General features: G+C 40.7%; 2 protein-coding genes across 7 annotated transcripts; both read left to right on the forward strand.

Annotated features, from left to right (window-relative positions):
* Positions 1–22,327: 22,327 nt before the first annotated feature.
* On the forward strand, positions 22,328–29,207 carry fam98a (family with sequence similarity 98 member A). The gene is made up of 8 exons (XM_063491521.1): positions 22,328–22,510; positions 23,227–23,375; positions 23,623–23,757; positions 24,763–24,944; positions 26,511–26,591; positions 26,677–26,793; positions 27,607–27,774; positions 28,020–29,207. Exons 1-8 carry the CDS (start codon positions 22,473–22,475, stop codon positions 28,617–28,619), a joined length of 1,470 nt encoding a protein of 489 aa, XP_063347591.1. The 5' UTR covers positions 22,328–22,472; the 3' UTR covers positions 28,620–29,207.
* A 2,164-nt stretch (positions 29,208–31,371) lies between these two features.
* si:ch211-195b21.5 (cadherin-1) lies at positions 31,372–91,030 on the forward strand. 6 transcript variants are annotated; one of them, XM_063491612.1, is made up of 18 exons: positions 31,372–31,669; positions 62,318–62,432; positions 67,533–67,621; positions 67,751–67,966; positions 68,359–68,499; positions 69,507–69,662; positions 74,988–75,129; positions 75,458–75,630; positions 76,226–76,354; positions 76,948–77,133; positions 79,005–79,255; positions 80,974–81,116; positions 81,998–82,089; positions 82,290–82,422; positions 82,719–82,925; positions 83,070–83,182; positions 87,402–87,475; positions 90,277–91,030. In XM_063491612.1, the coding sequence occupies exons 1-17, from the start codon at positions 31,466–31,468 to the stop codon at positions 87,465–87,467; spliced, it is 2,556 nt and encodes an 851-aa protein (XP_063347682.1). In that variant the 5' UTR covers positions 31,372–31,465; the 3' UTR covers positions 87,468–87,475; positions 90,277–91,030. The 6 variants fall into 6 exon arrangements, with proteins under 6 accessions (XP_063347682.1, XP_063347681.1, XP_063347683.1 ...); XM_063491611.1 differs by having other exon boundaries at positions 87,402–91,030; XM_063491613.1 differs by lacking the exon at positions 87,402–87,475.
* Positions 91,031–144,179: the final 53,149 nt, after the last annotated feature.

Consider the following 144,179-nt stretch of genomic DNA (forward strand, 5'->3'; position numbering starts at 1 on the left):
GTCTTGGCATGATACACATGTGTGCCAGATTTCATACATGTAGCTCCAACGATGTGTTCGTAGGGCTGCATTTAACAAGGCATAGGTGGCGCTACAGAGCCATTTCCAAGTGCTCATGTGTAAAACCATTAAAATACAAAATTTTTCACCAGACCTGGCATGTGTGCAAAATTTCATGAGTTTTTGAGCATGTTTAGGCCCTCAAAAAGGCCCTTGTTTTGCCTGAATAATAATAATAATAATAATAATAATAATAATAATAATAATAATAAGAAACAGAGCAGATACAATAGGGCCTTCGCACTCTCGGTGCTCGGGCCCTAATTAAAGCTGCAAGCAGCGATACAACGGCCCTCGCACCCCAGCACGTCGAGCCACGCCCAACACCTAAAACCAGCACGTCCCATCTGATGTTACATTGATGGACTTCATGCATTTAACCACCAGCTAACATTTCATCTTATTCAATCATGATTATAGTCGTCCCACTAGGTGGCGCTCTAACCATTACTGACAAATGGCATAACAAACATTTCCGAGGTCAAGTCTAATCACGCCTGCGACCTTTGGGAGAGATTGGACATTGTGTTTTTGAGTGAGAGCAGATTACAGGTTTTTGGCGAGTGATTGAAACTCCACGTGCCGCCATGACCACCCCATTTCCCTGAACGTAAAAAGCTTCGCAATTTAACATCACAAAGGTCTTTGGATTACACACACTGGAGATTGGGTCAATATGATGAAATCCCTTGGAGGAGTTCGTCAAAGAATGAGGCTTGAAAAGAGGGGAAAATGTCGCAGAAATTACAAATTAATTTCAAAATGGCTGACTTCCTGTTGGATTTGGGATATTGCTCCTAGAGACTTTTTTGTACATCTTGATATCTTCCATAAGCGTACCAGGTTTCAGACTCATACATAAAACACAGAGCAGGGGCTGTTGTTTTGAAATTTTGTAGGGGGCGCTGTGGAGCCATTTTGCGCTATTAAAGGAAAATGGTAAAATAACAAGAAAGCGCTCATCACATTGGAGGTGTGCGCCAAATTTCAAGACATTTTAAACTGTCCAAGCCCTTCAAAATCCGCTTCATCTTTCATGGTGAACTGCGTTGCCACCAGGGTGCGCTGTTCAGTTTAAAGTCACAATTTTCTCACTGAAGCATCAAGAGGGACTGATCGTGATATTCACCGCTTTTGAGGTGGCCACGATAAACCTGTGAAAATCAGTACAACAAAATGAAAGACATGACATTTCCTGTTGCCACTAGGTGGCGCTCTATGTATTCCAGACAATGGGCGCATCAATCTGTTCAGGGCGGGTCTGACATCATGTCTGTAAAGTCTGGTACTGATCAGACTGGATTTCATTGAGTTATACTAATTTGTTTCTTCATGGCGAGACATAAATGTTCGCCATGCTGCTGGGGTCACACCCTCTGACGAAAACTCACAGTTTTCACTGTAACCAAGGACCAACTCCTTAAGGCTTTCCTCGAGAAATTTGAGACTTCAGATGTCACCCATCACATTACTGTACACCAAAGTGTAAAACATGACATTTCCTGTTCCCACTAGGTGGCGCTGTCCCTGTTGTTAAATATGGCAATTGAAATATGTTTAGGGGTGGAGCCTTATCATATGTGTGCTCTTTGGTCCAGGTCGGACCATGTATGACAGAATGAGAGGCAATAAGATTTTCATGGCGAGTCATCGAAATTCGCCATGGCGCCACGGCCTCACAGTATCACGAAAACTCAAAAGCTCCGCAATTTAACATGGCCCAGGTGTGTAGTGTACACTGACCAAAGATGAAGCTTATACAACCAAATCCCAAGGAGGAGTTCGAAAAAGTTCGAGACATGGAAATGGCAAAATTGGAGCCAAAATGTGACCTTCAATCCAAAATGGCGGACTTCCTGTTGGGTTTGCGTCAATGGTCCCAATGACTTTTTTGTTCGTCTTAGCATGATACACATGTGTGTCAGTTTTCATACATGTAGCTCAAACGATGTGTTCGTAGGGCTGCATTTAACAAGGCATAGGTGGCGCTCTAGAGCCATTTCCCAGTGCTCATATGTAAGACCATTAAAATACAAAATTTTTCACCAGACCTGGCATGTATGCAAAATTTCATGAGTTTTTGAGCATGTTAAAGCCCTCAAAAAGGCCCTTGTTTTGCCTGAATAATAATAATAATAATAATAATAATAATAATAATAATAATTAAAGCTGCAAGCAGCGTTATGAGGGCACTCGCACCCCGGCGCGTCGAGCCACGGCCAACACCTAAAACCAAGCACGTCCGATCTGATGTCACATTGATGGAATTCATGCATTTAACCACCAGCTAACATTTCATCTCATTCAATCATGATTATAGTCGTCCCACTAGGTGGCGCGGTAGTCATTAATGACAAATGGTATAACAAACATTTCCGAGCTCGAGTTTCATCATGCCTGCGACCTATGGGAGAGATTGGACATTGTATTTTTGAGTGACAGCAGATTACTGCTTTTTGGCAAGTGATTGAAACTCCACGTGCCGCCATGACCACACCGTTTCCCTGAACGTAAAAAGCTTCGCAATTTAACATCACAAAGGTCTTTAGATTACACGCACTTGAGATTGCGGCAATATGATGAAATCCCTTGGAGGAGTTCGTCAAAGAACGGTGCCTTAAAAGAGGTAAAAATGTCGCCAAAATTACACATTCATTTTAAAATGGCTGACTTCCTGTTGGATTTGGGATATTGCTCCAAGAGACTTTTTTGTACATCTTGATATCTTCCATAAGCTTACCAGGTTTCAGACTCATAGATGAACCACAGAGCAAGGGCTGATGTTTTGAAATATTGTAGGGGGCGCTGTGGAGCCATTTTGCACTATTCAATGAACGTGATGAGAGAACCTGAAAGCCCTCATCACATTGGAGGTGTACGCCAAATTTCAGGACTTTTTAAACTTTCCAAGCCCCTCAAAAGCCACTTCATTGTTCATGGTGAACTGCGTTGCCACCAGGGTGCGCCGTTCAGTTTAAAGTCACAATTTTCTCACTGAAGCATCAAGAGGGGCTGCTGGTGATATTCACCGCTTTTGAGGTAGCCACGATGAACCTGTGAAAATCAGTACAACAAAATGAAAGACATGACATTTCCTGGTGCCACTAGGTGGCGCTCTACGTATTCCTGACAATGGGCACATCAATCTGTTCAGGGCGGGTCTGACATCATGCCTGTAAAGTCTGGTTCTGATCAGATTGGATTTCATTGAGTTACACTAATTTGTTTCTTCATGGCGAGACATCAATGTTCGCCATGCTGCTGGGGTTACCCCCTTTCACGAAAACTCACAGTTTTCACTGTAACCCAAGACCAACTCCTTAAGGCTTTCCTGGAGAAATTTGAGGCTGCAGATGTCACCGATCACAATACTGTACCCCAACGTGTAAAACATGACATTTCCTCTTCCCACTAGGTGGCGCTGTCCCTGAGGTCAAATGTGGCAGTTGAAATATGTTCAGGGGTGGAGCCTTATCATATGTGTGCTCTTTGGTCCACGTCGGACCATGTATGACAGAATGAGAGGCAATAAGATTTTCATGGCGAGTCATCAAAATTCGCCGTGGCGCCACGGCCTCACCGTATCGCAAAAACTCAAAAGCTCCGCAATTTAACATGGCCCAGGTGTGTAGTTGACACTGACCAAAGATGAAGCTTATACGACCAAATCCCAAGGAGGAGTTCGAAAAAGTTCGAGGCATGGAAATGGCAAAATTAGAGCCAAAATGTCACCTTCAATCCAAAATGGCGGACTTCCTGTTGGGTTTGCGTCAATGGGCCCACAGGCTTTTTTGTTCGTCTTGGCATGATACACATGTGTGCCAAATTTCATACATGTAGCTCCAACGATGTGTTCGTAGGGCTGCATTTAACAACACATAGGTGGCGCTACAGAGCCATTTCCCAGTGCTCATGTGTAAAACCATTAAAATACAAAATTTTTCACCAGACCTGGCATGTGTGCAAAATTTCATGAGTTTTTGAGCATGTTAAAGCCCTCAAAAAGGCCCTTGTTTTGCCTGAATAATAATAATAATAATAATAATAATAATAATAATAATTAAAGCTGCAAGCAGCGTTATGAGGGCCCTCGCACCCCGGCGCCTCGAGCCACGCCCAACACCTAAAACCAGTGCGTCCGATCTGATGTCACATTGATGGAATTCATGCATTTAACCACCAGCTAACATTTCATCTAATTCAACCATTATTATAGTCGTCCCACTAGGTGGCGCTCTAACCATTAATGACAAATGGAATAACAAACATTTCCGAGGTCGAGTCTCATCACGCCTGCGACCTTTGGGAGAGATTGGACATTGTGTTTTTGAGTGACAGCAGATTACTGCTTTTTGGCGAGCGATTGAAACTCCACGTGCCGCCATGACCACCCCTTTTCCCTGAATGTAAAAAGCTTCGCAATTTAACATCACAAAGGTCTTTGGATTCCACGCACTGGAGATCGCGTAAATCTAATGAAACCCCTTGGAGGAGTTCGTCAAAGTATGAGGCCTGAAAAGAGGGGAAAATGTCGCCAAAATTACACATTAATTTCAAAATGGCTGACTTCCTGTTGGATTTGGGATATTGCTCCAAGAGACTTTTTTGTACATCTTGATATCTCCCATAAGCTTACCAGGTTTCAGACTCATACATAAAACACAGAGCAGGGGCTGTTGTTTTGAAATTTTGTAGGGGGCGCTGTGGAGCCATTTTGCGCTATTCAATGAAAATGGTAAAATAACAAGAACGCGCTCATCACATTGGAGGGGTGCGCCAAATTTCACGACATTTTAAACTTTCCAAGCCCCTCAAAAGCCACTTCATTGTTCATGGTGAACCGCGTTGCCACCAGGGTGCGCCGTTCAGTTTAAAGTCACAATTTTCTCACTGAAGCATCAAGAGGGACTGATGGTGATATTCACCACGATGAACCTGTGAAAATCAGTGCAACAAAATATAAGACATGACATTTCCTGTTGCCACTAGGTGGCGCTCTAGGTATTCCTGACAATGGGCACATCAATCTGTTCAGGGCGGGTCTGACATCATGCCTTTAAAGTCTGGTACTGATCAGATTGGATTTCATTGAGTTACACTAATTTGTTTCTTCATGGCGAGACATCAATGTTCGCCATGCTGCTGGGGTCACACCCTTTCGCGAAAACTCACAGTTTTCACTATAACCCAAGACCAACTCCTTAAGGCTTTCCTGGAGAAATTTGAGGCTGCAAATGTCACCCATCACAATACTGTACACCAAAGTGTAAAACATGACATTTCCTGTTCCCACTAGGTGGCGCTGTCCCTGGTGTCAAATATGGCAGTTGAAATATGTTCAGGGCTGGAGCCTTATCATATGTGTGCTCTTTGGTCCACGTCGGACCATGTATGAGGGAATGAGAGACAATAAGATTTTCATGGCGAGTCATCAAAATTCGCCGTGGCGCCACGGCCTCACCGTATCGTGAAAACTCAAAAGCTCCGCAATTTAACATGGCCCAGGTGTGTAGTTAAAAGTGACCAAAGATGAAGCTTATACGACCAAATCCCAAGGAGGAGTTCGAAAAAGTTCGAGGCATGGAAATGGCAAAATTAGAGCCAAAATGTCACATTCACGTCCAAATGGCGGACTTCCTGTTGGGTTTGTGTCAATGGGCCCACTGACTTTTTTGTTCGTCTTGGCATGATACACATGTGTGCCAAATTTCATACATGTAGCTCAAACGATGTGTTCGTAGGGCTGCATTTAACAAGGCATAGGTGGCGCTACAGAGCCATTTCCTAGTGCTCATACGTGAAACCATTAAAATACAAAATTTTTCACCAGACCTGGCATGTGTGCAAAATTTCATGAGTTTTTGAGCATGTTTAGGCCCTCAAAAAGGCCCTTGTTTTGCCTGAATAATAATAATAATAATAATTAAAGCTGCAAGCAGCGTTATGAGGGCCCTCGCACCCCCGTCGGGTCGAGCGACGCCCAACACCTAAAACCAGCACGTCCGATCTGATGTCACATTGAAGGAATTCCTACAATTTAACCACCAGCTAACATTTCATCTTATTCAATCGTGATCATAGTCGTCCCACTAGGTGGCGCTCTAACCATTAATGACAAATGGCATATCAAACATTTCCGAGCTTGAGTCTCATCATGCCTGCAACGTTTGGGAGAGATTGGACATTGTGTTTTTGAGTGGCAGCAGAATACTGCTTTTTGGCGAGTGATTAAAACTCCACGTGCCGCCACGACCACCCCGTTTCCCTGAACGTAAAAAGCTTCGCAATTTAACATCACAAAGGTCTTTGGATTCCACACACTGGAGATTGGTTCAATATGATGAAATCCCTTGGAGGAGTTCGTCAAAGAACGGGGCCTGAAAAGAAGGGAAAATGTCGCCAAAATTACACATTCATTTTAAAATCGCTGACTTCCTGTTGGATTTGGGATATTGCTCCAAGAGACTTTTTTGTACATCTTGATATCTCCTATAAGCTTACCAGGTTTCAGACTCATACATAAACCACAGAGCAGGGGCTGTTGTTTTGAAATTTTGTAGGGGGCGCTGTGGAGCCATTTTGCGGTATTCAGTGAAAATGATCACATAACAAGATAGCCCTCATCACATTGGAGGTGTGCGCCAAATTTCAAGACTTTTTAAACTTTCCAAGCCCCTCAAAATCCACTTCAACTTTGATGGTGAACTGCGTTGCCACCAGGGTGCGCCGTTCAGTTTAAAGTCACAATTTTCACACTGAAGCATCACGAGGGACTGATGGTGATATTCACCGCTTTTGAGGTGGCCACGATGAACCTGTGACAATCAGTACAACAAAATGTAAGACATGACATTTCCTGTTGCCACTAGGTGGCGCTCTACGTATTCCTGACAATGCGCACATCAATCTGTTCAGGGCGGGTCTGACATCATGCCTGTAAAGTCTAGTACGGATCAGATTGGATTTCATTGAGTTACACTAATTTGTTTCTTCATGGCGAGACATCAATGTTCGCCATGCTGCTGGGGTCATACCCTTTCGTGAAAACTCACAGTTTTCACTGTAACCCAAGACCAACTCCTTAAGGCTTTCCTGGAGAAATTTGAGGCTTCAGATGTCACCCATAACAATACTGTACACCAAAGTGTAAAACATGACATTTCCTGTTGCCACTAGGTGGCGCTGTCCCTGGTGTCAAATATGGCAGTTAAAATATGTTCAGGGGTGGAGCCTTATCATATATCTGCTCTTTGGTCCAGGTCGGACCATGTATGACAGTTTGAGAGGCAATAAGATTTTCATGGCAAGTCATCGAAATTCGCCATGGCGCCACGTGCTCACCGTATCACGAAAACTCAAAAGCTCCGCAATTTAACATGGCCCAGGTGTGTAGTTGACACTGACCAAATATGAAGCTTATACATCCAAATCCCAAGGAGGAGTTCGAAAAAGTTCGAGGCATGGAAATGGCAAAATTAGAGTCAAAATGTCACCTTCACCTCTAAATTGCGGACTTCCTGTTGGGTTTGCGTCAATGGGCCCACTGACTTTTTTGCTCGTCTTGGCATGATACACATGTGTGCCAAATTTCATACATGTAGCTCAAACGATGTGTTCGTAGGGCTGCATTTAACAAGGCATAGGTGGCGCTACAGAGCCATTTCCCAGTGCTCATGTGTAAAACCATTAAAATACAAAATTTTTCACCAGACCTGGCATGTGTGCAAAATTTCATGAGTTTTTGAGCATGTTTAGGCCCTCAAAAAGGCCCTTGTTTTGCCTGAATAATAATAATAATAATAATAATAATAATAATAATAATAATTAAAGCTGCAAGCAGCGATACGAGGGCCCTCGCACCCCAGCACGTCGAGCCACGCCCAACACCTACAAAAAGCACGTCAGATCTGATGTCACATTGATGGAATTCATACGTAGAAGCACCAGTTAAAATTTCATCTCATTCAATCATGATTATAGTCGTCCCACTAGGTTGCGCTCTAATCATTACTGACAAATGGCATAACAAACATTTCCGAGCTTGATTCTCATCATAACTGCAACTTTTTGGAAAGATTGGACATTGTGTTTTTGAGTGACAACAGATTACTGCTTTTTGGCGAGTGATTGAAAGTCCACGTGCCGCCATGACCACCCCGTTTCCCTGAACGTAAAAAGCTTCGCAATTTAACATCACAAAGTTCTTTAGATTCCACATACTGAAGATTGGGTCAATATGATGAAATCCCTTGGAGGAGTTCGTCAAAGAACGGTACCTTAAAAGAGGTGAAAATGTCGCCAAAATTACAGATTAATTTTAAAATGGCTGACTTCCTGTTGGATTTGGGATATTGCTCCAAGAGACTTTTTTGTACATCTTGATATCTTCCATAACCTTACCAAGTTTCAGACTCATACATAAAACACAGAGCAGGGGCTGTTGTTTTGAAATTTTGTAGGGGGCGCTATGGAGCCATTTTGCGCTATTCACGGAAAGTGATCACATAACAAGAAAGCCCTCATCACATTGGAGGTGTACACCAAATTTCAAGACTTCTTAAACTTTCCAAGCCCCTCAAAATCCGTTTCATCTTTCATGGTGAACTGCGTTGCCACCAGGGTGCGCCGTTCAGTTTAAAGTCACAATTTTCTCACTGAAGCATCACGAGGGACTGATCGTGATATTCACCGCTTTTGAGGTGGCTACGATGTACCTGTGAAAATCAGTACAACAAAATGTAAGACATGACATTTCCTCTTCCCACTAGGTGGCGCTCTACGTATTCCTGACAATAGGCACATCAATCTGTTCAGGGCGGGTCTGACATCATCCCTGTAAAGTCTGGTACTGATCAGACTGGATTTCATTGAGTTATACTAATTTGTTTCTTCATGGCGAGACATCAATGTTCGCCATTCTGCAGGGGTCACACCCTCTGACGAAAAGTCACAGTTTTCACGGTAACCCAAGACCAACTCCTTAAGGCTTTCCTGAAGAAATTTGAGGCCGCAGATGTCATCGATCACAATACTGTACCCCAAAGTGTAAAACATGACATTTCCTCTTCCCACTAGGTGGCGCAGTCCTTATTGTCACATATGGCAGTTGAAATATGTTCAGGGGTGGAGCCTTATCATATGTGTGCTCTTTGGTCCAGGTCGGCCCATGTATGACAGAATGAGAGGCAATAAGATTTTCATGGCGAGTCATTGAAATTCGCCGTGGCGCCACCGCTACACCGTGTCGCGAAAACTCAAAAGCTCCGCAATTTAACATGGCCCAGGTGTGTAGTTGACACTGACCAAATATGAAGCTTATACGACCAAATCCCAAGGAGGAGTTTGAAAAAGTTCGAGGCATGGAAATGGCAAAATTAGAGCCAAAATGTCACCTTCAATCCAAAATGGCGGACTTCCTGTTGGGTTTGCGTCAATGGGCCCACAGGCTTTTTTGTTCGTCTTCGCATGATACACATGTGTGCCAAATTTCATACATGCAGCTACAACGATGTGTTCGTAGGGCTGCATTTAACAACACCTAGGTGGCGCTACAGAGCCATTTCCAAGTGCTCATGTGTAAAACCATTAAAATACAAAATTTTTCACCAGACCTGGCATATGTGCAAAATTTCATGAGTTTTTGAGCATGTTTAGGCCCTCAAAAAGGCCCTTGTTTTGCCTGAATAATAATAATAATAATAATAATAATAATAATAATAATAATAATAAGAAACGGAGCAGATACAATAGGGCCTTCGCACTCTCGGTGCTCGGGCCCTAATAATAATAAGAAACAGAGCAGATACAATAGGGCCTTCGCACTCTCGGTGCTCGGGCCCTAATTAAAGCTGCAAGCAGCGATATGAGGGCCCTCGCACCCCAGCACGTCGAGCCAAGCCCAACACCTAAAACCAAGCACGTCCGATCTGATGTCACATTGATGGAATTCATGCATTTAACCACCAGCTAAAATTTCATCTCATTCAACCATTATTATAGTCGTCCCACTAGGTGGCACTCTAACCATTACGGACAAATGGCATAACAAACATTTCCGAGCTCAAGTCTCATCACACTTGCGACCTTTGGGAGAGATTGGACATTGTGTTTTTGACTGACAGCAGATTACTGCTTTTTGGCGAGTGATTGAAACTCCATGTACCGCCATGACCACCCCGTTTCCCTGAACGTAAAAAGCTTCGCAATTTAACATCACAAAGGTCTTTAGATTCCACAGACAGGAGATCGCGCCAATGTGATGAAATCCCTTGGAGGAGTTCGTCAAAGAACGGTGCCTGAAAAAAGGTGAAAATGTCCCCAAAATTACACATTCATTTAAAAATGGCTGACTTCCTGTTGGATTTGGGATATTGCTCCAAGAGACTTTTTTGTACATCTTGACATCTACCATAAGCTCACCAGGTTTCAGACTCATAGATAAAACACAGAGCAGGGGCTGTTGTTTTGAAATTTTGTAGGGGGCGCTCTGGAGCCATTTTGCACTATTCAAGGAAAGTGATCACAAAACAACAAAGCCCTCATCACATTGGAGGCGTGTGCCAAATTTTAAGACTTTTCACACTTTCCAAGCCCTTCAAAAGCCACTTCAATGGTCATGGTGAACTGGGTTACCACCAGGGTGCGCCGTTCAGTTTAAAGTCACAATTTTCTCACTGAAGCATCACGAGGGACTGCTGGTGATATTCACCGCTTTTCAGGTGGCCACGATGAACCTGTGAAAATCAGTGCAACAAAATGAAAGCCATGACATTTTCTTTTGCCACTAGGTGGCGCTCCTCGTATTCCTGACAATGGGCACATCAATCTGTTCAGGGGGGGTCTGACATCATGCCTGTAAAGTCTGGTACGGATCAGATTGGTTTTCATTGAGTTATACTAATTTGTTTCTTTATGGCGAGGCATCAATGTTCGCCATGCTGCTGGGGTCACACCCTTTCGCGAAAACTCACAGTTTTCACTGTAAGCCAAGACCAACTCCTTAAGGCTTTCCTGGAGAAATTTGAGGGTGCAAATGTCACTCATCACAATACTGTACACCAAAGTGTAAAACATGACATTTCCTGTTCCCACTAGGTGGCGCTGTCCCTGGTGTCAAATATGGCAGTTGAAATATGTTCAGGGGTGGAGCCTTATCATATGTGTGCTCTTTGGTCCACGTCGGACCATGTATGACAGAATGAGAGACAATAAGATTTTCATGGCGAGTCATCGAAATTCGCCATGGCGCCACGGCCTCACGGTATTGTGAAAACTCAAAAGCTCCGCAATTTAACATGGCCCAGGTGTGTAGTTGACACTGACCAAATATGAAGCTTATACGACCAAATCCCAAGGAGGAGTTCGAAAAAGTTCGAGACATGGAAATTGCAAAATTAGAGCCAAAATGTCACCTTCACTTGCAAATGGCGGACTTCCTGTTGGGTTTGCGTCAATGGTCGCACAGACTTTTTTGTTCGTCTTGGCATGATACACATGTGTGCCAAATTTCATACATGTAGCTCCTACGATGTGTTCATAGGGCTGCATTTAACAAGGCATAGGTGGCGCTCTAGAGCCATTTCTCAGTGCTCATATGTAAAACCATTAAAATACAAAATTTTTCACCAGACCTGGCATGTGTGCAAAATTTCATGAGTTTTTGAGCATGTTTAGGCCCTCAAAAAGGACCTTGTTTTGCCTGAATAATAATAATAATAATAATAATAATAATAATAATAATAATAATAAGAAACAGAGCAGATACAATAGGGCCTTCGCACTCTCGGTGCTCGGGCCCTAATAATAATAATTAAAGCTGCAAGCAGCGTTATGAGGGCCCTCGCACCCCATCACGTCGAACCACGCCCAACACCTAAAACCAGCACGTCCGATCTGATGTCACGTTGATGGAATTCATGCATTTAACCACCAGCTAAAATTTCATCTCATTCAATCATGATTATAGTCGTCCCACTAGGTGGCGCTCTAACCATTACTGACAAAAGGCATAACAAACATTTCCGAGCTCGAGTCTCATCATAACTACAACCTTTGGGAGAGATTGGACATTGTGTTTTTGAGTGATAGCAGATTACTGCTTTTTGGCGAGTGATTGAAACTCCACGTGCCGCCATGACTACCCCGTTTCCCTGAACGTAAAAAGCTTCGCAATTTAACATCACAGAGGTCTTTAGATTCCACACACAGGAGATCGCGGCAATGTGATAAAATCCCTTGGAGGAGTTCGTCAAAGTATGAGGCCTGAAAAGAGGGGAAAATGTCGCCAAAATTACACATTAATTTTAAAATGGCTGACTTCCTGTGGGATTTGGGATATTGCTCCAAGAGACTTTTTTGTACATCTTGATATCTGCTATAAGCTTACCAGGTTTCAGACTCATACATAAAACACAGAGCAGGGGCTGTTGTTTTGAAATTTTGTAGGGGGCGCTGTGGAGCCATTTTGCACTATTCAAGGAAAATGATAACATAACTACAAAGCCTTCATGACATTGGAGGTGTGCGCCAAATTTCAAGACTTTTTAAACTTTCCAAGCCCCTCAAAAGCCACTTCATTGTTCATGGTGAACTGCGTTGCCACCAGGGTGCGCCGTTCAGTTTAAAGTCACAATTTTCTCACTGAAGCATCATGAGGGACTGATGGTGATATTCACCGCTTTTTAAGTGGTCACAATGAACCTGTGAAAATCAGTGCAAGAAAATATAAGACATGACATTTCCTGTTCCCACTAGGTGGCGCTGTCCCTGGTGTCAAATATGGCAGTTGAAATATGTTCAGGGGTGGAGCCTTATCATATGTGTGCTCTTTGGTCCAGGTCGGACAATGTATGACAGAATGAGAGGCAATAAGATTTTCATGGCGAGTCATCAAAATTTGCCATGGCGCCACGGCCTCACCGTATCGCGAAAACTCAAAAGCTCCGCAATTTAACATGGCCCAGGTGTGTAGTTGACACTGACCAAATATGAAGCTTACACGACCAAATCCCAAGGAGGAGTTCGAAAAAGTTCGAGGCATGGAAATGGCAAAATTAGAGCCAAAATGTCACCTTCACTTCTAAATGGCGGACTTCCTGTTGGGATTGCGTCAATGGGCCCATTGACTTTTTTGTTCGTCTTGGCATGATACACATGTGTGCCAAATTTCATACATGTAGCTCAAACGATGTGCTCGTAGGGCTGCATTTAACAAGGCATAGGTGGCGCTCTAGAGCCATTTCCCAGTGCTCATATGTAAAACCATTAAAATACAAAATTTTTCACCAGACCTGGCATGTGAGCAAAATTTCATGAGTTTTTGAGCATGTTTAGGCCCTCAAAAAGGCCCTTGTTTTGCCTGAATAATAATAATAATAATAATAATAATAATAATAATAATAATAATAAGAAACGGAGCAGATACAATAGGGCCTTCGCACTCTCGGTGCTCGGGCCCTAATAATAAGAAGAAGAAGAAGAAGAAGAAGAAGAAGAAGAAGAAACGGAGCAGATACAATAGGGCCTTCGCACTCTCGGTGCTCGGGCCCTAATAATAATAATAATAAACAGAGCAGATACAATAGGGCCTTCGCACTTTTGTGCTCGGGCCCTAATAATAATAATAATAATAATTAAAGCTGCAAGCAGCGATATGAGGGCCCTCGCACCCCAGATCGTCGAGCCACGCCCAAAACCTAAAACCAGCGCTTCCGATCTGATGTCACATTGATGGAATTCATGCATTTAACCACCAGCTAACATTTCATCTCATTCAATCATGATTATAGTCGTCCCACTAGGTGGCGCTCTAACCATTACTGACAAATGGCATAACAAACATTTCCGAGGTCGAGTCTCATCACGCTTGCGACCTTTGGGAGAGATTGGATATTGTGTTTTTGAGTGACAGCAGATTACTGCTTTTTGGCGAGTGATTGAAACTCCGCGTGCCGCCATGACCACCCCGTTTCCCTGAACATAAAAAGCTTCACAATTTAACATCACAAAGGTCTTTAGATTCCACACACTAGAGATCGCGTCAATCTGATGAAATCCCTTGGAGGAGTTCGTCAAAGTACGTTGCCTGAAAAGAGAGGAAAATGTCGCCAAAATTACACATTAATTTTAAAATGGCTGACTTCCTGTTGGATTTGGGATATTGCTCCAAGAGACTTTTTTGTACATCTTGATATCTTCCATAAGCTTACCAGGTTTCAGACTTATAGATAAAACACCGAGCAGGGGCTGTTGTTTTGAAATTTTGTAGGGGGCGCTGTGGAGCCATTTTGCGCAATTAAATGAAAATGATCACGTAACAAGATAGCGCTCATCACATTGGAGGTGTGAGCCAAATTTCAACACTTTTTAAACTTTCCAAGCCCCTCAAAAGCCACTTAGTCGTTCATGGTGAACTGCGTTGCCACCAGGGTGCGCCGTTCAGTTTAAAGTCACAATTTTCTCACTGAAGCATCATAAAGGACTGATGGTGATATTCACCGCTTTTGAAGTGGCCACGATGAACCTGTGAAAATCAGTGCAACAAAATATAAGACATGACATTTCCTGTTCCCACTAGGTGGCGCTCTACGTATTCCTGACATTGGGCACATCAATCTGTTCAGGGCGGGTCTGACATCATGCCTGTAAAGGCTGGTACTGATCAGACTGGATTTGATTGAGTTATACTAATTTGTTTCTTCATGGCGAGACATCATTGTTCGCCATGCTGCTGTGGTCACACCCTTTCGCGAAAAGTCACAGTTTTCACTATAACCCAAGACCACCTGCTTAAGGCTTTCCTGGAGGAATTTGAGGCTGCAAATGTCACCCATAAAAATACTGTACACCAAAGTGTAAAACATGACATTTCCTGTTGCCACAAGGTGGCGCTGTCCCTGGTGTCAAATATGGAGGTTGAAATATGTTCAGGGGTGGAGCCTTATCATATGTGTGCTCTTTGGTCCACGTCGGACCATGTATGAGGGAATGAGAGACAATAAGATTTTCATGGCGAGTCATCGAAATTCGCCGTGGTGCCACGGCCTCACCGTATCGCGAAAACTCAAAAGCTCCGCAATTTAACATGGCTCAGGTGTGTAGTTGACACTGACCAAATATGAAGCTTATACGACCAAATCCCAAGGAGGAGTTCGAAAAAGTTCGAGGCATGGAAATGGCAAAATTAGAGCCAAAATGTCACCTTCAATCCAAAATGGCGGACTTCCTGTTGGGTTTGCGTCAATGGTCCCACTGACTTTTTTGTTCGTCTTGGCATGATACACATGTGTGCCAAATTTCATATATGTAGCTCCAACGATGTGTTCGTAGGGCTGCATTTAACAACACATAGGTGGCGCTACAGAGCCATTTCCCAGTGCTCATGTGTAAAACCATTAAAATACAAAATTTTTCACCAGACCTGGCATGTGTGCAAAATTTCATGAGTTTTTGAGCATGTTTAGGCCCTCAAAAAGGCCCTTGTTTTGCCTGAATAATAATAATAATAATAATAATAATAATAATAATAATTAAAGCTGCAAGCAGCGATATGAGGGCCCTCGCACCCCAGCATGTCGAGCCAAGCCCAACATCTAAAAACCAGCGCTTCAGATCTGATGTCACATTGATGGAATTCATGCATTTATCCACCAGCTTAAATTTTATGTCATTCAACTATTATTATAGTCATCCCACTAGGTGGCGCTCTAACCATTACTGACAAATGGCATAATAAACATTTCCGAGCTCGAGTCTCATCACACCTGCCATCTTTGGGAGAGATTGGACATTTTGTTTTGGAGTGACAGCAGATTACTGCTTTTTGGCGAGGGATTGAAACTCCACGTGCCGCCATGACCACCCCGTTTCCCTGAACGTAAAAAGCTTCGCAATTTAACATCACAAAGGTCTTTAGATTCAACACACTGGAGATTGGGTCAATATGATGAAATCCCTTGGAGGAGTTCGTCAAAGAACGGTGCCTGAAAAGTAGCGAAATTGTCGCCAAAATTACACATTAATTTCAAAATGGCTGACTTCCTGTTGGATTTGGGATATTGCTCCAAGAGACTTTTTTGTACATCTTGATATCTTCCATAAGCCTACCAGGTTTCAGACTCATAGATAAAACACAGAGCAGGGGCTGTTGTTTTGAAATTTTGTAGGGGGCGCTGTGGAGCCATTTTGGGCTATTCAATGAAAATGGTAAAATAACAAGAAAGCGCTCATCACATTGGAGGTGTGCGCCAAATTTCAAGACATTTTAAACTTTCCAAGCCCCTCAAAAGGCACTTCATTGTTCATGGTGAACTGCGTTGCCACCAGGGTGCGCCGTTCAGTTTAAAGTCACAATTTTCTCACTGAAGCATCATGAGGGACTGATGGTGATATTCACCGCTTTTGAAGTGGCCACGATGAACCTGTAAAAGTCAGTACAACAAAATGAAAGACATGACATTTCCTGTTGCCACTAGGTGGCGCTCTTCGTATTCTTGACAATGGGCACATCAATCTGTTCAGGGCGGGTCTGTTATCATGCCTATAAAGTCTGGTTCTGATCAGACTGGATTTGATTGAGTTATACTAATTTGTTTCTTCATGGCGAGACATCAATGTTCGCCATGCTGCTGGGGTCACACCCTCTGACGAAAAGTCACAGTTTTCACTGTAACCCAAGACCAACTCCTTAAGGCTTTCCTGGAGAAATTTGAGGGTGCAAATGTCACCCATCACAATACTGTACCCCAAAGTGTAAAACATGACATTTCCTGTTGCCACTAGGTGGCGCTGTCCCTGGTGTCAAATATGGCAGTTGAAATATGTTCAGGGGTGGAGCCTTATCATATGTGTGCTCTTTGGTCCACGTCGGACCATGTATGACAGAATGAGTGACAATAAGATTTTCATGGCAAGTCATCGAAATTCGCCATGGCGCCACGGCCTCACGGTATTGTGAAAACTCAAAAGCTCCGCAATTTAACATCGCCCAGGTGTGTAGTTGACACAGACCAAAGATGAAGCTTATACATTCAAATCCCAAGGAGGAGTTCGAAAAAGTTCGAGGCATGGAAATGGCAAAATTAGAGCCAAAATGTCACCTTCAATCCAAAATGGCGGACTTCCTGTTGGGTTTGCGTCAATGGTCCCAATAACTTTTTTGTTCGTCTTGGCATGATACACATGTGTGCCAAATTTCATACATGTAGCTCAAAAGATGTGTTCGTAGGGCTGCATTTAACAACGCATAGGTGGCGCTACAGAGCCATTTCCCACTGCTCATATGTGTAACCATTAAAATACAAAATTTTTCACCAGACCTGACATGTGTGCAAAATTTCATGAGTTTTTGAGCATGTTAAAGCCCTCAAAAAGGCAATTCATTTCAATGAAAAATAATAATAATAATAATTAAAGCTGCAAGCAGCGATACAACGGCCCTCGCACCCCAGCACGTCGAGCCACGCCCAACACCTAAAACCAGCACGTCCCATCTGATGTTACATTGATGGACTTCATGCATTTAACCACCAGCTAACATTTCATCTTATTCAATCATGATTATAGTCGTCCCACTAGGTGGCGCTCTAACCATTACTGACAAATGGCATAACAAACATTTCCGAGGTCAAGTCTAATCACGCCTGCGACCTTTGGGAGAGATTGGACATTGTGTTTTTGAGTGAGAGCAGATTACAGGTTTTTGGCGAGTGATTGAAACTCCACGTGCCGCCATGACCACCCCATTTCCCTGAACGTAAAAAGCTTCGCAATTTAACATCACAAAGGTCTTTGGATTACACACACTGGAGATTGGGTCAATATGATGAAATCCCTTGGAGGAGTTCGTCAAAGAATGAGGCTTGAAAAGAGGGGAAAATGTCGCAGAAATTACAAATTAATTTCAAAATGGCTGACTTCCTGTTGGATTTGGGATATTGCTCCTAGAGACTTTTTTGTACATCTTGATATCTTCCATAAGCGTACCAGGTTTCAGACTCATACATAAAACACAGAGCAGGGGCTGTTGTTTTGAAATTTTGTAGGGGGCGCTGTGGAGCCATTTTGCGCTATTAAAGGAAAATGGTAAAATAACAAGAAAGCGCTCATCACATTGGAGGTGTGCGCCAAATTTCAAGACATTTTAAACTGTCCAAGCCCTTCAAAATCCGCTTCATCTTTCATGGTGAACTGCGTTGCCACCAGGGTGCGCTGTTCAGTTTAAAGTCACAATTTTCTCACTGAAGCATCAAGAGGGACTGATCGTGATATTCACCGCTTTTGAGGTGGCCACGATAAACCTGTGAAAATCAGTACAACAAAATGAAAGACATGACATTTCCTGTTGCCACTAGGTGGCGCTCTATGTATTCCAGACAATGGGCGCATCAATCTGTTCAGGGCGGGTCTGACATCATGTCTGTAAAGTCTGGTACTGATCAGACTGGATTTCATTGAGTTATACTAATTTGTTTCTTCATGGCGAGACATAAATGTTCGCCATGCTGCTGGGGTCACACCCTCTGACGAAAACTCACAGTTTTCACTGTAACCAAGGACCAACTCCTTAAGGCTTTCCTCGAGAAATTTGAGACTTCAGATGTCACCCATCACATTACTGTACACCAAAGTGTAAAACATGACATTTCCTGTTCCCACTAGGTGGCGCTGTCCCTGTTGTTAAATATGGCAATTGAAATATGTTTAGGGGTGGAGCCTTATCATATGTGTGCTCTTTGGTCCAGGTCGGACCATGTATGACAGAATGAGAGGCAATAAGATTTTCATGGCGAGTCATCGAAATTCGCCATGGCGCCACGGCCTCACAGTATCACGAAAACTCAAAAGCTCCGCAATTTAACATGGCCCAGGTGTGTAGTGTACACTGACCAAAGATGAAGCTTATACAACCAAATCCCAAGGAGGAGTTCGAAAAAGTTCGAGACATGGAAATGGCAAAATTGGAGCCAAAATGTGACCTTCAATCCAAAATGGCGGACTTCCTGTTGGGTTTGCGTCAATGGTCCCAATGACTTTTTTGTTCGTCTTAGCATGATACACATGTGTGTCAGTTTTCATACATGTAGCTCAAACGATGTGTTCGTAGGGCTGCATTTAACAAGGCATAGGTGGCGCTCTAGAGCCATTTCCCAGTGCTCATATGTAAGACCATTAAAATACAAAATTTTTCACCAGACCTGGCATGTATGCAAAATTTCATGAGTTTTTGAGCATGTTAAAGCCCTCAAAAAGGCCCTTGTTTTGCCTGAATAATAATAATAATAATAATAATAATAATAATAATAATAATAATAAGAAACAGAGCAGATACAATAGGGCCTTCGCACTCTCGGTGCTCGGGCCCTAATAATAATAATAATAATAATAATAATAATAATAATAATAATAAACAGAGCAGATACAATAGGGCCTTCGCACTTTTGTGCTCGGGCCCTAATAATAATAATAATAATAATAATAATAATTAAAGCTGCAAGCAGCGATACAAGGGCCCTCGCACCCCAGCACGTCGAGCCACGCCCAACACCTACAACCAGCACGTCCCATCTGATGTTACATTGATGGACTTCATGCATTTAACCACCAGCTAACATTTCATCTTATTCAATCATGATTATAGTCGTCCCACTAGGTGGCGCTCTAACCATTACTGACAAATGGCATAACAAACATTTCCAAGGTCAAGTCTAATCACGCCTGCGACCTTTGGGAGAGATTGGACATTGTGTTTTTGAGTGACAGCAGATTACAGGTTTTTGGCGAGTGATTGAAACTCCACGTGCCGCCATGACCACCCCGTTTCCCTGAACGTAAAAAGCTTCGCAATTTAACATCACAAAGGTCTTTGGATTACACACACTGGAGATTGGGTCAATATGATGAAATCCCTTGGAGGAGTTCGTCAAAGAATGAGGCTTGAAAAGAGGGGAAAATGTCGCAGAAATTACACATTAATTTCAAAATGGCTGACTTCCTGTTGGATTTGGGATATTGCTCCAAGAGACTTTTTTGTACATCTGGATATCGTCCATAAGCGTACCAGGTTTCAGACTCATACATAAAACACAGAGCAGGGGCTGTTGTTTTGAAATTTTGTAGGGGGCGCTGTGGAGCCATTTTGCGCTATTCAAGGAAAATGGTAAAATAACAAGAAAGCGCTCATCACATTGGAGGTGTGCGCCAAATTTCAAGACATTTTAAACTGTCCAAGCCCTTCAAAATCCGCTTCATCTTTCATGGTGAACTGCGTTGCCACCAGGGTGCGCTGTTCAGTTTAAAGTCACAATTTTCTCACTGAAGCATCACGAGGGACTGATCGTGATATTCACCGCTTTTGAGGTGGCCACGATAAACCTGTGAAAATCAGTACAACAAAATGAAAGACATGACATTTCCTGTTGCCACTAGGTGGCGCTCTATGTATTCCAGACAATGGGCACATCAATCTGTTCAGGGCGGGTCTGACATCATGTCTGTAAAGTCTGGTACTGATCAGACTGGATTTCATTGAGTTATACTAATTTGTTTCTTCATGGCGAGACATCAATGTTCGCCATGCTGCAGGGGTCACACCCTCTGACGAAAACTCACAGTTTTCACTGTAACCAAGGACCAACTCCTTAAGGCTTTCCTGGAGAAATTTGAGACTTCAGATGTCACCCATCACATTTCTGTACACCAAAGTGTAAAACATGACATTTCCTGTTCCCACTAGGTGGCGCTGTCCCTGTTGTTAAATATGGCAATTGAAATATGTTTAGGGGTGGAGCCTTATCATATGTGTGCTCTTTGGTCCAGGTCGGACCATGTATGACAGAATGAAAGGCAATAAGATTTTCATGGCGAGTCATCGAAATTCGCCGTGGCGCCACGGCCTCACAGTATCACGAAAACTCAAAAGCTCCGCAATTTAACATGGCCCAGGTGTGTAGTTGAAACTGACCAAAGATGAAGCTTATACAACCAAATCCCAAGGAGGAGTTCGAAAAAGTTCGAGACATGGAAATGGCAAAATTGGAGCCAAAATGTCACCTTCAATCCAAAATGGCGGACTTCCTGTTGGGTTTGCGTCAGTGGTCCCAATGACTTTTTTGTTCGTCTTAGCATGATACACATGTGTGCCAGTTTTCATACATGTAGCTCAAACGATGTGTTCGTAGGGCTGCATTTAACAAGGCATAGGTGGCGCTCCAGAGCCATTTCCCAGTGCTCATATGTAAGACCATTAAAATACAAAATTTTTCACCAGACCTGGCATGTGTGCAAAATTTCATGAGTTTTTGAGCATGTTAAAGCCCTCAAAAAGGCCCTTGTTTTGCCTGAATAATAATAATAATAATAATAATAATAATAATAATAAATAATAATAATAAGAAACAGAGCAGATACAATAGGGCCTTCGCACTCTCGGTGCTCGGGCCCTAATAATAATAATAATAATAAGAAACGGAGCAGATACAATAGGGCCTTCGCACTCTCGGTGCTCGGGCCCTAATAAGAAGAAGAAGAAGAAGAAGAAGAAACGGAGCAGATACAATAGGGCCTTCGCACTCTCGGTGCTCGGGCCCTAATAAGAAACGGAGCAGATACAATAGGGCCTTTGCACTTTTGTGCTCGGGCCCTAATAATAATAATAATAATAAGGAGAAGAAGAAGAAGAAGAAGAAGAAACGGAGCAGATACAATAGGGCCTTCGCACTCTCGGTGCTCGGGCCCTAATAAGACCGGGGTCTTGAGAAGAAAGGAGTGAAAATTAAACAGTCCAAAGCAAACAAAAGTACTCACCTTTGAGACTTTGCTTAGGGACAGTTAAAACAATGCCAATATGTGCTTTAAGGGTAGAATCAGGTGAAATGCCACTATATATTAGAAGAAAACAGTTACTAGGTAATTATTGGATACATTTGAAAGGTCATAATAAAAGTAATCCTGTTAAGAAAGTGTTAGAAAATTGTTGGGAAAGAGGAAAGGATTTTTCAGGTACAAGTACAGTGACTATTTGCAGATTTATACAGATGGATCGAAAAATCCAAAAATTAAACAAGTGTGGCAGTTGTCATTCCAGAAGAAATTCCTAAGGAAATTGAAGTGATGTCGCAGTGTAACCCAAGAGGTGGCAGTAGTGCAACATTGTTGGACTGCATGCCGCCGTAAAAAAGCGAAGAAAAAAACACGAACGCAGTCACCGATCGCACTCCAGTCCAGCAGGTGGCGGAAAAAAGCTCGATCCAAGTTGGGGTCACAGCCATTGACTGTAGAAAACTGTTTTCTACAGTCAATGGTCACAGCCGCCAATGAATCCAAAGAAGAAGGAGAAGAAGTTAAACGTGTATGCTGAGCTGGCTGATGTGGAATCTGTATTTCGTGATTTTAGTAGATAACTCGGGCACAGTAGGATGGAGAATGACATTCTTGTCTCTCTGGAAGATTTAGGGTAAGTGAAAATATGGTTATGTATGCCGCTGTGGAAACGCTGTGTGCCTAGCCACGCTGCAGGGAGCAAACCTGCCCATTCTTTTCTATTTTAGCCAGCGCAATACAAATATAGCTTGAGCTAAACGGCTAAATTGGTGTGGTAGCTAACGTTCGGGCGGTGTTGTGTATTTATTTATTTATTTAAATTTGAAATCGCTGCTTATGAGTGTCATATTGATGTGTGTACACAGTCATGTAAATCGAGCCTACACAATGATTTGACATGATAAGCTACCGGCTTCGTCAGCAGCAGTAGCTGCCATGAGAATGCATACGAGGATAGCTCCAACACATTCTTTTGCATTAACCAGTTCAGACCAGTTTTCTAAACAAGTGGGACTTCGATAGAGAAGATGATTCCAGATTAATCTCTTATACGCTGAAATTTCCAGGAGGTTCTCCCAAGTCACTGGGGCTCTCGTGCCACTTTCGTTGCCTCATGTAAGCCTGACAGTAAGAAGTCCTTAAATAACCACATTTTAAAATGTGCTTTGGTTCTGTTTTTAGACGCTCTGGCTCTCTTAGCAGGCTTCATTTTTACTCGTCATCAAGAGTGGTTTTATGTGTTGTTGTTGTTTTTTTTAATATGGGCTCTATTTGTGTGTGTGTGTGTGTGTGTGTGTGTGTGTGTGTGTGTGTGTGTGTGTGTGTGTGTGATGAATTGATTGAGTGCAGGTACCAAGGCCCTCTGTTGGAAGAAGGAGCTCTGGAATCTGCTGTGAGCGGCGGAGCAGCTTCACCCGAGTTTACCAAGCTCTGCGCTTGGATCGTCTCAGAACTCAGACTCTACTGCAAGCTGGAGGAAAATGTCCATGCTACCAACTGTAAGCGCTGCTCATTCACTAGGACATAAAGCTGTTCCTGATGCTAACAAGTGTAAAATATAATTGTTGAATAGTTGTACAGCAGATTATTAATGAACATCTATTCCAGTGTTTGTTATTTTCTGGCCTCGAATTTCAGTCCATGATTGTGGGTATCATACATGAGTTAATGAAATGAGATCTAACCAACTTGTTTATCTAAAAGCCATCATTTAGAAAGTGCTTTTTGTTCTTGTACCCGTTCCAGGCCCAAGTGAGGCAGAGGGCTTCCAGCTGGAGATGAGCGGCCTGCTGTCAGAGCTCACCTGTCCGTACTCTGTTCTCACCAGTGGAGACATTACCCAGAGGTTCCTGAACAGGACAGACTGCCTGCTGCTTATAAGTATGAAAAACACTCTTAGTAACCACGCCTGTCTTTAAAGAGCAACTTAAACCTACACTGACACTTTCTGTGAACTGCTTTGACACACACAGGCTGTGATAAAGACCCACCTAATGTCAACATGTCTTCTGTATTTAAATGTCTAATGTGGATGAAAGCAAAAAAAGTGAGAGGAGATGCGAGTCTTGCGCACTATGCTCTCACTGCAGGCAAAACAAGTGAAACGTTCACTGTGGGTGTGCCACTGGTGTTTATGAGTTTTAAGGGCTCACACATTCAGCAGGTCTCCAGTTTTACCTGTTGGCTTGGAGAGGGTGTGGCAACTTTACTAGTAATTTGCTGCATTTAGAAATGAAAAGTCTTTATTCTGGTAGGTGCCGGATGTTCATGCAGCATTACTGTAGTCATCCATGTTGTCATCCTCTGAATTTCCTGACTTCAGCAGTGCATAAACTGAGTAATTATACTATAAATACTGAGGTCCACTGGCTTCATGTTTTTGCTGTAGTTCAGGTCAGAATTGGATCCTGATGATTACGGGAAAAAATAATGACAAATTACAAAAATTTGTTCATCGTTCCATCTTCTTAACTGCTTCTCACACCTGTAATAAGCTGAAAGGTGCTGTACAGTGGACATTTCACCAGTCTGTGGCAGGGCAGGAGTCAAACATGAGCAATAAATCTAAACTGAGCTTGTAGTGTGAACATAGTTTGATGATGGCAGCGGATACTGGATCTGACCTGTCTGGAAAGAACACAGCCATGGCTGTTGCCTGACGCTCTGTGTGTCTTTTAACTTGGGCAGTTCCCAGTCGGTTTTCCAGAGGGAAGTAAATGAAGGTGGAGTATTGCTTCACTGTCTTGACTTGGCCTCAAAACACAGATTAGTGCCGAGTTGTAAATCTCAAGTCGAGCTGATTTGTTTTAAATGTGACTTTCAGAAACCTGATCTCACTGTCACAGCAATAAGAATTTACTCAAATCCATTTTGGGGGGGTTTCAGCTTTCCTGGTGTCTGAGTTGGAGGCGTCGAGGATGATCCTGGTTAACAAACCTCAGAAGAAAGCCCAGGAGTCCGGAAGCCCTGTGTTCCAAGAACTGAAGGGCATCTGTATGGCACTGGGCATGTCCAAGCCTCCAGCCAACATCACCATGTTCCAGTTCTTCAGTGGCATAGAGAAGAAGGTCAGTTAGACACAGTGAGGTGGTGTCCACTATAAAGTATGGTCTCTAAAAAAGAGCGACACCATATTAAATCGTGTTGTGATAACTCACACTGGGTCGTAGGCCGGGAGTGAAAGTGGGTTTTTAAGTGAGAGTTAAAAACGACGAGTGAAGGAGCAGCAGCTGTAAAGGTCACCTCTGACCTTGCGTTGCATTTTTGAGACAAGCAAAAACATCTGGTCTGCTGACCTGAGAGAACGAGTCGGGACAAAAGGGTGCAGCAGCTCAGATGGATAAATGGGGCAGAACCTTTAAGAGACATAAAGACAAATAAAAGGATTTTGAATTCATAAACGAGCAGCCACTGAAGTTATGCTAAAATTGAAGTCATGTGCTCTCACTTGCACCAGAAAAAAATCGAGCGGCGGTGTTTTGCACCAGCCGTAAGCGAGCAATGGAAGCCTGGCTGATTCCTATGAGAAGTGCATTGCCGTAATTGAGATGAGAGGTTATAAATGTTTATGATGATTATTTAATATTTCATTATCTGATAGCATCTCATCTGTGTCAGCACTCTAGGCAGACTTTAACATTTGCCTGCCCCAACCCAAAGATTTCCCACTGCTGCTAATTTATTAGTTTTCACATATATGAGATAAATGATTAAAATATAACTGTTTTGCAGTGAATAAACATGAAATGGCTAAAGTTTCAGGGCAGAGGCAGAATTTCATAATGGATTTTGCACGTTACAGAGAAATACAAAACCTTGTTGTTGTTGTTGGGTTTTTTTAGTTTGGTTTTTTGTTGAGCTCTGCAAAATGTACCCAAACTATTACCACCAGGGGGCAGTGTTTTACCAGAATATTTAATGTAGTTGCCCACCCTCTAACGTGAAAAAAATAAAATGTATTGTTTGCTCTCAGATCCCACAGCAAAGTAAGTCTAATTGAGGTAATCACATGCAGGGTATTTTGTCTAAAATGACAAACAAGAAGAAGAAGTCCATTTGGGAAGCATTAGCACTTTATTAATGTAGCCATTGCTTTGTGGCTTCCACGTTACCAGTCTTGAAGAAACCTTGTAATCAACATCATCACTCATTGTTTTCATCTCCAAAGCTGTAGAAAGCTGCTGTCATGTGGACTTTTGTTTTTATCATTTGGAATGGATACTTTCATGTCCCAGTGCTCCTCCTCTTCAGTTTGAATTATGAGTGGATGCTGCACCATCTTGTGGTAGAAACTGATATTACATGAAAGTACTGCTCAGCACTGTTTTCACTCCTTTTGACATTTAGTGTAAAACATAGGTGTATAAGCATGGTACTTGTGTTCATTTTAGAAAGTGTATAAACTTACAATGAGTGAACAATTTTTAAAATGTAGGCTTAAAAGCAAAGGAAGGATGTGAGCTGCCTGCCAGCAACACTGAGAGAAATGAATGTTTTGCAACAACCAACCATGAGGCTGACAATCTGAAGTCAGGGAAAGGATTCCTGCCCTCCTAAAGTGTTTTTTCTTTGAAAGCAGATACTTTTACAATTCAACTTACACACATCTGCACATGCTCTCTTTTTCCTTTCAGCTGAAAGAAGCCCTTAGTCGAGTTCCACCAAATCATGTAGGGGAGCCGTTGTTAAAGAGGCCCCTTGGACCTCTGCACATGGTAAGTAAAAATGGTGGAGAAATGCAGAACAGTCAGTGAATAGTATGTGAAGACTCTTTCTTCTCTCTTAATTTTTTTACCTTAGGAAAAAATTGAGGCTATAAACCAAGCGCTAGTGAATGAGTATGAGGTGAGAAGGAAGATGTTGTTGAAACGTCTTGACGTGACGGTGCAGTCCTTCGGTTGGTCTGATAGAGCAAAGGTACGTAGCAACGTGGGATCCTCCTAACCAAGTGTGAAGCACATGTCTAGCTTTTTAAACAGGAGCACTGTGGGTTACAGAGGTACTGCTCTTTGCTTTCTTTCATAGCAAATGTTCTTAATTGGGTTAGCTACAAAATCTTCTGCTCTCTTAAATTTTGTTCTTCTCACTATAAAAATGTTGGGCTAAAACTAAAATAATCCTTATTTATCTTTTACCGGTGTTTGTGCTGCCCTCAGTTTGTCCTGCATCTGAAACCAGCTACTTTGGCTCTTCTTCTGTAAGGTCACCTTGGGTGTGGCTGCTTTGCTGACAAACAGAACTGCGTGTGACATTATGGCCACATGCTGTCACTGACATCATATAGAGCAAGGAGTAGGAGTTTGTGCCTGAGCTTTTGGCTCACATGTACATACGCTGGGCTCATCATTTAAACTTTGGTTATGTTTAATATGAGTATCTGAACAGGAGATATGACAGAAAATATGAAAAGGCAGAATAGGTTGACTTGAAGTTATAACTTCATCCGGACCACAACTTTTCATAAGTAATTATTATTTGAAAATAATATAAAACGGTGAGAAATTCCTGCCTCTAGAGGTTTCCTGAAGGGATACAGCCTGAAATCCAGAGGAATTATAAGCTGCTATAAAATGATGAAAAGAGTAATCATCTTTTCAAATAATTCTGCCAGTTGATTGTTGATTCTGAGTTTTGTGTTTAGTCATATACTTTGAAAATACTGTTTAATACAATTGATATGTTACTGTCCTGTTGTGGATTATGGGCTTTATTGTGCTCATCTCTCTTCAGACACATGCTGATAAGTTGAGTAAAGTTTACCCTCCACTGCGTTCAGCTCTTGCCAACAAAAGTAAAGTCTCTGTTGCTCATCTTCTTGCCGCTCGCCAAGACTTCTCCAAGATCCTCCGCACAAGCAGCGGCAAGATCAGAGAGAAGACGGCCTGTGCCATCAATAAGGTGGGATCATCAGTGCAGTGACACCTGCCCTTCTTCCTTTTCATGTTTTTTACTCTGTTTTTATTTCAGTGTAGAAGGTGTTGATTTAATACTGACTGTTTGGTGGTTATAAACATATAAAGCTCAGCACAGTAACTTTAACTTTAGTTTGAAATGTTTCTCCTGGTCATCCACGCGTCACGTCTAGTGGCGCTGTGGCCAAGCGTCCCACAGCTGTTTGATTTCAGCACATTTCCTCTCCTCAGGTTCTGATGGGCCGAGTACCAGACAGGGGAGGTCGGCCGTGCGAGATTGAGCCTCCGCCTCCAGAGATGCCCACCTGGCAGAAGCGTCAAGATGGTCCCCAAATCGGAGGACACTACGGCGGTGGTGGGCACGGAGGTGGGAGGGGAGGATACGATCACGGCTCTCAAGGTGGCCGCGGGGGCTATGAGAGGGGAGGTGGGGGAGGAGGACACGGGGAGAGAGGAAGTAGAGGAGGAGGTGGAAGAGGGAGAGGCAGTTACAACCAGGGCTACTATCAGGATGCAGGAGGTCATCACGGGGGAGGAGGAAGAGGAGGTTATGGAGGAAACCACCAAGGAGGCTTCCAGGATCCCAACTACCATGGAGGAGGAGGTGGTGGCTACCATGACGGCGGTCATTACCAAGACAGAGGTGGCGGTCGAGGAGGTCGGGGGGGTAGAGGAAGAGGAGGAAGGGGAGGAGGAGGACAAGGAGGGGGCTGGGGAGGAAGAGGGGGGCAGAATTTTAACCAAGGAGGACAGTTTGAACAGTTCTTCCAGCATGGTGGGCAGCATTACAGCCAGGCTGGCTTTAGTCAAGGCAGACATTATACTAGCTGAAGGCAGCGCAGGGCAGCACAGCAGAGTCCACGTCGACTGCTTCTCATTCATGAACTCATCTAAAATGCCTTATCAGCTGATCTTCAACTATTAGAATGGTTACAAGCTGACGTTATAAAAATACAGGTAGTATTTTTCACCAGACTGTTATGGTCTCTATTCAGGGCAGTTCTAAAGTGGCCCTTTGTTTTCATTTGTTTTCATATAGATCTGCTATAAGTGGTTAGTCGACAAGTTGGACTCTGCTTAATTAGCCTTATTGTGGACATTCTTTTCGAAAACTAAAGGTCCCTAAAATTTCAGTGTGTGTGCATTTGCTGTATCTGAAATTAGATGTGCACACTGATATTACAGGATTCTTGAAATTCTTCTAGTTTTGGTGAATATGAGAATGACTTGAAGGAAAAAAAGCATCATTTTCCAGTCTCTTAGTTTTGTTTCAGTTAATCTGACTGGAGTCCTTTGTTACTTATTTAAAAAAACAAAACGATGCCATCTTGTACTCCTAATGGAAGCTTGTGTGCATACAGGTATGGATGTTGAAATGTTTGCATGGATGTGTGAATGAGAAATAAAAGCTGAAACGAGTGTCACAGGTTCAATGGTCTTGATTATCTACATCAGATGGGGACATTCCCTCACTGCCAATTATTCACATCTGAGTTATACACTCACTGGGCATTTTATTAGGTACACTTTGATTAAATGACTAATTCTAATATAGCAATCTGTCTCATGCGACACATACAGTTAAATTTGTCTCTCTTGAACAATTGAAAATGGCATAGCAGTCCTATGTATGCAATATGCTTAAGAGAAATACTATTATAATTTTAATTGTTTTAAGATTATACAGTCTACCATAAAAACTGACCTGAATGCTTTAAAGACAAGGCACAATTTAAAGGGAATTGTACCAAGTGCATCTCATGACTTGCTAGAAGGATGCCAAAATGAGAACCAAGTGCAGTTATGGCTGTTCGATAGAACCTGTTCCTGAATCTGGAAGTGCAGGTCTTTCGAGCCCTATGCTGTCTTCCAAATGGCAGCAAAGAGGATGGCTGATAAAATGGAATGGTAATGTCCTTTACAATGTTGCTGTAATGCTGGGCTGGCAGTGTGAATACCTAACTTTGTGCAAGAACCCTAAAATGAGGAGCTGTAGGAGCTTCAAATTGATACCATAGAGGTATTTACTAGGAGGCTGAGGGGTGGTTGCCAGTGGTTTGTCAGCGGCTGTGTGGTTTCCCTACCAAGCTGTTGTACAGTATGATAGAATGCTTTATATTGAGCAGTGGTAAAAAGACTAGCGGTTTTGCAGAGAGGTGGAGCCGAGTTAACAGCTCAAGGTCCTCACTAACATGGACAGCTTCTCCACTTCCTCTCCTGACGTTTTTTAAAAATGACGTCATAAAATTGTGCACTGACCTGCTTCTGAAGCCAGCTTCAAGGAACTGTTTTGAGGCTCCTACTTGAAATACATACTCTCACTAACCACCCGACCGACAACAATTCACATTTATATAGCCTAGTAAATACTTGTCACGTCAAGACAAGTTCACAGCAGTAAGTACACTAAATAAATTACTAACAAAGTGGTTCACATATTCATAGTATGTCCATAACAGTGCAAAATAATTACTTACATTATGGCATTGATTTAATGCAAGATAAAGCTTGCATTAAATTAAGGAGTTGTATATTGTCAAAGATTTTTGTGTTTATATACAGGGTATATAATCTAAATATCCCTATGACGTTATAGAGATTGACAGACCACGTGACTTTCGCGCATTGCATTGTGGATACGAGTGGCAACAAAATCAAAACTGCATCAAGCGCTAGCATTTCCAGCACCGGTAATCATTAATTCTGCGGTTTTAATCCCTACTTGCATTTTATTTGCCCCAAAACAGTTATGTACAAAACGACGGAGAACCCTGCAGGTCCGTACAAAGACAGACGTGACGAAAAGGCAAAAAAAAGTACGAGGAAAAAATCAAAGGAGTGAAAGGGTTAGACCCATACGAGCATACAGAGTGGAGTAAGGACGTTAGCGTGCTGCCCAACTTTCATCACGCACATATTTATTATTATATGGTCCTAAGTGTGAGTGCATACACTCACAAAATGTTTAGTAACTTCAGATCCCTGCAACAAGCCCAGGTCCAGTTTACTTTGGTGATTTGGACTATTCCATTTCACAGCTGTTGTTAAATTTTTTTTCTTTATCTCCTGTACAGGCCAACGCAATCTATTTGTCTTTTCGGGTTGTAGTATTACACAACATTTTCAGATCCAATAGAAATAAATTAAGTGTTTCGTAATTCATTCAATTTATTGTCTTTATTTATAACTGGCATTATTGTTTCATTCTATTATAGAATCTTACAAGAAAGAGGCAAAATTGTAAAAATCCATTATGCTTTATTAGCTGCTTCGGTGAAAAACAAATCAACAATGCAAAAAAAAACAAAACATTGCAAATAACATACTGGAAAACAGTTATTCATCACTTGATTGCTTCAATACAACACTTGGGCACATATATGCCGGACTTTTCGTGGCTGTTTTGATATCGCTCTCTCTCTTAACCGATCAAATCTCGCTGTGATAGCAGCTTTAAACTCGGTATGACCCAGGTTGCTTAAACATTTAGTGAATGTCTAAGCTCTGACCAAAACAAAAAATAGTGGACTGTATTTTGAAATAATTACTCCGGAAGTGTACTTGTTGTCTTTCCGGCGGAAGCTGCAGACGGCGAGAATTGCAGCGGCAAAGCCTACACACACTGGGTTGAAAAGAGCTTCTCTTATTCAGCGTTACATGTCCTCTTGAACACAGACATGTATCGCCCGGGTGAACCTGTTCGCCAGGCACCGCCACCGCTGCCGTTCGGACCTCCACCACCTCACGGCCCTCCTTTTAGACTCACAGGGCCCTGCTCTGTTCCTCCTCCTGGACACTTACCCCCCAGGCCCTGTGGACCATATCCGGGCGCGGCACGAGATTATCTCCACAACAGACCGCAGAGTGGGCATTTCGTTCGTGTACGTACCCAAGACTAGATAGTACTAGCTTAGTGGCGAAGTAACATGATTGGGAAAAGGGAGTTGGCAACCATAACGCTAGCGTACGAATTCATAGACCACTGTGAGATGTAGCTCTGACACTCCTGTATGTGCGGGAGGCCTCAGTGCACAGCATGCACCTCTCATTATGAAAGAAGTGATTGGTTTCTGTATCCTAACCTACCTCAGTTTTTTGTGGGTAAATGCGAGTCACGGGACTGACAAAAACATCTGTAAAGAGCACGCTGCACAACGTTTGGCTTCACGCTTCATAACGTTGTACTGGAAATATGTGTAGCCGTTTCTTATTAGGTCTACCATATTTAGAAATAAATGTAATATATGTATATGATCGATGCATAAAGCAATTGCGAGAATTCATAAAGTCATATGTAGTTCAGAAAAAAACAAAAACATTTTATTTAAATTTTTTTAAAAAAAACAGTGGTGGGAGGGAAACAAAGAGAAACTGGCATCTTTTTCCACTCTAACCGTGTTTACAGGCCGTTATCTGTTTTACACACTCGACCAAATAACAAATACATAAAGCAAGTTAAAAATCAAAATGTCTCTTTCAGTGAACATAAAATAAAGTCTTCGACGTAATGTTAGGTCCTTTGTGCTATTTGGTGCATCTCAAATATATAAAAGGAATAATCCTAAAAGTAGCTATATTAATATTGAAACAAACAAGAACAGAAAGTAAAATATTCCCTCCAAACAAAACTTATAAATACGAAACGTGCAATTCAGTCCATGCTCCGCCCATCAAAAAGTCACCTGCGTGAATATATTGCCTGACTGACGATTGTCAGTTGGAAAATTTTTACATATCGCCGAAACTTAATATGTAGCGTCTTCATAGTTTGGATCATGTGGATCAGGAATATCAAACCATTTTGCACTGTGGGGCACACACAGCCCACTTTGATGTGTGTACCAGACAAATTCTGTGCAATTCAGTTCTAGTTATAAAGCACCAAATCACAACAACTGTCCTGCAAGGCAAGGCCAGCGACACTCCCTTTTCTGTCAATGTAAAGAACTTTAACAACGCATTAAATTCCTAAGATATGTTAATAAAAGACAAATAAGTGCAATTTCAACTGTATGTCTCAGTTTTTGTACATGATAAAAGAAATCGTCAGCGGGACTCTTTGGGCAAGAAATAAGTGTGTAAACATGCAGAAAACATTCTGGTAGCTCACTGGCCAGACTGTCTTTTAATTATAAAACAGAAGACTTCTGTTAATCAAAGCTATTTTTTTCTATCACCCTAAGGTACATAGTGAAAAAAACAGGAAAATTTCTGTCATTTAATTGTTTCTCTGTTACTTAAGTACTTTTACCCGGTAAGTTGTAAAGGTTAAGGACATACAGTTAACAGTCTAGCATCTACGCTGTCCAAAGACACACAGTGGGCTGGATTGGACTCTTTGTCGAGCCAATTCTGGCCGCTGGCCCTTATGTTTGACAACCATGATGTAGACAGATATATAGCCTACAAATTTCTGCTAGACTAAACATTATTTTAGACAAAAGAGTGAATGGAAAAAAAAAAAAAAAAAGTAGTTTCTGAAATGGTAAAGAAAATCAAAACGTCTTCATAAGAAAAAAATGTGTAAATGTTAACGTCTTGTGTTTCAATTTTGAAAAATAGTCACATTCCTTATACATTTTTAATAATGTAATCTGACTGCAAATAACTACTAACATTCCATTTGTTGCCTGCTATCTAAAAATGACCCTTTTAAATTTATAGAGGTTGCTGGTAGAAAGACATACGAGAAAGGAAAGAAATTTTAGAAAAGTTATAAGAAATACACTGTTATCAACTCTAAAACAGCCGTAATAACTCAGAATGCTTTCGAACTTTCAAACTTGCAGACGAACTAGGGGAACACATAATCTTCTTTAATTATGTCTTGCATTGGTTAAAGGTTTTTACCCACCGGATGAAGTACAGAAATGCTAGTCCCCCTGTTTGTTTCTTTCTAAGATATGGTAGAAATGGTGCTGCTGTCTTCTGCTGATCCATTTTCTCTGTAAAAGTAATTAATACTTGCTAGCTTCCTATCTAATCAGCAACTGTTTATGTTTATATGTATGTTTACATTAACATGGTACTTAGCTAGAGAGGGCTACTTTCGGGTCATTTCATACGCAACTTTTTCTTTTAAATCCTGTCTGCTGTGGAGTAGTGACAAGCAGCAGGCTTTGTGGTTAATTTGTCAGCTCCGTATGGATCAGTATTTGCTCTAACTGCTTCACATCAACAAGGGTAAGTTTACACTTTTTTTTCCAGATGAAAAACAGTCTAGATCATTTGTGAGTTGTAGTGTTTTACAGTGTCTCTGTATGTTTGAGTTGCCAATTACTTTATGACAATAACTGAGCAGTATCATGAAGTGTATCTCCAGGGAGTCTCTTGTCCTGTGGTTGCTCTAAGTCAGTGTTTGGAGCATACTTCACTTTGATTAGTCTGTTCTGTTGAAATAACAACAAACTCTGAGTTGACGTAGAAAAACGTGAGTTGGTGATCTCAGGAAAAGAAGTATTTAGATAGCATGACCCAGCCAATAAGGTCAGCAGTGTAAGCTACGGTTGAATGAGCTTGCTGCTGTTAGATATTATTAGATCAAATGTGGAATTATGCCAGACATCGTATGTTCCTACTTAGATCATCTGACTTTAAGGAATAAAATTGATAAACCATTCTAATGCTGGCACATTCATCCCCTTTTAGATAGCAGAAACCATCTTAACACAATGCAGCCAAACCAACAACTTCCTTGTTACATAATTTCCTTAGGGATTAATAAAGTATTCTGATTCTGATTCTTTTGCATTGTAAGTTAGTTTTTAAGTGTACTCTGATGAGTTATTTAGTAAAATTAATCATTAAATAAATCAGTCCGAGGGGTGTTCATCCCCGGTTTGATTTCGGGAGGTTACAGATCCCTTTGTGGATGTGTTAGTAAGAGCATCCAGCGTAAAAACCCAAGTAGCTCTTCATCTTCAGTAGTTTGTGTAGTTTGTGCATCCGTACTGTTTTAAATGTTATGTAATAAGTTTAAACTGTTATGTAACCTGAAAAACTTGTAATGGAGAAATTAGTTATCCCCTTCTTAGGATTGTACCATTAGTTTATGTCTCTGTTTTGTGTTTAAGGTACCAGTGACACATTTTTATGAACATAATATATGCTCTGATAGTGTTTATTTACTCTACATTGTTTCCCGTATTTTGCAGGATAACATTTTAAAATGAAATCGAATTGGATTTTGATAATCTTGCAGATGCACTGAAGAATGGATGGGATTTGAATTGTCCCTTATTTGCTTTTAGGAATGGGCAAATACATGTAAATAGGGATGGGTATCGTTTAGGTTTTATCCGATACCGGTGCCAAACCGGTACTTTTGAAACGGTGCCGGTGCTTAAACGGTGCTCAAACCGGTGCTTAAAGAATGGAGAACACAAAATTGGTCCAAAAACCTCTCATGTTCAGCTGTTTTTTGTAAAAAGATAACAATGTTAGCCTTTTCTGCAGCTATAGGGCATATATGGTATCACTCTTGGCTGGAAGCAGTGCTTAAACAATGGAAAAAACACAAAATTGGTCCAAAAACCTCTCATGTTTAACTGTTTTCCACTTTTTCTTTTGGTCATTTTAGCCTTTTTGGCCTTGGTGAAGGGAGTATCTGCCATCAAACAAGAAGACAGTGTTTGCTAGTTCACCTTACATGCATTAATTTAATAACATGGTTAGCCTACTCAACATAAATTACACACGAACAACATTAAGCTACTCACGCAGAGAAGAACGGCGGCTGCTGCCATCATCATCCGTCATCATTTCTGCTACACTGGCAGGGCTAGGGGCCAGGACTCTACTCTTCGAGTTTTTGGGGGATGTTGCTAACTCCAGGTCCGATAACAGGCACCACACCCGCAGTAGATGTGCTCGGTGTGAGGTCTCGCAGCAAGCTATCAAACACGGCGCATTTCTCGGCTTTAAAAAAAACGCTATGCGTCGCCAGGTGTTTCATCAGATTTGAGGTGTTACCTCCTTTGACAGTATCACAGTATCAGCTTAAAGCACTTGTTGCAGGCTGCTGAGTTTGCATCTTTTGCTGTGAAGTACAGCCAGACTTTTGACCGCTTCGTCTTGGGCATTTTTAATCTGTAGCTCTGCTCTAAAAGAACGTACGTACCTGGACCCGCCTACTATCCTCGGAAACGTAAAATGATCGGCTAGAATTGGCTCAGGAAAAAAAAAAAAAAAGCACCGAAATGTGCGCTGCTTTTCGGTCTGGTTACTACCGTTATGGCACCGGACACCGGTACCCATCCCTACATGTAAATATGTTATTGTACTGATTCATGACTTTTTTCTTAAGAAGCATATAACATGTCATTTTTAGCCTTCATGTAGAGATTTGTCTTCCTTTGTACAGCAGGAAAAAAACAGTACTATCTGTGGCTGCTACTCAGTTTGACTTGGTGGAAGTTGTATGTTTGTGTGCCTACATTTATCAGAGGAAACTATTGTGTATTTTAAAATCTAGTTTGTTTAGTTTTACAAAAGCCAAAAGTCTTGCTAAAGAAACATTTTGGAAGTTGCATGTTTTATAGTCACATAACTGTACAAGCCAGAGTTCAAGAAGCCTTGGAAGCATTTAAACACAAGTCTGATTATCATTGTGAGCACACAAGATTGTGGCCATGGCTGATTTTTATAGCATTTTAATATATTTATTGTATGTGGCACATGTTACATTAGGTAATTAAGGAACTCTGTTTTTTTAACCTGTCACAGTGTCTTCATTTGCTTGGTTATGTTGTGACAAAATAACAAATTTATGTGTACAAAAACCTTTCAAAAAGTAAAGAAAACCTGTGTCCTGTGCTGTTTTTTTTTTTTTTTAAACAATTTCGTTTTTACTGTGGTCGAGAAAACTCTACTTTAGAAACATCAGCTAGTGTTACTAGCTAGTGTTCCAGTATTTAAGACGAAAAAACAAAAACATAAAATGTAAGAGCAAGTAAAATAGTCTGCCAGAAACAGAAGCATTAAAACATGTGTTTTTGTGCATTTTATTCCCCCATTGACTTAAAGCGCGCACACACACACACACACACACACACGGTCCCCAGAGAATAAAGCTGGCTTTTTATGCTTTTATTGAGACTCAGCTACTCCATTCGCATCTCTTCAGAGTCACTGACTGCAGGTTGTCATTCACACAGTGGTTCAGTCACTTTTTACAGCATGCACTCTGTTCAGAATGACCTGGAAGGTGATGTTGATGCTTGGCACTCTTTACTTTATTAGTCTGGTGAGATTATTTTTGTCTGCAATTCATGAATAGGCGTGTTACTGAACTTGCATTTGAAAAAAGAAAAAAAAACCCTCCTAACAAGAAGATGTGATACAGAGTTTCCTCCCTGAAGAATTTTCCTAATCTTAAAATGAAACATGAAATCTGTAATTTTAAAGCAGACCAAAAGTTTCACATTTCCATGGTGGTTAGCTAGGGCCTTGTATCTTAATTGCAGAATCCTAACTCTGATATGCTGAGACAGGCAGGATTCACATGAATGAATGTCTGGCTTCAACACTCTCATTTGCCTTGAATTGGGTAACATCATGCATCGCTGATCTGAATTACAAATCAATTGCTTTGCTTTGTCTGTACTATAAGTGGCGAGACATTCAAGATCTGAAGCACCAGTGCAGACATTCAACAGTCCTGATTTGACTTCACTTGTGATTTGGTCGCTTGTGCAGTTTGGCATCTAAATGTAAGAAATAAGTTATTCATTGCGGTGAATAATCAGCCTGTCATATTTGAACAAAGTTACTAAGAGGAAGGCACCTCGGCTGATGTTAAAGGCTAATCAAAGCTTGGCTAGCTTGCCTTGTGATGATTGGTTACTATTGCTATGACATTTTGCCATGACAAGTTATCCCCCAAACATCAGGAAAGCTTATGTCAAGCGTTGGAAGCAATGCATTGATGTGAATCCTGCCTTGACTTACACAGGTGATAATACTGCAAGGGTTGACTCAGCTAAACAAACCTTAACTGACTATAACTATAACTGATTCTTCTTCACAAAAAGAAGAACCTCACTGCTTAGTACTCATCTATTTAAAGACCCAAAAAAGCAGCCACTCACTGCATTCAGATCTGCTGCAAAAGCTTTGCTATTCTAACATTAAGATAAGTAAAAGACTATATAAGCAAAGACAGTTGTTATGGAACAAATGCAGACTAACTGAAACGTAATTTAGAAAAAATGTTTTGTTTTTTGTTTTTTCAAATATTTGGGCCAATTCACAGTTGTGAAATAAATGTCTAAAATTAAAGTTTTATATTGTCAAGAATAAACAGTGAATAGTTTCAAGCAAATAGTCTCAAAAGTTGGAACATTATTTTACCTTTGCAATTTAAGTTGTCGCCACACTGGAAACGATTCACTCATTGCATATTTACTTTGAAGCTGATGGCTGGTCACTTAGTAGAATGCCGGGAAGTTGAGAGATGTTTCTTGGGTCCTGCTCACTTTGTGTCACCAGCTGTTATTTTCCCCGTACTTGCTCGACGCGACTTTCTATGGTCTCTGGTTGCTACATCAGTGCAAATTGCTTCCAGTATGGATGCAGCTTCAGTCTACAAAAAAAGTAGTCAGGCTTGACACTTGACACAAGTAGTAAAAGCATTGATCATCTCTGTAGTAATAGTGACAGTTATGCTCTGTGCTCTACATAGAATAATAACTGTCAAAATTACTACAGGTGGCAAGATGCGGCAGGTCAAACATAGGCTGCTGTAAGATTTTGTAAAAAATTCTAAAATAGGCTAATAATTACCTGTTGTGACCAGACCACTTAAACAGTTAATCTTTTGTTTTTAAATGGAAAAACAAAACTGTGATAAACCAAAGTTGCATGGGCTTGACCATTTGTAGATAAATACTATCATTTGAGAAATGTCTATTTAAAATCTCTTCAGAAGTTTTTCCATACAAAATAAAAAATGCCATAGATAATCTTCTGCAGTTATAACCTGTACAGCACTATAACATGAATTCTGAATGCTCTCAGCCCCACTGTAGCAGCTTCTCCATAGACCGTAGTACACCAATTGCTTTGGGAGGAAGCCAGCAGATCGTTACTCCTGCTGAACATCCGGTACCACAGTGGAATCCCCCTCCAGTGGAACGTCATTCTCTAGATAATAGGTCTGTGTGTGTGTTTGTGTGTGTTTCTGTCATTGAAATAGTGTGTATAAGTCAAGGTTTTAGCATTAAAGTATTCTTTTGTTTGTGCCACTGTTTTAAACACATGCTTGTTTGTTTATAGTGACCGTGCTGGTGAGGAATTCCTGAGATGCATTGCAGCCAACAAACCCCTCCCAAACTATCTCAAAGGCAACATGGCATACAACCTGGCTGAGGCATTTAAGTCAGCTAGTATATTGAAAGAAGCAGTCAAATCAGACCGTGAATTCCAGAAGCATGTGGCTAGAAGCAAGAGCCGTAGTCGAAGCCGTAGCAGAAGCCGAGGCAGGTCTCGAGCCAGGAGTCGCGGTCGAAGCAAAAGCAGAGTACGCAGCCGAAGCAGGGGAAGAAGCAAAACTCATGCCTGTGGGAAGAGTCGAGCTAGAAGCAAAAGCAGGGCTCGCAGTAGGAGTCGGAGCGACAGTCGAAGTGAGAAAAAGAGTCATGTACGGAGCAAGAGTCGAGCAAGGCGATCCAAGTCACGAAGTAGCAGTAGTGAAAAGAGCCGAGGCAAAGGCAAAAAGAGAAACAGGAGCCCCGGACTCATCACCGTCAACAGCAGTAATAATCTGCCAGGAAATAGTCTGTTAGAAGGATTGAAGCTGGTTATGAGCAGCCAAGATTTGGAAGATCAGCTGCCATCTCTCAAAGATATCATTCTCACTATTAAGGTAGAGCTTATTACTTATTCCACAAGTTATGCTAAGACCATTGTTTTGCTGGACCAAATTGAAACCAGCTGCATTGTAATAAAAAAATCAACATTAAGAGTTGAGTTAAATAACTATCTAGAGTAGCAATTAGCCTTACATATTTAAATTACACCTAAAGTTCATAACAACAAACCCTAACATTATAGTAACGCTTCCCAAGTACTAGCATGATTTAGCATTTGTAAGTCATTAATTTGTGTATTTTTGTGTTTGTTTTTAAATTAAGACAATCTTGCAGTGCAAAACAAAATTCTCTGACATGCTTTATGTAACTTGATCTAAAAATGACATTGTGTATGGAAGTAACCAGTAATTGATAGAGGTTTCAGCAGCATTATTTATATATATTTTTATAATATAAAGAAATAATCAAATTCTATGTAAAATGTCTTTAAGTAAAAGTGCATATGTTAAGTCAAGTAAAATTCTTGTAATTGCAGAAGCTGTTTTTAGAAAAATAAGACATTTCAGTGAAACCTGTACAAATTATGTGCTGTATCTACCCTGCATGTTACATTGGGACATTACTATTAGAAATTGCTATTATATTTAAATAACAGCAGCTTAAATTAATAGCAGCTTAAATTGAAATTTCTTAACACGGCACATACACGCCTCGGACATTGGCAGTTTTAACTGTTAAAAGCTATAGTTTATAATGGTGAGGTTTCAATATAAGCCATAAGATCCAGGAAAGAATGTTAGTCTTAAGTTAAAGCATGTAACAGTGCACTGGAGCTTGAGGTTTTTGGTTGGTTTTTATGCTGAACTTATTTATGCTGAAATGAGAATTACATTAATCTACAAAGGCTCATGGGTGAACAATTTATTGCTTTAGCCCTGAACCTTTAAACTGAGCAGTATAATTGTGAGCAGCCACAAATTCAGTGCATCCAATTGTGATTTCTTCTACACAGGCTCCAGATGAGGGGAAAAAAGTTGAGTGTGTATCTAATGAGCCTACACATATGGAACATGACAGTCAAGACAGTTTATCAATGCTGGAAAAGGAAAGCATGCTGCTTCCACATGAAAGAGTTGGTGGTGATTTCTCATGGCTTCAAGGACAAAGTCAAGAAGATGCTGCATACCAGAAAGCCAATGAACTTGAAGATGAAGAGTCTTTCTTGTATGGGAATGAACCAGCTTCCCAGATTAATGAAAAGGCCAAACTACAGAAAGAGAGTAGTTCCCTTTCCACTCGTTGTGGACATCTTCTTGATCCAAATCAGTCCCTGCAGTTGGCTTCTTCAACTTTTGTCCACTCCAATCTGGACAACATGGAGTATGAGAAAATCAAGACCATATTAAAAAGCCTGGGTTCATCAAGTGAGATCAAGGGGAAGACGCAGGGTCAGAATGAGCAGGAGTCATCTCCTACACTTGTCAATTCAGACAAAGCAGCAGCAACTTTAGCATTGCCAGCACTCAATAACCCAAATGTACGTCAGGCTCTGGAGTCTCTGCAATCTCTGATCAAAGGTGAGAGATTTCTATTAAATGAAAGATTTTTAGTATTTTGTGTTATTAACAATGCCTTTAAACAGTTTTTTGATTTACTTCATTATGGCAGATTATGTAATCAGTTACACATAACAGACTTTTAAAGTTTAAACCTGGAATTGTATGTTATTTGACTTGTCTGTGAATACAAACCATACGCAGTGTATTTAAAATAAACATAGATAATTTAAAAAGATGCACTAGTTAATGGACTACTGTTTTCAGGACTTGAGTTTGGCGTGTTAGCTAACTTTATCTTTGTTTTTGAACCAGAAGGGATTTGGATTTTATATTGGAGGAAGAGTGGAGATGCCCAGAATCCACGTTTTTTTGAAGTCCAGTATCCACAGTCACTGATCATTTGGGGTGCCGCTTCATTATCCAATGTTTGTAGTGATTGATCCACTGTGTTTTATCAACTCCATTTTCAGTACAGAAGATTGTACAGCACTATCTCACAAGTGTTATGGAGATGCTGGTTTCTTTTTCCAACAGGACCTCTATCTAGCTACAGTGCCAAAATTACTAAAATGATTTTCTGATCTGTTTATAAAGTAAACAGTAATAACATACTGTTACTTTATTAACAGCATGTTATTGGTCAGCTAACTCATCTGACGCTAACCCCATAGAGCAGCGGTGCCCAACCTTTTTTTGCGCCACGGACTGGTTTAATATCACAATATTTTCACGGACCAGCCTTTAAGGTGTAAATACAACAAAATAAAATGAAAAGGCCAAGACAAAAACTGTGGTATTTTGTAAATATAGTAATAAACGCTAATTCACTGTGTAATTGTGTAACTTTATTAGCAGCGTCCTCCTGAAATGCTCCAACAAATTTGAGAGTAACATCGTCCTCTCTGCCGCTTGCCCTCACGTAAATATTTCTTTCAAAATAAGACACACAACTACAACACGGGAAAAGACCCAGGGAAACAGAGTTAATGATAAAAACCCTGAAAACCATAAATTTCACAACCAAACCTCAACTCTCGCGGCCCAGTACCAAACAACTCGTGGCCCGGGGGTTGGGGACCGCTGCCATAGAGAACATACAGACGAGGTAAAGGGTGCTCAGGCTCGTAAACACGTGCTTAACTTTTGGTGAAAGAGTCTTGGTTTTCTTTGTTTTCTTTTTTTCTGTTTTCTTTGAACTCTTCTTTTTCCAGGGTGGAATGATTGTACAGCATACATTTTTAATTACTTTAAAAAAACAAGAATTGGGTGCACAAGTTTATATTTATTTTGAATTTTCTTTAAACCACACTGTGTTAACATTGTACATACAGGCTCAAATATACAGTGGCTTGCAAAAGTATTCGGCCCCCTTGAACTTTTCCACATTTTGTCACATTACAGCCACAAACATGAATCAATTTTATTGGAATTCCACGTGAAAGACCAATACAAAGTGGTGTAAACGTGAGAAGTGGAACGAAAATCATACATGATTCCAAACATTTTTTACAAATAAATAACTGAAAAGTGGGGTGTGCGTAATTATTCAGCCCCCTGAGTCAATACTTTGTAGAACCACCTTTTGCTGCAATTACAGCTGCCAGTCTTTTAGGGTATGTCTCTACCAGCTTTGCACATCTAGAGACTGAAATCCTTGCCCATTCTTCTTTGCAAAACAGCTCCAGCTCAGTCAGATTAGATGGACAGCGTTTGTGAACAGCAGTTTTCAGATCTTGCCACAGATTCTCGATTGGATTTAGATCTGGACTCTGACTGGGCCATTCTAACACATGGATATGTTTTGTTTTAAACCATTCCATTGTTGGCCTGGCTTTATGTTTAGGGTCGTTGTCCTGCTGGAAGGTGAACCTCCACCCCAGTCTCAAGTCTTTTGCAGACTCCAAGAGGTTTTCTTCCAAGATTGCCCTGTATTTGGCTCCATCCATCTTCCCATCAACTCTGACCAGCTTCCCTGTCCGTGCTGAAGAGAAGCACCCCCAGAGCATGATGCTGCCACCACCATATTTGACAGTGGGGATGGTGTGTTCAGAGTGATGTACAGTGTTAGTTTTCCGCCACACATAGCGGTTTGCATTTTGGCCAAAAAGTTCCATTTTGGTCTCATCTGACCAGAGCACCTTCTTCCACATGTTTGCTGTGTCCCCCACATGGCTTGTGGCAAACTGCAAACGGGACTTCTTATGGTTTTCTGTTAACAATGGCTTTCTTCTTGCCACTCTTCCATAAAGGCCAACTTTGTGCAGTGCAGGACTAATAGTTGTCCTATGGACAGATTCCCCCACCTGAGCTGTAGATCTCTGCAGCTCGTCCAGAGTCACCATGGGCCTCTTGGCTGCATTTCTGATCAGCGCTCTCCTTGTTCGGCCTGTGAGTTTAGGTGGACGGCCTTGTCTTGGTAGGTTTACAGTTGTGCCATACTCCTTCCATTTCTGAATGATCGCTTGAACAGTGCTCCGTGGGATGTTCAAGGCTTGGGAAATCTTTTTGTAGCCTGAGCCTGCTTTAAATTTCTCAATAACTTTATCCCTGACCTGTCTGGTGTCTAAATCCAATCGAGAATCTGTGGCAAGATCTGAAAACTGCTGTTCACAAACGCTGTCCATCTAATCTGACTGAGCTGGAGCTGTTTTGCAAAGAAGAATGGGCAAGGATTTCAGTCTCTAGATGTGCAAAGCTGGTAGAGACATACCCTAAAAGACTGGCAGCTGTAATTGCAGCAAAAGGTGGTTCTACAAAGTATTGACTCAGGGGGCTGAATAATTACGCACACCCCACTTTTCAGTTATTTATTTGTAAAAAATGTTTGGAATCATGTATGATTTCCGTTCCACTTCTCACGTGTACACCACTTTGTATTGGTCTTTCACGTGGAATTCCAATAACATTGATTCATGTTTGTGGCTGTAATGTGACAAAATGTGGAAAAGTTCAAGGGGGCCGAATACTTTTGCAAGCCACTGTATACGTCCCCACTAATATTTGGTTAACTGTCCCTTAGCAAATTGCACCTTGACCAGATGCTTTTAGTATCCATTAACAAGCTTCTGGCGTAATCCTGGCTAGATATTTGACTAGTCTTCTTCTAGCTGCTGATCTGAGGAAATGTAAAAGAGGAAAGATTTTGGAGGTTGTAGTCCTCCTTCATTATTCCAGCCACTTTGTGCAATGTACCAGTACAACTGTTTCATATGAGTGGGACAGTTTGCGTGTTCTTTCTATTCTTGGCAAAGTGCTGACATATCCAAATAACTTGTACTTATTTATAATTGTTTGAATTGATGATTCTGGAATGTGTAGTTGTTTAAAAATGTCTCCATGAACCATCCCCTACATGTGTAAATCTACAATTATCCATCTTGGATCTTCACAGAGTTCCTTAGACTTTTCCAGTGTTCTAGACATTGGTCAATGACTGCTGGCAACCAACTTTTTATGCTGGAAAAGAGAAACTACCAATTGTAGTCAACTGGTAGTAATAGGTAAAAGCCTTGTCAAGTTAAGATACTGTAGAACCTTCAGCACCACTTATTAAAACATAGTGAAGTGAATGTATAGATTTAAGAATATGTATACTTTTTGCCCTATGTAGATTAGAGACAATCTATCAATTTAAACTTATAAACTAAATTCTTGTTTTAAGAAATATAAGGTGTTGTATAATCAGTCCACGTTGGAAAAGGGTTAGGGTTAAGACTCAAGTGACTACTGTGACTACAACTGTAAATGTGCATACTTTTCAGATGTTAGACATTTCTGTATTGTAAATCCTTTTTGATTGATATGAGGAAATATTCTACAAGTCTGAGGTACTGGATTTCTGATTTTCATGTGCTGTTAGCCATAGTCATTGATATTAAAACAAAATAAGCTATTTCACTTTATTTAATGAATATGGGAAATATATATGTAAATTTACCCCCTTTAAATAAAGTACAAACAAGAACATTTTTACCAAATTATCAGTTTTTAAAATAGACTCATAAAAGGTAACTTTTGCAGAGGTCATGAAAGGGGAAAATGGGAGAAAATTATGAAGGTCAGACCTTTTTCTTGTAGCAGTCTGTAATGAGTTTTATTTAAGCTGTGAAGTTGGGCATTTTGATATGGGAGTCTGTGGAGATTGAGTTGCTTTTGGAGGCATCCATGAAACTGCATTTTCTGGCTCCCTGAAATTGGCTTCCTTTTTTTTTAAATCCCGAAAGAGAATTGGGAAAGACCAAAAGAATAATGGTCTAAGTAAACCATTGTTTTTTGTATATATTTAAGCATACTTAAATATATACTTAAATATATACAAATATATATACTTCACTCTCTTTTAATCCAGTTTCTGGGTAACTAAACTATAGTGATTTGCTAATTGTCACACATTTTGCATTGGATTAGTTATACTAATAGTTTTTATAATTCTTTCATTGTGTTGCTGGTGTGGTTGTGATTTTTTTTCTTTTTTTTTTAATGAAAAAGGTCATAAAACATTTTAAATTTCATTAGGTCAACCATGAAGAAACATATAGAACTCCCAGCATTATTGTTGTCTAAGGGATGGCAACAAGCACAAAAGTCTGCTTGTGTGAAACCAAGAGATTTGTATGACAGCTATTTACCCAGCTGATGTCACCTGGTCTGATGTCTTACACCTGTGTTATTATTCTTTAATACTTTTATTAGTGAAAGCATAGTTATACATTAATTACCGTTATTCTTTGTTCCTTAAGCTACAAAGGAGAAACGAACAAAAAGTGACTGCACATCTCAAGCATCTGATAAACATAAGGTGAATTTTCAAACATCATTTGTGTAATGAAGTGAGATACAGAAAAAAATGCTAAAGCACCCGCTTATTTTGAAATTCGAATGTGTTTCACAGGAGGGTGACCGTGAGGAAAGGAAGAGAGAGAAACAAGACAAAGTAAATAAAATGGAGTCTTTGGCCAAAGAACTGGATGAACTGTTAAAACAAGATGGTAATGTAGTGTTCTTTGTTTATTTCCATTTTGTTGTCTCCCACAGTCTAAAATATTCCTTACACTTAAATACTTTTCTTCTCCATTTGCAGGACAGGGTTTTATAACTTCAGTTACTGGCTTTTACTGCCAGAAATGTGAGGAGTTCATTGGAGATTTGAAGTCTGCTGAAAACCATGCAGCTATCCGCCATCATAGTAACTCTATTGTGAGTACCCATTGTACGTAACTCATTATGGATGAGGCACATGATACTCTACATTCTTTTGAAAAACATAAAAGGATAAGTATGTAACAGATTTTAACTTGGCTGACATCTTTTTCACATAGTCAAGGTGCTCCTTGTATATACAGGAAAAAAATGTTCAATGATTTTTAGTGATATTTGATTTAAATAGGATCATAACCCTTCAACTTCATGACTACATATTTAAAGGTTTTAATGCCACTTGTGCTTATGTTTCATGTTACTCACCAAAACACACTGTGTGTATCTTTGCATGTTGCTGGAGCTATTAATTCTATGAAAAAAAAAAAAAACCTCAGATAGAGTAGCCCTGCACCAACAGTGCAATTCACCAGTTGCGATTTTCTTTCTTTCAAATTTTCTTCTAAGAAAATCAAACAGCTCAGAACAGTTGCGTCATTACATACATTCATCATGGCCATGAGTGTCTTGATAATTTTGGATTTTTTGATGATTTCTTTGAGCTGTTCTTTTTCCAGGGTAGACTGATTCTGCAACATATATCTTCAGTGATTTTAAAAAACAAGAATTGGATACACTAGTTTGAATTTATTTAGGATTTTCTATCATCCACACAGGGTCAAAAGTATACATATAGGCTCAAATATATGCATATACTCAATTTTAATGAGTGGCGTCAAAGGTTCTACAATGTCTTTTAACTTGACAATGCCGAGGCCTATTGACTTCTCGTTACTGTTCATGATTGACTACAACTGATAGCCTCTCTTTGCTACCATAAAAACAATTAGTTTTACAACAGTCATTATACTGACCAATACTCAGAAAAAAATCTTCCCTCTAAGCTGCGCGAGTGCGCAATTGCGCACTGCTGGCACAGTCTCTGCGCACAGAAAATCTGCGTTGCACACAAAAAAAAATCTAACCTGAATTGAAATTAAAATTAAAACTTTAACAATTCTGTTTTGCAGTGTTAGTCAGTAAGTGACTGGTTGCTCCCGTATGGGATTAGAACGATGCCACCTTATCCCATAGTCCAGCCAATGATGCGATTCACATTCGTATATACGCAGCTAATCAACGTGGTTGACAGGCTATGACAGCGTCCTTATGTGCCGACACCGGAGTTTTAGCTAGCAAAGCGGCGTGGCTGATGTGGAGTGAAGCCACGTTAATGACAATGTGTACAACCAATGGAGATGTGAGCAGGACAGACGGAACAATTGACGGAAAAAGTGTGGACTTTATACCAGTTTTTAAATTGTGTTGATAGGCCACGTAAAACCAGAGTTATGATAAAAATATTTGCAATGTTTGGTTTTTTTCCTGAATCCTATTGTTGTTTTTATTTACTGCAAGAAGAAACAGTAAAAACGGCGTTTTATAAGGAAAGCGCTCGAAAGCACTCTCCGCCTGTGAGCAAAAACAAAACCACACCCTGCGCCCCTCACCTTTCCTATTGGTGGAAACATGTACGATGTGGACCAATCAAAAAATGATATGGCAACTAGGGCTGCCACAAACAATTATTTTGATAGTCGACTAGTCACCGATTATTTTTGCAATTAGTCGACTAATCAGATCATGCATCCATTGGATGTAAAACGTACAGCTTATTGCACCAGCATGCATCTGCTCTTATATAACTATCATTAGTTTACAGCTTTAAGTGTTTCAGGTATGTGCTAACTAAAAAATAAAGACAAGATGATAGTTTATTACATTTTAATGAAATTTGCAGATTGTTTCGGTGAAGTTTAATAAACTCAGCCGTCTGCTCCTTGCTATCTAAAATATAACAGGACACCGGAGTATATTCTCGAGCATCTCACACTTCTGATGATCAGTTGTCTGCTTGACGTTTATTCAGCTGTGTAAAAACTATAATTTTAATCTCAGCCAAACCAATTTACTCAGGAACAAATAAAATACTGAAAAAGCCAAACAATAACATTTTTAAGTTATCTAAGTGACTTATACATCATGTTTAACCTGAGTAGCGAAAGACGGCGGTGGGTTTGAAAACGATTTGCCGGGAGTCGGGTGTTCCCACCGGCTCTAGTGAGCCTTGAACCCCGCTTAGCTATCGAGCTGGTGGGTAACAGACGTCTCCGAAAACGTCGGAGCGCTTTTGAAAATATGTGGTGATTGATAAACTGAGCAGATATTTGAGGTTTGCACAGTTACATTCTCGCCTGAAAATATGTTAAATGTTTATTTTGTGACCCAGAACGATTAATAAGAGTAATATTAAAACTAACTAGCGGCCGCCATTATTGGAAACTGAGCAGGGCCGCGCTATGAATTCTGGGACACAGCTTCTTCTTCTTCGGGGTTTAACGGCAGCTGGCATCCTTGTACATGCAGTGCTGCCATCTTCTGTTTCAGTCCATTATTACACTCTTAAATCCTGCTACTTATTCCTGCGTCTTTTGGGATCTTACAAAGCTTCAAACGACGCGTCGACTATTAAATCAGTCATCGACGATTTTGATAGTCGACGTAATCGTGACTAGTCGACTAATCGTGGCAGCCCTAATGGCAACAAGGCATTTAGTTGTTTAGGAAGGGAGGAAGTTTTAGGAGTGACGGCGTTGTTTTGAGATGTGAGAGATTTGCCACGTTTAGTGCAAATCTTGTGTAGTTAGTGTGTAGTGTAGTCAATAGTTTTGTTGTGTGTGTCAGAACAATGAGGCGACTGCTGAATGTTACAGGTGTTACAGGAGTGATACATCTCCTGTTGTCAGGCCTGCAGGTATCAGGCTGTTGTTCTCCTTTATCTCATAGTGGACAGAAATTATTTTTTGGAGTGGCACAAATAATTTGTGTGGCATCAAATTTGATACAGGCCACCTGATTGTTCTGTAAATAGTTTGAAATGTTTTTTTAAAAACCGCCTTGGCTGCATTTTTAGGTAAACCGCTGCAAAAAACTTTGTTTTTTGCAAAACTCAGTTACTTTTTTGAAGAAGTAACTATATAATTAATTGCCCAACGTTGGCTATTATTTACTGTATTTTGCAGACAGAGAGTTACAGGACTCTCTCCCAGGCCACAGACTCATACTCATAATACAAGTCAGAGCTTTATAAAAAGAAAACAAAGTTGTAAAACTTTGTTGTTGTTGTTTTTCTTTTTAAATACGTGTTTTCAAAATTGGAGTCCAAGTTATTTTTACTTCCAATAGTGTTAACATACTACACAGGTCATGAACAAGATTTTTTTTTTAATTTTCACTGCAAGTGGGCTAAAGCACTTAATTAAAAGTAGTCTAACTTAAATGTAAATGCTGTAATTTGATTATTTTAATAAACCTTGTAACTTGGATGGATTCGATGCTGGCGTGACCACAGTGCACACGTCTAATATTGCTCACAGTGGTCCAAGGGACCGCTCAGGGAGTTTGTGTGTTCGCTCAGACACATGAAAAATTAGAGGGAACATTGCTCAGAACAAGGGTTAAAGTTCAAGCAGCCAAGTGAAAATCTAAGACAGGTAATTATAGATTTCCAACTTGGAACATGTCTTGGAGTAATTTCTAAACAATTACAGATTCCAAGGTCATTGATCCAAATAGTTTTTTGCAAGTACCCAGTGTGTCACTACTTTGAAAGGGGCTAGAAGCACACCCAAACCATCACCTTCAGAGGAAATCTGGACACAACTCTGTGTTCCAACAGGATAAGGATCCTGAAAATTTGTGGACTGTGCTTAAAATGTAGGTCGAACCCAATCTGCAAAGAAGAGTGGTCAGATATCCAGTTATTATGCGATAAACTAGTTGATGGCTGCCAAAAGTCAGCTGTAACTTGCTACGGGGCATTTAATCAAAACTTAGTAGGGTTGTGTATAATTTTGACCCTGTTTGGAATAAAGAAAAAATCCAGTTGTGGACCCAGTTCTTGTTGTTTAAATTAATCAAAGTTGGAAAAGGAGCAGTTTTAAGAAATCATTAAAAGCCTAACATATACCATGATGAATGTATATAAACCTCTGACTACAGTTATATAACTAACCGCATATACAAGCTTGAATCTAAAAAAAATTTTTCACAATGGAAAAAACTTTACACTTATCCCAAAACTGTTCATGTTCAATTCAACCCCCCCCCCCCCTCTCCCCCCATGTATTTGTAGGCAAAAGAACAGACGGACAGGCACTCTAAAGACATCAAAGGACACCCACATCATTACAGTGCCTCCAGTAATCGACACCCTGACCCCCCAGACAGGAGAGATCACAGGGGTTATGGTAATCACGGGGATTCAGGAAACCACCGGAATAGCACAGACCATCTACGGAATTGGAAGGATGACAAAGATTTCAGAAGCCGATACCATGATGATGACCACAAAAGTCACAAGGATAGAGATAAAAACATCTTCTTGAAAGAGGAAATGAAAAAGGAGCGAATGTTTATAACAGTCTCCGATGGACTGACACCTTCAACTTCTAACATCAGGGTCAAGGAGGAGGTGGACAAGGAGAAGGCCACTGGAAGCCATGGTAAAGTTAAAGCGAAAGACCTAGAATCATCCAAGGAGAAAAAAGGCAGCATTGAAAATGATAAATACAGTGATAGCACTGATGATGACAGAAAATCACCTAAAACAAAAAAGAATAAAAAGAAAAAGAAGAAGAAGGAGAAAAAGAATAAGAAACAGAAGGAAGATAAGTAGGTGTTATATTGTCCTTGTCATATAACTCTGGGATCATGGTAGCAGCTTGTTTCTGGACTGATTTTCTAACATAGTTTTCTTACTTTGGTTCTTTTCCTCCACCCAATTGTTTTTGTTACTGTCATTAGAAGAGGAAGGTAGGCCTCAGAGTGATTCATCATGTATGAAGGAATAGACTGATATGTTAGGAACCACGTTTGTTGGTGGTCTTTCTCTAAAAGAAGATTAGTATTACTTTTATCTTTGTGTATCTAGTACAGTGGTCTTTACCTCACTTAGAACTAAGATTGAATTTTCTCAGTTAATGGAGGTATTTTTTCCCACTTCAGACAGTGTGTGTGCTCGGTCAAATGAATTCTCATGTGGAATGAAATGTTCTCATGTGCTTCTCAGTAAACAGGCAAACAAAAACCTTTTCCAAGATGCCTGTTCCTTTTACACATTCTGCACAGTTTTCAGCAGTACTGTATTAATGTCTGCCACGTTTCAGGTATGGCATCACATCTCAGTTCGATCTTTTAATTAAATGTTCAAGAAAATAAGCAGTGAGTACTTTTTTCATTGGTAACATGGACCAACAGAATTGTAGTTTTAGAAAAGTTATACATGTATCTGACATCTTACTTGTATTAATTATGATCTCAAATAAAGAAGTAAAATAAACAAATGTGTACTATTTCTTAGTTTTTGGGATTTCTTTTTTGATTTTAAGTCAACTTTATATTCTGTGTTTGAGTGGCTCCCATCAGGAAGTACATGTAGACTATGCTTCCAGGATGTAGGACACAAAAAGAGTTACTAATGTTCCTACAGCAGTTGAGCATCTGAACTCTAAGCCTTTCCCACCCCAGTATTGCATCCTTTTCTTGCTTCCTTCCCCACACATTCAGTTCTTTTATAATTGAACTGCTCATCTGAATTGTGATTGGTCGTTTTATATTGATGCTTTTATGTTCTATGTCTTATGTGGTGCTCTCTGTGCCTTTTTAATTGCCCCTTGGGGATAAATAAAGGGAATTTGAATTGAATTAATACATTTGAAGTCGTCATATGCGTGTTTGATTTAATTTTAAATTTACCGGAATTTGTTTTTAATATCTGAAATGTTCACATTTATTCATGTAAATGTTAAAGAACCTGCATCTAAAGAGTAGTTTAGAATTCTAGTACAAACTGGAAATGGTGAAACTACTAACTCAAAGTTACTTTACTAAGTTTGTAAGCTAAGTTATTTTTTCTTGACGTCTGTGGAGAAAAAAAGGTCTGACTGGTTTGACTTTTTTTTACATACTAAGGCTTTTGCCTGTGTCTAATGTAATGCAGTCGAAGCTCATCTATCAGAGATGAATATGCCATCCAAAAATGGAGAAACACACTCCATATTTTGTTGTGAATTATTATAGGTATATGTATCTTTTTTCTATTGTATTTACCAACATCAAGAAGTCACAAGAAAAGAAAGACCACACCATGGTACATGTTTAAATAGGAAAAGTTTATTGATCTAATTTATTTATTAAACAAAAAGACAATTTTTTCACCTCAAAAAATACTTACACACAAGGGTTGCCCAGTATCAGACAGAAATGTGAACTCCACTCTGTAGAGTAGGCAGTAAACTGTGAATTGTAGATTCAAGCTGTTCATATTTTTGGCCACCAGATATGACCGTGTTGAAAAGCTTTGAGTAATATTAAATGGAGTGATTCTTATATAGCGCTTTCTACCCTGCCCACTGCTTCACTGAGTGAATAGGTAAAATGCAGAGATGAATTTCCTCACGGGGATCAATAAAGTATAAGTATGAAAGAGTCACACAAGCAGAATATGCTTGTGTTTTTCTACAAATACTGATATCATTTTTACTAAACACAACTTTTAGAAGTATGCACCACAGGAGGCCAAGATTATAAAGTAAACTTAAAAAACATCAACAAAAAACACAGCCATGTTAATAAATTCTGAGCTTTTCTAAAACTCTAAAAGACAAAAGATCCAGCAGGTTGATGCCCTGGGATCAGCAATGATACACCTCACACAAAGCTGAGACCCCACAAATAAAGTAACTCAGATCTGACTAAGAAAGATTCCAAATTGAGCACACATCATCTGGTCTCTTTTTTTTAAAGATTATTTTAAAAAGGATTAAAACCTTTATTGGATAGTGTAGCAGTGAATATAGACAGAAAGCTGGTGAGAAAGAGGAAGATGATGCAGCAAAGGACCGCAGGTCAGACTCAAACCCAATCCCCTACACATGCTATATGGCATGTGGTCGCCTGCTCAACACTGAGCATAAGTGATGCCCAGATGCTGGTGGCTTTGAGGTTGTTTCATAACAGTTTCATATGATTTTTTTTAGTGATTCTTAGTAAACAACTGTGAAAAAATGAAGAGGAAGAGACTGAAGTCTTCTGAATGTGGATGGCTGAGCTCGGACTCAGATCATTGCTGATAGTAACACTGTCTATATAGGTCGATATTTCAAATTCTTCTCATTATTATTGGTTCTAATCGTATATGTGCAGCGAATATTAAAAAAGAGGATTTACACAGATGGGGACCGCTTGGCTCGCAGTTTTTGGCACTTTAGTCGTCGCATATGAGGTGAGACTTCCTTCTTTGGTTATAATTTGGCAGTCTATATTCACTCATTTCTCTTACTGCCCATTCTGTTTAAAGTTGCGTAAAATAAATGAATTTTGTTACTTGTTCGACTGAATTTTATAGCACCATTTCTTTTTAAAATCAGCGGGGCCGTGTTAACAATCTGTTAAAATTTGGCTCACATCTACCAAGGCCTTCAAGGTCAACTTAATGAATTATTGGTTGAAAATTGACAGAAAGCTTTATATCTTAGAACCTAGGATTCTTACAAGTGTGGTGTCTGTTGTCACCATAAAGAAAGTACCGCATGAAGATTTAAAATATCATGTCTGACTTCTCACCTCTCCTTTAAAGTCATTAGATTCATCTAATGTCAAAGTGATAATACTGCGTTATAGAGCTATTTTTTTTAACTGTTTTTTTACTGCCATTTTTTGTAATGACAACATGTTGAGATTTAGGGAATGATGTGAGGATTCTAAATAGCATGTTACTTAGGACCTCTAAACTAATACACTACCAGTCAAAAGTTTGGACACACCTTTTCATTTAATGTTTTTTTCCTTTATTTTCATGACTCCCCAAACTTTGATTTTGTTCATCTGGACGTAATGTTTTTAGTGGGAGAAACATTTTGTCACTCATCCAAGTCTTCAGACTTCTTTCATATAAATGTAAAATATGTATAAAAAATGAAAAAAAAAAAAAAAAAACAACTTCAGCCATTCTGTAAAGACCAGCAGCTGAGCACACACTAATTTTTTTTAAAAAAAACAATCATATTACAAAATTGGAGCTACATGTGGAAAAATGTTGTCGTTAATTTCAGCATGTTTCAGTTTACAAACCGCGTCCCATATTCCTAACATGCAGCCACAAAAGGAGATAACAGTATTATGTTTCCATACCAGCTAGGAATAGGAGGTGGTTAGTTTATGATATTCGTTACTCTGACTTAAATTTACTGCTCTTGTATTTACATTTGTATCTCAGTGGCAACTGGGTCACACACAGTAAATTCAGAATCATGAAATAATTTCCAGAACATTATTTTTTTAGGCCCCTTAGGCCCCCTCCTCGATTCAGAGATGGTCTTTCCCTTTTCACGTAAATGGCCTCATTGACTCCGTGCTCAAACTAGCGTTCCTCCCTGTCCAGGATGTGTACATCCTCATCATTGAAGGAGTGTCCACTGGCCTGTTGGTGTAAATAGACTGTGGAGTCCTGGCCTGACGAGGTAGCTCTTCTGTGTTGTGCCATCCGCTTCGCCAGAGGTTGTTTGGTTTCCCTGATGTATAAATCCTGGCAATCCTCCTGGCACTTAACAGCGTACACAGTGTTACTCTGTTTGTGTCAGGGGATCCGATCCTTGGGGTAGACCAATTTTTTGGCGTAGCGTGTTTTGGGGTTTAAAAGTCACAGAGACACGGTGTTTAGAAAAAATGCGTCTCAGCTGTTCCGATACTCCTAACACACTTGGTCGATGCTGAGAGTGGTCCTGTTGCTGCGGTTGGGGTCATCCTGTAATCTCTTACGAACTACCTCCAACGCTTCCGTGACTGGGATGCAAGTGAAGAGAGATGTAACATCGTACGAGACCATGGAATCTGCCTCCATAATGGCATCTCTCACCTTCTCAACAAAATCCAGGGTGTTCTGGATGTGGTGTTCAGAGCTGCCTACCAGCGGGTTGAGGATCGAAGCCAGAAACTTGGAGATGTTGTAGGTGACCGAGTTGATCATGCAGACAATCGGCCTTAAAGGTGCACCCTGTTTGTGTATCTTCGGTAAACCATGCAGACTTGGTATAGATTCCCCTGGGTATAGCCTGTGGTATGAGGGAACTACATATTTCTGATCTGTCCTGCAGCATCCTCAAGTGGTGGAAAACTGAAACACCATTTTAAAAGAGCTACACGAAGCAGAATACGCTTGTGTTTTTCTACTAACCATTAATACCATTAATATTAAAACACAACTTTTAGAAGTTGTGTTTTAATATAGAAGTAGACCCTTATGAAAAGACCATCGAGGGAACAGTTCACCCTGCCCGGGATAGGGTTACCGGGGTCCCGCCCTGGAGCCAGGCCCGGGAAGGGTGCCCGAGGGCGAGCGTCTGGTGGCTGGGCCTTAGTCCATGGGGCCCGGCCGGGCACAGCCCGAAAAAGGGACATGGGCCCATCTTCCTGCGGGCCCACCACTTGCAGGAGGCACAGTAGGGGCCGGGTGCAATGTGAGTCGGGCGGCGGCCAGGAGCGGAGGCCCTGGCAGACCGATCCCCGGCTACCAAGACTGGCAAGTGGGAATGTCACCTCTCTGGTGGGGAAGGAGCCTGAGCTAGTGCGTGAGGTTGAGAGGTACCGGCTAGATATAGTCGGGCTCACCCAAACGCATGGCCTGGGCTCCGGAACCAGTCTCCTGGAGAGGGGCTGGACTCTGTCTCAGTCTGGAGTTGCCCCTGGTGAGAGGCGTCGGGCTGGGGTGGGTATCTTGGTATCCCCTCAGCTTGCTGCTGGTATGTTGGGGTTTCTCCCAGTGGATGAGAGGGTTTGTTCTCTTCGCCTTCGGGTCAGGGAATGGGTCCTGACTGTCGTCTGTGCTTATGCGCCGAGCGGCAGTTCAGAGTACCCCGCATTCTTGGAGTCCCTGAGTGGGGCACTGGAGGGTGCTCCTCCTGGGGACTCTGTTGTCCTACTGGGAGACGTCAATGCTCACGTGGGCAATGACAGTGAGACCTGGAAGGGCGTGATTGGGAGGAACGGCCTCCCGGATCTGAACCCAAGCGGTGTTTTGTTATTGGACTTCTGTGCAAACCACAGTTTGGCCATAATGAACACCATGTTCGAACATAAGAGTGTCCATAAGTGCACGTGGCACCAGGACACTCTAGGCCACAGGTCGATGATCGATTTTGTAATCGTATCACCAGACCTGAGGTTATATGTTTTGGACACTTGGGTAAAGAGAGGGGCTGAGCTGTCAACTGATCACCACCTGGTGGTGAGTTGGATCAGGTGGCGAGGGAGGACGCTGGACAGACCTGCCGCACCCAAACGTACAGTGAGGGTGTGCTGGGAATGTCTAGCAGAGGCCCCAGTCTGCAAGATCTTCAACGCACACCTCCGGCAGAGCTTCAACAGCATTCCGAGCGAGACTGGGGACATTGAGTCCGAATGGACCATGTTCAGCGCCTCCATTGCCGAAGCCGCTGCACGGAGCTGTGGCCGCAAGGTAGTTGGTGCCTGTCGTGGTGGTAACCCCCGAACCAAAAGTGGACACCTGAGGTGAGGGGAGCCACCAAGCTGAAGAAGGAGTCCTACCGGTCTTGGTTAGCCTGTGGGACTCCGGAGGGAGCTGATAGGTACCGACAGGCCAAGCGAAATGCGGCACGGGTGGTGGCGGAAGCAAAAAATCGGGTGTGGGAGGAGTTCAGACTGCCTTGAAGAGATTCTGGCAAACCGTCAGGCAACTCAGGAGGGGAAAGCGGTGTTCTACCTGCACTGTGTATTGTGCAGGTGGAGTGCTGCTGACTTCGACTGAGAAAATCGTCAGGCGGTGGAAGGAATACTTCAAGGACCTCCTCAATCCCACTGGCACGTCTTCCGTGGCGGAAGCAGAGTCTGGGGTTGAAGGAGATGACCCACCAATCTCTGGGGGCGAGGTCACTGAGGCAGTTAAACAACTCCTTGGTGGCAGAGCCCCTGGGGTGGACGAGGTCTGCCCCGAGTTCCTGAAGGCTCTGGATGTTGTAGGGCTGTCTTGGTTGACACATCTCTGCAATGTTGCGTGGGGATCAGGGGCAGTACCCCCGGATTGGCAGACCGGGGTGGTGGTCTTCATCTTTAAGAAAGGGGACTGGAGGGTGTGTTCCAACTACAGGGGAATCACACTCCTCAGCCTCCCTGGGAAAAAAACATGTAGACTGGCCCAACTGGCCCAATCAGTTGGGGTCCTGTGGGGGGTGCTCCAGCAGTATGGGGTGTCTGGCCCATTTCTACGGGCCATTCAGTCCTTATACTACCGTTGCAAGAGCTTGGTCCGCATAGCCGGGAATAAGTCGGACTTGTTCCTGGTGGGTGATGGGCTCCACCAGGGCTGCCCTTTGTTACCGATTCTGTTCATAATGTTTATGGACAGAATTTCTAGGTGTAGACAAGTGGTGGAAGGCTTTCACTTTGGTGGTCTCAGGATCTCATCTCTGCTTTTCGCAGATGATGTGGTCCTTTTGGCTTCATCAGGTGATGGCCTCCAGCTTGCCTTGGAACAGCCGAGTGTGAAGCGGTGGGAATGAGAATCAGCACCTCCAAATCTGAGACCATGGTCCTCAGCCGGAAAAGGGTGGAGTGCCCACTCCGGGTCAGGGACGAGACCCTGCCCCAAGTGGAGGTGTTTAAGTATCTCGGGGTCTTGTTCACAAGTGATGGGAGAAGGGAGCGGGAGATCGACAGATGGATTGGTGCAGCGGCTGCAGTGATGCGGACGCTGTACCGGTCTGTTGTGGTGAAGAGAGAGCTGAGCGTAAGAGTGAAGCTCTCAATTTACCAGTTGATCTACGCCCCTCCCCTCACCTATGGTCACGAGCTGTGGGTAGTGACCGAAAGAATGAGATTGCGAATACAAGCGGCGTAAATGGGTTTCCTCCGAAGGGTGGCTAGCTTCTCCCTTAGAGATAGGGTGAGAAGTTCGGACATTCGGGAGGGGCTCAGAGTAGAGCCGCTGCTCCTCCACATTGAAAAGAGCCAGTTGAGGTGGTTTGGGCATCTGACAAGGATGCCCCCTGGGCGCCTCAAGGGCAAGGTTTTCCGGGCATGTCCCACCGGGAGGAGGCCCCGGGGCAGACCCAGGACACGCTGGAGAGATTATATCTTTCGGTTGGCCTGGGAATGCCTTGGTGTTCCCCCGGACAAGCTGGAGGAGGTGGCTGGGGAGAGGGAGGTCTGGGCTTCTCTGCTTGGGCAGCTGCCCCCGCGACCCGGCCCTGGATAAGCAGAAGAAAGTGGCTGGATGGATGGATGGATGGAACTTTTAGAAGTATGCACCACAGGAGGCCAAGATTATAAAGTAAACTTAAAAAGACAACAACAAAAAACCCCAGCCATGTTAATAAATTCTGAGCTTTTCTAAAACTCTAAAAGACAAAATATCCAGCAGGTTGATGCCCTAGGATCAGCAATGATACACCTCACACAAAGCTGACCCTCACACGCACCATCTGGTCTCTCTCTTTTTTAAGATTATTCGTTTCACATTTTTACCTTTATTGGATAGTGTAGCAGTGAAGACAGTTAGGAAGCTGGTGAGAATGAGAGGGAGATGACACAGCAAAGGAAAGCAGGTCAGACTTAAACGCCATCCCCTACACATGCTATATGGCATGTGGTCACCTGCTCAACACTGAGCATAAGTGATCCCAAGATGCCGGTGGTTTTGAGGCTGTTTCATAACAGTTTCATATGTCTCTTTAGTGATATTGATCTGAGCAATGATCTGAGCTCGGACTCAGATCATTGCTGATAGTAACACTGTCTATATAGGTCTATATTTCGAATTCTTCTCATTATTATTGGTTCCAATCATATATGTGCAGGGAATTTTAAAAATAGGATTTACACAGATAGGGACTGCTTGGCTCGCAGTTTTTGGCACTTTAGTTGTCGCTTCTCAGGTGAGACTTCCTTTTTTCAGTCTTAGCTGACTGCTATGGCGTTATTTTTGTGCAACTATTCTGAGCGCATGTAAAAAAAAAAAATTGAGCGCACGTAAAAAAAAATTGCAGGTGCAAGTGTTGCATTTTGAGGAGAAATTTATTTTGAGCGAAGAACAGCTAAATTTGAGTGAACAAAATTCATTGCTGCATGCAAAAAATGTATTTCAGTGTTTGCTATTATCCATACACACACACAATAGCAGCCCCTGTCGCTCAGTTTTTGCACTTGCGCTTGTGTTGCTTGCGCTCTCAACATTTCTGCCTGTGCGCGCTCAACTCTTTCTGTACACTGTTATATTTGTGCCACAAAGCCAGCCAATCACAGACTTGGATGCAAAAAAAATCTGATTGGCTGTTTTGGTCTCCAATCAGCTCGAAATGACGAAATGCAATATCCCAGAATCCATTTCGTCCAAAACTCAAACGAGGCAGTGGCGGAGGAACACAGAGTGGCGGAGTTTGAAATATTACTCTTTCTGGGTCACAAAATAAACTTTTAAGATATTTTCATACGAGAATGGTTCTGTGTAAACTTCAAATATTTGCATAAGTGCTCTAACGTTTTCGGAGATGCCTGTTACCCACCAGCTGACCGCATAGCTGGACTGGCCGTTGGGCATACCGGACATTTGCCCGGTGGGCCGATGGTGATTTTTCATTTTTATGTTTGTTTGTTTGACTTTGTAACGGTATAAACAATGAAAGGTGGTGGATTAGCCAGTTGGTCATGATCAACTCTGGGCTGGACCAATTACAATACATCCGTATTGAGGGGAAAAGGAACGCGATTAGTCCCATACTTCAGCTACAATGAAAAAGACACAAAGCTGGAGTTGTTCTGTCTTTGGTGCACAGCTGCCTCTTCTTCTCTCATTCTCTCTCCCTCCCTCTCCTGTTTGTACTTCAATCATGAAGCTGATCAATGATCAGCTGATCGTCTCTCTTGTTTGTTTATCGTCCACTTTGTGCCAGAAAGAGGAAATCAGCGGATGTCGCGCTCAGTGTTGGGTAAGTTACTTTAAAAAAGTAATTAATTACTAATTACTTAGTCAATATTGTATTTAAAATACTTATCTAATTACTGTGTCAGAAAAGTAACTTAATTACTAAATAAGTAATTTAACTAAATACTTCTTAAAACCCCTAAACCTTGAGTGGGCAAACAATAGAAATTAAACTCTATAAATAATAAATCATTTTTTTAAGACGGAGACTCTACAGTACGCAGCGGTAGCATGTTTTCCACAATGTAGCCTGCAATCATTTTTTAAGCTCACCTTCAGATGCTTTGTTCTGTGCTGCTGAAGTAAAATCAAGTTTTGCCTGCTTAGCAGGAGTTGCCACGGTGTTATCCATGGATGATGAACAAGGATCACTCAGAAGTGTTCGTCTATTCTCTCGTGCTCTCGCTATTAACAGTGGCCGATAGTTTTTTCTCCCCAGGACATAGCTTACATATTACTGTAATATTCTTGTCTGCTTGTTTCAGAAAAGTGAAGAGACGGGAATATGTCCATTTCATAAAACAGCCACACGCTTCAGCCGAGTCCGACAGCTTCCGCTTTAGAGTACGACTATGCAGCAAACTGGCGCTCAATTTTTTTTTTTACGTGCGCTCAGAATAGTGGCACAAAAATAACGCCATAGACTGCGGGTTTCCATAACCTTATAAACAGTACATTTGCACAATGACTGAAACTAGTGTAACCATTTACATACATACCAGTTTGAATATATGTGCAATGTTCCTGAATAAATGTAAAATATGTAGTTAAATAGCATGTTATTTAATTATTCAACTCTTTTAACTTCTTGCTTTTGGCTCTGACCGAGGCAGATGCATCTCTCTCCCTCTCCCTCTTGTCTAGTTTTAACCCTCAGAGAGTCTCTCAGTCTTGTTCTCTAAAATCTAAAGAATATGGATTTGATCACCTGGTTTCCTCAACGCAATTGACACCCTTTTCCTCAACAAGAAGCCTGGGTAGAAGAGAGCCCGACTGACCTGCAGGGACATTTCGTGCTGGATACACGATGGATGGGTGGCAGAAGTAGCGAATGGTGTGCCTGGTGGGACTGTTGATTGAGGACATAGAAGATTTATACCTATTCGTACCATGGTAACAGGGTTCTTGCTGATTGGACCTGGGTCAGCCCTGGCTTATCGAAGATTGAAGAAAGGGGATACAGCTGCTCAAAACCTCACAAGGCTAACCCCTATGAGCAAAGCAATGGGACGGGCTGTGAGTACTCAGACTGTTCTTATTGAACGCCACATGGATAAGATCTTGGAGAAGCTCACGGCTCTTCAACAGACCCGGTGACCAGTGATTGACATTTAGACCAGCTGTAAAATTGGAGCAGCTCGTTTGCACTAAACCCAAATATCATTTCTCTCGTCTGGATACCCAATGTCGCTGGAAGGCCCATCAAGGCCGAGGGTGGCTGAAAACTCTCTGTGCCCATATCCTTCCAAGTCCCATAGGCTGTGATTGTTGACTTTCGCTTAACTGGGTGTAAGGACACTCTCTCAAGCTGAACACAGGACACACATACACACGCACACACGCACACACGCACATACACTGACACAGTTAGGCACTCACCCAACCCAAACGCCTCTGATGCATGTCACGTGCTTTACATGGCGTAAATGTGAATATGTGCTTTTCTTGTGCTGAGGTGTTTTTTTACTCTCCTCAAACTTTCTAAGTTAGGAGCCCAGTTCAAGTAGAGTTCTTTTTTTCTCCTCTTGTCCCTGATGTTTGTATTTTTCACTGTTTTCCTCTGGCACGGCTACGTCTGCAGCCTTCCCCCCCACCTTTGGACACAAGCATTTCACTGCATGTTGTACTTTGTATGACTGTGTATGTGACGATTCAATTCAATTCAATTCAATTAGCATAGGTAAGCGTTCTCTTTTTAGTCAATTTATTATTGTATGTCTAACTGAAAGGCTGTTTTTCCTCTCCTAGGTCTCAGCACTAGAGAGAGCAAACAGGACAACATGTGTGCCTGGATTTGAGTCAAAGCTGCTGATTTTCAGAGTGTCCAAGCAAGACCTGAGGCCGGGCATGAGGCTGGGCAGAGGTAAGAACACCCCACTTTCCTTTTCTTCACGTCAGAGTTTGTTGAACAGGCGCTTTGCTGAAGGACTCCTGCTCGCTTGTTCCCAGTAAAGGTTTAAATGGTGATCCCAGGAACAGTGCTGCTGTTTTCTTTCACTCAACCTGTGGTCACTGTATCAATAACGGCTCCGCCTCTTTGCGCTATGCGGTGTGTAAACTCCGACTGACATCTAACAAAACCAGCACTGACCTGGAGCAACTGCAGAACATTTCTTTACAACAAGTCACTTGAACAACAATTTCTTCTGGCCTGGAAGTCGTGGCGCTACCTCACGTTGCATTTACTGACAGGCACAACATGGAAAATTCCAATTCTCTTTAAGAAAAGGGTTGTGGGCGGGTGGGTATATGGGGGCCCAGTCCTTGCGCAGGGCGCCGCCAGTGCATCGAGCCACCTGGGGGACTCTTCAACTGGTGGGGGAGGTTGTCACATCTTGCAGGAGCTTTCCTCTCCTCAGGAATTCTCTCTGCAGGAGGGGGAGATATAGGAGAGGTGGAGGAAGATCTCAGCCTGGGCGTCTATTGTCTTGTGTAGTCTGGAAGATGAGTGGATGATGGGGTGGGTGCAGTTTTCTCTGTAGTGGGGTCGGGTGGGCTGTCCCGGGCTCTGTGGGGCCGGGCGGCGCTGCTGCACTGGGCCCTGGTCCGGATGGGCCTGGGCCCCCGTTCCCTGGCGGGTTGCAGAGCATGGGGGTGCCTACTGGGGTCAGCGGGGGAGCTGGCCCCAGGGAGGGGTCACTTGCCCCTCCCTTTCTTCCCTCCCCATCTCCAGCTGCCTCCCTCTTCCCGCTCCACCACAATCACCCACACATGCAGGGCCTTGGGGTAGGGGTGTGTCACCAGGGTGCAGAGGAGGCATCCCCCCCCTCTGTCCCCTTCTGGCTGCCTCTGCCTCAATTTTATCTCACAACTTAGACATTCACATTACTCACACTCTCATAACACATACATATAGGATCTTGGGGGTGGGCTCAAAACACGGACTCCAAATTACCATCAGGGTGTACACCTCACCCCTGGCGTCGTTGCCCACCTCTCAATTTTAAATACACGTAGACATTGAGGGCTAGCAGGAGGGGCTATGCGCTTACCTGCTGCTCTCTGGCAGGTAGCTCCATGCCCTCCTGGGTTTTAATTGCACCTTAGAACACATATACATCAACACTACATATGAGCGGGTAGAGGGAGGTTTGGAGTCTTCTCACACCCCCGGTCTCTGCGGCCTGCTGGAGCGGGGGGGCTAGGAGGAGGAGTTGGCCGTCCGACTGGGGTCTGGTGTGTGGGGCCTCCCTGCTGCTGCGGAGTCGGGGCAGTCTGCTTCTCCCCACTGCAGGGAAAAGGGTAACACCACCTGGGTCTGGGTGCAGTTTCCCCCTCCAGGGGCAAGGGTACCTAGACCCGGTTCTTAGAGTACGCTTGGGGAGTGTGATTGTGTGTACAGCGTCTCTTTATGTCTGTCTCCACGTTGGTTGAGTGTGGAGTAATTGCCTATGAGAGCATGAGGGTGGGAACGGATGTTTGTATTTGAGTGTGCCTGTATGTCTGTGTCTATATGTCAGGTTGGGTATCAGACGCCACCTCTCTGGGGACATCTCAGGCCCTCCAAGGTTTGGAGGCCTATCTCCCCCCACCACTTCCCCTGCCGGTGGCAGACGCCCTCAGACATCGATGCGTTGGTGGTTCTTTGTGTCCGGGGGTGGGCGTCCGGGTACACACCGGCTCACTCCTTGGTGGCTGCTTATCGGGGCCTGGAACCTGGGGCTCGCTCGGGCCACTTCGGGGGTGGGGTGCCCTCGGCCTCTCGGCCTGGGACTCGGTCACTCAGGCACAGCTGGCTGCCGGCGGAGCTCACGGGCACGTCACTGCAACCCCCCCTGGCTTCTGCTCCGCGGCTGCTGAGTGATCCCTCATCTGGGACTCTCCTCAGCTCTTTCTGGGACAGTGGCGCGGCTGCCCCTCTGTTGGTCTTCCTTGGTCTCTTGTGTTCTGGGGGCCTCTGGATGTCTGGAGTTTTGATCTCCTCCATACCTGCTTCATGCCCTGGAGGATGGGACTGTGGCCCCCCACACCCTCTAGCAGATCATTACATTAAGGAACCTTTTAAATACAAGCGCGCTCATGCTCACAGGTGTACACACAGGTGATCACACACACAAACTACACCCTTTTTGGCTCCTACCTCAAAGCACACTGTGCGCTGTCGATCTTACGTGCTGCACAATAATGTTTAATATTAAGTATTTAGTGTTATATTCCCATATATCATTGTGATGTTGTTTATTCTATTACTCTCGTTTTCTTCTGCTTGTTTTCTTTTTTCTTTCCCAACAGGTGATCCAGGTGATCGATATATGTATTTTTTGTCTGCTTATTTTGTTGGTTTTTGTTTTTTGCCCTTTATCCCCGTCCCTCTTCTTCGCTGTTTTTTTTCCCCCTCTTTCTTTCTCCCTTTTCTTTTCCCCTGTCCCGTATCTAGCAAGTAAAAAATAAATAAATAAATAAAATAAAATAAACAATAAAAGGTAAATCAAATGGACCATTACGGCAAGGCTGGGATGGTCCATTTGGTAAAGTAAATCCGTTGGGCATCTTTCTTCGCCTTTAGACAATAATTCTGATGGCAAAAGAACCAAACGGGACAGGTTTAAAAAAAAAAGAAAAAGAAAAAAAAAGGAACCTACCAGCACTTCATGCCATATACCTTATACACCATTACTTGATATTGTTGCACATTACGCAACATAGTAGGAAATACCATTCATTCTCTATTCAATTTCTACACATTCTTTATCTTCCCTACAAACTTCCACAATAAAGACAGTGCTTGGCCTATTAACACTCTTTGTTTTAACACTTAAACTCCTGTAAACACACATATTTAAGTTTGCATTTGTCTGTATAGTTCGTATCTGATAGTACATGCAGAGGATGTTTACGGTTGTGTCTTAACCGTCCACCCCCAAATCACTTGGCTAGTGAACCTAACCTAAACCATCGTCTGTAACTTTCTTATTGGCTTTAGCCAATATGTACTGTATATCCTATATACTAAATAAGCATGTAGCCCAATAAGTATAAAATCCAGAGAGCTGCACGACATGAGTTTCTCACACTTTTTTTATTAGAAAAAATCTAATTGTTACATGCTTAAATTTATACAAATTGTCAAATATCTGCACTGCCATGAACAGATTTTTCACCCCAAAAATTCATCCTAATTTTTCATAATTTATTGGATTAATTACATTTATTGGATTAATTACTGTGTTAAAATCTGAAGTGCCCATGGTGTTGACTGAAAATGTTCTTGCATAATCATAGGTGTTGGTTGCTACTGACAACAAGAAATGAAGCCATCGCTATGGGGTCTAAGGAGCTTGGAAAGAAAAGCTTCTGGACTTCTTTAAGTTGCTTGAAGACGTTTCACCTCTCATCCGAGAAGCTTCGTCAGTTCTAAGAGTCAAATGGTGGAGAGTCCCAGATTTAAACCCAGTGGGAGTATCCCCCCCAAAGAGGGACAAAGGACTCCCTGATGATCCTCTACCTAATCACATGAGCCAAGATGTGAAGACAGGTGTGGGTAACAATCAGCCAGGGTTTCGGGTGAGCTCATTGTGAAACCTGGCCCCACCCTATCATGTGATTTCCTGAGGTCAGATGGCCCAGGGTGTGAGTGGGCATTAAGGCGTCTGGGAAGGGATCTCAAAACTGGATTATAGATCGCGACAGTTGGTGTCTTAAGCCACCACCTCTGTTCAAAGATGGTCGCTCACAGTGGACATAAATGGCTTCTTTCACTCCTCTTTCAAACCATCTGTCCTCTCTGTCCAAAATGTGAACATTGGCATCCTCGAAAGAGTGACCTTTGTCCTTTAGATGCAGATGGACTGCTGAGTCTTGTCCTGAAGAAGCTTCTCGGATGAGAGGTGAAACGTCTTCAAGCAACTTAAAGAAGTCCAGACGCTTTTCTTTCCAAGCTCCTTAGACTACGATGACCTGGATGACTGAGAACCTTCACAGACACATCGCTATGGGCTGAACCTTTTTCTAATTGCAGGGGACTTTATAATTTATATTCAATGTTAATTGTAGCTAGGCTCAAAGTTTTAATGCTAGCTTGTTTAATAGGCAACATTGTCATATGCGAAACCAGGGTGGCACTAGGGTGACAAGAGATTATTTTAGAGTGGCACAGACCACAGTAGATCCACCCCTGGAAACAAAGTATCGATAATATCGTGCTGATGTTGATCTGATACTAATACTGACGTTGGTATCGAGGCAACCTCTAGTGTTCGCCAAGCCAGACAGTCTGCAAGCTGATAGCTGCTTTGTATGCTTGGGCTGCTGAGTTCTACTGGCACAGGGGTTTGAATTTATCTGCAACAAATTTATCCAATTCAGAGTTGCAGGGGAGTTGGGGGCATATTCCAGCTCCCACAGGACCAGAAGCAGGCACACCCTGGACAGGTCTCAAGTCTGCCACAGTGCTAACAAAGAGAGACAATTATTGGGAATAATAAATAATAAAACTGTGCTAAAGTAGGGGGCATGCGAAAATATGAATGAGCTCCACCTTCATACAGGCGCACTGACCAGCAGGATTTATTGGTACAAATGTTTTGTTTGTTTGTTTTTTGCTTTGTTCTTGCTAAAAATAAATTTTATGTAAATTAATTGGGGTGGGACTTAATGAATATGTATGGTATTTAAAGGTCAGGGATATTTGAAGCATGAAGACTTGATTTAAGGATGTAAAGTTATCCTAATGAAAGAACAATTTTACAGATATGTCCAATCACAATATCATTTCTTTTCTTTAAGGGCCCAAAACTTTAGATGTTTTTAACATTTCCTCAGTTAAGCCTTAAGTGTAAATCAGTATAGTTTTTTTGTCCTGAAATAATGTTAACCTGGCTTTGAGTGCTGCAGGTTTAATAAGTGTGTGTAATTATCTGGAAGAGGCAGTAATGATTGTTCAGTACACACAGCAACAAAGACATGCCAGTCATCATAAGCACCACATTTGTAATATCTAATATTTTTCCCTGTCCTTTCTCAGTGGGCTTCACTGACTGTACAGACCGCAGAATATTTCTTTTCAGCACTGACGACAGTCGCTTTGGTGTAAAGGCAGATGGTGTATTAATGGTGAGTAGACCTGACAGCAAAGTTGGACTAATTTTAAAAATCACAGTAAAGTTTGCGGAATTATTCTAATGAAGAATGTAAAAGCATACATGTTGTATTCCTACTAAAAGTTTTTTTTTAATCTTCCAGTTAAACAGAAAGGTTGTTCTTCATAAAGGACTGGAGAACTTCTTCATCCACTCCTGGGACTCTCGCGGTGAGAGAATAACAGTTCCAGTCAGCGTAGTTCAATGTGAGCATCCCCATGAACACCATCGTGGTCACTGCTGTAGAAAGCACCACCATGGAGACCATATAAACAGTCATCATTGCAGTACTAAAGTGGACTCTGCTAACCACACAGAGGTAGGTTTAGAGACACTGTTTAATGAAACATGAAGGAAAAGTACAAATCAATTTTGAATAATAAATATTTTAAATAAATATTCTTTGAAAACGATACATTTACAGGTTCCTTGTGCTTTATAGTGTGGCAGTTTTTGAAGGAAAAGACAAAATACTTGTTTTTCTTCAAACAAACTGCATCTCTGTGGCTGTGCATAAATCGGAAACTTTTCCAAGTTTTGTTTGGAAAAAAATGGTAAACTCTGGACAGTCACAGAGCCATCTGATTGGGAATCATTTAGAACTAATTCTGAGATATACTACAAGATATGTGCTTCACATTGCAGTTTGTCAATTTCTGAGTATTCTTCTATTCAGGCTTTTGCTAACAACATGTCTTCATGTTTTCCCAGAATGCCACTGATCTACAAGTGCCTGTTCTGCAATTCCCCAAGTCTGGTGGAGGGCTGAGGAGGAGGAAAAGGGACTGGGTTATTCCTCCACTCAATGTTCCTGAGAATCAGAGAGGAACCTATCCCCTAAAAGTAGCTCAGGTAAGGGGAACTGAATGGTCTTGTGATTAATTTGACAATAAATGTAATTTTATGAAACGTTTTAGACATTTTTATTTCTGAATGTTTATTTCTGCACAGGATGGAGCTGTTGTTTCCTCTGCATTCCACATGTCTTTTTTCCCCACTTAATTCTTACTATTGAATCACCAAAGTTTTGTTTTCTTGGATGTCTTTAGTCATAACTAAGACATTTTTGCTTGACTGTTAATTTTAGACTAAAGTAAGAAAAATATAAAGGCACAAGTAAAAATCTGTACATTGCTGGCAGAAAGAAAAGTGACCGAGACGGGTTCAAGTTCCTCTTTCCTGTCAATCTTACAGTATCTATTAATAAAGGGTAAAAAAGGCCAAAATTAAAGTTAAGGGACAAATGTAAAGTTTATTTGTCCCTTACATATAATTAGCCTTTTTGCTCTTTTAATTTTAGCTTATAAATGCTAGAATTTGTCCCATCTCTCTGTGATCTTTCTTTACCTTAAACATCCCGACCCCTTGAGCCCGGTTCTTTTGGATGTTTTTCCAGTTGTAAGGAAAGGTTTTTTGTTTTGTTTTTTCCCCTACCCAATGTGTCCAAGTGCTTACTCATAAAGATCAGCTGATTGTTGGCATGTCTTTCTAATATTGTAGTGTATTAATCCTGCAGCATGGAGTGTCTTGAGGCAACTGTTGTAAATTGAAACTCAAATTAACTAAAACTAAACTGAAGTGAAATGGTTAACAATAAGATTAAGCTAATAAGTCACATTAGATAAAATAAGTTATTATAGTGTGTCATTATAGAAGAAAAATACCCAAATGCTTAGAGAATCTAGCAGTCTTGTTGATATGAGATCACAAGATTACAGAGTCCTTCTAAACTGTATTTCAAAATAACCAGGAATGTCTTGAGTTTCTAAGACTAAAGTGCACAGCCTCTTTATTGTTTAACTCTTACAAAACTGGTGATGGTGAGCGTGATCTAACTCAGTCCTGTGTGTTTTTTGCAGATCCACTCCAGTGAAGATAAAACAAGGAAGCTCTTTTACAGCATCACTGGTCCAGGAGCTGATCTGCCTCCTGTTGGTCGTTTCACCTTGGACAGACAGACCGGCAGTCTGTATGTAAGAGAACCACTGGACAGAGAGGAAACACACAGTTACACGGTAAGCATCCCCATTTTGTCCAAATGTTTTTCCAAGTGTGCACCTGATTATCAGGTGAGTGTGATGTGTGACCAAGATGGCAGCAGCATGTCTCCTTGTTGAATGGTTGCTTTGAATTTTGGTCTATTTATTGGGACCTCGGCTACTACCAGAAGTCGTCTGCACCACACCAGGGCCTGTGCAGCTAGCAAAAATCAACTGAACCTCACCAGGGCCTGTGCTGCCGGCTGAGGCCATCTACACCACACCAGGGCCTGTGCTGCCGGCTGAGGCCATCTACACCACACCAGGGCCTGTGCTGCCGGCTGAGGCCATCTACACCACCCCAGGACCTGTGCTGCTGGCTGAGGCCATCTACACCACACCAGGGCCTGTGCTGCCGGTGCTGAAACATATGCATCTGTGTTGCTAGTGGAAGACATCAGCACCACACCAAGGCCTGTGCTGCTAGCAAAAGCTCATCTGCATTACATCGGGGCCTGTGCTGTTGATTGAAGCCCTCTACACCACATTGGTGCATGTGCTAGCAGAAGCCATCTGCTAGCAAGCCACCAGGACCTGAGCTTCTGGCTGGAGCCTTATTTGCCATCCTAGGTCTGTGTAGCCTGTTTAATTCAGCATCAACAATAGTTGTGTGTTTTGGATAATGGCTTTTTAAATAACTTTACTTTGGTTATTGGCTGTAGGGGACTTTGGGATACTCAGTTTTTCTAAGACAAGCACATTTAACAGTGTCCTCACTCCGCAAGACATGGTCTCCAGAGCTACATGCATCACTGCTGCTGTACATCCTGTACAATCTCCAATGTATTTGGAACAGGACATGAATTTATCATTTGATCTACAAAAAGATTTACCTCACCTTCAAAACCTTCTTGCTTTGTATGATTACAAAGTTAGTTATGAAAAATTCTGCTTTGTTTCAACATTTCACAAGCCAGACTCAATAAGTAATGTTACACAGCAGAGACTTCTGATTGTCTTACTACTGCTCTTATCTGGTAATGTGCAACCTAACCCAGGCCCTGAGCTGCAATGTAGTCAGACACCATCTGAATTTAAATCCTCACCTAGGCTGAAGATAGTTCATCTTAATGTGCACAGTTTGTTACCCAAGATGGATATGATAAAGATTTTGGGTTCAATCAACAGATGCAGATATTGTCCTAATTTCTGAAACTTGGTTGTCTAAATATATATCTGATTAACATATTAGCATGGCTGGATATAATATCTACCATACCGATAGGCTTAAGAAAAGTGACGGTGTTGCTGCTTATGTTAAGTCAAAATTTGATGCTACAATAGTCCTATCAGAATCCATTTGCAAACAAATGGAATTTTTGGCTCTGAATTTGAATATTGCAAAAGGTCTTTGCATAACAGTTGCTTGTTGCTATCGACCTCCTTGTGCCTCCACAGAAGCTCTGCATTCTTTAAAGCTTTTGCTGTCCAGACTAAATTATGGTGAGCTTGTTTTAGCTGGTGACTTTAACTGGGATTGGCTCAAAACTGTTTCAGATGAATTTAAATCTCTCTGTGATTCTATCAATCTTACCCAGCTGGTCAATTTACCTACTCAGCCGAATCTCAAAAGCCCCGAAAAGTCTACCTTGATTGACTTGATTTTGACAAATGTTCCTCATAAATTTTCATCCTTGGGTGTCTTTTGTAATGACTTAAGTGACCACTGTGTTGTTGTTGTTATTAGAAATACTAAGGTGCCCAAGTCACAACATCATATTATTTTTAAAAGAACTCTTAAACAGGTTCGCAGCCGAGTGTGAAGCGGTGGGAATGAGAATCAGCACCTCCAAATCTGAGGCCATGGTCCTCAGCCGGAAAAGGTTGGAGTGCCCACTCCGGTTCAGGGACGAGACCCTGCCCCAAGTGGAGGAGTTTAAGTATCTCAGGGTCTTGTTTGCGAGTGATGGGAGAAGGGAGCAGGAGATCGACAGATGAATTGGTGCAGCGGCTGCAGTCATGCGGACGCTGTACCGGTCTGTTGTGGTGAAGAGAGAGCTGAGTGTAAAAGCGAAGCTCTCAATTTACCTGTCGATCTACGCCCCTACCCTCACCTATGGTCACGAGCTGTGGGTAGTGGGGCGATCGTGGCTCAAGAGTTGGCAGTTCGTCTTGTCGGAAGGTTGCCGGTTCGAGCCCCAGCTTGGACAGTCTCGGTCGTTGTGTCCTTGGGCAAGACACTTCACCTACCGACTACTGGTGATGGCCAGAGGGGCCGATGGCGCAATATGGCAGCCTCGCTTCTGTCAGTCTGCCCCAGGGCAGCTGTGGCTACAACTGTAGCTTGCCTCCACCAGTGTGTGAATGTGAGAGTGAATGAATAGTGGAATTGTACAGCACTTTGAGGTTCTCGAAAAGCGCTATATAAATGCAATCCATTATTATTATTATTAGTGACCGAAAGAACGAGATCGCAAATACAAGCGGTGGAATTGGGCTTCCTCCGAAGGGTGGCTGTCCTCTCCCTTAGAGATAGGGTGAGAAGTTTGGCCATTCGGGAGGGGCTCAGAGTAGAGCCGCTGCTCCTCCACATTGAAAGGAGTCAGCTGAGGTGGTTCGGGCATCTGACAAGGATGCCCCCTGGGCACCTCCTGGGCGAGGTTTTCCGGGCATGTCCCACTGGGAGGAGGCCCCGCGGCAGACCCAGGACACGCTGGAGAGATTACATCTCTCGGCTGGCCTGGGAACGCCTTGGTGTTCTCCCGGACAAGCTGGAGGAGGTGGCTGGGGAGAGGGAGGTCTGGGCTTCTCTGCTTGGGCTGCTGCCCCCGCTACCCGGCCCCAGATAAGCGGAAGAAAATGGATGGATGGATGGACTCTTAAACATTTTAACTAATAAGCATTTTATCATGATTTGTCAAACTATGATTGGAAGAAAATAGGATTGATCCCTGATGTAGAATTAGCCTGGGCATTCTTTAGGGATGGGTTTATACAAATTGTGAATAAACATGCTCCATTAAGGAGATATAGGATAAAAGGTCGTGAAAACGTCTCCCCAGAGCTGGCAGATATCATTCATGAGCATAACCTGGCTTGGGCCATAGCTTAAGAAAACAGGCTCCCCCACTGATTGGCTTCTTTTCAGAGAACTAAGAAACAAATGTACTTCCTCTATTAAGAAAGCTAAATCAGAATATTATCTGCCTGTCACCACTGAGAACCTAAATAATCCACAGAAGTTCTGGAAAATCATTAAGGCTCTTTCAGTTAGTAAAAGCTCCCATGCTCTACCCACCTATGTTTTTAAGGATTCTGTTCCTGTTTATGATAGGAAGGAGATTATGAATTGCTTTAACAAGCACTTTATATCTTCTGGCTCTTTGTTTGACTCTCTGAACCCAGTCTCTGTAAAATCTGGCACAAACCTTCCAGTGTACACTGGTCAGCCATTAATCTTTGTTCCTTTCTCAGTGCAGGAGGTCTGTAAAGCTCTTAAAGTGTTAGGTCATAGAAAATCTCCAGGGCCAGACTTACTAGATCCTTACTTCTTAAAACTGGCAGCTGATTTTTGTGGCAGAGCCTCTCACAACACTTTTCAACCTCACACTGGATACGAATGAAATTCCCTCAGTATGGAAATCAGCTTTTGTTGTTCCTCTATTAAAAGGGGGCTACCCAGCAGTGTTAACTAATTACAGACCAATGTGCAATCTATCTGTGCTAGCCAAAGTTCTTGAAGCTCTTGTGTGTGAGCAGTTAAAGGAGTTTTTACACACCAATGCCATATCAATCAGGCTTTAGGAAAAATCACAGTACTATCACAGCTGCAATGAGAGTGGTAAATGATATTACTGTTGCACTTGATAAGAAACAACACTGTGCATCCCTTTTTATTGATTTGTCAAAAGCATTTGACACTGTTGATCACTGTATTTTAAAACTTAGACTCCTCCAGTCAGGACTCTCTGAGACAGCAGTGGCATGGTTCTCAAACTACCTCAGTAATAGGTCTCAGTGCAAAAAAATCTGATGGTCTATGTTCTGAATTTGTTACAGTGCACAACGGAGTGCCACAGGGCTCAGTATTAGGGCCCCTTCTATTTATCGTTTACATAAACAGTCTTGGTCTAAATGTGCCAGATGCAAACTTGCACTTCTATGCTGATGATACAGTTCTTTACAGCTGTGGTTCAACTCTTGTCCAAGCCATTGACTCCTTGCAGAAAGCCTTTTTTGCTGTCCAGCACTCATTACTTCAGCTTAAACTTGTTCTAAATGCAGACAAAACAAAGCTCATGTTGTTTTCTAAATCAAGGAAATGGGCCCAAACAATCCCATCAGTAACCTCTCTTGAAGGTAAAATAGAGTCGGTTCACACGTATAAATATCTGGGTATCTTGATTGATGACTTGCTCACCTTCAAACCACATTTTTCTTCTTGTGAAAAAATCTGAAGTTAAAACTGAGATTTTATTTTCAAAATAAGTTGTGTTTCTCTTTTAATACAAAGAAGCGGCTTGTTGCTGCAACATTTTTGCCTGAATTTTATTGAATTTTGTTGAAATTTTCTGAATTTTATTGAATTTTTTTCTTTTATTTTTCATTTATTTTTGCATGTGTGTTGTTGCTGCCTGTGTTTAGATGAGTAATTTCTGTAACTGTGAGGCACTCACTGCTGCCTATCTTGGCCTAGTCTCCCTTGAAAAGAGGTTTTTAATCTAACTGGGAACCTCCTGGTTAAATAAAGGATAAATAAAAAAAATTGCCTTTTGATCCCCATTTGAAAAGTTTTTTTAAAAAAATCTTTTTTTGTTTTGTTTATTTTTCTTTTTTCATTAAAACATCTTGCTTTCTCCCAGTGTCATGTTAAACACACAATGCTGCACAGTTAAACAACAACAGGTTCTTAATGTGAAATATTCAGTTTACAGAAGTATTAAGAAACAAACCCAGTACGGTTTCTTAAACTTTTCTTGCTGGAAATTGCAGCTCTTTTTATCCGTTCAAAAAGGAACACACAACACCCTTTTGAGAGAAAGAAACAGAGCAGTCATATGTAAACAACAAGTGAGGCCTCACAAAATCTACAGTAAATGATCTAATGTCCAGCCAATAAGTCCTTTCACTGTTTTTGTCTTTTTGTTTTTGTTTCCAAGAATTCACTCATTCAAATTCAGTTTTTTTGTTTTGTTTTTTAAATATAGCATCAAGTCACAACAGTCACCTTAAGACACTGAAATCTTTGCCTTATTTGTATTGTGTGTAGATTGAAGGTTTAGAGATAATTGAATCAATTTAAAGGTGAATCTGAAACTTTCTGAAGAAACATGTTAAAATCTTCTGTCTCTGTCTGTGTAGTTTGAAGTACATGCTGTGGCTGATGGAGCAGGACAAGCTGAGGCTTCTATGGAGATTACAGTCAATGTGATCGACCAGAACGACAACAAACCTTATTTTAGGTTGGAGTACAATGCAAATTTTGCTGAGGCCACGGCCATCGGTATGTATAGCAATCTTATTGCCACTGGACTTCTTTGGTAGTCTTTATACACACACACACACACACACACACACATATATGTATATGTATATATATATATATATATATATATAAGTCTACTATATTTAATGAATCTCAAGATACCCAGAGAATCAAAGAAAATCAAAATGACACCTGAAGCACCAGAGGATGATTTGGGTTGGAAGGAAATTAGCAGACTTTTTGCCTTAAGTCCATTTTTATTTAGTAAATCCCGTAAATGAAGCCGTGTGGAGACTTTCGGAAACTTCTGCTTTTGATTTCCTTTTTCTGAATTCCTCCACTCCAGGGACTGAGGTGGTTAGGGTTGAGGCCAAAGATGACGATGAGCCAGATAATCTCAACTCAGATCTCCGCTATCGTATTCTGAACCAGGACCCACCGCTGCCCACTGACAACATGTTTGAAATCAACCCAGTTACTGGAAGCATCAGAGTCACTGGTAAAGGACTAGACAGAGAGGTAAGACTTGTTAAACATATTTAACACACAAGTGTCCTTTTACACCTAAGGGCTGAAAAAAAGCATTTTAAAATGAATCGGGATCAGTAGTCTGCTTACCTGATAGTGAAAATTAATTGTGATGCAAATTATACCTATTCTCAGAGACTAACTGTCTCCATTTCTGGTTTGTGCCATACTTCTGGACAAACTATTCATACTTGACGAATATTTTGTCGAAAAAGTCAGTGTCTTCCATGCGAAGTAAGGGAGATCAGAGCAATCTGTTTTTGGTGCAGCATCGTAAAACTCTTTGAGACTGACTTGACAGAGCAACTGCAAAAAGGCCCATGCCAACTGATCATGGAATACTTTATTTTAAAAAGTTTGGCCAAGGCTAATGTCAGTTATTAGCATCAAGTTTGCATGTATTTGTCATAAGCAAAATATTAAATGAGTTTAGCTTCAGCTTTTCAGCAGAATGCCAGGCCTTCATAGATGAATGATTTTAGTCAGTTTGAAAGCTGTGTGTTACAGAGGTCTGTAAAGTGATGTCAGTGTTTCTTCCTTCCTGTTAATGAGCTGATCTACTTTAACAGTCCATATCTCTTAACAGAAATATCCACAGTACACTCTGACAGTACAAGCAGCAGATATGGCAGGAGAAGGGTCATCTGGACAAACAAAAGTCATCTTCACAGTGACGGACAGCAATGACAACGCTCCAGTCTTCACTCAGAAATCTGTAAGTATGAAGTTCTTGTAACTGTAAACTTCCTATTTAACTGCTGCCTTTTCACTCTGTTAAAGCAGAACACATTCAGTCTCTATCTAACTGCCTTACTAATGTTGCACTCACACATACTGACACAGCAAAAACCCACAATGGTTATGTTCATGACAAAATTACATTTATATGTACATACAAAATGATCTTCCAATAAATGGCAAACGTTTTATTGAATCTAAATCTTTCAAAACAAACAGCAGGGAAACTAACAAGCGACATAAATTGTGAGTTGTGGCTTTTTTGTGCAACACAAAAGAAATTGTCTTGTTTGATCGGCCCCAACAACTTTCATAGTGTGTTCTTGGTTTGTATAGAGAATGGTGAGTCTTTGACAGCACATGTAAAATCTGCAAACGCAGTTAAAAACTAAATTTGCTGCATGTTTAGTGAATTAAATTTATTTACTGCACAGTTGTAGACTTTAAGTAATGAACCTAATATAATGACACAGACTACAAAATGAGACCATTATTTTCCATTCCTAGTGAGGAGGCTTTAGATCTGTTTTCACTGCTATGATTTCTGACCCATCCTTTTTTTTCTCACAGTATAATGCCACAGTTGATGAAAACAAAAAGGATGTTGTGGTGGTTAGGATGATAGTAACAGATGAGGATGAACCACAAACTCCAGCCTGGAATGCCAAGTTCAAGATCATCGGTGGTGATCCCGATGGACTTTTCACAGTAAAAACAGGAACTAACAAACAGGAAGGAATCCTTTCTACTGCAAAGGTAGGAAGAAAATCAGGAATTCATTCATAGTATTGGGAGATATTCATCATCAGTGAATATTTTCTTTAATTGATGGAAGCATTTTCTGTGATTTCTTGTTACCTAATAAAAATCTCTGCCAAGCCGGGACAGCAGGAGGACAGCAGATCACTGTCCACGGGACCATCACGGACCAGAGACGGTTTTGCCCATGGGCCTTTTGCGCTGTCATGTTCCTTTTTTGGACGGTGCTATTTCTTTTGTTATGTTTGTTGTTTTTTTATTACTTATGTTGGTAGAGATCCTGTAGGTGAGGTACTGTTCTTGTTTAAACTTATGTCTTGGTTCAAGCAGGGTTTAATCGTTATGGGCTGGAAGATATAGGGCTTATAGATACTTTACCATGGTATAGTCATGGGGGAATGTGGACATTAATATTGTGTCATGGAATATAAATGGCTGTGGCACACCGGTCAAAAGAAAAAAAAAGTGCTTAGCTACCTCAAGTCTCATGATGCTGATATTGCATACATCCAGGAGACGCATTTTCCGAAAGTAAAGCATTGAAATTTAAAAGGGATTGGGTTGAGAAAGTATTTCGTAACTCTGAATCAAGCAAGAGTTGCGGTGTGATAATACTTATTCATAAAATAATCAACTTTGTATTATTTCAGGAAAGCCGGGATGAAGATGGGGGAGTGTTAGCTCTGCAGGCTCTCATTAATGGAGTTCAGGTTTTTCTGTGCAATATTTACACCCCAAATATTTTCTTTGGCAGGGTGGTAAACTTGTGCCATATCTACAAAAGTATGTCCCCTTGTGGTATAATCCTAAAATTAAAATTGGTAAGCAGACTGTATATTGGGCACAATGGCTAAAAAGAGGTATCAGAATTGTTAGTGACTTATTTGAGGGGGGTGTTTTCATATCATGTGAGCGTTATGGCCATTTTTGGAAGTATTTGCAAATAAGAAAGTGTTTAAAAAGAGGAGGTAGAATAACACACAAAATAGAGAATTTCATGCTGTTACCCCCATTACTTTGCAAAGCTCCGAAATGGTATAATATTTGCCCATAGATTAAAAATAATATAAATAAGAGCCTGAAAAAAATATATGAAAGGGATCTAGGGTGTACAATGGATAAAGGTACATGGGATTCTATATTGTCAAACAATGGATTATACATTAGGGAAGCCAGGGGGAAATTTATTCAGTACAGAATTCTTAATAGGTATTATTATACTCCTTCAGGGCTGTATATAATGGGCGTTGGTAGAGAGGACTTGTGTTGGAAATGCCAACAAGCCAAAGGTACTTTGATACTTGCCCTCTGGGAATGCCCGCTGGTTTTTCCAGTTTGGAACACTGTATTGAATGGGATGCAGGGATGGACACTTTGTAACTCGCCCAGATCACCTTAATTATGTCTACTAGGAGACAAAGAGGTAAGAGGTGCCACAATTAAATAAACATCAGTTTAGAGTGTTAAGCACTGCATTGGTAACATGTGCCCGTGTTATTTTGGAATACTGGAAGGACTCCCATACTCCAAAGCTTAAAATGTGGAAAGAAAGAATGACTGGGAATGTTGCTTGCAAAAAGATGTTGGGAAGGTTACATCATGTGGCAGGAGCTTCGGTGGAACAATGCACCTGCATGTCTACCTGGCTTAGAAATTTCAGCTTAATGCAACAGAAGTTAAAACCTCACTGTTTTTTGTTTTGTTTTGTTTTGTTTTTTCTTGTTCTTTTTTTGTTTTTTGCTGGTTTGCTTCTTCTTTTTGGTTGTTGTATTTTTGTATTTGTTGTTATAAAATGCAAAATCTAATAAATACATGAATTAGAAAAAAAAATCCCTTATGATGTGTTTTTCTCTCTTCCTTCCAACCAGGAGCTGGACTTTGAGAGGGTCAACAAGCACACTATGTTGGTTTCAGTGGAGAATGAAATTCCTTTTGCTCCTGGTGTTTCTGTGGTCACTTCTACCGCCACAGTAGTGGTGGATGTGGATGATGTGAATGAAGCTCCAGTCTTTGATCCAAAGGAGAAGCTTGTGGTAAAACCAGAGGACCTTGCTGTGGATGAAGTCGTGGTGCAGTACACTGCTTCAGACCCAGACACTGCACGCAAGCAGAAAGTCACGTAAGTCAAACAGGACAAAAAAAACCCCTTTTTAGTTTGAACAATTTTCTCACTGCTAGAGAAAATGTATCACTGACCTCATAATTGCTGCAAACATTCAGTTTTACAGTCAAAAGTACACTATAAAAACACTTCAGTACTACCCAGACTTTGTTTTTCAGTACCTGACAAACTGACAGAGGGGCTTGAAAAAAGTAGTTTCCCCACAGAGAATTACAGACCCAAGTCTGTAAAACGTCTCATATTTCCTTGTAAATTTACATAAATATTAAACTGATGGAATCAAATGTTTTTGAGATCATTTTTTGTAATTCAGCATTGTTTCTTAATTGTTGGTGATCACACTTACTTTACATTGTAGTTTAAGGGCAAATGTACTAGGGGAAACCAGCCTAGAATAGAAATAGTGGTCATCTTTTACTGTGAATCAGTAACTTTTACAGAAGCATCTTTTGTTCTTAGTCCATGTGTTAAAGGGGAAAAAGGAGACTCATTTCACTTTCAGGATGAAAAAACTGGAACTATGTATCAGTGAAATCGGAACTGAAACACTATTAACCTTTTTCATATAGCAATCAATCTTATAATAGTCTAAGAAAAGAAGTGACTAGATCATTTGAATGTAAAACTATGGTATATATATATAACTTATTTTTGGCTCCATAGTTGGCTTGGCAAGTGAGGGGTTGTTGGTTCAATTCCACTCCACGATGCAAATCTCTGCAAGGTTGCATCAGGAAAGACATCTGGAATAAAATGGTGCCAAATCAGAACAAGCAGAGCTATTTTTTAACACAGCCAACTCTAGGGTTTACAGAGGATGTTGTGAAAACGGGAAAACACCAAGTTAGCGACATTTCTGTTGGTAAAAAATGTTTCTGACCGTGTCCCTGCCTTCAGTGTACCAGTCTTCTTATTGCTGCTTTCAGCAGGATAACACACCATGTCACAAAGCTCTGTTCATCTCAAACCGGCTTCTTGAACATGACAGTGAGTTCACTGACTGAGATCTGCATGATGGATGTGCAGCTGACAAATCTGCAGTGATTGCATGATGCCGTCAGGTCAATATAGACCAAAATCTCTGAAGAACGTTTTCAATCAAAATAGGGTCCAGCCCAGTACTACCACTGATCACCAGAGAGAGATGAAAAGAATAAATTGGTTTTCTCTTTTCTGAAAACACTTGATGGTAATAATAGATGTAGAAATCCTAACAATGCAGAGTGTTGTTGATAGCCGAGTAGGTGTTACGTACTTTACAAAAAACAGTTTGTATATGTCATTCAAAATAAATGTGGTACACAAATATTTCTTTAAAAAAAAACTCCAACAGAATGCTTTCTGTTGTGGTAACCAAAGCACTGAATAGTATAGCCTCATAGTACATTTGGTTTGCTTATAAAAGACCCGAATATAAAGAATGCGAGAGCCCTGTAACAGTTAATTTGTCTAATTACAGTTATCATAACACCATGGATTAAAGCTGAGGGAAAAATTAAGAGATGAAATAATGATAATATTAAAAAGAAAAATAAATTTGATTGTCCCTGGTGGGAAAGAGTGCTACACAGACCTTTATTTGCATAATAAAAAAACAGCCCAAGAAATGTTTCCATGTCCAAAATCAAATAACACGTGTCATATTATTAAACATGCTTATTGTAATCATCCTGCCTGCACAGTATTACCATCTTTCTGTGACTGTCAATGTGCAGGTACAAAATATTGAATGACCCTGCAGGCTGGCTGAATGTGGACAAGGACACAGGCCTTATTAATGTGAGACAACTCATGGACAGAGAGGCTTCCTTTGTAACAAACAACAGATACATCGCAACCATCAGTGCATATGATGATGGTAGGTGGGAGTTAAGACTGAGGCTGTTTCTTATTATCACTTGACTACCAAACACAATGAAAACTAATATAATTTTATAAAATTACCAGTGTCTGAATAATTACACTGGTAAACACGTGTTTTGCTGTGGCTCTTTCCCCTCTACTTTAACAAATCTGAGATGAACATGAGGAAAGAGTTCATCAAGACACACAAGTGATACCAGGAAAAATTTAATGTGAGCATGATGTCACTTATCATTTTAGTTACTCTAAAACGAGACAGATGTGCAGTACAAGCGCAAAAACAAGTGCCTCAGACGTGTTTTTGCACACTGACCTCTTTAACACATTTCCTGCATCATCTTGTGGGCTGTTTTTTCCAAAATAAATACATCAAAACAATTTTGTTGGGAAATTCTTAAAGTTGCGACATTGCGCTGATTATTTTATATTGAAATTCAAGTGTTAAAATGTCAGCGAGACAAAGTGTTTTTAAGACAACAAAAACAACTAATGTGCAAGGCTAAATCTGATTTCATATCTGAAATCAGTGTTTCGAAAAAAGGAAAGAGAGATAAGGAGCTGGTGTAAAGCTCTGAGATGCAAACAAAATGTATTTTATTGTTCAATGGACTAAGGTGTGTGTGTGTATGTGTATTTTTTCTTCTACGTAATATAAATTCCAGTACAATCAAATGTTCCTGGGATGCGCACAGCTAATAACATTGTCACCCTTTATTGCAGTGCCTTCAACTATTTGTGTGTTTTAAAAGTCGAATGTCAGTTATATAAGAACTGGAAGACCAGATGAAAGTCTCTGAGCATTAAAATAAGGACTTTGTTGATGAAACCATCTTGTTAATACATTTTGTTTTCCTGATGTGTTTGTTCTGTGACCAGATGCAGTCTCAGCTACAGGAACTGGTACTCTGATCATTCAGCTGGAAGATGTCAATGACAATGCTCCCATCGTTGAACAGCATGAAATTATGGTATGTCTTATTTCCCACCAGCTCAACAGGTCCTTTGTGTCTAACATGTCTAATAGTGGTGCAGGATGGGTATATTTATTGCATCTACCGAATTCAGGATGGGATTAATTAAAAAGTTGAACCAAGCCCCACGTGTGCAGTCATGTAATACAGCATATCAGCATAAAGAAAAGCTTCACCTTGAGTTTGTGTTTCCTCAGGTGTGCAACAAGGATCCAGCTCCTCAGCTGCTGTCAGTAACAGATAAAGATGGACCAGAATTTGGAGCTCCGTACTCGGTGTCTTTACAGGGCATGTCAAAGACCAACTGGACCGCTAGGATGAACGACTCCAGTATGTACACTGGTGACATGTGACAAGTATAAACTGATGCGGGCCAATCAGATGGCCATAGTTTTTAATATTTTGAAATAGAAGCTTCAGATATTTCATCACTTGTGTTGAGATAAAATCTTTCCTGTGAATATCTGTGTATCTGTATTTGTAAATATCAGGATTGCCTTTTCCCAAAGATTAACGTTTACATCACGCCTGATTCAGTTTTCATCACTAAGATTAAAGAGATTGGTGCTCATGTCAGGACAGTAATTACTGCCAGAGAAGACTTTAGGCTGTTTTGCTTGTTTTAGGAACAGAGATCATCTTGAATTTAGCCACTGAGCTTCCCAGTGGAGATTACAATGTTATACTGAGAGTGGCAGACAAACATGGCCTGGAGCAGGACAGCATCATCAAAGCTGAAGTGTGCGACTGCAGGGGAGAAGAAGCAACATGCTTCAGCCATGCTAGCAACGTGCTCCTTATTCGGGGAATACTTGGAGGCATTCTGCTGCTTGGTGAGTTGTGAATGGATTTATAACTTGTAGCCTCTGTTTTCTTTCTCGTCTAATAGAATAGAATTGAATAGAATAGAATAGAATAGAATTGTCCAAGTGGATTTGGTTGGTTGTTGTGTGTTAAACATTGTGCTCTGTGGTCAGTGCTGACCCTGGTTGTGCTGTTTGTAAGTCTGATGAAAGAGGAGCAGAAGGAGCCAACATCTAAAGACAACATCTTCTACTATAACAGAGAGCAAAGCAGAGAGGATGATCAGGTAAATGGACGCCAGTTCTGATTACACATTTAGTTGCAATAATCAAAGCTGCACACACAAATCTCAGGACCAGAATACCTTGGAAGTGATAGTGTCACAGTTTATTGGAGTGTGTTATCTTTTAGTGACAGAAAAGCAATAGAGAACCGGCCTAATACAGTAAGTGGATGAAGAGTGTGATAAAGAAGTACAGCAAAAAAATATTCACTGTAGAAAAATCACTTTCTATTCAATTAAATTTTTTTTAATTCAATTTATTTATATAGCACTCTTCACAGGATAAAAACCACAAAGTGCTTCACAGTAATATAAAAACAGATATACATATTGACGATCTATCAGGACTATGATCTGAGTGTTCTCCACCGTGGTCTGGAGAATCAGCCTGAGGTTGTGGAACGTTTCTATTTTTGTGGAAAGCTAACTGAACCTTGTGCTATACTGACATAATAATAAAATAATATCACTAAACGGGAATACAAACTTTTGTTTATTTTTTCATTTGATTTATACTCAGCTTGAATCTGAAGAAAAGGAAGGAAAATAAAAATACATCTCTGTTTTCTGTTGCAGACATTGCAGAGGGTGACTTTGTCTTGTCATGTATTTAATATATATTCTTAATGCTTATTTTCTGATTATATTGTTTTATGTATAGGCCTTTATAAACCAGGCCCAGAGGTGACAAAGAACTAGGTCAAAGGGTGACAAGTTGCCCTGGCAGCAGACTTTCGAAAGGAGAAATAAAGAAAAGAGGAAGTTTAGTGCAGAGCTGCACCGGAAATCTGACACAAAGAAAGAAGAACTGAGTAAACTGAGGGGGGGTGTGTGACGTAGCCAAACTAGACACATACAGATTCATCTTGTGATTTTTTTCAGAGCTGTGGGTGCATGAGAGCGCCTAACAGCTCCCCATTCCCGGGAATGCAAAATAAAGATCATTTTTGAGTTAGACCACTTTGAGCTGTGAGTTTTCTTCGCCGCCAAAAGAATGCAAAGAACTGAATTTAATAATTGGTGCCAGTGACCCGGATTCTTTTGCGGCTGAGAGGACTAATTCGGAGCTTAAGGTAAGATCTGATATGAGGCGGACAGGAGACTGGTCTAAAAAGATTTAAAGGTAGGCACAAGCCTGTTCAAAGTAAAGTAAAATTGTGCATATTGGATGAATTCTAAATTATCTGTTCTCCGAGTTGATGATCGTCACCGTGAAATTGGCTCAGTAGTGGTGAAATTAAAGTAAATTATAAAATCTGTTAAGTAGACTTCGGGTGACATGTCCATGGTAATTTTGAGTGAAGTAAAGTAAAGTCTGGGAATATTTGATGAAAGCTTATTGTTGTTAATGATAAAGTGAAGTTTAAAGTTGATGTGTTGAGTGTAATCTTTTCAGGCAAGTGAAAAGAGATTAGAGACTAGGTAAGTGGACATTGGTTTCAGGGTTGGAGTCCCTTTTGGTCAGAAGGCTGGGCCTGGACATCAGTAAACTGGGTGTTAGAGTCCCCAGTGATGTTTTAAAAGTTATTTAAATTAATCTAGGACGGGGGTGGGACCCCTATGAGTGCACACAAGTTCAGAGGTGAGAACCTCCCCCTTCGCTCTGGACGCAGGGCAAGGTCCTGCAGCGTCAGGGTATCTCAGTTGACCACACTGCCAAGACTTGGGACCTTGGTTAATGGTCAGTGGTCAGGGACCACTTTAGTGCGCTGTTTGGTTGAAGAAGCGGGGCTTCAGGCGTGACCACTTCAATGTGAACTGACCAGTAAAACTTTAAGTAAAGCTTCAGGTGGCAGTTAAATACTGGACGCTAGTAAGTGGAGTTATTGGTCAAGCTGCGGGGAGCGCTTTTAAATTAACATAGGACTTAGAAATCTGGCCCCTTTGTCCCGGACAGAGAAAGGTGAATCGATCAGCAAGGTGGGTGAACCTGGGCTTAGAGGCTTTTAAATTAAGTCGAAATGGTAGGATGACTAGTACTAAAGGAAGATGATGTGAAGTTGTGTTATGGAAAGGAAAATAAGTTATCTTGGCAGTCGGTGTCTTTATAAATGTGTGAATGTATAAATGAAGTGTAAAATTGTTATTTGGATGAATGATTAAAGGTGCACATTGTTTTGAGAGAAAAGGCTGTGTGTGTGTGTGTGTGTGTGTGTGTGTGTGTGTGTGTGTGTGTGTGTGTGTGTGTGTGTGTGTGTGTGTGAGTGTGAGACAATTATCTTTTAAGGAAGCTCAGGGAAGTGTGCAAAATGCTGATGAAAGTATTGTGTGAATGATGTTACAAAACTGAGCTGAAAGAATGGTGAGCTGTATGGAAAAACTGTTAATTGTCCTGAGGATTTGTGCCAAAAGAGCTCTGTTAAGCACGCTGAAGATTTTGATGTGAATGCTTGCAAATGCAAAGAGCTGAGTATATTTATGTGTGTGTGTGCGTGTGTGTGTACTGAGGGTGCATTCTTTTTATATCAACACTTAGCAGAGTTACATAGGGTTTATAGACTGTAAATATAAAATAAGAGTTCGGTTAGGTTCTAGAAACAGATGAGAATTCAGTGAAATAAAAAGTGTGTGTGTGTAGGCAAATTGCCGTGGGTGTGTGTGTGTGTGTGTCTGGCAGGAAGTGAACAAGCTTGCATGCCCATAAAAGGAAACTGGCTGATGTGTGGAGTGTGCAACCAGAGAGAGAGAGATGTGTTAAAAATCTAGGTAGTGTTAAGAAATTGTAATGAAAATGATATTAAATAAATGTTTTAGTGTGTTAATGCAGGTGGACTCTTCTCAACTTGAAAACATGAGTACAGCGGCAAAATGATAGATTAACAGAATTGGGATGAAAACAGGCCAGGCTTTGGCTTAAAAATTTGACAGCTTCACCTCTCATTCTGTTCTTATCCTGAGAAGAAGCTTAAAGGACAGTCAATCTCCTGATGAAGACAGAAGACAGACAGAACACCGTGTACTTGAAGAATTACCAGCAGGCAAAAGACAGTGCAACTGAACTATAACACTGAAGACTCCAGCAGCAGCATGTAAGAAAACACTTGATGGAACATGCACTCTGAATTACAAGCTGGGAAGTTCAACAGTGAGATGACGATGTGAAAGCACTGGACAGCACTGGATACTGAGTTTCATATTTGCCATGCTGGGAGTTAACCTACAACACAAGACTGAAAAGATCAAGAGAGAAGGAATGGAGAGAAGAAACAGCTGCGGTTGATCTGCGAGGCCAAACAGGAAACTGTGAGAACAGGGACGAGGATTAGTGAGAGGTGAACCTGGACGTAGTACAGTGAAAGCATATGGGAAATTGGATTGAAGATTGAGACTGAACTCATGGAGGTTTAGGAATGTCCAGAACATTACAACAGAAAGGTAAAAAAAATAAAAATAAAAAAAGAGAGAGAGAGAGAGAGAGAGCTAAAGAAATAAATAAACTAACAATTACATGAATGAATAGAAAAGACACATACAAATTGTCACATGTGAAATTATTTTTGGAGAGAATCAGAAGTGAGACAGTTTGAATTCACAGCTCAGTGCAAAGATGCATGAATTAAACCTGATTATAAAAACACAACATACATGCAATGAAGACATGCTTACATTCATGAATGTGAATACATAAATGCTAAGTGGTGTAGATTTAACATACTTAAAGCTTGAAGTTGAGGAATAACTCAGGGAAGTTCCATGACAATAGAGTGATTTTTGTGAAAAGGAAAAAGTGATTAAAAGCTTAAAGTAGTTTTTAGAACAGTGAATTAGAAGTGCTTTTGTGCCGATTGAGCAAAACAAGTGATTACTCTAGAAAGAAAATAAAAATAATTCAATAATGTGGTAATGTTTTAAATATACATTTCTCTTGTCAAGGCAACTTCTTCTGAGATGACTGAGTATGCAAATTAGTGCATACTGAGAATGAGTGGGGACAGGAAAAGATAAAAAAGAAGAACTGAGTTTCCTGTCTGGCTGTGTGAGTGCACTGAAAGAAACATGTCTGTGAATGAGAAGAATTGCTTGGTAAAATATATAATGGTAAAATACAGGATAATTAAATAAAGTGGTCAGGTCTGTGACTAAGTCCAGTAGTCCAGATTTGGAAAAGAAATTTAGAATTTAGTGATGATGGATTGTTATAACGTCTTTAGAAAGGGCGTAATGGGAATATCAATGTTGTGCAAAACTGTGCGGCTTTTAACAAGACTTTCTGTGTATTTAGCAGGTGAAATTATGTCATTTGACCTCAGAGTGTCAGGACGCTGAAGAACCTGAGGCCAACCACTGAGATATGAGGTGGGGAAAATGAACAGAGGGTGAAAATGTTTCTTTAAGGGTGTTAAAGGTTGTCAAAGGTGTCGCTTACACAAATAAATAAAATTGAAGATTAAATATACATAGACCCTAGAACATGACAGGTTGAACCAAGTTTGAATAATTAAGAGAACAATTGATGAACATAATAGGTTATGGAGGCGTAGCAGAGGGAGGTGTTTTGTTTATCCTTTACAGGAGAAGATTACAGGACCACAGCAAAAACCACGGAGGGGTTGGCGAGAATCCAGGAAGCACCAGACCGAACGGAACCACCAGAAAGGGGCACCCAAAAGAAGCACTGAGAAACCTTATAGAAGAGTAGTTGTTTAGATTGTAAAGGAGCATAAGTAATGAAGAGTAATGAGAGGGACTTTAGTAATAGTTGGTAGGATTTCTATGTTATGTAAATTGCCCAAAAATAGTGTTAAGGCCGGATATGTGCTACCCGTTAAAGGGAGTGAAAAACCAGGAGTAAAGTTTTACAGAGGAAACGGGTTAAACTATATAGAGACCGTTTCCCAAGATTAATAAGAGTAATATAGGACCTGTTATTAGGAAAAGCTAATTATATCTGTTTGGATTTTACCATGAGCAGTGAGGGAAGAAGGTCAGAAGTGGGTTTAAACTGGGATTCTAGTTAAAAAGGGGGTAATACCTAAGGTAGGACAGTTCACAGCCCGGAGCAAACGTGAGGTGCTGTCTAAGAGCTTGATGTATGGGTTTGATTTATTTGTTGTGGATAGGAGTAATTATGCAAAAATAATAAGGGAACATTGAAAACATACAACCCGTTGAGGGGACGGATGACCTAAATGCTTGGGCAATGGAAAGGTTCTATTTTTCGGAATGGTTTGTTTTGTTATATTTTAGCTATTATTGTCACATGAAAGTAAACTTAATGGGATAAATCAGGGAATTATGTCGTGTTTCTTGGGGAAACACAAAAAGGGGGTGAACTGTCATGTATTTAATATATATTCTTAATGCTTATTTTCTGATTATATTGTTTTATGTATAGGCCTTTATAAACCAGGCCCAGAGGTGACAAAGAACTAGGTCAAAGGGTGACAAGTTGCCCTGGCAACAGACTTTAGAAAGGAGAAGTAAAGAAAAGAGGAAGTTTAGTGCAGAGCTGCACCGGAAATCTGACACAAAGAAAGAAGAACTGAGTAAACTGAGGGGGTGTGTGACGTAGCCGAACTAGACACATACAGATTCATCTTGTGATTTTTTTCAGAGCTGTGGGTGCATGAGAGCGCCTAACAGCTCCCCATTCCCGGGAATGCAAAATAAAGATCATTTTTGAGTTAGACCACTTTGAGCTGTGAGTTTTCTTCGCCGCCAAAAGAATGCAAAGAACTGAATTTAATAGTCTCTAAACAGGAAAATGTGAACAGTCAGGAGTTAAAGTGAGATTTGGCAGGTGGGGAACCCTAAAATTTGTTGTAATGGCTCAGTGTGAGGAAAAGAATCATAACTCACAATATTTTCTACTAGGAGCTCCAGTAGATGTTCTTAGTGTACAGGCTGTGATCAGCTGACCTGTTGCTCTTTGTGGATGTACACAACTTAATTCAGCCAGATGTCAGGAGATGTTTCATGAGTTGTCCTGGTCAGTCAATGGATCTAAGAATTATCAGCAAAAATCCATATGAATCTTTACAACACTTGATGTAACATTACTCTCACCATGAAACCACAGCCACTGTGCATCAGTCACACACTGTTATTTACAGTAAATCCATCACAGTGCAGCAAACTAATCTGTTTAACCGGCACTAACCTGCAGAGGATTTTCATGCAGTCTTTAAATAACACAGTTAGTCTACCTCAGTACAGAACATTTGACAATATGAAAAAACATAATGTAACATGTGCAGACCCAATATCTGATTTAAAACCATGAGGACCTACATGTAAGAGTTTATTAAATCCCACTGAGCACTCCTTATCTTTACATCTAACCTCTCTTCTTCCTCTCCCGTCCTCCTTCTTATCTTTCTCCCTCTCTGAATGAAGTTGATGCACCTTCATACTTCATACATACGTTTACCAGAGCTTCTGGTAAACGTATGTACTGTATATACTTACCACCTCTTGCCAGTGTGTCGATCAGTTATCTTTTTTGGCCCCAAGTGTTCCCAACAAACACTAAATGATTGTCCCAGGTAACTATAGTTACACAAATGTAATATACACACCCACTACCCCATCATTTCAGATGATTTTCAAAGGGAATTCTACTTCATAGAAAAGACACGGGCAGACTACACTGACAGGATGTGATGTTACAACACTAATCAAATATTAATGTGTAATATTTGTTCAAGACATATTTCTTTGTTATGGAAAAAAAAATAAAATCATCATGAACAACAGGAGTGATGATTTCTAGAATTTGGGGTGTTTTTATTTGACTTAAGCTGAAAATAAATACACAATGGCATTTCATTTAGTTTAATTTTTTGACATAAGATGCAAGAACAGAAAACATTAATCATTACAAATGTATTGTGCATGAAATGGCAATGAAAATGTGGGGATAGAGCCAGGTGCAGATGTGTGTCACAAGTTAATCTGGTTGTAGGCTACGCCACAGGTGGCGCTAGTAGACTTTGTTCAAAATGATGCTGATGTTAGTCTTCTAACTAAAACCAGTCTTTTCTTCACAATTTGGCCTCTTAACTGTTTGAAAGTTGGGCTGTTGTTTCTTATTCCAGGCTTTGTACGATAACTGAAACATATTTTGTAAAATTTCTAAAAATGATGTGATCCCTCAGAACCTGAAGGCAGCAGACAATGACTGCAGTGCAGAACAGGACTACAAGTGCCTCAGTGAGTGAGCTCCGTTTAAAAAAAATGGCCAACATATATGGAGGAGGAGAAGATGACGATATGCTGTAATCACACCACATGGCATGGCTGCATGTTTCATTTGCAACTTTCAGCTACATGTTAGTGGCTTTGTTTTGGTTTTTGTCTGCAATGTGTTTTGCCTTATCACTGCAATCCCCGTTAGCAGTTACCAGGTGATACTCAGAAACTTGATTTTGAAATCTGTTTTGAATTCATTAAGATCTCTTTTACATCCCTATTTGACCTTTGACCTAAAGACTAAAAACATAAATGCTTTGTTAGTTTTCTGCTAGTTTTCTGAGTAAGTGCGGGAGCCACAGTGTGCACATTTGTATCTGTTCTAGGTTACTCAGCCACACTTGAAACACCCCGAGGCTCCTCAGTGACACTGAAAATATGTTGTTGTTTTTTTTTAATATTAGCAAATATGTTTTGCTTTGTTCTATAGCGTTTGTACTACGGATCTTTGTTTGTTTAAAAAGTAAAATTAGAAATCATCAGGATGAATTTCAGGTAGCTTGCCAGTGCCACATCACCCTTTGACAGTGTGCTCAACGAGTTGTAAATAAATACTTTCTAAAATTGTTTCTTTGGGATTTGTTAAATAGATGTCTTTATTACAATGCTTTGTAAAAATGAAATCTTTGAGATACTTTGTTATGAATGCTTTGTGAAATTCGCTTCTTTATAAAATTGTCTTCATACAACAGTGGATTTGTGTGGTCTCTAATTTCAGTTCATTACTAAGTGCATTAGACTTGCAGAAGTCACAGTGCAACAAACAGCAGTGACAAAAAGGTCTATGTGAGAGAAATCCTTTAATCTCAATGTCTCTTCACTGCAGGTGATTGCAGAGAAAGCAGACTGACCCACACAAGAGTTCCTTTTATTCTTTGCTGATCTGAAATCTGTTCAGCTTCGTATTTGATTTTAGACATGACTTTGGTGCTATATCAATAAAATTGCATTGGACTGTAAACAGCAAAGCACAACAACAGTTGTCTCAAGGTGCTTTATATTGTAATGTGAAGACCCTATATTCATTTTACAGAAACACATTTCAGTCACAGTTACATGAATACATACAGTCTTTAAGTGCAAACTCCTAACTTTTGTTTTAGTGGCTGAACATTGAGGAAGTAAAGCACTTTTATACACTTTCCTATTTTGTGCAGGTAGAGAATATTTGTTCAGAATTACATAATTTTTTAATTCTTTAGAAAGACTCCTGTGAGCTTGAATATGAAAGGTTTTCTTTGTGAAGACCTTTGCTGCAGCTGTCATCAACTTGTGGTCTTTTAATTACGTCTTCAACAGAAATGTAGTTCAGATTGAAATCAGGATTCTCCTGGCTCATCATGTCTTCACATCATGCATCTATCTGACGTGCCATCCAATCAATTTTGCATTCAGGAAGTTTACCTCTATACATTTCTGAATTCAATGCAGCTGCTTCTGTCTCCTGTCACATAATGACCAGACATGGTGAAAGGTATACAACACTAACTCTGCCACGTGGTTGGGGTGGCTGTAACTCAGGAGCTATGTTATCTACTTATTGTATGACCCACTAATCAGGTCAATTAATTGGTAATTAATTAGGTCAATCAATTAGTAGATAACCTCATTAGTAGGTCTAATAATCAGAAGGTTGAGAAGATAAAATAAGACTTTATTGATCCGATGGCGTGGAAATTTGTGCGTTACCACAGCTCAGGTACAGACAGCAGAAGAATACAAGAGTATACCAAGAATATAAAGTCAAGAAATACAAAACAAATAGGATAATACACTATATACAACGTTAGCTGAGGTTCTATGTACACGCATACACAGTATGTGTTATGGATAGAGGGTTATGGAAATATTGCACCATTATGAATGAGATGTTCGGCCCTGACGCTGTTAAAGAAATAGAAGGTGTCCCGCTCTCAGATAACACATTTGCCAGATGTATCAATGACATGTCTGCAGACACTGAAAGTGTGGTTTTGGAGAAGAAGTGGGAAGTTTGCAGTGCAACTTGATGAGTCTACGGACATTAGTGGACATTGCCAACTCTTGGCCAATGTGCGTTTTGTGGATGGAGACTTCATCAGAGAGAACTTTCTGTTTTGCAAAGTGCTGCCAGAAAAAGCAACAGGAGAGGAAATTTTTCGGGTTGCATCCGAATATGCTGAACAAGGAGGACTTAAGTGGGAAAACTGCATGAGTATCTGCACTGATGGAGCAGCAGGCATGGTCAGGTGTAGTGATGTGCGAATCATGAACGAATCGTTCGATACTCGAGAATCACTTTACTGACTTGTGAATTATGATTCACAAGCCCAACTGACTCATTCACTGAGTCATCCGTGTTGCTGTTAGCAAACTAATTTCATTAGTAGAAATATATCTAGCTTATAATTAAAATTGTGGGGGGGAAAACAACAGCCAGTTTCTTAACAGAAACATTCCTGCTCTGAACTGGAAGAAAAAACCCTGAGTAGAAAGCTCACATCAAGACAATAGCTACTCAGTTCACAGTAGTATCGCTCTGCTAACATGGTAACAGCACATTTGAGTTACTCACCCCCTCCTTTCCTGTGCTGAATTGTAGCATGAATGCAGTGGTTCCCAAACTTTTTTTGCTAGGCCCCCCTTTGTTTTACAAGAAAAATGTTCGCGTTGTTTTTTTTTCCTGTATAATAATATTCAACATTGCTATCAATACATTTTTCTTTTTTTTCTTCTTTTTTTTCCCCTGTCCCGTTTGGATCTTTAGCCATCAGAATTGTTGTCTTAAGGCCAAGAGAGATGCCAAGCAGATTTACTTTACCAAGTGGATCATCATAGCCTTGCCATATTGGTCCATTTGATTGACCTTTATAATAATTATTAATTTATTTTATTTTCGGTTGTTACAGTCGGGACAGACATGACTGGGGGATAGGACAGGGAGAAAGAATGAAAGAAAGAGAGGGAGAGAAAGAAAAATAGAGGGGAGAAGAGATAGTGAGAAAGGGGAGAAGAAAGAAAGAAAAAACAAACAAAACACCTGGATCACCTGTATGGAGAAAAAAAAACAGAAGAGAAAACAAACAAACAAAAAAGAGCAACATAATAAATACAGCACCATCACAATAAACTAGCTAGCAGTAGCTAACAGTAGATACTAAATATTAAATGTTATTGTGCAGCACGCAAGATAGACAGCGCACAATGTGCTTTGAGGTAGCAGCCAAGAAAGGTGTAGTTTGTGTCTGTGAACACCTGTGTGTACACCTGTGTGGATAAGCATGCTTGTATTCCAAAGGTTTCTCCATGTAACGGTCTGCTAGGGAGTGTGGGGAGCCATAGCCCCGTCCCCCAGGGCATGAAGCAGGTATGGAGGAGATCCAGGCCCCAGACATCCAGAGGCCCCAGAGTACGAGGACCCAAGGAGGACCACCAAAGTGGGGCAACCGTGCCACCCTCTTGGGAAGAGCTGAGTAGAGCCCCAAACAAGAGGTCACCCAGCAGCCACAGAGCAGAGGCCAGAGGGGGTTGCAGTGGCGTGCCCGCGGGCTCTGCCGGCAGCCAGCTGCGCCAGAGAGGACCGAGCTTCAGGCACAGAGGCCAGAGGCCTGAGGGCACCCCACCCCCCGGAAGGGGCCCAGCCGGGCCACAGGCGCCAGGCCCCGCCAATCGGCCACCAGGAGTGAGCCGGTACATACATGAGCGCCCAGCCCCAGTCGACAAGAACCACCAGCACACCAACGTCTGAGGGCATCAGCCACCGGCAGGGAGTGTGGTGAGGGGAGATAGGCCTCCGTACTTTGGAGGGCCTGAGATGTTCCCAGAGAGGTCGAGTCTAAGACCCAACCTGACATATAGACACAGACGAACAGGCGCACGCAGACTCAAACGTGCATTCCCACCCCCATATACACAACCAAATACTCGGCACTTACCCAACGTGTAGACAGACACAAATAGACACTGTACACACATTCACACTCCCCAAACATACTCTATATCCCAGGTCCAGGTACCCCCGCCCCCAGAGGGGCAAGCCGCACCTAGACCCAGGAGGTGTAACCCTTCTCTCTGGGGTGGAGGCAAGCGGACCGCCTCCTTATCTGCAGTAGCAGGGAGGCCCCGCATCCCAGACCCCAATCTGACGGCCAGCACCTCCTCCCAGCCCCCCAGCCCTGACGGCTAACAGAACCGGGGTGAGTGAAGACCCCAAACCTCCCTCCGCCCGCTCATATGTAGTGTTGCTGTGTGCTGTTCTAAAGTGCATTTAAAACACAGGAGGGCATGGTGCTTCCTATCAGAGAGCAGCACGGCTCCTCCCGAAAACCCTCAGTGTCTATATGCATTAAAATTGAGGGTAGGGCACCAGCGCCAGAGCTGGGTTGGAATACACCGACCATCCTCTGGATGCTGTAAAACGTGCCCACCCCCAAGGCCCTATATGTATGTGTTATGTGAGAGTGTGAGTAATGTGGATGTCTAGGTTGCAGAATAAAATTGAGGCACAGGCGGCCAGAAGGGGACAGAGGGGGAGTGCACCCTGGTGACATATTTGCACCCCAAGCCCTGCGTGTGTGGGTGGGTGTGGTAGAGCGGTAAGAGGGAGGTAGCTGAGGATGGGGAGGGAAGAAAGGGAGGGGCAAGCGGCCCCTCCCTGGGGCCGGCTCCCCCGCTGACCCCAGTAGGCACCCCCACACTCTGGAACCCACCAGAGCAAGGGGGCCCAGGCCCATCCGGATATCAATACATTTTTCAAAAAATGTCTCTCTGTGCAAAATGGGTTCAAACACATAACCAACTGTGGGATACTGTTTGTCCGTGATTTGAACCGGGAGAACAAATTATGGCAGGGTCAGCCTGATATTATTTGTATCCCACTGTAACTTATTGTATAAAGAGCTAACATCTCCAAAATGTCAGGAGTAGTTAGTTATTACAACAAGTGTTTGTGAACTAAAAATCAAGAATGTCGGATTCTGTTTGTCCGTGATTTGGAGAGCCCAGCGCGTGCTCCCGACGCAGGTAAAACCAATTCTGCAGGGGAGACCTACCTTGGCACTTGTGCAGGTGAAGCCAAAGGGAAGATATGCTTCATTATATTTTCTAGCATTTGGCTTGGGAGGAAGTTGGTTTGGAAACATATTCAGCGATGCTTCATTTCCTGCTTTGCATTTGTGCGGGTGCCCCGTCAAAAACCTGTCCATTATGCTAGCAGTGTCCAAGCATTCTTTTTTTAATTTCCTTTTCATACCACGCCCCCCATGCAATGGTTCTGCGGGCCCCACACTTTGGGAACCTCTGCATGAACGAATCACTAGTTGTGTCCAAATTCATCTGCATCCTCCTGAGGACCCGGCCTTCGCGGTCTACGTGGGCCGGGTCCTCAGAAGGTCGGGTAGGCCGGAAGTAAACGGCTGTGAAATTGGACGGTCTAGCCTTTTGATTAGCGTCACCACTGTCTCGGTGGAGTTTAATAAACTCGGCTGTCTACTCTTTGCTATCTAAAATATAACAGGACACTGGCGTAAATTCTGAACCATCTCACACTTCTGTTTAATCAGTTTTCTGTTTGACGTTTATTCAGCTGTGTGAAAACCAAGGAGGAACCCACCCGGGGGATTAATAAAGTTTTATTTTATCTAATCTAATCTAATAACTAATCTCAGCCAAACCGATTTACTTTTATTGACCACTGTGGGTTACACAAACACAGTCAAACTGGTTTAAACTGGTTACACAATGTAAAACCCATATGGTGTGCCATAAAAGCTAAGGCACTGTGTGTGTGTATGCATGTGTGTGTGTGTGTGTGTGTGTGTGTGTGTGTGTGTGTGTGTGTGTGTGTGTGTGTGTGTGTGTGTTTGTGGGTGTGTGTGGATGTGGGTGTGTTTGTGTGACTTCCTGCTGATCACAAAGAATGGCCATCTCCCCTCACCCTGTATGTGGCTCAACTTTAATGGTTCACCATATACATCCTTTACCAGATAAGGAAACCAGAATCTCACATGGAATGTGCCTGCAGTTAAACATTACAACTAATTGCCTCCCCCACATCCTAGATGTGTAGGGGAGGAACAGAAGAATATCTAAACATGCAGTTTAAGGCAAGGTTTAAAAATTTAAGTACAACAATGACAACTATTATCAAAATCAACCTAACACATGTTTTTATAAGGTTTGGAGCTACATGTGGAAAAATGTTGCCATTAATTTCAGCATGTTTTAGTCTACAAACAGCGCCCCATATTCCTAACATGCAGCCACAAAAGGAAATAACAGTATTATGTTTCCTTTCCAGCTAACATCTGCCAGACACAAACTGTGGCAAGGACGCCATGCACACACAGCGTTGTCAGTTTGCTCAGTTTCGTTTATTGTCTATGGCAGCCGACTCTGTTGTTTTGGTGCTTTGCACGCTGGAAACAGTCACTCCAAGGCTGCTGCGACACACGTCTTCCTGCTCCGCTGTCACTGAAAAAGCCAAGAAGACAGCAGTGTCATCTAACCTGACCCTGCATACCTGTGTTTTGACCTGCGAGCTCACAGTGTCACCCCTCCTCTGCAGCAGGCCAGAGACCACACCTCCGCCACACAAACAAACCCTTCACAAGCTTAAACAGCAAAAACAATGCTGAAATAGAAATAGGAAGTGGTTGGTTTATGATATTACTCATTTCTCTGACCTAAATTTGCTGTTCTTCTACTTACGTTTTTGTCTCAATGGCAGGTGGGTCACACTTTGTAAAGCCATATCCGTGAAATTATCTCCAGAACATTTAAATTTTTTTCCAACTGGGGTGTCCATATATGTTAAAACTCAGTATTGATTTGTAGCAAGATTAATCCAGGAGAGGACTACATGTTTCTGATCTGTCCTGCAGCATCCTCAAATGAAAACTTAAACATCATTTTGAAAGAGCCACATGAACCAGAATAAGCTTGTGTTTTTCTACCAACCATAAATCAGTTTTACTAAACACAACTTTTAGAAGTATGCACCGCAGGAGGCCAAGATTATAAACTAGACTTTAAAAAACAACAACAAAAAACACAGCCATGTTAATAAATTCTGAGCTTTTCTAAAACTCTAAATGACAAAAGATCCAGCAGGTTAATAGCTTGGGATTAGCAATGACATACCTCACACGATGTTGTGGCCCCACAAATAAAGCAACTCAGATGTGACTAAGAAAGACTCTAAATGAGCACGCATCATCTGGTCTCTCTCTCTTTTTTACGATTATTCGTTTCACATTTTTACCTTTATTGGATATTGTAGCAGTGAAGATAGGAAGTTAGTGAGTACGAGAGGGGGATGACGCAGCAAAAGACCACAGGTCAGACTCAAACCCAATCCCCTACACATGCTATATGGCATGTGGTCGCCTGCTCAACACTGAGCTAAAGTGATGCCCAGATGCTGGTGGCTTTGAGGCTGTTTCATAACAGTTTAATGTTTCTTTACTGACTCTTAGTAAACAACTGTGGCTAAAGTCTGAATTTCAGCGTGTGTGTATGGGTGAGAAAACATGGGGTGTGAAAGACACATTATCAGTGAGAGGAAACAAGACTGAGAACTTCTGAATGTGGATGGCTGAACTCAGACTCAGATTATTGCTAATAATACTATATATAGGTCTATATTTCGAATTCTTCTCGTTATCATTGGTTTCAATCATATACAGTCAGGTCCATAAATATTGGGACATCGACACAATTCTAACATTTTTGGCTCTATACACCACCACAATGAATTCCAAATGAAACGAACAAGACATGCTTTAACTGCAGAGTGTCAGCTTTTATTTGAGGGTATTTACATCCAAATCAGGTGAACGGTGTAGGAATTACAACAGTTTGCAAATGTGCCTCCCACTTCTTGAGGGACCAAAAGTAATGGGACAGAATAAGAACCATAAATCAAACATTCATTTTTTAATACTTGGTTGCAAATCCTTTACAGTCAATCACAGCCTGAAGTCTGGAACACATAGACATCACCAGACGCCGGGTTTCATCCCTGGTGATGCTCTGCCAGGCCTCTACTGCAACAGTCTTCAGTTCCTGCTTGTTCTTGGGGCATTTTCCCTTCAGTTTTTTTCTTCAGCAAGTGAAATACATGCTCAATCGGATTCAGGTCAGGTGATTGACTTGGCCATTGCAAAACAGTCCACTTCTTTCCCTTCAAAAACTCTTTGGTTGCTTTTGCAGTATGCTTTGGGTCGTTGTCCACCTGCACTGTGAAGCGCCGTCCAATGAGTTTTGAAGCATTTGTCTGAATATGAGCAGATAATATTGCACGAAACACTTCAGAATTCATTGTGCTGCTTTTGTCAGCAGTCACAACATCAATAAATACAAGAGAACAAGTTCCACTGGCAGCCATACATGCCCACGCCATGACACTTCCACCACAATGCTTCACTGATGAGGTGGTATGCTTAGGATCATGAGCAGTTCCTTTCCTTCTCCATACTCTTCTCTTCCCATCACTCTGGTACAAGTTGATGTTGGTCTCATCTGTCCATAGGATGTTGTTCCAGAACTGCGACGGCTTTTTCAGATGTCGTTTGGCAAACTCTAATCTGGCCTGCCTGTTTTTGGGGCTCACCAAAGGTTTACATCTTGTGGTGAACCCTCTGTATTCACACTGGTGGAGTCTTCTCTTGATTGTTGACTCTGACGCACATACACCTGCCTCCTAGAGAGTGTTCTTGATCTGGCCAACTGTTGTGAAGGGTGTTTTCTTCACCAGGGAAAGGATTCTTTGGTCATCCACCACAGTTGTGTCCCGTGGTCTTCCTAGTTTTTTGGTGTTGCTGAGCTCACCAGTGCGTTCCTTCTTTTTGGGAATGTTCTAAACAGTTGTTTTGGCCACGCCTGATGTTTTTGCAATCTCTCTGATGGGTTTGTTTTGTTTTTTTCAGCCTAATGATGGCTTGCTTCACTGGTAGTGACAGCTCTTTGGATCTCATCCTGGCAGTTGACAGCAACAGGTTCAAAAAGCAAACAGCACACTTGAAATGAACTCTGGACCTTTTATTTGTTCATTGTAATTGGGGTAATGAGGGAATAACACACACCTGGCCATGGAACAGCTGAGAAGCCAATTGTCCCATTACTTTTGGTCCCTTAAGAAGTGGGAGGCACATATACAAACTGTCATAATTCCTATACTGTTCACCTGATTTGGATGTAAAAACCCTCAAATAAAAGCTGGCAGTCTGCAGTTAAAGCATGTCTTGTTCGTTTCATTTGGAATCCATTGTGGTTGTGTATAGAGCCAAAAATGTTAGAATTGTGTCGATGTCCCAATATTTATGGACCTGACTGTATGTGCAGGGAATATTAAACAAGAGGATTTACACAGATGGGGACCTCTTGGCTTGCAGTTTTTGGCACTTTAGTCGTTCAATATGAGGTGAGACTTCCTTCTTTGGTTATAATTTGGCAGTCTATATTCACTCATTTCTTACTGTCCATTCTGTTTAAAGTTATGTAAAATAAATGAATCTTGTTACTTGTTCAACTGAATGTGATAGCACCATTTCTTTTAAAAAGCAGTGGGGCTGTGTTAACAATCTCTTAAAATTTGGCTCACATCTACTAAGGCCTTCAAGGTCAACTTAATTAATTATTGGTTGAAAATTGACAAAAAGCTTTATAACTTAGAAATTACAATTCTTACAAGTGTGGTGTCTGTTGTCAACATAAAGAATTGTACCATATGAAGATTTAAAATATCATGTCTGACTTCTCACCTCTCCTTTAAAGTCATTACATTAATCTGAATGTCAAAGTGATAATAATGTGATATAGAGCTATTTTTTGCCTGTTTTTTTACTGCCATTTTTTGTAATGACAACATGTTGAGATTTAGGGAATGATGTGAGGATTCTAAATAGCATCTTACTTAGGACCTCTGAACTAATACACTACACACAAATACACTACCAGTCAAAAGTTTGGACAGCTTTTTCTTTATTTTCATGACTCCCAAAAAGTTGATTCTGTTCATCTGGATGTAGCGTTTTCAGTGGGAGAAACATTTTGTCACTCATCCAACTGACTTCTTCAGTCTCAGCTGACTGCAGATTTCTCCAACCTTATAAACACTACATTTGCACACTGACTGAAACTAGTGTAACCATTTACATACATACCAATTTAAATATATGTGCAATGCTTTGGCTCTCGGAGGAGGCGGACCCTCTCCTTTTCCACCCTCTCCTTCCCTTATCTTCCCTGCTGCTTCTATGTCCTTATCTGGTCTCGTCTGACTCTAACCCTGAGAGATCCTCTCATTCTTGCTCTTGTTCTCTAAACCTAAAGAAGAAGAACTTGATCAACTGGTCTCTTAATGCAACTGACACTATTCTCGACAAGAAGCCTGGGTTCGGGAGAGCCCGAGTGTCCTGGAGAGATGTTCCCTGCCGGATACATGACGGACGGGTGGCAGAAGTGGCACGTCGTGTGCCTAGTGGGTCTGTCTATTGAGGACATTGAAGACAGCTACCTATTCGGCACCATGATAATTGGGCTCTTGCTGATTGGAGCTGGCTTGGCCCTGGCTTATCGGAAATTGAAGAAAGCGGTGCGTGCTGTTCAAAACCCCACAAGGCTTGCCGCTTTGATCGAAAATGTGGGAAGAGCTGTGAGTACTCAGACTGTTCTTAGTGAGTGCAATATGGGAAGATCTTGGAGGAGCTCACGGCTCTTAAACGGGAGATACAGCTGGAGACCAGTGATGGACGCTAAGAACAACTGTAAAATTGACGCAGTCTGTTCGTTCTAAAACAACATAGCCAACATTTTTCATGCGGCCACCCCCCACCACGCCTGACGGCGCCAGCTGGATGCTCGAAGGCAGAGGCTGACAATGTTTGAAGGTTGATGCCGACGAGAACAACAACAATTCTTCCAAGAGATACGATAATGAGAACGAACTGCCTCTCTTGCCCGATCCCTCAAGGCCACCTGCGTAGGCTGCGGAATGTGCTTAACAGGCAAAAGGACACTTTCTCAGGCTGAACACAGGACACGCACGTACACATGTACACAGATACTGATACGCCCTCACCGTTACTCTCCCTTCCCCGAGTCTAACACCTCCTCCTATGCTTACCTCCCATCCGATGTGGACAGCGGATCAGCTGGAGGGGCGATCGAAAGACTGCAGCGGTCCCAGATCCAGCTGTACACACTGGAATATTCTCCCATGTTGCTTGTCTGTGTTCTATTGCGTGTGATATCTGTGCATTCTTTTTCTCCTGGATTGCCCTTCTGTGTTACATATTTCACCGTTTTTCCTTTTGCTACCTATCCTGACCTGTCTCCCCAATGTGATGTTTGTGTATGGTATGTACGGTCGGCAAGGTATGTCAGCTCACGGCATCCACAGCTAAGAAGTTAATTCACCATGCGATCGTCCACTTTCCGTCCAATCTTGGCCCCACAGTTAGTACATGCATATCAGATGGCCAAGTCTTCCAAACTTCACAACTCATCGCCAGTTTATGTTATGTTCCCTCCTGTGGTGTGAGTACACTAAGTACGGCTTATACAGAGGCAGACAGATAAACACGTTTGCTGTTTACATCTTCTTCTTCTCTGTCAAAGGGTTTATTGGTAGTTGGCAAACAGGAAAATGGTGCATTACATTCTGCCTTAAAAACCAAAATATGACCTGATAACTTTCAACTGGTTGATTTGTTTCTTGCGAAATAAATCAACCAAGTCCAGTTTCACTTTCATATTGTCAAGCTTTTTGATCAGTTGTCTTCTTTCAGCATCATACTTCTGACAATAAAACGTGTTCTATTGTTTCCTGTTCTCTACTGCAGTCACACTCACCTGCGCGGTGTTTTTCTATTAAAAGTAATGTGCTATTCAAACCACTGTGTCCATATTTTGTTCTGTATTCTACTCTTGATCTCCGTCCTACTAACACTAATATCCATATCCACTATCGGTCTCCTTGTTGCTTCCTTTGCTGTCCTATCTGCCGTTTCATTTCCCTTAACTCAATGATACGCTGGTACCCATAAGAATGTGACCATAAGCCCCATCATAATAACTCTGAATAATGTTTGCTGGGTCTCTATCAGAATGTCAAGTCTGCAGTCTGAGTGACTGTCTTGCAAACTGGCCAGTGGTGAACTTGAGTCTGAGCATATCACATATCTCAGATCAGATCTCTTGTATCTTCAATCCACTAGACAGCTAACAATATTGATCCCATTTCTCCTGTGTATGCTGATAAATCGTCACTGATCCTTTTTCCTACCTTCATATTATATTCAGGAACAATAAATGCTATCCCGCTTTTGTTGGCTGTATTCTTTGATGCATCTGTGTAGATTTTGACATAACTGTAAAACTGATTAATATATTCCTGCACTGTATGTGAATTTCAGATAAAACCCCTATCCTTGTTCTTTTTCTTTAATACTGTGAAATCTACTACTGCATCAGGGAGTATCCATGGTGGTATTGTAGGCAACGGTACTGACTGACTTATGTTGATCTTGTCCAGATTAAGTTCAGCTGCTTTCTGTCCCACTGTCCACCCAAAGCTCTTCAATACTTTTTTCTTTTTCCCAGCATGGTTGGAAAATAGTTTTTGTTGGATGATCTTGACTATGTCCTTGTAAACTTCAGTGTCAGTTGCTCTCTTCTTATTTGTAATGGCATTTCTCCCATTTCTACCTGCACTGCTGCTGCTGAAGTTGTTTTGAATGCACCTGTGCAAAATCTTAACGCTTGATATTGGATACCATCTAACTTACGAAGACTTGTGCTGGCAGCAGAATTATATACTATACACCCACAGTCTAAAACTGATCTAATTAACCCAGTATATATAGCTTTCAGAGATTTTCTATCAGTCCCCCATTCAGTTCCTACTAAACACCTCATTATATTTAACATGTATAGTTCATGTCACCCTTTCATCAAACCATAACCCCCCAAATTTAAATTGTTTTACCCTTTCCAATTCTTGTCCATATAATCTGACCTTGATGTCATTCCCAACTCTTTTCCTTGTAAAAACCTTTATTTTAGTCTTATTGTAATTGGCCTCGCAATAAGTCTGACTAGCTATCCAAACAGCTAAACATGAACCCAGGAACTCCAGACAGTAGATGAAATCTTATGAAGTTTACTGGTTCTTTCATTTTGTGAAACTGCAACAATGAAGCATATACGGAAATGTACATTACTTATCTCTACTGTTAACAACAATATGTGCCTTAACACAATGACCTAACAAAGAAGCTAGCATGACGATTAGCACCGTAAATTAGCATATGAACTGGCGATCTCATTTACATATGAATAGCGCAAAGACAACACTTGGAGTGTCTCATTGCTTTTTACCATTAAATACTGACAGACAATGCTTTAACAAACACCCAAAAGAAGGACATGAATGTGGAGCGGCCATCTTGAAACAGCATAGCAAGAAAACATCATCTTCTTGCCTAACTCTTCTTCTACTGTGATAAAATATCGACTTAAAGCGGCCACTGGGTGGCACATTTTACTAACATTTAAAACAGAAAATTAACCAAGCAGTAACATAACACTTATCAACTGAGAATTTAAACCCCATTTATGTGACCACTGTTCTATTTCTGCGATTGCCCCCTGTACTTTCTTTACCAAAAAGTCTAACCTTCTTCCTCTTGCACACATTGCCCCACCATCTGCAAAAAGTGAAAAAAACAAAACAAAAACCCCATCCCACGCTTTATGTTCTTAAACACATCATTTATCAGCAATGAAAACAATAATGGGCTAACTATGCTCCCTTGTGGCGTTCCATTTTCTACTGGCAAACTCTCTGAATAACTCCTCCCAATCCTTACCATTATTCATCTTCCTTCCAAAAAAATTCTTAATCCATCTGAACATTCAACCATTTATACCAATTTCCATCATTTTAAATAATAGACCTTCCCTCCACATCATATCATATGATTTCTCTATATCAAAAAAGACCACCAGCACACTCTCCTTATTCACTTGTGCCTTCCTTATCTCATGTTCTAAACATAATGCTGGATCCATTGTACCACTCCCTCTTCTAAAACCACTCTGGTACTTAGTCAAATATCCTTTCTTTTCTACATAGAACACTAATCTTTCATTTATCATTCTCTCCATTATTTTGCAGATGTTGGATGTTAAAGCTATTGGTCTGTAGTTTCCTGGCTTTGTATCACCCTTCCTTGGTTTACGTATCGGTATTATCATTGCCTCCTTCCAGCTTTGTGGCAGCTTCCCTCCCTCCCAAACTCTATTATACAATTCCAATAAAATGTCTTTAGCTGAATCTCTCAAGTGACTTATCATTGTGTAACTAATCTGATCCTTCCCAGGTGGTGAGAGGTTACATTTCCTAAGTGACCAGTTCAATTCTGTCTTTGTAAATGGCATATTCAATGAATCATTTGTGTCGTCAACTTGCTGCAGTATCTCCCTATTCTCTGCTAGTTAACTTTCTCTTCCCCTTTGACCTTCTTTACTAATATTACTTAAGCTTTAGATTTTGCCATCATATCTGCCTTTTCTTCTTCTTTTACTGCTGTGATTTCCTCTTCACTTAATACTGGATACCCATATTTCTTTGTAATGCCTTTCATCCTTCTGATCATTGACCATACCTTATCAATGTCTGTCTCTCTTTCCACAGAATTACAAAAGCTCCTCCAACTGTCGCTCTTTGCAGTTTTAATGGTTCTTCTTACAATAGCTTGTGATTTTTTATATTTAACAAAATTCTGATAATTCTAATTTCTTTTTAACATCCTGAAAGCTTTATTTCGGCACTTAATTGACACTTAATCTGACACTAATGTGAGATCAATTGATGATTCTGTCCCATCCCTACTATTGATTCTTGTACTGCTTCCATCATTTAGGCACACCAAGTTTTTAACTTCCATTAACTCTTCAATGACCGCTCCATTTTGGTCATTGTAATCTCCCCATAATGTGCTATGAGCATTGAAATCCCCACATCAAATTACTTTCCCCCCTAAGTGCTCCCCAAGTTCTTCCAGTACTTCCAATGACAGTCTTCTATACGGGTTATAAAATGTACTAGCTTTATGCTTCCATTTTCTGTCCAAATTTCAACTACAATATACTCCAACTGTGTTCCTTCTTTCAATACTCAATACTGAACTCCCTCTTTCATAAATATAACACACCCTCCCCCTCTATCCCTCCGAATACTCTCATACGCTTTAATAACAAAATGCAAACTTGGTCTGAGCCAGGTTTCCTGAATACAGATACTATGTGGTTTCTTTCTAAGATTCTTAATAAATCCTTTAAAGTCTTGCCCATTCGCTATTAAACTTCTAGCATTCCACTGTATAACTATCAGACTGTCCTCTTTCCTGGTCCTCCTGCCTTCTCATCAGTCTCTTATAAACCTGCTCCCAGGATATATCTTTTATACCCCCAAAAATTCTTTGCCCCTTTCACAATTATTTTTAATCTTCTCTGTTTTGTGTTTAACTTGGTCACTGCATATGCAATGAACAAAATCATCCTCTCCACTGCGATTCTGGATGGGTTTCGTCAATCTGTCATCAGTCAGCTGTTGAAAATTGTTGAACCTGTCCCTTCCCATCTTTTGCCTTTTTCACTTTCTTGACAGCTTCTGCATAACTTATGTTTTGTACTGCTTTGACTTGCTCTATTTCCACCCCTGCCCTCCTAACTGCACATCCCCCGTATGTCACCCTGTGTTGCCCATCACAGTTACAACACTTATCCTGTACACTGTCACATTCATCATACGTGTATTCACCCCCACACTTTGGGCACCTCTGTTTCCCCTTGCACACCGCTGCGACATGCCCATATCTCTGGCATTTATAACACCTGAAAGGAGGGGGAATATACAGCCTTACTGGAAAACTCATGCACCCTATCTCAACTCTCCCAGAAAGTACTGGTTCTTGGAATTCCAGCATTACAGACACACTGTCAACTCTTTCCCCATTGACTATTCTCATCAGTCTTTTAATCCTGCTGACCTCGCTGCCAGAAATACTGCATCTAATCTTCCTCTATTGGGATGCTTGTGATTACTCCTCGCACCACTTTAAACTCCCCCAACACTTTTCTCTCTCTCACTGTCTTTTTGCAGATACTCTAAGTATTTAACATTTTATTTTTCTGTTCTTCTGTCTTAACGGTTATCAACAAATTTCCATCTCTGAGTACTTTAACTAATGTCACCTCTCCAAAATTATTTTTCAGCTCTCTTGACAAAACTATTGGGCTAACTTGCACCCCCTCATCCTCCGGCCTAAATTTCAACATTATTTTAAACTCTTCTCTGACAATCCTTTTCTCTGACACTCCCCTCATCTGAACTATTCCCTTCCAAACTTCATTTGTTGCCCTGAGTTCCTACCATACTTCCATCCTCTCTTCCTCTTCTCCCTCTCCTCGCCCCTCTCCCACTATGAACCGGTGTTCCAGATTAACTGGTGTTGGTCAAACAGATGTGCGGTAGACTTGCTTTTAAGGAGCTGCTACCGACAAACCAGCAAATAAACACTAAATATTTCATCTTTGACATTTGGAAGGTTACCTTCAACACACTCCATCAGTCTTATTGCTGGTGTCGCGAGTTTACCTGGTGATATTCTCATATACTCTCACAAGCTCAACTCATCACACTGGCTCTGTTTATTACTAATCACTGTGTAACTGGCTGCTATATATTCACAGTAACTGTCCTCTCCTTACAAATATTTATTAAATTAACCACACTAATACAGACTGTCTATAACTACCAACTCTCTCCAGCCATGTTGATGGCTTATTGGCTTATTGGCTTATCATTTTCAGCCTGTATTGGCTGAAAATGTTCATTTCCGGAGAAAAGACAGGTAGACTCTGCTTCACTCTCTGTGCGGTAGAGTATCACTTCCTGTTCCTGCTCAAACACAGTGGTGTTTTTGAGTAGCTTATCTGCTTAGCAATTTAATTTAAAACTTTTAGATACATTCCTTTTCCATAGTATAATCTTCACGTGCTTCATCCGAAGCACACTTTCTGTGTACTCACTACCTAATTTATAGCCAAAGTATTCACTCACTGTGTCTTAACTGTTTCGCTAGCTTAGCTTAGCTCGTAGCCAACTCGCTAGCAGCATGGCCTCTTCACCTGTCCCTCCTGCACTGTTCAATAGATGTCTTTATCAGAGGCGGAGCCAGTCATTTGAAACACCCGGGGCTTAGCCCTAAAGGGTAATATGCATGTGGGATCTTTTTTTTTTTTTTTTTTGGGGGGGGGGGTTAGAAATGACTGAAAGATGACTTCATATAGGGAAAAATATATATCACATATGCAGTACACCTTAAACTAGTTTTTTAATTAAGCAGCAAGGCAGAACAAAGTCAGGGCTGTATCAAGACACGAGGACTGAACCCCAATTCAACCAGACCCAGAACTGATCCGGAATTAAAACAGGACTACTACAGTTCAAAATCAGGACTACTTAGGACTTAACCAAGACAGAACCAGAATCAGAACTAGATGATAGTAGCACTAAAAATCATCATAGACCTGCACTACACGCATTTTTTAATTCTACCAAAGTACACTATATAGATTCAGAAAAGTTTATATAATTATTTAGCCTTGTTGTGCAAACAAGCCTGCATAACTTAATAAATATAGAATTTAAAAAATAACAAACCTAAAAAGAAACACTAGGTACGAGATACATGAGTACCTATGATACGGTGATACTTTTGGTAAACAACCATTTGACTAACATGTGTGTCTCACCTGCTCTTGTTCCATCTCCCTCCCTCTCTGCTCCTCTGTCGTCCTCTCTGTTCCTGTCTCTCCCTCTCTGTGCTGACAATCATCAAATATACAGTTGAAACCAGATATTTACGTACTCTTCAGATAAAAACACAAACACTTTTTTAATTGTAACATCAAATCAGACTAAATGTTTATTTTTTTAGATTGATAAATATAAAAAACATATTTGTTAACTTTAAGAGTAAAGAGAGAAACTATCTGTATTTCTTAAATGTAAATGGCACCAAATTGTATTCAAAATTGAGCCACACTTGTGGAGCTCCACAATTCTTTTCCTGGTGTTTTGGTTGACATCTCTTGATTTTCCCATTTCAAAGAAACAGGCTCTGTGTTTTGCCTTATATGCATCCACAGGTGTGCCACCAATTTACTCACATGGACTCTACTAACCTATCAGAAGCTTCTTCAGCTCAGAATGGAATCGTCTGGAGTTTTCTTATTAATTAACAATAAACTTAGTGTATATGTACTCCTAAATTTGATGAAAGTGATAGACAGCTCTGTCTCTTTATTCTGACATTTAACTAATTCAAAAGATATTTCAATATTTATTTATCCAAAAAAAGTTTACTCTAAATTGATGTTGTACAGTAAAAAAAATGTTCTTGTGTTTTCCATAAAGTGTATGTAAATATCTGGTTTAAACTGTGAATATACTGCTGTGTACTGTACATTACTGAAACAGATTTATTTAGCCGTGGAGGGAAACAACTGAAAATATGAAATAAACACACATGTAAGCTAAGACTCTCTAAAGAAACAGCATTGTTGTTGTTCGGCTTTTCATTTCGCCATTTGTTGATTCACTTGAAGAACACGTAACGTAATATGGGTCAAGTGATCAGTTTGATATCAATCTTTCGTGATACACCGTCATATTTACATTATTTGTACAGTACGAATGATTTGCTTTGGTACCTGGTCGAACTTCAGTTCTCCTCTGTCTGCCTCGCTGCGCTTCTCCAACAGCGCACTCCAGGTAGCAGCTGCCCCGCCTCGCTTAGTGTCTGAGCTCGGATCATACCAATATTAGGGGGAATTTACGCACAGTCGTAAATTCCCACAGTGTGCACTATGCGCTTCGAATATTGTGTGTAGTTTTTTGTTTTATACAGTTGTCAGCCAGGCATCTAACTATGAAAAAATTATACTCCAACAGACCCCGGGCTTCTGAAAAAACAACCCGGGCTTAAGCCCAGTAAGCCACCCCCCCGCTCCGCCACTGGTCTTTATTATGATACTTTGCAAAAATGAAATCTTTAAGATACTTTAGTATAAATGCTTTGTGAAATCAGCTTCTTTATAAAATTGTCTTAATACGAAAGTGGATTTGTGTGGTATAGAAGTAGTTACATGAATACAGGCTTTAAGTGAAAACTCCCAACTTTAATTTTAGGGGCTGAACATTGAGAAAGTACAGCACTTTTATACACTTTCCTATTTTGTGCAGGTAGAAAATATTTGTTCAGAATAACATATCTTTTTAATCTTTAGAAAGACTCCTGTGAGCTTGAATATGAAAGATTTTCTTCTTTGTGAAGACCTTTGCTGCAGCTGTCTTCAGCTTCTGGTCTTTCTGTGTTTAATTTGGTCTTCAACAGAAATGTAGTTCAGATTGAAATCAGGTTCTCCTGGCTTACTTTCACATCATGTTTTCACATCATGATGATAAGATAAGACTTTACTGAACCCATGGCGGGGAAGTTTGTGCGTTACCACAGCTCAGGTAAAGATAGCAGAAGAATACAAGAGTATACCAAGAAAATAAAATCAAGACATACAAAAGAAATTTTTGGGTTTTTTTCTTCTTAACACTGACCTAGAAAAAAAGTTAGTTGCAAAAATACTTCCAGAGGCCCAACTCAGTATGTAAATTGAGTGAGTTTCTAATTCTTGCAATTTTTTATACACATTAGATATACGCTGTAAACTATACAGGAACATCTACACACTTGCTAAATTGTACAGTAACTTTGAAACAATAACAATCATGCTATTCTTATATTCTCCACTAGGTGTCAGCAGTGAACCGTGGCAAATTGTGCTTTGAGCAACAACTCATGCAAATTCTCAGACGAATGCTGTCCTTCACATCCGTGGCAACTATAGGTGGCTCAGCAGTATAGAGAGAAAAAGCCCGAAGTGTTTGATGATAATGTTCTATAGGGAAAAAAAACACAACTTTCTACATCACAGATTTCTTAGAAAAGTAACATCTTAAATAAGATGTGTTTCAACACTACCTATTTGATGCAGTGAGAAAGGGGGGTGCTGTCATGTCAGCCTTTTTACAGAGAATGGTAACATTTACATTAGTTCGCATCAGATTAGCTTACAGCTTAGTTAGCATCACTTCAGAGGATGATCCAGAGCGATATGCAACCAGGGTGCTGCTCCAAATGCAGCTGAGCACTGACTCAAATTTGCCAGCAGAAGAATTTTCAACATGTAGCAACAGTTTATACATTTGTGGATTTGTGCAAAAAATTTGACATGCTTTGTGTGTATCAGGTGATTCATGCACACAAGGTTTTGTAAATGAGCCAGAGGGATGTTATGTGTATTTTTAGACATTTGCAGGTGAAAACCATGCAAGTGAATATGTTACAAATTTAATGGCAAACCATCGATTTAGAGTGAGCATCCAGGTGCTGAGGGAAGGTTTGAGGATCACCATCAGTATTCCAACTTCGAAGTCCAAGGATGCCTGTTTAAAATTTGATGAAACTCCATCCAATGGTGCTCGAGATATTCCAGTCTTTACCAAATAAGTGTACCTACTAACAGGCCTGAATGTGCAACAGTCATCATTAGAGCACATTGTATCATCATAATATTGCATCGGAATAACATTCTATTGGATAAGATTAAATGTTAAATGCTTTTGGTTTAATTCCACCTAAATGAAACTTTCATGTAAGCTTAAAATGTCAGTGACATAAGTATATTTATGAAGGTTCTTTAACCTCCTAAGATCCGAACTCTCCCCCGACATGCATTTTTAATTTCTCTTTGATATTTGGGCATATCGGGGCCTGATGAATGTAAAAACAAAGAATTACCAGATTTTTTTTTTCAACCTTATTTTTGTTTTTAAGAAAAATAAGAGCCACATATGAGGATATTCGTTTAAAATTTTGATAGAACAGTAGAAGTATAATGCCCTCGTAAGTGGATATCAGGCCCATGTAGAGCAAAATTGAGTATTTTAGTCTAAATAACCCAAAATGTGATGTCCACATATGTGGACGCCAGGTCCTAGGAGGTTAAAAGTCCTGGTACTTCTGCATGAAAGCCCAACATAATGTTTGAACTTAAAATGATCACAAACAAAAATGTGACAAAGACTTAACCTCTACATTAGACGCATGATGACACCCACAGTGACTCTTCCATCTCACTCTGTCTCCTTCACATTAGGAGCTCACTTTAGAGATTATTGTGAACTGTGATTCTATTTACACACAAATGCTTCTAATGTTTCAGTGTTTCAGGAAGCCCATGTGTTTGTGCTCAGCTGTAAAGAGGAATAATCCAGTAGCTAACAACAGCTGCTACTGAGCCTTTCTGCCATTCAGTGATACTAGTAAACTAGTTTGCTATTGTAGCTCTTGAAACTAGTCCCACTTAATTTTGATGATACAAATGTATTAGGATTTACATTATTGATATTTTAATATAGATACACTTTATGCATTTTTGAAAAAAAAAAATAGCTCAGTGGTGGAATTTAACTCAGTTGTCTCAAATATTATTTTGTTAAAATTCAAGGTATGTATTTCTATTTTACATCATTTATACCTGTGTAACTGTCTCACAGACACATTTATATTCAGTGACCACTGTCTGAAAGCCTTAGTTAGGTTTAAGTGCAATATCACCTACACTGTAAAATGTAATATTGTGTTTAATTAAAAATATTAAATAGGCTGAACTCAATTTTTATCAATTTGTTATTAGAACTCAATTTAAATAAGTTACCAGTACTTTTTATGCAAAAACGCTGATAAATTCGATTAATTTGAGTTGTCCTAACTTAGAAAAAACTAAGTAAGCTGGAAGTTTTGCTTCTCTGTGCGCAAGGATGAAAGATGTGTTTTGAAAATGCCACGTGACTACCGTCCTCCTCCCTCGCGGATCAGTCCGCATGTTCACGGTGCATTCTTTATGGAATATGTTGAGCAAACCTGGAGAAGCTTCAGCTCAAGATACAGTGGCTTGCAAAAGTATTCGGCCCCCTTGAACTTTTCCACATTTTGTCACATTACAGCCACAAACATGAATCAATTTTATTGGAATTCCACGTGAAAGACCAATACAAAGTGGTGTACACGTGAGAAGTGGAACGAAAATCATACATGATTCCAAACATTTTTTACAAATAAATAACTGAAAAGTGAGGTGTGCGTAATTATTCAGCCCCCTGAGTCAATACTTTGTAGAACCACCTTTTGCTGCAATTCCAGCTGCCAGTCTTTTAGGGTATGTCTCTACCAGCTTTGCACATCTACAGACTGAAATCCTTGCCCATTATTCTTTGCAAAACAGCTCCAGCTCACTCAGATTAGATGGACAGCGTTTGTGAACAGCAGTTTTCAGATCTTGCCACAGATTCTGGATTGGATTTAGATCTGGACTTTGACTGGGCCATTCTAACACATGGATATGTTTTGTTTTAAACCATTCCATTGTTGCCCTGGCTTTATGTTTAGGGTCGTTGTCCTGCTGGAAGGTGAACCTCCGCCCCAGTCTCAAGTCTTTTGCAGACTCCAAGAGGTTTTCTTCCAAGATTGCCCTGTATTTGGCTCCATCCATCTTCCCATCAACTCTGACCAGCTTCCCTGTCCCTGCTGAAGAGAAGCACCCCCAGAGCATGATGCTGCCACCACCATATTTGACAGTGGGGATGGTGTGTTCAGAGTGATGTGCAGTGTTAGTTTTCCGCCACACATAGCGTTTTGCATTTTGGCCAAAAAGTTCCATTTTGGTCTCATCTGACCAGAGCACCTTCTTCCACATGTTTGCTGTGTCCCCCACATGGCTTGTGGCAAACTGCAAACGGGACTTCTTATGGTTTTCTGTTAACAATGGCTTTCTTCTTGCCACTCTTCCATAAAGGCCAACTTTGTGCAGTGCACGACTAATAGTTGTCCTATGGACAGATTCCCCCACCTGAGCTGTAGATCTCTGCAGCTCGTCCAGAGTCACCATGGGCCTCTTGGCTGCATTTCTGATCAGCGCTCTCCTTGTTCGGCCTGTGAGTTTAGGTGGACGGCCTTGTCTTGGTAGGTTTACAGTTGTGCCATACTTCTTCCATTTCTGAATGATCGCTTGAACAGTGCTCCGTGGGATGTTCAAGGCTTGGGAAATCTTTTTGTAGCCTAAGCCTGCTTTAAATTTCTCAATAACTTTATCCCTGACCTGTCTGGTGTCTAAATCCAATCGAGAATCTGTGGCAAGATCTGAAAACTGCTGTTCACAAACGCTGTCCATCTAATCTGACTGAGCTGGAGCTGTTTTGCAAAGAAGAATGGGCAAGGATTTCAGTCTCTAGATGTGCAAAGCTGGTAGAGACATACCCTAAAAGACTGGCAGCTGTAATTGCAGCAAAAGGTGGTTCTACAAAGTATTGACTCAGGGGGCTGAATAATTACGCACACCCCACTTTGCAGTTATTTATTTGTAAAAAATGTTTGGAATCATGTATGATTTTCGTTCCACTTCTCACGTGTACACCACTTTGTATTGGTCTTTCACGTGGAATTCCAATAACATTGATTCATGTTTGTGGCTGTAATGTGACAAAATGTGGAAAAGTTCAAGGGGGCCGAATACTTTTGCAAGCCACTGTATTATTGTTGTCATTGCTGTGGATCTTTACCTGATACACTGACTTGGTGAGTAAATGTTTACTCTTATTCAAACTGATTTGTGGCTTCTCTTAGTTTAGCACCAGGTTTAAAATCTTGCTAGCTAGTTAGTGTTAGCCTAGCGTTGCTGCTGCCGCTGGGCTCCTGTTACTTAAAAATTAACACCACAGCCTTAAAAACCTTACATAAAACTATGTCGGTGAAATTTTCTGTTGATTGTTTGAAATAAATAAGCGAGATAAGAGCCCAGACAAAATTCTTTGGGAGGTGCAGCCGTTAGGGGTGGGGTGGGTGTGGGTGTGGGGGGTGGATAACAGAGCTGTCCGAAAACGTGGAAGCACTTTTGCAAATATGTGATATTTTGATAAATTAAGTAGATATTTGAGCATTACACAGCTACATTCTCGCCTGAAAATATCTTAAAAGGTTATTTTGTGACCCAGAAAGGGTAGTCTGGGGAAAAGGAGGATCGCATTTGTCGGCCTGTGCGTACTTGTAAGCGCGGCAATGGCGGAGGAGCGCGGCTAAAAAACTTATTACTTTTTCTGGGTCACAAAATAAACTTTTAAGATATTTTCAGGCGAGAATGTAGCTGTGTAAATTTCAAATATCTGCTTGATTTATCAAGACATCACATATTTGCAAAAATGCTCCGACGTTTTCGGAGACGTCTATTTTTTCATGCTTTGTGGCAGCTTTTGAACATCTGTGGCATCTATTAATGTCAAATCCAGCCTTTATTTAACAACATAAGCAAACTGTATGTTACAATGATTGCACAGCCATTAAGGATCAAATCAGTTTCTGAAATATGTTCTGTTTTTTCTCCCTCTGCTTGCTTCTTACTGTCTTTGAGGCTCGGGACCAGCACTCCTGTTGTTGGACAGAAAGACATCAACTCAGTGGTAAGTATTTTGGTTTTCCAATATATTAGCAACTGTCAGTGACATTTATATTAATCAGGCTGAACTTTAATCATACTTTAGATCAGCCTGTTTTACTGATTGTTTTATTTGTGCTTTGGTTTGGGGAAGTTGTTTCTTTACTGATCTTTTCCTGTCTTCTGTTATTAAACTTGAGATATGACTGCACTATGCTGTTGCTGGTGACTCCAGTTAATTCTACAAGACATGCTGTGTAAGTAAACAAACAACAACAGTTTGGTCTGCATTTCTTGAAAGATCACATCCCCCAAACTTAGTTTAGAGGGTCTACACTGTATGTAGTGAAGTCTGCAAGTTTTCTAACAGCAAAATTTGTTTTGTGCCCAAATCATTTTGCACATCATTAGAATGAAAGTTATTGGCCATGTTTGCATAACCCTTTTTAAAATGATGCTTTCATGACATTATTGTATGTTGGGTGGTGGTCACGGCTATCCAGACTGACAATTGAGACATTGAATGTCACCTCTCCGGTGGGGAGGGAGCCTGAGATTGTCTAAATTGGAGTCTGTTCTATACCAAATGCAGAAAAAAATGTTTTAAGAAAGCAATTAAGTTCATGTTCCAAAAAATATGATTGTTTGCTTGCAGGACAACAGGAGAGATGAGTCCTCCGTCACAGATGGTGTGGTCAGTGAAGATGGTCGCCTGCAGGTTCAAGCTCATTGCATCTCCAACCCACATCCACTGCCACTGTACTTAAGGGAAGTTAAAGACTTTCTTCTGCACCTACATTTGGATCACCTCGATCCGTGATAGTCATTCAGGCAGTAATACCTGGACTGGAAACAAGCCATCCTTAAAATAATACAACATTCCAGCTCATGTGTTGGAATGAAAAACAAATGTGTTGTTTGAATTAGAGACTGCACTTGTGACAGAACAACAAATATTTTATTTTGATTATATAAGTAATGTAAGTACAAAACAAACTTGTGGTAGGCCTAAACTTATTTTCAGAATAATTACATCTGAGACTTTGTTTCATTGTAAGATTATAACAGTGATGGCAACATAATTGTTTGTTGTTCAGCAGAACAGTGTCCAGTATGTTGGCTGTTGTACTTTGTTGTGTTTGAAAATAAAAGTTGGGCTGATTTTAACATCATTACAAAAATTGTTAATTATTTTTAATCATATTCATGGTACCACAAATTGTTTTTTCATTTAGTTGAACTTGAAATGTTTGTCAGTAGGTAAACAATTAGTATTGTCAGAAAGTCAGAAATATCAAGTTATTCTTAATGCTGCAGACTTGCAATGTATAAGTTGTCCTAACAGTCATCCTAAGTAAGCTTTACTTAGTTTTTTTGAGGCAACGAGTTTCCATAATTTTTTTGAGTTCTGGGAACTAACACGGCTGTACAGTGTACTCAAAATGAGTAAGTTGTCCTAACTTGGTCATCTTACGTAAACTTGATCCAATTTTTTTTGAGTTCTGGGAACAAATGAGCTTGTACAGAGTACTCAAAATAAATAAGTTGTCCTAACTTAGTCATTTTTAGCTAAGCTTTACTCAATTTTTTTGAGGCAACGAGTTTCCATAATTTTTTTGAGTTCTGGGAACTAATTAGATTTTACAGTGTATATCACAAAAATAAAGTAAAAACATTTGATCCTTGTATGTCTCAGATAAAATGGAAGGCAGTATGACGCAGTGAATGTTTTTTTATTGGATGACATAATTGTGCAATATAATTTACTGAAGATGTTGAAGATATCAGAGCAGTAAAAAGATGATGTTTGAGTCTAACAGGAGAGAGATGATACAGAAACAAGACCTTATAAGAATGTACAACCTTTCACAGCTCTTTAAACTTTTTATTTAAATGAGCTGCATGCATTTCCCACTGAAACCAGCACAATTCCACTTTGATGAAAACAATATTTTAAATAAATATATTGTGGATAAATGAAAGCATTATCAAAGTTTGGTTTCCTGTATGCAGCTGGTATAGTTTGAGTTGGAGATACGTCTGCAAATACACAAAACAAATATCTACAACAGGGGTGCGGACTGCAGGCCTCAAGGGCCGGTGTCCTGCAGGTTTTATATGGCAGTGTTTTTCAACCTTTTTTGAGTCGCGGCACAATTTATAGATTAAAAATATTCTGTGGCACACCACCAACCAAACTTTTTCCAAAATGACACACTGTAGCCTAATACAGTACATATAATGGAAAGTTAGTCCCTCAGTTTGTTTATACTCAGTGCGAAACCTGGGCCTGTCTAGATGAACACAAAGATCATATTCTGGCAGGAATTTAAGAAAAGCAGACACAAAGCTCTTCCTCAACAGCTCTTAATCTCTCTCTGTTTTTAGTTTTTATAGCAGCCATGCTTGAAAAGTTTAGCTCACATAAATATGTTGTTGAAAATGGGAGCAATGTCAAAATAGCTCTGTTTGTCAGAATGGGGAACTTCTTGGCAGCAGTCAACCGTAAACTGTGCAAAGATAGATCAGCAAAACTTAGCTTTAAACCACGGCCTTGTCTCAGTTCAGTTAGTTCCTCCTGCTCCTGCAAAGTCATATCCTTTTCAAAAGGATATGAGCTATATGGGTCCTTACCCAGTCAAGCCATTCGGTGGATACTGAGGGGAAATAAATGGACAACTTCTCAAGTGTTTTCAAATGTTTACCTAATATTTCACACAGTGTGGCAGTTTTGATATCTCCTTGCCACTTCTGAGTGAGATGTTGCACTCAGAAATGGCAAGGAGATGAGTGAGATGTGCACCTCTGGCAACAGATGTTGTTGCCAGAGGTGCACCTTTGAATGAAATCCATTTATTTTATCTGTGCTTTAGAGCAGGTTTTCATCTCGGCCTTACATTTGTGTATTTAGTTCATTTAAATGCTGAAATATACCTGCTATGTAAGCCAGCCTTACACACCACTCCTCACTTGCAAGCAGCTTTGCATCATTGTACCTCTCATCACTCAAAACACTATTAGCTCTTCCCGCAGCTCATACGCACAGGCCAGTACTTTGCCGCGTGACAACCATCGGACAACGGTGTGGAGCAGTAAGGCTTTATGCTCTGCTCCCATTTCCTCACATAGAGATGCAAATATATGGCTTTTCAGAGGTCTTGTCTTGACGAAGTTTACCACGCGCATGACATCATCCAACACAGGAGCTAGGTCTGCTGGTAAAGTCTCGGTAATGAGCGCCTTGCGGTGCAGAAATTAGTGCATAACAATAACATCTGGGAATATCGCTTTCACTCTGCTAACCTAACCTTTGGTGTGCCCGACCATGGCTGCTGCTCCATCAGTGCAGACACTCATGCAGTTTTCTCACTTAAGTCCTCCTTGTTCAACATATTCGGATATAACCCGAAAAATTTCCTCTCCTGTTGTTTTTTCTGGCAGTGCCTTGCAAAATAGAAAGTTTTCTCTGATGAAGTCTCCATCCACAAAACGCACATTGGCCAAGAGTTGGCAATGTCCACTAATGTCCGTAGACTCATCAAGTTGCACTGCAAACTTCCCACTGATGCGTATCTTCACCAAAATCACACTTTCAGTGTCTGCAGACATGTCATCGATACGTCTGTCAATTGTGTTATCTGAGAGCGGGACTCTGGCTATTTTCCACATCAGGGCTGAGCATCTCATTCACAATGACTTTGCAGGCAGGTAGTATTAATGTCTCTGCTACAATGTGTGGTCTTTGGGATTTGGCTATAAGTTCAGCTACTAAGTAGCTAGCTTTGAGAGCTCTTTCAGACACGTTTGTGTTTTTTCTCAATAAAGTTACCTGTTTCTCAGCGTGTTCATGCAGGCGAACAAAATAGTCTGTGTTCTTGTTTTGAAGTGAGGGATGTTTTGTGTAGAAATGGCGTTTAAGCTTGCTACCTTGGCACTGTTTGAGAGCTTTTCCATACACACCAAAAATAACAAAGTAGTTGCAGTAGGATCTCCAGTGAAAGTAATTCCAAATGAAGGATAACTTTTGCTGTATATTGCCTCGAGCTCACCCAGTTCAGAGCCCTCAGTTTTTCTTTTCAAATATTTATCCATCTTTGTTGTACGTCTTGCAAATGCCACGTACTGCGGCGCATCACTAATTCTATTGTCTTAACAAGGTCATATTGCGCTACCCACTGCCACCCACTGACATGAAAGAGTAATTACCCTACCAGTCACTGCACTAAATGCCCAACAATAACTTTATTATTTGCAGTAATTATTAGGTTGTATTTTTTGGACCAATTAATTGAAATGAAATAATTTGCCACGGCATACCTGGCAAACTCTCACAGCACACTTATGTGTCGCGGCACAGTGGTTGGGAAACACTGGGTTAGACCATTCAGTTTAACAGAGATTTGGACTTCCGGTCTTCGCGGCCTTCGAAGGACTACGTAGACTGGATGAGCCAGGTCCTTTGAAGGATGCAGCCCCTGAATTTGGGTCAAAATGGACTGGTTCAGTGTTTGTGCAAATGGTTCTTTCTGGAGCATAAATAAATAGATCATAATAATAACCCTGCAGCATGTCTAATGGCGGTGTGACAGACATAATGTAAAGTGTGCTCTGACCTTACACCAACAAGGTGATTCGGAAAGAGCGATTAGTAAAAAAAAACTTGCCATATCTTGGCATGCTGTGTAGTGGGTTATTAAAAATTTGCGGAAACAGGACAAGTATATGACAAAAACGCAGCAGGCCTAAATAATATCTACAACAGTTTAACTGTATGTGAAAGTTGTCCTCCACCAATTATCCTCATTCTTGGACACACATAATATTCTGGATAAATATCAGTCTGGTTTCAGAGCCTTCCACAGCATAGAGTCTGCTCTACTGAAGGTGTTCAATGATGTGCTTGTAGCTGCTGACTCTGGAAAAAGTACATTTTTAATTCTTTTAGACCTGAGTGCAGCATTTGGCACTGTCAGAACAAAACGTGAAACGTGACTTGAATAACCAAAAATGAGCTGTTTATTCAGGCTGGCAAAATAACTGCAAACAAAAGGCAAAACTAACAATAAACTAAACTGGGTGAGCTTAAATTAAATAAAAACCTACAACAGGAACATGGACCTGACATAAGAAAACTTGACTTGAACGCTTGGCCTGGAAACAAAGCAGACGATCTGACAATGACACAGTGAAAACAGACTTAAATACACAGGAGGTGATTACACAGGAAGTGGGAACACATGGGGGAACAGCTGACTGACATGAGCCTAATGACAGGACAGGGGAAGTGAAACTAAATACAATGAACAGAGACCACATGACTCCTTCAAAATAAAACAGGAAACACTGAAACTAGACTTGACAACAAAAGCTTAACAGACCTAACACGTGATGAATGATACAAGAACCCATACACAGAAACCAAGGAAACAATAAATAATAACTGCCTTTAACCTTAACTAAAAGCTAAATAGGAATGACACATGAAATACAAATCTAAAATGAGACAAATACAAGATGTGCTCAGAGCGCTGGGTCAGAGACCCAGCCTGTGACACAATCCTATTAATGTATTGGCATTCAAGGCTCTGCTCTAAAATGGGTTGCCTCTTACCTGGAGAGTAGAACATATTCTTTGATGCTGGGTAACAAATACTCTTCCCCAGCTACACTCACTTGTGGAATACCTCAGGGCTCTATTCTGGGCTCTGTCTTATTTTCCTTATACACGCTCCCATTAGGCTCCACTTTTCAGAAACACCAAATCTCCTATCACTCTTATGCAGATGATACACAGTTCTACCTCTCTCTAAAACCAGGTACTGATAGTACACTGTAGAAAGTCTCCGATTGGCTTAGCGACATACATTGCTGGATGTCTCTGAACTTTCCCAAATTAAATCACGACAAAACCAACATTATAATTTTCGGTAAGCAGGACTCTTGGCTTTATAAGGAACGACTTGGGCCCATTGTCAGCTATTGTACATCCCCAAGTAAAAAATCTTGGTTTCACTCTTGATTCTACCCTCAAGCTGGACAAGCAAATAAATTCTGTTGTTCATTGAAGTTTTTTCCAACTCAGGAGCATTTCTAAACTCAAAAATATCCTGTCATCTAAAGACCTGGAAACTGTTATCCATGCTTTCATATCATCACGTCTCGACTACTGTAACATTCTCTATTTAGGCATCTGTCACTCAAGCCTGTCCCGCCTGCAACTTGTTCAAAATGCAGCCGCAAGGCTCCTGATGGGTACCAGAAAGAGAGAGAATTACTCCGATACTTGCATCTCTACATTGGCTGCCAGTTAAATATAGAATTGATTTTAAGGTAGGGCTGTGCGATATGACCAAAATCTCATATCCCGATATAAAACATCTATCAATCAATCTATCAATAACGATATAAATCACAAAAATGTAACATTTTCTGTAAATTCTGTGAACTTTGGGCAGCTCGACTTGCGTGAAGTGTTTCCAGCTGGGCGTCATGTACCTGGAGTCGAGTGTTTTAACCAATGCATGAAACTATACATTTTTAGACATAAGTTGTAACGGCCGCCGTTTTCTTCGTATTTATTACACAGCGTGCTGCGGGGAAAAGCCTGTTCTAATGTTTGAGTCTAAGGTTTATTTTTTAGCACCTGGCGGCTCATTTTTGCTTCTCATCCGTAAACACTCTGCATACTCTTTCACGTGATTCAGTTTATTTTGAAAAGTCTCAAAAGGATCTTGAGCTTTATTGTGAAAGGTTTATGTGGAAATACCGTCGTTGTTGCTAACGACAATACATAAAAACAGGCGCTTGTCCGTCTGTAGTGTGGTTATATTAAATATAAGAGAAAGAGAGAACTTTAAGAAATTAATATAGCCACTACAGTGACCATCAAAACGATGAAAAAATATTGCCGTAAACAGTTTATTTTGCGACACCACAAAACAACCGATAGCGTAAAATGAATCGATAGACGTTTTTATATCATCATCTGATATATATCGTTATATCGAACAGCTCTATTTTAAGGTTGTATTATTTGTTTTTAAAGCTCTCCATGGTTTGGCTCCAGGTTACATTTCAGATCTTCTTACCCACTCAAACTCTGTGCTCCTCCAGTCAGATGCTTTTATCAGTTCCACGCTCCCAGTTCAAATCTAGAGGTGACAGGGCTTTCTCCATTGCCGCCCCGAAACTCTGGAACAGTCTTCCCCTTTTCATAAAATCCTCTTCATCCTTGGTATCTGAAGACCCACCTATTTTCCATGGCTTTCAGATCTCTCTGAAACCTCTTTTATTCTGATTCAGCTATTCTGGTCTTTTATCTCATTGGACGATGTTTGCATGTGTATACACATATACATGTATTTTATGTTCACGTATGTGTGCTTATGTGTGAATGTGTTCATTTTTGTATATGTATGTGAATATTTGCATGTACACATATTTTTTACAAACATATATGGATGTCTTGCAATGTTTCTATAATGTTTTCATATTATCTATTCTAATTCTTTTTATTATATTCCTCTGTTCAGCACTTTGGCCGTCACTTGTCTTTTAAATGTGCTACATAAATAAAGATGACTTGACTTGACTTGAAAGTCATGTATTTAAAGGGTAGGAAGAAAATTGATCCATCTACTGTTTGTGTCAACAGAAATAGTCTCAATGGAAGGCTGGCTTTCAAGAAACGTTCTTAAGGAAAGGAAATGGCTGAGATATGCCAAATTACAAAACAATGGCAACAGGTCTTACTGAATGATATACACACCACCGCACACCAAGTAGTTCCTGTGGTGGGATGCACTGATGCACAATAAACAGGTTTTGAAGAGACCTGCACAGGTGTATAATAGACAGTTTCTGTAAAAGTCTGTGATGAAGTGTGCTGTGGCCTAGGGGACACAAAAAGACTAAGGCTACATGTACCCACTGAACAGGTAAAAACAAACAAAAATCAAAGACTCAAGAGCAATGTTCCCTCTAAGCTGCGCACGTGCGCAATTGCGCACTGCTGGCACGGTCTCTGCGCACAGAAAATCTGCGTTGCGCAAAAAAAAAAAAAAAAATCTAACCTGAATTGAAATGAAAATAAATACATTAACAATTCTGTTTTGCAGTGTTAGTCAGTAAGTGACTGGCTGCTCCTGTATGTGTTTAGAACGATGCCACCTTATCCCATAGTCCAGCCAATGATGCAATTCACGTTCGTATATACGCAGCCAATCAACGTGGTTGACAGGCTATGACAGCGTCCTTATGTGCCGACACCGGTGTTTTAGCTAGCAAAGCGGCGTGGCTGATGTGCAGTGAAGCCACGTTAATGACAACGTGAACAACCATTGGAGATGTGAGCAGGACAGACGGAACAACTGACGGAAAAAGTGTGGACTTTATACCAGTTTTTAAATTGTGTTGATAGGCCACGTAAAACCAGAGCTATGATAAAAAAAAAATCTATGCAATGTTTGGTTTTCTTCCTGAATGCTATCGTTGTTTATATTTACTGCGGGAAGAAACGGTAAAAACGGCGTTTTATAAGGAAAGCGCTCTCCGCCTCTGAGCAAAAACAAAACCAACCCCCACCCTTTCCCATTGGTCGGAATAAGTACCATGTCGACCAATCAAAAAATGATATGGCATCGTGGCATCTAGTTGTTAAGACACGGGGGGAAGTTTTAGGAGTAACAGCGGTGTTTTGAGATGTGAGAGATTTGCGACGTTTAGCACAAATCTTGTGTAGTTAGTGTGTAGTGTAGTCAATAGTTTTGTTGTGTGTGTCAGAACAATGAGGCGACTGCTGAATGTTACAGGAGTGATACATCTCCTGTTGTCATGCCTGCAGGTATCAGGCTGTTGTTCTCCTTTATCTCATAGTGGACAGAAATTATTTTTTGGAGTGGCACAAATAATTTGTGTGGCACCAAATTTGATGCCACACAAATTATCAGAACAGCTGATTGTTCTGTAAATAGTTTGAAATGTTTATTTAAAAACGCCTTGGCTGCATTAAAAAAAAAGCTGCAAAAAACTTTGTTTGCCAAACTGAGTAACTTTTTTGAAGAAGTAACTATATAATTAATTGCCCAACATTGGTCATTATATACTGTATTTTGCAGACAGAGAGTTACAGGACTCTCTCCCAGACCACAGACTCATACTCATAATACAAGTCAGAGCTTTATGAAAAAAAAGAAAGAAAGAAAGTTGTGTTTTTAAAATTGGAGTTCAAGTTATTTTTACTTCCAATAGTGTTAACATACTACACAGGTCATGAACAAGATTTTTTTTAATTTTCATTGTAAGTGGGCTAAAGCAGCTAATTAAAAGTAGTCTAACGTAAATGTAAATGCTGTAATTTGATTATTTTAATAAACCATGTAACTTGGATGGATTCGATGCTGGCGTGACCACAGTGCACACGTCTGATGTCGCTCACAGTGGTCCAAGGGACCGCTCAGGGACTTTGTGTGTTCGCTCAGACACATGAAAAATTAGAGGGAACATTGCTCAAGAGTTTGCTTTTTTATAACTCTCAGAAGTTAGTGAGTTGATCAGGTTAGAAACAGAAAACTCAGTCACTTTATTTGCTGGAACAGAAACAGCTAACACTCTCCGACCATAGCAACTCAAGAATTAGTTGGAGGAATGGCTCACTCATGCACAAGAATAGAAGAAATAGTCTTAATGATTGTGGTTGGAACTTCAGGGAGCCCAGTGAAATGAGCTGTGGCTGTGGGAACCTCACTTTCTATTGGAAGAGGGAGCAGCTGGAATGGAGGTTGCAAGCTACTCATCCTCTGCCCACAACACTGCCAATGAGCAGGCCGGAGATGGCAGCTTTACTTCCAACAGGCCAGTCAGGGCAACCTCCCAATGAGCTGGGAAATAGCCATTTTCAGACTGAAGTGGCAACCGTGTCGAAGCTGGAAGGCTTGGCAGCAAAGTGTTAGTGAGTCCCAAAGGTCTAATGAAGCATAGGAGAGCTCCTGATATGTGACTCGAACTGATGATACTGCCTCCACCGTCAGGACCCAGGCTTCCAGGTTGATGTACTGGCTAAGAACAAGTTAATAGTGAGGCTTGGGAGTGGGTAGATGGCACAGCTGGGTTTGAGGATTGTAACAGCGACAAGCCGGCTCATGAGGAGTACTCAGACGGGGTAAAGTGGTAAAAGTGCAGCAGCAGGTTGGAACTGTTTAAAAACTGGTTGGTTTCACAATGATTTCAAAACATTTTTGTTGCATCTCATAAATGACAAATGGTTCTGTTTTGGCAGTATATTGCATTTTTTGAGATACTTCGTGAGCAACTTTTGTTAATGTCTGCATTTCAGTGTTTGTGCATGTATGCTGGATAAAGGCATGAGAGACAAAAAGAGGAAATGAGTAAGATCTATAGAATGTGGCTGGCCCATCCCAGACTCACATCTCTGCTGATAATAGCACTGTCAGCTTTTTTTTTGCTATTTTTCATGAACAGAAACTGTCTCTTCCCGTCTCTTCAAGTGTGATGGGAATGAATGAGCATATCAGAAACCCAGATCCTGCGCACTAACAGGCTGATGTAATGTGCTGATATGTGTTTTTGCTTTCGCACAGCCCTCCTCACCGCTGTCTACTGTCTCACTCACTTACTGAGAGGAAAGACGCACGCTCCACTTGACTGTCACGTCCATCACCCTCTCTGTTTTTCACACAATGATATTATCCTATAGTTATATATCCTAAAACTTCCTCCCGTGTCTTAACAACTAAATGCCATGTTTTGATTGGTCGACATGGTACATTTTTCGAACAATGGGAAAGGGTGGGGTGTTTTGGTTTCGTCTTTGCGAGCGTTTTCCTTATAAAACATCTTTTTTTACCGTTTCTTCCCACAGTAAATATGAACAACGATAGTAATCAGGAAAAAAAACAAACATTGCATATATTTTTATCATAACTCTGGTTTTACGTGACCTATCAACACAATTTAAAAACTGGTATAAAGTCCACACCTTTTCCGTCAATTGTTCCGTCTGTCCTGCTCACATCTCCAATGGTTGTTCACGTTGTCACGTGGCTTCACTCCACATCAGCCACGCCGCTTTGCTGGCTAAAACACCGGTGTCAGCACATAAGGACGCTGTCATAGCCTGTCAACGACGTTGATTAGCTGCGTATATACGAATGTGAATCGTGTAAGATTGGCTGGACAATGGGATAAGTTGGCATCGTTCTAATTCCATACGGGAGCAGCCAGTCACTTACTGACTAACAATGCGAAACAGAATTGTTAATGTATTTACTTTAGTTTCAATTCAGGTTAGAATTGTTTTTGTGTGCGCAACGCAGATTTTTTCTGCGCAGAGACCGTGCCAACAGTGCGCAATTGCGCACGCGCGCAGCTTAGAGGGAACATTGCTTAGGACCTAACCAAAACAGAACCAAAATCAAAACTAGATGATAGTAGCACTAAAAATCATCATAGACCTGCACTACACTTATTTTTTAATTCTACCAAAGTACACTATTTAGATTCAGAAAAGTTTATATAATTATTTAGCCTTGTTGTGCAAACAAGCCTGCATAACTTAATAAATATAGAATTTGAAAAGTAACAAATTGTATATAAAAAGTTACACTAGGTACTAAATACATGTTCTGATGAGTTTTGGCAAACAACCATTTGACTAACATGTGTTTCTCACCTGGCTCTTGTTCCATCTCTGTTCTGTGCTCATTCTCCTCTCCATCTCCCTCTCTGTTCCTCTCTCTCCCTCTTTGTGCTGACAATCAAGCCAAACACCAACATCATCAAATATACAGTTGAAACCAGATATTTACATACTCTTCAGATAAAAACAAAAACACTTTTTTAATTGTAACATCAAATCAGACTAAATGTTTATTTTTTAGATTGATAAATATAAAAAAAACATATTTGTTAAATTTAAGAGTAAAGAGAGAAATTGTCTGTATTTCTTAACTGCAAATGGCACCAAATTGTATTCAAAATTGAGCCACACTTATGGAGCTCCACAATTCTTTTCCTGGTGTTTTGGTTGATATGTCTTGATTTTCCCATGTCAAAGAAACAGGCTCTGTGTTTTGGGGGTGCTTTATATGGATCCACAGGTGTGCCATCAATTTACTCACATGGACTCTACTAACCTATCAGAAGCTTTTTAAGCTCAGAATGGAATCGTTTGGAGTTTTCTTATTTATTAACAATAAACTTAGTGTATATGTACTCCTAAATTTGATAAAAGTGATAATAAATAGACAGCTCTGTCTCTCTCTTTATTCTGACATTTAACTAATTCAAAAGATATTTCAATATTTATTTATCTAAAACAAAACAAGTTTACTCTAAATTGATGTTTAACAGTAAAAACAATGTTTTTATGTTTTCTCCCTAAAGTGTATGTATTTATCTGGTTTCAACTGTGAATATACTGCTGTGTATTGAAATTCCTCTTGTTTTGCATAGAAATATACTGAACAACATACAAAGCATAATATATAAAATAACATCTACCTGAGTTTTTTCTTTGAAAGAAGCTCCTTATGTCCATTGTTGTGTTCATCAGTACATAACTGAAACCAATTTACAGTGCTTTGTTTAGCCGTGGAGGGTAACAACTGAAAATATGAAATAAACACACATATAAGCTAAGACTCTAAAAAATCAGCATTGTTGTTCGGCTTTTCATTTCGCCATTTGTTGATTCACTCGAAGAGCAAGTAACGTAATATGGGTCAAGTAATCAGTTTGATATCAATCTTTTGTGATACACCATCATATTTACATTATTTCAGGGCCGTGCAGAGACGTTTAAAGGGGCGGGTGCTCAAAGTTAAAAAGGGGCACATTGAACCAGGCTGAATAACAACAACAACACATTCATCAAGAATCTAATATGGGATCGCATCATACTATATCACTGTTGTAAGGTGGCGACAAGGCAAAGCAAACGTAGCCGATGTTTTACCTGATGGGTACAATGTTGCTGTTGAGGGGTTGCTGCTGCTCCTGCTGCTGATAGTGCTCGAGGGCAGGGCTGTGTTGACCTGAGACTGTAGACATTAAAAAGTCCATAGGAGTGATGGTAGCTGATTAAACACGTGTCATGAGATAATAACAAAATGCAAAGATTGGTGACAGCGCTTGGAACCATTAGGCAACAAAAAACTGTGAGAAATAAATTAGGCTCTGCCTGTGAATCACTCTTCGCTTCTCTTCTTCCTTCCATCCCCTCATTTCATCTGTCACTCTCCACTTGCTGTCTATCTGAGAACAAGGCACAACTTGCTATTGCAATAAACTATAATTTAATTATCCACACCTAACAACTCTTGCACTTAATCTATAATAAAATGATGACAGAAAATGTTATAGCACTGCCTTTAGTAGCCTCACACAGCTCCTACTGTTTCCTCCTCATGTCCTTACCAGGCATGGACAATGTTATATCATGAGTAATAATTTTTAAAAAAATCCATATACATAAAACAAACACATGCACGCACACACAGTGACATTTTAGACCTTCTTCAGAATACTGTATATACTATGGGCATCACGGTGCTGATCCAGAATCCTTAAATTATTATTTATTACTAGAGCTACAATAATAAAGCAATGAGGAGGGGGGAAGTAATAAATATGAAATAATGTATATATGATGATTCCATTTGTTTCACTATCCACTCTGTGCAGTGGGAAAGCTTATTACACAGCAAAATCTCCAGTGTTAAATTAACACTAGAGAGTGTCTATATGGGTCCACTCCTCTGAGTGTTAAATATAACACTGTTGAGTGTTAAATGAACACTTTTGACAGTGTTATATTTTTAAAAGACCCCTAGTCAGTTTTGAAGATTAACAATGACTAACACTGAGCAGTGCTGATTTTCTAACACTGGAATATTTCTAACATTTTGAGTTATTTTCCAGTGTTATTTAACACTCAGAGGAGTGGACCCATATAGACACTCTCTAGTGTTAATTTAACACTGGAGATTTTGCTGTGTACATTTTTAAACTGTAGAGATACAATCATTTTACCGCTGTAAAATCCAAATTTTGTCTTGTTCAAAATATAAATCTAATATAATCTGCTTCTTAATGTATGCTCTTTAAAATACAGCATGTGTTTTTTAAAATATTATAATTATAATAATGCATAATTATGTGGACATGCATATTAGATCGTTTTTTAGTGAAATATAATCCCCCCAGAAAGGCAGGAAAAGCCCTGTAACTTACTTTAAAACTAAATATGTTCCCTAAAACGGTGACAGAGCTACAGACCCATGACAGCCTTACCCAGTTAGCCAGCAGCTATGACCAGCACTACTTGTGCAGTTAATAAAAGGACAGGTAATGTTTGTCGCGCTGTTACACACACAGCACGCTCGTTTGTTTCAGTTCGACAGTTGCCACAAGACAACTTACCAACGTGTACGTAATAAGCTAATACTCCTGGGTACTATACACTACAGTGTACGCTGTACACCTACTTACTGGTTTTGTCGCATCAGTCTGTATGGGAGAAATATAGTAAGTCTGTGTCTCTGAGTTAATTTGTGTTTCTCCTACAGCTCCGGACCGCAAAAAATGCGCGTGCTCTTTGTGAGCTCGTTCCCGGCTCGTAACCAGCGCGTTCTGCCGTCAAGGGCGATCATTGGTTAAATGTGATCATGTGACTAATGCAAGCTAGATCCTTTTATTTATCAAAACTGTGATTAATAGTATAATTGTTGAGGGGCACAGACAGGACTCCGCACGCCCACACACATAAAAAAAAAATAAATAAATTATAATTTTTTTTTTAAAGTTGCCTCAACAAAAGGGCACTTTGGGCACCCATCAGGAAAGGGGCGGGTGCTCAAGCCCCTCCAGCCCCCCTCTGCACGTGCCTGCATTATTTTATTATTAGTCCTTTATTTATCCAGGTACAAATCTCATTGAGATTAAAATCCCATTTCCAAGAGAGACCTGGCATCATGGCAACACAGTACGAATGATTTGCTTTGGTACCTGCTCAAACTTAAGCTCTCCTCTGTCTGCAGCAAACTCTCAGACAGCAGCTTCTCCCCCCTCGCTCACATGTGTAAGTGCTGTGCTCAGTCGCGTCGCCTAGTGCCTGAGCTCGGATCATACCAAAATTAGGGGGAATTTACGACTGTGCGCTATGTGCTTCGAATATTGTGTGTAGTTTTTTGTTTTAAACAGCTGTCAGTCAGGCATCTAACTATGAAACAAATTACACTCCAAAAGACCCCGGGCTTCTGGAAAAATGACCCGGGCTTAAGCCCAGTAAGTCACCCCCCACCCCGCTCCGCCGATGGTTGACTCCAAATCTCCCGACCACTATGTCGATCTGAGAAAGCAAGACCGAGACCAAAATCCGTCGAGACCAAGACCTCCAAGACAGGACTCGAGACATCCAACTCTAGGAGTCTAGGAAGAGAGTTTGCCTAGGACTATAGTTAGAATTTTTTTCATCGTTTTTTTTTTATCATATGCTTACAAGGAATATTAAAAAGAGAATTTAGATGGGGATCGCGTGGTTTGCAGTTTTTGGCACTTTATTAATATTTTTAAAGGTAAGACTTCCTCTTTTGGTCATAATTTTGCAATTGTTATTTACTCATTTATCTCATTGACCATTCTATTTCAAGTTACCTAAATTAAATGTAATTTACATTGTTACTTTATTTCTTTAGCAACTATATTTTGACAGCAACTATATTTTTAAAAGCCATCCTTTCCTTTTTGCATGAAGCAAATGAAATGGCTTCCACTGTCAAGCAAATAACATAGCATTCAAGCTAAAATACAGTAAGGTTGTTTTGAACTGTCGGTATTTAGGGGGTGATGGTGTATTGAAGTTGATTATGCTCAGAGAGAACAAAGCCTCCATCAGACAGGTTTGATTTAGAAACCTTACAGATTGAGGCACTCAGGGAGAACATCCTAACATTGGAAAGTGTAAGCTTCTAACCCACTGGATGGTAGTTAAAGGAAGTCAAGAGGATTGTATGCAGTGCATTAGCCGGTGAAAGATCTGTAGATCATATTGACAGTACCATGTTTCTGTACACAGTATACTCTAAAATGACCACTGATGATATAAAACATCCTACACCTATAACCTTTGTCACTGATAATTAACTGGTTGACTCATTTAAGTTTACAGAGTCAGTCACTGAGAAAAGACTGCATCTACAAGCGGCAGCAAAGAACTTCTCCAACCTTGAAATTAGGAGTGAGTTGTTTGGTCCAACACAAAAGAGCAACTAGTGGGCTGCCTTACAAAAATGGGGACTCCTGCTCTCAAGTAACTTAAGAGCTTAAAGAATGACAGTGGGAAACCGAGTCATATACAAAACAGTACAAAACATAGTAGTGGTGTTTCTGTGTTTCATGTCACAATTGATGTTGCTGCTGTATAAGGTTTATTCATGTTCTAAAAAAGTTACACAACAAAACTTTACTTATATATCACTGTTCTGACTTTAAGTCAGAACAGACTTTAAGTTTACTTAAAGTCAGTTTCATTGTCGATTAACACTCTTATCAGACCAAAAATAAAAAAGTCCAAAACCAGAAGACAAAGATGAAAACAATTAAAGTTTTCTTTTTTTGATTAAAAAATCAACTTCTATGAACATACATTTTCTTTTGTTTATAATCTGTCAAATTATGAAAGGACAAACTGAAACTGAAACACTTCTCTCTCTTCTCTTAGGTCTCAGCACTACAGATAGCTGAGAGGTCGACATGTGTGCCTGGATTTGAGTCAGATCTACTGATTTTCAGAGTGTCCTGGCAACACCTGAGGCCAGGCATGAGGCTGGGCAGAGGTAAGAACAACCCAAGAATCTACTCTCTTACTCATAATCTCTTTTACTCATGTTTGTTTCTAATGTCCAGTATCATTTCAAATGAATGATTTATTTGTATAAAGCTGTGGGATAGGGCTGCTCAATTAATCGAATTTTAATCTAAATTACGATCTGGGCTTTCAACGATCATTAAAAATGACTGAGCCGATTATTAGCTCCTCCTCTCGCGCTTTACTCTTGCGCTGCTCCGTGTGGCAAATCGAGCGCACCTCTCTGCGTTTTGAACACGCATCACAACAACTAAGAGGACCCGAGGGAAGCTTGGAAAGCTAGGAAAGCTAAGCAGAAGTTATTTGGTGAGGAGAGGATAATGGCTGCTGAAGAAAGAATGCCGTTGGTTGAAAAGAGAGGTAAAACGACTTAAGTGGTGTGGAAACATTATGGGTTCGCGGAGTCAGACGTGGATCAAGTAGACATAATGTGTAAACTTTGCTACGGTGTCGTAGCTGCACCACAGAGCAACACTACAAATTTATTCAATCATTTGAAGACCGCTCACAAAGTGACATACGATCAAACAATGAAGGAGCATAGAGAAAAACTCTCGACAACACCTGCTTCATCCTCACAGACCTCCATTCACGCTACCCTGTACAACGCGACTAAATATCCCACCAGCTCCCAGAGACACAAGGAGAAAACAAACGCGGTAACGGTTTTCCTCGCCAAAGACCACTGCTCAATTAACACAATGAACAACCCCGGCTTTAAGAAACTAATCAACACTTTGGACAAACGGTATAACTTGCCATCTTGTCACTATTTTAGTCGAGTGGCGATTCCTGCTTTATTTTTGTTTAGGTAGCAACTTTAGTTGACATACCTCAATGTCAGTTTGATGCAATTGTGCATTGTGTGGCTACACAGCTTGCCTTGATGTTTGGTTATTTGTATGCATAAATATGCAGTCTTTTGAAGTTCACTAAACATAGATGTTTACATTTTTCATTTATTTTTTATATCACTGTTATCAGTATTTGCACACTATTTTATATTATTTTTTGACATCTTTAAAGCCATTATTCAATACATTGTTATTGTTAAATAAATATCGTCAAATAATCGAGATCTCAATTTCAGTGAAAATAATCGTGATTATCATTTTTGCCATAAACGAGCAGCCCTACTGTGGGAGCATTTAAACCCAAGTTACAGCCCTACATGAAATAGCTCTCCTGTTGAACAGGAGTCTGCAGGTCAAGAGAACCTTTGGAAAATTAGCTGCTCACACTGTTCTGAGTTGAAATCTAAACATCATTATGTCTCAGCTTGGTCACACTGTGCTTCTCTCAAACACATTTACTTCGACCTTGTGCTATGAAGCTTGGTCAGCATACTCAGGACATCTTTCTGTTGTTTGGATTTAATTATTCCAACATCGGTGATCAAGATAAATGGTCACATGACGCTGGTTATCAACTCGCTAAGCCCAGGTTTTCCCCTGCACCTTCACATGAAACAGGCCGTGTTTGCACCATCTGACCAATTTGAAAGGTGCATCTTATAGATCATAAGATTTTTCTTCCCTCTGAGTGCCACCTACTCCAGAGATGTGATCAAATGGTGATTAAAAGTACAATGTAACACTGTTGTGAATGCTGCAGAAAATCGTTAATCTTGTGATTCAGCACACAGACTGGTAAAATAAAAGTTTTCATTCATTTCATTCATTTAAAGCTGAGTTTCTCCCAATGCTGCTGTTTATTTTTAGGTGGTGGCTAAACATTAGAGCTCTGAAAGTATAAACTGGATAAATTTAAACATTTACTGTAGGAAAACAGTTGATCTGTGCAATCAGAACAGGAAAAAAGACGAAAAACATGCAATGGGGTAAGATGGTGGGATGAAAGAGAAAACTTGAAAGAAAAAAGAATACTGTAACCCACACCTTTACGCAGAGGAGACTGACAGTAATTTATCTGTTATGACGTCATGTTGAATCAATGGATTGAAATGAATAAGCTAGATAGATAATAAGGGAAGAAGGGGAAAGAAAAGCGGAAAGAAAACTGTCATGGTCTACACTGGAAGACTGTGTGTAGTGGAGAGTAGTGGACCCAAATGCAGACAAACGAAATGTGGAAACAGAGCTTGGTTCTGACAAAAAGCGTGCCTTTTTATTATGGTTGAAAAACAAAACAATAACCAAACACGAAAAGCAACTAAACAACAACTAATCACAACAACAACCTAAACTGGGAAAACTAAATACATGAAAACATAGAACACTAGGAAATACGTGAACACTTGAGACATGGAGAGACATGGGACGCTTAACAGACGATCTGAGAACAGACAGAGGAACACAGAGGACTAAATGCACAAAAGGGTGTTTCCTTCATGAAGGAAACACAGCTGGAACTGATTACACACACACCAGACAGTGAGGAAGGAAAACTGAGCACACTAAACAGAAGACAAGGAACTATCAAAGTAAAACAGTATGAGACACAGTCTGAGATGCAGACTTGACACTAGAAACATGGAACAGACAGACATGAGAATAGGGCTGCCACAAACGATTATTTTGATAGTCGACTAGTCACCGATTATTTTTGCGATTAGTCGACTAATCAGATAATGCATCCATTGGACGTAAAACGTACAGCTTATTGCACCAGCATGCGTCTGCTCTTATATATCTATCATTAGCTTATAGCTTTGAGTGTTTAAGGTATGTGCTAACTAAAAATAAAGGCAAGATGATAGTTTATTAAATTTTAATGAAATTTGCAGATTGTTTCAGTGAAGTTGAATAAACTTCACTGTATATTCTCGAGCATCTCACACATACATTGCATAATGACTGAAACCAGCCCACTGAAGGAACAATGGGCTGTGAGGTCAGTTCCTTAATCATGTACTGTTTATAAAGGTTGGGGAAACCTGCAGTCAGCTGAGACTGAAGAAGTCACTTGGATGAGTGACGAAACGTTTCTCCCACAAAACGCTACGTCCAGATGAACAGATTCAACTTTTGGAGATTTACTTTCCTGGATGATTGAGAATGCATCAAGACGTCTAAGTATACTCACTACAGATCAGGGGAATCCATAAAATATCGCAAAGTATTAAACTGACCAGTAATTGACTTTATTCATTTTCTTTATCCTAACTTATTTGTAAGTGTTGATTATTCAATTATGTTAACTACTTACACAAAAATGCCTGCCTTTATAAAGTGCAGTCTAAATTTTTTTTTTCTCTTGGCTGACTACCCTTACATACACCAGACATAGCTAGATCGCACATCCCTCTGTTCAATAACAGGCATGCATTAGTAAAGGTCATACAGTTTTTGGGAAGTTTAGGCTCAAAATCTCAACTTTGTATTATTTTCATCACTAATGATGGAGTTTTAAGTTTCACTTTTAAGTTCATGAATATATTTGATTATTAAAATGTCAGTGAGATATTTTAAACATGAACAGATTTCACAAAGTAAGGTTACAGCAAAAATACAGATACACCACCAGTTTGGACATACCTTCTCATTTAATGGTTTATTTTTACTACTGTAATTTTACTACTTTCTACATTGTCGAGACATACTGAAGTATATATGTATAAGTAAATATAAAAAATATATGAAGCAAGATATATGGAATTATGTAGCAAAGAAAAATTGATCAATAACTCTAGATGTGTCTTCTATTTTAGAATCCTCAAAGTGGCCCTTTATTTTGTTGACAGCGCTGCAAACTAGTGATGGGATTTCTGACTCTTTTTAGAGAACCGGCTCCTTCGGCTCGGCTCACTAAAAAGAATCGGCTCTTTCGGCTCCCAACCGGCTCTTCAGGTTGTTTTGTGTATTTATACACAAGCACTCATTTATATTCAAATAATTCAAAAAAATGTTCATTTACCTTTTACTACCACACACCAAATTCAGTTGTTGGTACTTCCTTCCTGTGCTTGTGTAGCCACTAAGTAACAAAAGCTCAACACTGCGCCTAGCATCCTGGAGCACTTCTGTTGTGTTTTGTACGTGCTTTGGAGTTTGTACGTGCTTCGGAGTTTGTACGTGCTTTGTCTCTAGCGGCCACCATAAATATACTTTTATTTATTCACTCCACATAAAATGTAAATAAAGAAATCGTATAAAAAAAAAACCCAACAATTTACATTTCAGCTTTTAACTATTTAAATTTTCAGCTTTTTCCTTTTAAACAAATTTAAAGTGAAACAACACAAAACACTGCAAACCAGAACACAATTAAATATAAATTAAAATATGAAAACATAAAGATTCTCTGTCATATGGGCCTGCATGAATAAACTTTCTGAATTCTTTATCATCTGCAACTGAAAATAGTTGTGGGTGATTACTAGGGGTGCAACAATACTCGTATCGATATTGAACCGTTCGATACAGTGCTTTCGGTTCGGTACGCATATGTAACGAACAATACAAAATTGTAATTTATTTTATCAACTTTTCTTCCAACGATGCTGTCTGTGTTGAGCGCTCAGTGGATCTGCGTTCGACTACTCCGCCTAGGCTGCACTGTCGAGTGCAGATCCACTCAGCGCAGCGCAAGCTAGCAAGACAGAAGCTAAGCTCGTTGCAACATAGCAACTGCCTCAACGCTACCCGAAATTGAACCTCCCCCGCCCTCATTCAGATCTGGCCTTTGGAACTATCTTGGTTTTCATGTGAAGCATGACCCTGATGGTAAGCACGTCATGGACAAAAGTAAAACAATATGTCGGATGTGCCACGCAATGCTCAATTGGTGGGAACTAGTGCGTTAGCGCAGTTAGCTTGTTAACGTGTTGACGCCATCCAGCCCCACGCACGGGCCGATCCGCGGTAACACGTTAACGGAGATTTGCCGTGTTATGGCGTTAATATTATTTTAACGAGATTAACACTGACAGCACTAGTGGGAACACAACGAATATGACTGCACATTTACGCCGAGTGCAAAGACAAGTGGAAGCAGACAAAAACAACAAGCACGCATGCTACAAACTTTACCCGAGTCATTTAGACAGCCGTTAGCACATGATTTTGACCTGATATGTTTAAAATGCTGCTGAGAATATACCCCAGAAGAAGCGTATAGTATAGCTTTTATTTTGGAAAGAGCCATTTCTCTGTAATAAACTCTCTTTTCCAAAGATGAGTGATTTCTCGATCAGATAGATTTATTTTTTATTATTTTGTTATTTCAGCAACATTAAATTTAAAAACTGTACTTTTGTGTTAAAATATATATTTATAATTTTAATAGATGACAAATTAAAAAGGCATGAACATTTTTTTGTATCAAAAAAATATCGAACCGTGACACCAAAGTATCGAACCGAACCGAATCGTGAATTTTGTGTATCGTTGCACCCCTAGTGATTTCTATACCTTTCTAATGTGACGTTTTTGCCCCTGGCTCTCTTTCGCTGTCTTTCCCTCCTGCTCTATTCCTGTGCTACTGAGAGTGTAACTACCGCCCCCCCAGAGCAAAGCACAAACCTTACGTGCGGAGTGAAGCGGAAAAAAATTGCGAGAGAGAGAGGGTGAGAGAAAGGAAAAAAAAAACAAAACCTTGCATCGTTCACTTCAAAGAGCCGGCTCTAAGTGCCGTTTCATTCACAACCGACACATCACTACTCCAAACCCTTGGCCTTCTCTCACTGAGATTCATGATGTAGTCACCTGAAATGGTTTTCACTTCACAGGTGTGCCTTGACTGGGTTCATTTTTGGAAAATTTGACAATGTTATGTTGAGACAATGCCGGTCTCTGCGATTCTTTTGGTCCTGGTAGAGATCACGCTGAGATGTTTTCATGTTTTACACAATCCTTTTATTACCCATTATTCTTACAGATGCATCTGGAGATCAGCACACTGCAGTCTATGCTAAAGGCTGATCTAAAATAGCGATGCGCGAATCATGAACGAATCGTTCAGTACTCGAGAATCACTTTACTGACTCATGAATCATGATTCACAAGCCCAACTGACTCACCGGCCGTTTCTCAATTCTCAAGTACGCAAGTACGTACTCGCGTTCTCGGCGAGTACGTACTGGCCGAGAACGCACGGGAGTACGGACTCGCCGAGAACGCGAGCACGGACTCGCGATTTGTACAATTGGAACACCAGCGTACGTGATGATGTCACAGGTCTGGAGTTTCTACTGCCGTCCCCTCCTAATTTAACTGTGAGTAACATGTTATGAAGCTTAACTTTAATCACAGCCAAACCGGTTTACTCAGGGACAAATAAAATACTGAAATAAACCAAACATTAACATTTAGAAGTGATCTAAGTGACTTATATATCATTTTTAACCTCAGTAGTGAAACCTCTATTAATAAAAATAGTGTACATGTACATACGTGTACATACCTTAATAAAAACAAGCAGGTGAGATGTTGGAACGCTTCTATTTTTATTTTAGTGGACACTCAATACTATAGACAGCTGCTGGGGTTTCTTTAACCTGAGTAGTGAGAAGAGCGGGGGGGGTGTTGAAAACGATGTGCCGGGAGTCCGCTGTTGAGTTTTGGACGAAATGCATTCTGGGATATTTAGCTGTACCAAGTCACCACCGATGCATGCTCGATAAAACGGGCAGAGCGAGAACACATCCGGGACTTTTTCGCGTTCTCGGCTTGATGCGTACTTCGAATTGGAACAGTACTTGGTCTCCGACTGATGACGTATCACGAGTACACGAGAACGCAAGTACGCACAAGTACGCATATTGAGAAACGGGGACCGACTCGTCCCTGTTGCTGTTAGGAAACTAATTTCATTAGTACAAATATATCTAGCTTATAATTAAAATTGTGGAGAAAAACACAACATCCAGTATCTTAACTAAAAAACATTTCTGCTTTGAACTGGAAGAAAAAACCCTGAGTAGAAGCTCAAATCAAGACAATAGCTCCTCGGTTCACAGTAGCATCGCTCTCCTAACATGCTAACAGCACATTTGAGCTACTCACCCCCTCCCTCCTGTGCTGAAACTCACTCACCCCCTCCCTCCTGTGCTGAACCATAGCACGAACGAATCACTCAGGACTCACTCACCCCCTCCCTCCTGTGCTGAATCATAGCGCAAACGAATCACTCACTGGCTGTATCCCAATTCAGGGTCTGCAGCCTTAAAGGCTGCATTTTAAGGCCGATTACGTCACAGCGGCACGCCGAAGGCTGTCCCAATTCAAAGGCTGCTCAAAATGCGGCCCTGAAATGCGGCCTTCATTTCCCTGAATTTTAAGGCTGTGGCGATGTAGACTTCGTGGCCCAACATATCCCACAATTCATAGCACGGCAGTCACTGTGGATAATTTTGCCGCAGACGGCAGAAGCGTAGCGGCCGAAGTGTAAACTGTTAAACGTAAGTACTGAATATTATGTCACTTATTTATGTGCAAATGTTTAATAATGAGGAACATTAAAACATTACTGTTGGCCACATGTCGGCAAAGTTATTTGCCATTAGCGATGTTTGTACTTTCAGCGTTTACTTGGTTTTAAAGCCTTTAAAATATAATAATACAATAGCTGACTTTAATCTTACAGAGAATGTGATGATTTTATGGATAATTAAAGTCAGTCATATATCCACAAACACAACAAGCTGAAAGTCAGTGATGCTGCTCGGTTTGCAGTCCTGAATATCACGGCACAAGCAGGATTCACTGCACTGTTAATGTTAGCTATGTTATATTGCTGCCTCTGTTCGGTGGTGTCGAGCCAAACGGACTTTAACGTGTGTTTGAACGAGCTGACGGTTCACTCGTTAAGCTGAAAGAAAGATGCTTTAATCACAGGAGTCACACATGTGTCCACTGTGCCATCTGGGAACTCTTTTTGTTTAGCACCTGTAATAACACAAAGACTAAATCCTCCTTCTCTTGTGCTGTTTTGTAGCAGTGTATACACCTGAGACTGTCACCTGTCTGTCTGTCCTGCACTCTCTCTCTTTTTCTTTCTCTCTGATTGTGGAATAAAAGTATGAACATGTATTTATAAGTTACACTTGTGTTTGAATCCTGCAGCTTATCACACATTTGATTTCCATGTGTGACAACTGCAAGTGTCCAGAGTGAGGACAGACTGAGGGACCCACTGCTGCACATCATCTGTGAGGCTTTGCACCCCTGATGATCCACCAGGACAAACTCAGCAGTGTGTGAGGGAAAGGAGGAGGAAGAGCCAGCAGCAGCTGACAGATGTTGAGAATAGACAGACTGTTCCCTGTTTGTGAAGGACTGCTAGAAAAGTTTAAAATAACTAATTATCTGTCCTGAATCAGTCTTATTAGGTAATGTTCAAATAATTTGATCATTCCAGTGTTTTCAGTGTGGGAGAAAGTACTCAGGGCCTTCAAGTTAAAAACTATGAAAGGCAGCAACAAGTTTAATTTTCAGAAACCTAAAGTATGTATCAGCAGCAGAATGGAGCTAAAAATAAATGTTTGTTTCAGTTCTATGAAGCTTTGAGTATTTTGGATTAGTAGTACTGCTGTGTTTGTTGCATCATATTGCTGTAATTGTTTATATGCTTTATATATTCTGAGGTAAGTTGATCTATAGTGTTACATCATATTCTATAAGGATGTTATGTGTTTGTATACTTTCTGCCCAGTTTGACCCATTTAGCAGAAGTCAGTCTGTTTAAGGCTCTGATATCTATTCTGTATGACTTAAAGCAGTTATGACATGGTCTGATTTTCTCACCCAATAAAGGAATATTTGATATATCAGTCTACTCTTTGTTTATCAGAAACAGTTTTCACAGCTCGTACATTTTCTTTTTACACATATATGTAAGCATTGAGCCAAATTTAGTAATGCCAACATATTAAACGGACAATATTTGTCTCTTATATATAATACATCTACATATACACTGTCAAAGATACTTGTCTTTGAGTGAAGATTTAAGGTGATAGGACATATAAATAACTGCAACTTGAATCTTTACTGAAGCTCAGTATTAGACACAGAGTTCACTCACATGAATTTCACTCACATGTGCTGTACCAGTGTACCTGCACATGTGATGTGACAGTAGAAGTGATTTGATTTGAGAGTTCAAACTCACTGCTGTAACAACTTATAATGATTAATATAATAACTATAATATTGGCCATATTATATTTACACTGACTTTAGTCTCATGAACAACATTAGCTAATTGTTATTTACTAGCTAATCTTAAATGACTGTTCAGTACAGATATGAAAGCCAACAATCATGTTTTACAGTCCTGCGGTCTCAGCCTCAGATACTTATTAAATCACACAAAGCTCGTGTAGAAACAAACATACGAACAAAATATGTTCTCCTTCATTTCTGTCAAACAAAGCTGTATGAAACGTTTCCAGCGGTTGGTGTTATGGTTGCTAGGCAACCTGGGCAGCGCGACGGAGGCTAGACCATCCCATTTCACAAGCCTCGCACTTCCGGCCTTAGCGGTCTTTGAGTACGCGGCCCTTGAGGATCGTTGAGGCTGCGTACTTTAAGGCTGCAGACCCTGAATTGGGATACAGCCACTCACTCACTCATCCCCTCTCTCCTGGCTCACAGCTTCTTCTTCTTCTTCGTTGGCAACCAATGTTAAGGCACATTACCGCCCCCTGGCTCACAGCTCAGTGGACATTTAGATGAGTGTGACAAAGGGGTTAGGCATGAACTCATTTACCACTTGTCCCTTAACCATATTGATAATTTATTTCTTTGTTATTTTACAGTCAGCCATAATGCTTTAATTTAGACATTGCTGGTGTAACTTCTCTTAACACACACTATCCCAGATTTTGTTTGTGGTAGCAGTAGTTACATCCTTTAGATCCATGCATGTTTTTTAAAGCAAACACTACTAACCATCAGGTCAACTGAATTTTCTTCTGTTTACAGGCAAATGTCTGGTAAATTATGTTTCTTTATGTTGCTTTGGTTATACTTACCATGGTGTCCATGTTGTTTATTCAGATCCTATATTTAAGACAGGTATATGGGAAGGGCTGCCCAGTACTTCCTGTTTATATAGGGTCATGAGGTCAATGATTGCATCATTGGGTGTAACCAAATGGAGGGTTTTTCATTTTGTATAGTATTGTTTATTTTCTTTAAAGTAGCCTTTTGAGTTATATTGTATGCAGTGTTTTACTTTACAAACCATTTAGCTGAGTAAATGAGTTTGTCAGTTTCATGTATAATCTTATTCCTGTTCTTTGTTTAGAATTGTATTGTTTGGTCTGATCTATTTGTTTCAATGGTAGGGACTAACAAGGTCAGGTGTGGGCAAAGTCCTGTATAAAGCAAGTGGGATTTTTGCATGCCTGATTGATTGTTTTATGGTAAAATGGAGATGCCAGCAATAAAGTATGCTTAAAAGAACTCCGATCGTCTGCTAATGCTATTTACTTATCACCTTCCTTGCTGCTTAAGTTATGCTACATCACAATGAGAAAATATATATTTGACACATTTAAGGAAAATACTAATAAAATAAAAATAAATGTTCCCTTTAGAAATTTTTTTTCTCTTTTTTGCTCTATAAAATAGTTGTTTTCTTTTAGAATGACTCATCTTAGCAGTAGGATATATATGAAAAGAGAAACAAATTAAGTTTGAGTGAAAATGTACATTTTTTTGCACTCTCTGGTCAACTGACTCAGTGACTCAAAAACCCGATTCACTTTGGTGAGTGACTCATTAAAACTTGATTCAGTAAAAAGAATTAAATTTACCATCACTAATCTAAAGAACTCCACACAACAGTTACAGTTATAACCTCTGGTCTCCTCCCCCTACAGTAAACACCCCCACAATGGAAATACACTAGTACAGTGGCCAAGGTTGCTGACACCCTGACCCCCCATCTCCTTTTAAGGTAGTGTCCGTTTGCCCTTTGTCTGCCCCTCACTCTCAGTAATTCTTGCTTCCTGCCCTGGGGGTGGGGGTTGATTGTCCTCCTGCCCTGCACCACAGTTATTTGTTCCCATTCCAGGCTTATTTTCTATTTTGTATTCTTACACCCATTAAACACAATATTATAATGTTGCAAGCAATCACAAACTATATTCTCTTTAACTCTGATGTATATTAAGGAATCTATTCTCAAGTTACAATTGATATTATGGCAAGAACCAATCAGCTAAGTAAAGAGAAACGACAGTTCATCGTTACTTGAAGGTCAGTCAGTCTGGAAAATTCCTAAATGTTTGAATGTCCTGAAGTGCAGTTGCAAAAACCATCAAGCGCTATGATGAATCTGGCTCACATGGGGACTGCCCCAGGAAAGGAAGACCAAGAGTCACCTCTGCTGCTGAGGATAAATTCATCAGAATCACCAGCCTCTGAAATCACAAGTTTATAGCACCTCAGATTAGAGCCCAGATAAATTCCACACAGTTCTAGTAGCAGACACATCTCTACATCAACTGTTCAGAGAAGTCTGTGCGAATCAGTCCTTGGTCAAATAGCTGCTATGAAACCACAACTAAGGAAAAGCAACAAGCAAAAGAGATTTCTTTTGATCAAGAAACACAAGGAAAAGACATTAGACCAGTGGCAATATGTGCTTTGGTCTAATGATTCCAAATTTGAGATCTTTGGTTGCATGCAGGGCTCTAGAGTGCGACCAAATTTTTCGGTGGTGCGACTAAATAAAAATCGTTGGTCGCACTGGTGCGACAAACTGTTCGGGTAACAAAAAAAAAAAAAAAATCTCTGCAACTCTCCGTGTGGTCAACAACAGACACACATTATGCCCCTATCGTGGACTAAACCAATCAGAGATAGTCAGGGGCGGGACCTCTCTGATTGGCCATGGTCCAGTTGAAAGTGCAGGTGGAAGAGGGAGGTGAGTAGCTTGAATAAAGCGATATCGATTCATTAAATCCTGAATTGACTTTTAAATATAACTGTGTTTTGCCAGAAACGTCAGATTCTCAGATTAAAGCTCACAAAACTATTTCAACAATCACCAAACAGCAAATGAGAGCAGGTACACGGATTCCACACAAAGACGTAAACACAGAGCGGACACGACACATCAGAATCAACTATCTCTTTCTCGGCTTTCTCACCCGATGGCCCGTAGACGGACACGCTGTCAGAGCTCACCGAGCCCACCGTCCGCGCTGTGTTTACGTCTTTTTCGCTGATTCTGAGCTGCAGGTTTTGTCTCTCTCCAACCAAAATTCACCGAGCCAGCAGCAAAAAAAGCAGCAAACTACGCTTCATATTTGATCAATGTCGTCATGAATTCCCTCTGAGTTTTGCTGTTTTGCTTCCACCATGATAAAAATCACACTTCATGCACAGCTCTCTCTCTCTCTCTCTGTACTTCAAG

The sequence above is a fragment of the Pelmatolapia mariae genome, linkage group LG13, assembly GCF_036321145.2.
Source record: "Pelmatolapia mariae isolate MD_Pm_ZW linkage group LG13, Pm_UMD_F_2, whole genome shotgun sequence".
NCBI lineage: Eukaryota > Metazoa > Chordata > Actinopteri > Cichliformes > Cichlidae > Pelmatolapia > Pelmatolapia mariae.

Bases quoted from the DNA above. Each gene is read 5' to 3' on its own strand.
- fam98a (XM_063491521.1), top strand. From the start codon at position 22,473: ATGGAGAATGACATTCTTGTCTCTCTGGAAGATTTAGG. The intron at 22,511-23,226 runs GTAAGTGAAAAT...GATTGAGTGCAG, and splicing joins GTCTCTCTGGAAGATTTAGG to GTACCAAGGCCCTCTGTTGG. The intron at 26,794-27,606 runs GTACGTAGCAAC...ATCTCTCTTCAG, and splicing joins GTTGGTCTGATAGAGCAAAG to ACACATGCTGATAAGTTGAG.
- si:ch211-195b21.5 (XM_063491611.1), top strand. From the start codon at position 31,466: ATGTATCGCCCGGGTGAACCTGTTCGCCAGGCACCGCCACCGCTGCCG. The intron at 75,631-76,225 runs GTAAGACTTGTT...ATCTCTTAACAG, and splicing joins GTAAAGGACTAGACAGAGAG to AAATATCCACAGTACACTCT. The intron at 82,423-82,718 runs GTATGTACACTG...TGCTTGTTTTAG, and splicing joins CGCTAGGATGAACGACTCCA to GAACAGAGATCATCTTGAAT.